At 58.2% G+C, this 138,413-nt stretch overlaps 2 protein-coding genes across 4 annotated transcripts; one reads left to right on the plus strand and one right to left on the minus strand.

Moving 5' to 3' along the window:
• The first annotated feature begins 7,071 nt into the window (after positions 1-7,071).
• On the plus strand, positions 7,072-102,133 carry ABR (ABR activator of RhoGEF and GTPase). 2 transcript variants are annotated; one of them, XM_065418078.1, is made up of 24 exons: positions 7,072-7,569; positions 7,720-8,416; positions 51,000-51,184; positions 60,481-60,585; positions 62,074-62,259; positions 64,230-64,337; positions 65,952-66,012; positions 68,971-69,023; positions 69,471-69,611; positions 70,389-70,510; positions 70,825-70,990; positions 71,309-71,431; positions 71,856-71,931; positions 72,181-72,285; positions 73,383-73,457; positions 73,758-73,855; positions 74,174-74,305; positions 93,907-93,966; positions 94,230-94,339; positions 94,868-95,007; positions 96,304-96,438; positions 96,922-97,027; positions 98,510-98,657; positions 99,599-102,133. In XM_065418078.1, exons 1-24 carry the CDS (start codon positions 7,072-7,074, stop codon positions 99,686-99,688), a joined length of 3,720 nt encoding a protein of 1,239 aa, XP_065274150.1. In that variant the 3' UTR covers positions 99,689-102,133. The 2 variants fall into 2 exon arrangements, with proteins under 2 accessions (XP_065274150.1, XP_065274151.1); XM_065418079.1 differs by lacking the exons at positions 7,072-7,569; positions 7,720-8,416 and having other exon boundaries at positions 51,062-51,184; positions 60,487-60,585.
• Positions 102,134-103,861: 1,728 nt separating this feature from the next.
• On the minus strand, positions 103,862-108,114 carry TIMM22 (translocase of inner mitochondrial membrane 22). 2 transcript variants are annotated; one of them, XM_065418377.1, is made up of 5 exons: positions 107,862-108,114; positions 106,654-106,850; positions 105,510-105,582; positions 104,235-104,357; positions 103,862-104,118 (listed from the first exon to the last, which is right to left on the minus strand). In XM_065418377.1, exons 1-4 carry the CDS (start codon positions 108,112-108,114, stop codon positions 104,281-104,283), a joined length of 600 nt encoding a protein of 199 aa, XP_065274449.1. In that variant the 3' UTR covers positions 103,862-104,118; positions 104,235-104,280. The 2 variants fall into 2 exon arrangements, with proteins under 2 accessions (XP_065274449.1, XP_065274448.1); XM_065418376.1 differs by having other exon boundaries at positions 103,862-104,357.
• Between the last annotated feature and the right edge of the window lie 30,299 nt (positions 108,115-138,413).

The following is a 138,413-nucleotide window of genomic DNA, read 5'->3' on the forward strand; positions in this document are numbered from 1 at the left end:
GGCCCCTCTCAGTCTTCTCTTTTCCAAACTAAACAAACCCAATTCTTTCAGCCTTCCTTCATAGGTCATGTTCTCAAGACCTTTAATCATTCTTGTTGCTCTTCTCTGGACCCTCTCCAATTTCTCCACATCTTTCTGGAAATGCAGTGCCCAGAACTGGACACAATACTCTAGTTGGGGCCTAACCAGCGCAGAGTAGAGCGGAAGAATGACTTCTCGTGTCTTGCTCACAACACACCTGTTAATACATCCCAGAATTTTGGCACAGATATTGTGGCACAGGCTAGCTGCCCCAATACAAGCCTGCCTCAGCTTGTTCCAGCACCTGTGCCCGGATGCCCACCCCGCTGTTTAGCAAACCAGTGTGTCTGGCACCTCTGGGAGGTGCGCTCCCAGCGGCAATGCGAACATGACCAGAGAGGGGACAGAGGTGCGGCAAACCCTGCAGCAGGGATTCTGAAGGGAGTTAGTTGTGGGGGTAATTTAGGAATGGAAATCAGCTGCCATGCAGTGGGGTTGGGCGAGAGGTCATCAGAATCATTCCCAGCTGCCAGGGCGTGCGAGAGGAGAGCTGCAGACCCCTCCCCACCCCCCGCCACGTGTGTGCATTTGCAGCTTTCCATCTGCAGGACAATCCTGGGATCAGGGAACTGCTCAGGCTACAATTCACCCCCGGTAGTGAGTGACAGCAGCCAGCTTTGCTGCTGTAGGCCCGGCCGTAGCGGCTTTGTGTGGGAGTTGGCGACACCACTGTGCGGTGTGCACGGCTCGTCAAGGGTTGCCTTAGCCAGGCTTCTTTGCTGCAATCTGTGAGCAATCTTCCAGAAATGCGCACAGCCCTGCTGCCCCTGCCCCTTGAGATGCTGACCTGGGACCATTTTGACTAGCTCGCTCTGGGTTTCCTAGGTCACTTGAATTACCTTGCCTTGCATGGCTGCTTGCATCCCATGCTGTGCACAGGCGTGCGGGTTGATTGCGCTGTCCCACCAATATAGACACACTCCATGCAACAAACCCAAGGGGCCCAGGTCACGCTCGCTGTAGCTCTGCTGACTTGCAGTTACACCAGTGGAGTTACACCACGAGTGACTTTGGCCCTGCTTCTGCATTGCAGAGCTCCAGCTACTTGGGTATTTGCACAACGGCTTATTTGGTTTCATTACTTTTGCACTCTTCATGCGATGGGCTGGTGTCTCGTTTGGCTTCCTCTGAGCCGTGGGAGCTGGAGCCTGTGTTGTTAATAAAATAATTACGCGCTGCAGAGCAAAGAAGTGATCTTACTGACTTGGTCTCAGGTTCAGAACCGGTTGGGGGATGGCAGCAGGGCCCAGTAAGGGGAGATTCTTGCCTTTGCTTCAGAAACAGGCTTTGCTCTGTTAGTTTGCATTCCTTTGCTGTCCTATAGGACTTTGTTTCCCCCCCTCCAAGAGCATAATAGGCTGCGGGCCTGTCCCCTCAGCCCAGGAAGAGGGACACCACACTCAGAATCTGGTTCAGGCCCTCTTCTCAGGGCTTTGGTTTTATTTCTTCCACATACAACTAACTCAGTACCTCAAGTTTCAGAGGGGTAGCCGTGTTAGTCTGTATCAGCAAAAACAATGCGGAGTCCTTGTGGCACCTTAGAGACTATTTGGGCATAAGCTTTTTCATCAGCTGCATGGAGTGGAACATACAGTAGGGAGGTATAAATACACAGCACATGAAAAGATGGGAGTTGCCTTACCAAGGGGGGGGGGGGGCAGTGCTAACTTTCCCTTCCCCCAAGCCTGGGCCTTCTGCAGGGGCCTCTCTATTCCCAGAGGTTTCTACTCCACAGACCACTCGGCTCAATCATCGCCTGTTCTCACATCTCCGACAGGAGCCAACCTGCTTCCTGGAGCTGGGGGCACTTGCACCTCAGCCTGTCCTAGGGGCTTCCTCGTCAGCAAATCATGTGCTCCCAATTCCTGTACTCATCTCCTTACAGAGGTCATTGATCACGATGTTAAAGAGGGCTGCAGTAATGACACCAGCCTGTGGAGTTCCATTTGCAGTTGAGAATACATTGGGAAAAGCTTTCCCTATTTGCACTTGTGTCGTTCTTTTGCAGAAGAAGTCCCTTACCCATGTGTACATTCTTCCTATAATACCCTCTCTCCATAACACATTGCAGGCTTTTTCTGTGGCCAGGGCAGGTTACTCTATTGGATTCTTTGGTTCTCATGCTTTTTTGTTCTTCTATCTCTATCCCTACAGTGTCATCAGTTGCACGCCTCCCTCTTCCGAACCCACTTTGTGTTTCATGTATGAACCTTTGCTATTCATCTCTGAGGCCATTCTTTACATGGCTTTACCAAAACATGCTATGTGGGCAGCTGGTCTGGATGCCTCAGAGCTTGAGGTCAACGTACCCGGTCTCCTCCCGGGGACTCTGATTGCATGTTTCCAGGCCTTAGGTATTTCACCTTTTCTCCATTATGCTATGACATCATTTTAGTATCGCCCTCAGTTTTTCACGTAGATGTTTAAACATTTCAGAGTTTATTTCGGCCTTGCCTGGTGCGGTTCTTTTGCTCCTTATCACTTTTTGGAGTTCCCACATGCCTAAAATTTTACTTTCAAATAATATTCACATCCTCCTCCCACCTCTTCATCGTCATCTCATAATTATCCTTCAGGAATTCTTGTTTTCTCTCCTGAAGTTCTACCCTCTCATCCTCCTCATTACTGACTTTGGGAAACGTGGTGGCCAGAATTTCCACGTTTTCTTTGTTGGAGCTCATTACTCCAGGCCCTGCAACCGCAAGGCTTGGTATTCTGGGGATCTTACTCTTTGTTCCATTCCTGTTCCTAATTTGTTCATACACCTCCGCTGCATTGGTATCTTCATTTCCCCCACAGGATGTTCCCCAGCTTCCTCTGTTTGCTCCTTTTAGAGCCCTTTGGGCAACCCCCTTACCGTTGTAATATTTCATTAAGTCCTCACTATTTCAGGATTGTTTCTTTTTGCTTTATTCCTTTCCCTACTTACCATTTCACATTCCGTCTTTCACCATGGAACACTTGTCCTATCTCTAGGTAGTGTTGGTATCCTAGGAATAGCCATTCTGCCTGTCTTTCGGTTTCCATTAGTAAATTGCTCAGTCACATGTTCCTCACTTTTGGTTCGAAGGAGTTCCCAGATTGCTTTTTTGAGATTCCACATGGGGAGATTCTCCTCGGCTTTGGCATTTCCTTTTCCTTGCTAAGTAATTAACGTGGGGAAGTGGTCACTACCCATTCCCTCCTCTGCACATTTCCCAGCAGCCATCACTTGCTATGGTGCTAAACGCTATTCCCAGATCCAGGCTTCTGTCAGCTGTATTGAGCCTGGTCGGTGCACCAGGGTTTAATGTTACTCAATTATCCTCTTCGAAGAATTGCTCTCAATATTTTACATTTTTATCATTTTTCTTATTTCCCCACAATCTGTTGTGACTGTTCAGACCATCACACTTAACAGACAGGCAGGTGCCATCTGTAATGAATGCTTTCAGGTCCATAGCCTCTACTTCTGGCTTGGGTTATAAATGCTATGAAGTGTTAGAGGCCCAGAATTGTTTTGTATTGTTTTGTACTCAATAGTTAGCTTTTTAACCTCTACTTCAAGGTAGTTCAGGCTCTCCTTAATGAAGGGGCAAACACCCCCACCCTTTTCTGTTTCTCTAGCTATGCCATATCCTGGGATTTTATGGCTTAGTTTTCCTATTAGCCAAGTCTCTTGTGTGCATATTATATCAGGCTTTATTTTCATAACAATATTTTGCTTTAATTCCTGCCCAGGCACTATTAGGCTCTGGGCATTCCAGCTGAAAGACGCCACCACCATTCTTTTAATGTTCAATATTTCCTTCACCTAGGAAGGTAGGAAGTAGTTCCACTGATAGGTTGCTAACCCACAAGTACTTTTTAACAGCTTTAATTATTTGAATTTTCTGTTTTCTTCCCTGTTTGAGATGTACAATGTATTACTTCCATCAGAAACACGATGACTCTCTTTGTATAAAAAATTTATTTGAGCATAAGCTTTCGTGGGCTACAGCCCACTTCATGCTTATGCTCAAATAAATTTGTTAGTCTCTAAGGTGCCACAAGTTCTCCTGTTCTTTTTGCGGATACAGACTAACACGGCTGCTACTCTGAAACCTCTCTTTGTATAAGTACTATGTCTTCTCCTTACCCCAATGTCACTCGTTACTTCTCGCCCGTTCATTTGTTGTGGGCTATTCCCTTTCCCCAGATCTAGCTATCTCCTAGCAGCTCTTGCATGTGAGATGTTATTAGTAATTTGGGGGTTTGTATTTCTCTAGCACACTTTGCCTCAGTACATCCACCATATGCTGAGCTGTGTTTTCCTCCACAGCTGCAACAGTTTTGTTCTGTCCCTTCCTCACAGTTATCATATAATGACTGGTTACCTCCACGCTTACTGAACATATTTTCCCTTTGCAATTATATGCTACCTTTGGCACCTGTAGCATCTCACAGGTGGAGGAATCCAGGGCTTAGTCCAGAACATCCGAGACCCTAAAGTTACCCTATCTGGTAGCATCCTTCCTTTAAATGTGACAGCACAGGTGTCAAGTGCTGGCTATCACCTCCTTTTCTGCTAAGTAGCCTCTTAGCAGTAATCACCTTATCTTCACTTCTATCTTGCTATATTTCCTCTTCTGACATTTCATCTGGCATACCACACACCTCCACTGCAGTCTCAGGGAGGAATTTGGGTAGCTGGCAGCTTATTTTTAGTTGACCTAGCACCCTTGTCTTTTGGCGCTTCCCTGCTTGTTCTGTATTTTTACATTCCACTAACACGTCCCCACCAGACAGTGTCTGAGCTCTTACTGTATTTCCACTCTGCAATCCTCAGAACTCCCCCGTCTTTCTGTCCTTACCTAGGGAGTTTACTAGCATGTGATTTCCCCCCCCCGTTCCCTTTCCTGCCCTCCTACTTGCTGGTTCTTCTGGTTCCAGAGAATCTACCCTTTTCTTTTTCCTTGTTTGCATCCAGCCTTCCTCCATGCTTTCCCTAGCCTCATTCTCTAGCCTGGTTCCAGGATCGTTTATTATTTCTCCCATCTCACTCTGCCTAGCCAAAGGCTTCGCCAGCCAGCAGCCCACGGAGCCCTAGCACCGACCCTCTCCCACCAGCCCTACCTGCAGCTGAGCCACTTGCTGTCGTTTATAACCACCTGATCCCGCCTCTCCGTGAAGAGCCAGCACCCCTGTGACCATGCTTTACAAACGGTGGCTCTGGTGGCCTGCAATGAAGCCAGTGGAAAATGCCGGTTCCAAGACGTGCAGCACAGACCCTGACTGCAGCTATCCAGCAGCGTTACCCCTGCTCTGGGAATCTGTGGGCTAGCCAGCCCTCAGGGTGTGGTGCACAGCTCATCTTTTGTGCCAAGCAGTTGCTTGATCTTGGACGACGAGAATGGAGATTATTTTCCAACTGTTAGGATGGGCTGGGGAGGGATTTATTGGTGCCCAGGGCCAGCTGCGCTTATTGCTTCTGCAGAATCATAGGCGTGCATGGCATTCCAGCTAGGACAGGCTCCTGCCCTGAGGGGCTTCTCCCTGGGTTGGATACAGTGCAGCCCGGGGTACCAGCAAGGCAGTGGGGGTATTGGAAGGTGCCAAACGTAAAAAATCATGAGGCTCTTTCATTGCGTACTACAGTGGAGCGGTGTGGGGTCAGGATACTAGGCTGGGCCTGTGAGCCCCCAGCTCTCTGTTCTACCACCTTGGACAAGTGAGTTAGTGTGCGCAGAGCCCGCCTGCAGGGGCGCTGTGAGGAGAGATCCATGACAGAGCGTGCAGCGCCCAGATACCGGGGTGACCGTCCTGGTGCGTTCCGCCGTTCCCCTCGCCTTTGGGTAAACAGCGTCAGGTCAAAGAGTGACGCTGCTTTTAAATGTTCCTACGTTTGGAGAAGCAAAGTCCCACCAGCAGGGCTGGAGGGGCAGGTTGGAAGGCCCGGACGCTGGAGGGCGGACAGAAGGTGTGGGCGTGGGACCTGGGGGTGGTGGAGTGGAGGGGAGGTTAGGAACAGAACGCAGGGGTGAAGGATGGGGATGGAAAGCCGACCGCAATCAGAAGTCGCCATGACACACCTGGCTGATGGGTTTTGCTTCGTGTGTGTAACACGCTTGCAAAATGAAGCTTAACAATAACTTTGCCTTGTCTCTAGCGCAGCTGTGGGCAGGGAGAGCAAAACTGCTCAACTGCACAGGAGCGGAGGGAGACGGGAGGGGAAACAAACACCAGAGCCCAACTCTGTCACATGAAACCTGCTCCAGGTTCTTCGCTGGCCCACAAAGGTTCTGCAGACAGTTCACTGCGCGGGGGTGGCTTTGAGCCAGCCTCCAATGCCCGTGCTCCATGGGCAGACCCATCACAATCAATGTGTGTTGGGGCATCAGAACTGGGCCCCAGCACGGCCTCTCCCTGGGTGGGGCTGGGCTCTGGTTACTACCTCGTGGCCATTTCTGGCTGAGAGGCAGAGTGGCCTACTGGACGGATAACTGGAGGGGATCCAGGAGACCTGGCACATGGGCAAGTCAGTTGGCTGCTCTGAGCCTCGGTTTCCCCATCTGCACAAGGGGATAATGATATTGTCCCCTCCGGGAAGGCTGGAGAGCCAGGTATGATACATGAGAGCTAGTCGGAGTGTTACCCCAAGGACCAGCCAGCAGCTCCCCCAGCCCAGCCCGAGGCCTGGCACCCCACGGTGCGGCCGCTTCCCCCAGCGCAGCCCGGCTCCGCTACGGTGAGGGGCGCCCCCCGCAGAGCCCGGCCTGCGCCGGGCGGGGCGCTCCCCGCGGGCCCCGCCTGCTCGGCCAGGGGGAGGCGGGTCTGTGCCGGAGAGGGGCCGGGCCGGGCCGCGACGTCAGGGCCCCAACAGGACTCCGGAGCGGAAGCTGCCGGGGGGAGAGAGAAACTTTCCGCCGGGCTGGTCTGCGGCGGCCGCCCATCCCCGGGGCATCGGATCGCTACTCGCGGGCTCCGAGCCCCGCCGCCCATCGCCGTGGGCTCGGGGCTGCGCCGGGCAGCATGTGGGAGCCGGCGGAGTTCCAGCGGCACTGGCAGGCCGAGTTCCCCGGGGAGCCGGCGCCCCGCATGCAGCTGGGCTCGGTGCGGGACATGGAGCTGGAGCTGGAGCGCTGCCGGGGGAACCTGAGGCAGCTGCAGCAGGCGCTGGCCGAGGAGAAGTTCAAAGTCCTTTACCTGGAGACGGCTCTGGCCCGGGAGCCCCCGGCCCCCTCCCCGGACGGGCAGGCAGAGGAGCCGGTCCCCCTCCCGGACATGCCCCCTGGCAAGAGGGGAGCCGCGGGGCGCGCGGTGCACAGCTTGGCCGCAGCCATCCAGCACCAGCTGCAGCAGCACAAGCCAGCCCCGCGGGCCCGGAGGCAGGGCAGGCGGCAGCCCCCCAGGCGTGAGCACCCTGTAGGCCGGAGCACCCAGGAGGGGCCAGATGGCCTGGCCACTGAGCAGGGCAGCGATGCTCCAGCTGGGCACCCCCCTGGCCAGACCCATGGCAGCGAGCCCCCCGTGCCCGTCCCCAGGGAGACCCATGGCAGCGAGCCCCCCGTGCCCGTCCCCAGGGAGACCCATGGCAGCGAGCCCCCCGTGCCCGTCCCCAGGGAGACCCATGGCAGCGAGCCCCCCGTGCCCGTCCCCAGGGAGACCCATGGCAGCGAGCCCCCCGTGCCCGTCCCCAGGGAGACCCATGGCAGCGAGCCCCCCGTGCCCGTCCCCAGGGAGGCCCATGGCAGCGAGCCCCCCGTGCCTGCTCCCAGGGAGGCCCATGACAGTGAGACCCCCACTGAGCACCCCCACAGCAGCGAGTCCCTCATCCCTGGGGAAGCCCATGGTAGCGAGCCCCCCACTGGGCACCCCCATGGCAGCGATCCCCCTGTCCCCATCCCTGCCCAGGCCCATGGTAGCGAGCCCCCCACTGGGCACCCCCATGGCAGTGAGCCCATCTTTAGGGAGGTCCGTGGCCGGCAGCCCCATGCCAAGAACACGCCTGGCCCCGGGGAGGGCAGCGTTGACCACGACTACGAGGAGGTGGACGTGAGTGAGAAGTTCCTCCTGAATCCCGTCCTCTTAGGCTTCAGGATCCTACCCCGGGGGTCCGGGGAGGAGCAGGACAGGCCCCACCGCTGGCTGCCCACCATAGGGGGCAGGTGGCCCAAGCACAGCCGGGACCTGGACTCGCTGGATGGGACGAATGGGCGCAGCTCCCCCGTGCAGCACGAAGAGCAGCACCCGCTGCCCTGGAGACACAGGCGACACTTGGATGTGCCTGGCAGGGACTCCTCCAGCTGCAGCTCCCCAGAGAGAGGCAGTGACTGCAGCTACAACAGCTCTGACCACGAGGACGGCTCCTCAGCAGGTAGGCGGGTGGCACCCCTTGCCTCTACGTGGCACCCCTCCCTGTCCATGCCACCCCTGGCCTGTATCTCCTGGCGAAGGGGGTGCAGGCTGGGCCAACTTGCTCCTGTGGTTGGTATGGGAGTGCAGGTCACAGGAATTGCTGGCGGAGTGGAGGGGGTGGGCTGCCTGGGCTGTGGGGGGTTGCGTGGCACTGGGGCACGATTTGTGTTACCATAGGAGCCCTAGTCCTGGACCAGGCCTGTTGTGCCAGGCGCTGTACAGTCAAAGCAAAAAGCTGGTCCCTGGGCCAGACAGCTCACAATCCAAGTGCAAGACAAGAGACGACAGATGGGGCGTCCAGGGAGGCAGTGTTGGTCAGCATGATTGGCTGTGGTCTTGGCATCTGTGTCTCTTCTCCTAATACTGCCAGGGGAATCGCCCCAAACTGCCCTTCGGTGCTGGCCCTGCGTTACCTGCCAGAGCTGCCCCAAAGCTGCAGAGATGGCACTGGGAGTTTGCCAAAATCTCCATTCTCAGATCACCTGAGCGTGCATTATTTATAGTCCAATATCCTTCCACTCTGCACAAGGCATGTATAGCAGGACACCTGATCAGTGCCCTGCTCAGAAAGGGGCTGCTTCGGCCACAGGTGCCGTTAATTCCTTGGCACTATGTCTGGGGCTAGATTGTGTGGGGATAAATACTCCATGGGCGGTCACGTTCCTGGCCTGTGCGTATTGAGTGCTGGGACTCACCCCGACATAGACACACCTATGCTGGTTCACTGCTTAGGGGCTGAGATACGTGTTCAAAGGTGACTTCTGTTACTGAGCACTTTAGAGTAGAGCAGTGTGGTAATTGGACGGGGAAGGTCCCTTGGAGTCTGGTGGTGACTGGGAGAGGTGTGACCGAGATGGCTTTAACCAGTGAAAAGAGAAGCTCTGGGGTGGCCGTGCTGCACGTTAGCGTGACGAGTGGCAGACATTAATACCGAGCTTGTATTTCTCCTAATGCGTTTGGCATAATGTTAGTTTGCAAGTCTAGAGTCGATGATCCTACGAGACGTCTTATGGTGCTAAAGATGCAATTGGCTAATAGCTATTCTGTGTCATGTTGCCCTATTTCTTTGCAAGGTCTGTCATTCCAGATGCCTTGAAGTTCTCACTGTGTCTTTAATCCTGCTTTAGCATGACTGGGACAGTTACAGGAACATCATTTACTAATTTACTCACCTTTTTGTTGCTGATTCACTGTCAGGCTGCACTGAATTAATTTGTTCCTGTTGGAGTGTTTGTTTTTCAATGCTTCCGGGTGTAGTGTGCGGTGGTAAGATTGTCAGCGTGCCTAGAGCGCTTGGATAGGCAAGGTGTGTTACTATTGCTTGAAAGAAACCTCATCTAGTTTACTGCATTCTGCTATGGAAGCAAAAGACCAGCTCCTCGGATGCCCATGAGCTGCCTGCCAGGTGGCGTCTGCTCCCAAAGCGCTGCAACCGTGTCATCGTTCTGCTTGCTTTAACAGACTGCGGCTTTTAACGGCTTGCGTCTTCCACATCCCTCCCTTTCTGCCTCCAGCCTGGAGCCTCCCTTGCCTTTGGGGAATGCCTCTGCGGCCCCCATGTAGAAGGGCTGGTCGCGAGCGTCCCTAGCTAAGAGGCTGCATGCTAGGAGGGGGAGCACGCGTGAGGGTCCTCTCGGTGCAGCACTGAATCCTTGGGCTCTTCTCCCAGTTGTGATTAGCTCCCTGTAACTTTTTGGTGGGCTGATCAGTGGCTTGACACCTGGCTGGTGTGTAGGAAAACCCCTTAAGCGGGCGTTAGGTCTCTGCCTTGGGTCCTCAGACTTTCCAGCTACTGGGGACTGTGCAGTGGAGGCACCAAAGCCTACCTGGATTTCCTCGAAGGGAATTTCTGCAAATCAAGGCCGGTCCATTGGGGTTCCATGGTGTCTAATCCAGCCCAGCTTTTCCTTTTTCCATGTGAGCTAAACTGGGTTTCCTCTGTCCATTGTGTGGGGTTCCTTCAGGCAAGACCTTGGAAGGCCAAGGCCCTGTCTGCTCGGATCTCATTGGCACTGTTTTTTGTAAAGGAAGGGGTTTGTCACATTGTCCTTAGCCAAAACATCTCCTCTTCCTCCACCCCCAGTTGAGCAGTGAATAGCTGTCATCTGATTGCTGCCTTTCACCTTAGATGTGGTTGCATTTGAGCTGTGTGTGAATGGCTTCCTCTATAAGTAGGATTTGCAAAGCCCTTTGGTTGAAAGGGACAGTAGAGATGTCAGATGATGATGATTAGCTTGGTCCAGATTTGACCTGAATGTTTCCTTCCTGCATCAGCCGTTGCCTTTGTCACACACACGGGACAGTCTGTGTGTTGACAGCGACGCGGTCGAGAGAGGGTGACATTTAAAAGCAGAAGCTGAGAGTACAATAAAGCTGGGTGTCTAGATCCCCTTTTCACTTACAGATGCTTCACTTTGTGCTGCCCAGTTCTTCTTTAGAGACCTCTGTCACGTCTCTGTCTTGTCTCATGCACGGAGTATTCCAGACACTGACGCTGCTTCGGTCTCTCACCACTGAGCCAACTGGGATGATTTGCGCTTGGTTAATGGTAGCCCTGGCTTGGCAGCCCTCATTATTTTAATGCGAAGCTCTGAGTTTAATGCGGCTCTGCTTTAATATCTGCGCTGAGTGGATCTGAGCACAGTAAATCTGCAGCCATCCTGCCAATACGACTTCTCGGCAGTACATCCCTATGTCGCCGATCAGTTCTGGAGTGCCGCCTGGCTGGGAAGAGAGGAGTCTGCAGGGAGAAGCTAGGTTGGGGGAGGTCCTGTCTTTTACTGGACCGACTCCTGCTAGAGGAGATGACCCTTGAGGTCCCGTCTGTCTCTCGGATTCTGTGGGGAAGGTCCAAGCTTTTGAGCTTCCCAGACCTGAGGAATTGCTCTGTGAAGCTTGGAAACTTCTCCCTCCCACCACCAGGAGCTGGTTCAGTAAAAGCTCTGACTTCACCCACCTTGGGTCTCCGCTTCTGGGACCAGCCTGGCTAGAACAATGCTGCAAACAATGGAAGAAGCTTTGGCGTATATTGTCCGATGGAGGCTAGTGGAGGAAACGTAGGGTTTTGCTGAAATCATATTAATCACAAACTAATTTAAATGAGGATGTCTGCAAAACGTCTCTGTTCCCAGCTATCGCTTGGGGGAAAGGCATGTGACAGTCATATGATGGACACAGCATTTTGGGTAACACACATGCCAGCTCTCACTGGTCTGACTGACAAGATCCTGGTGTAAGCAAACAGATGGTTAGAACAAGGGGCCAGGCTGGCCTTCATCTCTACCCTCCCTGACCTCTCTCCTCCTCCACCCATCATTGCCGTGAAATAAACAGCTGCCTTCACAGCTCATTCTGGTGCCTGGCATCGTGCAGCCGACAGGTGGTCTGGGTGCAGCGGAGGGAGTGGGCTCTCACCCTGCCCTCGATGGAGACGAGTGGCATGCGGGGAATGGCAGTGCTGTGGTCACTCTGCCAGGGACCCGCTTCGGGAGCCTGGCTGCTACTGGGGTCTCCTCTGCTTTGGGAAGACCTCACCTCCATCTGCTATAGGGACAACCTGTAACACAACCAGATACAAAGTGAGGCCAAATGCCCTGCGGCTTCGCTGCGGGAGAACGGGATTATTGAAGTGCTTCCCTGTCCGGTTATCTTCTGACTGACCGGCAGAGGCAGTCCCTGGGGGGGAGCTGACCATTAGAAATGGGGACACAAGCTTTATGCAGTGGGTGTGAGAGGCTCAGTGCAATGCCTACGAGTAGGTGACCCCATTGAGAGATCCCCTGGTGTGATGAGCGTCCTCTCCAGACGGGGACTTTGCCAGCACATCTGGGCTGCCTGGTCTCATGAGACGTACTCAGGGCAGTAAGAGATACTGACTGCAGAGGGCCCGATACCCCCCTTGGGAATGACTGCACTGATGCCAGTGGAGTTTGAGGGCCAGAGAGCGAGTGACAGCTGCAGACGGCTGTCCCCTCTCTCCACGCTGTGCATCGGAAACGGCCCTGCGCGCATAGTGATCCGGGAGTGGTGCCACAGTGTGCCGGGGCCCTGTTTCTCTACCCTTCTGCCCTTTGGGATCAACTCAGCCGCCGAGCTGCAGGCGTGGCAGCAGGCGTGGCTGTTGGCTAGCTCTGCTGCCGGTGGGGGCGTGTCTTGGGTACAGTCGCTCGTCGGGGGATGCTGCGGTGCACGAGCCGCAGGCTTCTGAACATTTCTGTTCTTGAAACAAAATCCCTCCCCAGCCCCTGCTCTGGGGGGCGGGGGCCATGGGGCAGTAATCCAAGATGGTGCTGGCCAGAGGATCCAGTCACAGCCAAGCAGTAAACTGAACCCGCAGCCCTGGGTCTAGCTGCAGCGCCAGTTTCTGTAATGGAAATGTTCTGCCTTTGGGTCACGTGGCTGCCTGCTCACCTGGGGCAGAACTGCGCCAGGTTTGCCAGCACCTCGAAAACTCCAACCCAAGCTCCGCTGACAGCAGCGAAGTCTGCCCGCGTCGGAACCCTGCTGAGCCTGGGAGCGCGTCTAGACCTGCAGGGCGCCATGCTGCTCTCTTTGCTGTTGAACTCGGGCGCCCAGTTCGTTGTGAGTCTCCACAGCCCTCCCTTCCTCAGCGCAGCTGGAGAGCTCCGTGTGTTGTGCACCATGTTTTCTGGGGCTGCATGCAGCGGGTGTGGGCTGCGAGCAGCCCTCCAACGTCATCGTTAGACTCAAAGTATCAGTCGTCCCTGCTGTCCGAGTACCGGTCCCTACAGGAGCTTGTGCAGGGCGTTGGCCAGTTTAAACAGCCCAAGCAATTGGGCGTCTACCTTTAGACGGTTCCACAGCCTCCTAGATGTCACTCGGGCTGAATATCAGGATATGCCCTCTTCATGTACCCTTTGCCCCCCGATTGCCCTCCCCTGGGCAAGCCTGGCCTTGCAAAGTTCCCCATGGCCTCGCTAAAAGGAGGGCTAGAAAATCCAGTTCACAAAATCTTAAATACACAAAAGGGCTTCTTTTGTGTCTCTCCTGAGTACCCCACACAGCAGAAGGACCCAGGGAAGGATGGTCTCATGGAATTGAGGTTTTGTGGCTTTTCCCCCCAGCTCTGCCACTGACTTGCAGTCTGGCCTAGGGTGAGTTGCCTCAGTTTCCCCACCTGTAAGATGGGGATGATACCGACCTCAGAGTGGTAGGAATTATGACGAAGTGGGGGCTGTTCTTAATGTTTCCTCTGAATACTGTGTGGATGCCTCAGTTTCCCCTATGCATTTCTTAAGTCTCTAGGGGGTGAGATTGTTGCAGAGCAAAGGGCCAGTGCACATAAATGGCCGACACTCTATCTCCTGGCAACTAATGGCCGGGGCCCTTCCCTCCTGCAAGGGGATGCTAAAGGTGTTGGAGAACAAAGAGATCAGGTGACCTCCTGGCCCGGGAAAGGGACAAAGCCCAGAGGAGGAGGGGCTGGAGGGGGAGTTAGTTTGGAGCTGGCTGGGGAAATGGAGGGGAGCCCAGACGGGGCTCTGGCCTCCCTGGGGCCCCCCAACATGGACCTGACTGAGGGGGTCCTGTTGTGTGTGCCTGCAAGACCTGTCTTGGCCTGTGTTCCGGTTGTCTAAATAAACCTTCTGCTTTACTGGCTGGCTGAGAGTCCCGGTGAATCGCAGGAAGCCGGGGGTGCAGGGCCTGGTCTCCCCCCACACTCCGTGACAGGAATGTTTGTGAAACACTCTGAGACCTTGGGTGGAGAGGTGCTGGGAGCCTGAGGGATTCTCACTCCAGGCATGAGATGTCCGCCTCCTGACTGGGGATGGGATTTGCCAGGAGCCTCTTTGAGTCTAAGCATGTGGACAGTTCCCCCTTGAATGCTGTTGTAGCATCTCCGTGGAGGACACAGACAGCTGCAGTGTTTTAATTAAAACACTTCCAGGAAAGAACAAAACCACACTAGGTCTCAACCCTTCTGGGGCCTTTGAAGCGGCTTCACGCCTGCTCTGAAACCAGGAGGCCCTGGGAACAGGAAGGTGGAAACCACAGCAGAGCAGGTGGCATTTCTCCGAGTGGGAGCGTTACAGAGAATTTGCTAATGTGGCTCTCCCCTCCAATCTGCCAGTGTGGGGTGGGAGGCTACTGGAAGCCAGCGGTAAAGGGATACAGTGGGGCCAGGGACTCCCGCTGTTCTCCCCTCCAGAGGGGGTGAAGACTAGACGAATGGGTGGGGGAAAAGCTCTGAGCAGAAGTGTCCCTGTGTGAAAACAGCTTCTAAATCAAGGAAAGAAATGCTGGCTATTGGAGCAGCTTTGTGTTGCTGCAGAAATAGGCTCCATGGCATTGCCCCGCTGAAGGCAGCGTCAGACTCTGCTGCTCCAGGCTGGAACGGCTGCCCGGGCCAGGCCGGTGATTGCCATCTTGCAACGGCTGCATCTCAGCCCCTGCCTCGTTCCCACAGCCAGGCTGGGGCATGTGTGTCAGGGCTAAAGGGCTCCAGAGGCAATGGCAGAGCCCAAGAAGGTGCCGCGTTCGGGGAGAGTAACACACTCTCCAGCTGCAGCGCCTCTTCTCAGCAGCACCCGTGCCCATCCCCTGCTCTCTGCGCTGGCCTCCCATAGAACAGAGTCAAGGGCAGAGTCTCGGGCCTGGTCTTCGAGGCGCTCAGCGGCCTGGGCTCAGCGTATCTAGAGGGGTCTATGGCTCCGGGCTGGGGACCGAGCTCCATAACTCCACCCCTCGGGCCCGTGGAACTTTCTACCACCGGGGCAGAGCCCAGCTGGGCAGCAAACAGCATCCCACGGGGTCGGTCCCAGACCCCCAGGAACTCAGGGCCACCCCAAACCTCCCCAGGGGCCCTGCTCCCACCGGCCTTCTCTGACCCAAACCCGGAGCAGCGTGGCTGCCCAGAGGATTCAGGGGGCCTGGGGCAAAGCAATTTCGGGGGCCCTTCCATAAAAAAAAGTTGCAATTCTATAGAATATTATATTCCCGTGGGGCCCCTGCGGGGCCCGGGGCAAATTGCCCCACTTGCCCCTCCCTCCCCCCCCCCGGGCAGCCCTACCGGAGCAGCGTGACCGTACGGGGAGGGGAGAACCCCACCGCAACCAACCGCTTGGCTGCTCACACAGCTCTCCCCGGGGAGGAGAAGAAAGAATCATCCACATCTGACAGCTGTCAGTCACGTGATGCCATGTCGTGCATGACTGAGAGGTGCTCAGATCCTACAGGACAGGGCAGGGTAGGACCCTGTGTAGAGTAGAATAGACGGCAGAAGTTGTAGTCTGCTTGGCAGCTCTGGGTGTCCTTGTTCCCTTTCGATGGAGAGCTGCAGCCTGTGCTGGCTTCCCCGAGCGTGGCCCGTTGCCAGGGCCTGGCTGGCATTGCAAATATTCGCTTTGGCCAGGCCTGCACTGCTAGGCTCGAGCCCTACAGAGAGAGAGAGTGTGTGTGTGTGTGTGTGTGTGTGTGTGTGTGTGACAGTGACAGTGACAACGACAACCCAGGCGCTTCCGAAGGAAGGCAGCGTGTCCCAGCCCACGTTTCATTGTTTCACCCAAGTTGTGAAATTCCCCTCTCTTCCTCCAGCAGGATTACAACACCCAGGGCCTGTCTGCTCAGGGCAGACACTGGAAATCCCAGGGCCCTAGGGGTTTTTTCCCTGGCTCCTTGGCCACAATGCGCCTTCTCGTCCCTGTTGTGCAGGATGCTGGGCGTGGTTCAGCTGCTGCCCTGGGGTGGCTGCATTTCAGTGGCTGGGCCGGCACAGTCCGTGAAGCACTTGGGGATCAAAGATCCCCACGGAATTAACGTTTTTTCGGGGATGAGTAACTTACTCGCTTGAAGCTGCAAGGGGGGGATTCAGCTGTGACACTAGCCCACCTCCCCAGCTCTCCTGATTACTCCTCTGGTTGGAGGAGTAGGCTGGGGCGTCTCTGGCCGTTGGGGGCTGCGTGGTAAGGAGGGGCTGGGTGGGGGATCAGTAATGAAATAGGGAGCCGGCTGTTGCCAAGTGCCCAGTTCCAGTCGATCCTAGGTTGGCAGTTGTGAGTAGGTTGTGTGATGAGTTGATGGTTCTCAGTTCTGAATGGAGAAACGCCACCCGATGGGCCCTCGCTGTAGGGCCCCCAATCAGAGGCCAGGGGCTGCAGAGACAGCGCTGTCTCCCTCCAGTGACCGAGCTAATGCTGACTTGGACTCGAGGTAATTTAGTGGGGATGGATGGGGTATAAATAGCCGCCTGCCCAGTCAGGTGTCAGCACGGAAAATGCCGCTCGGCCGCAAACCACAGAAAGCTGTCGGCGGGTGAGAGGGCCTTGCCGGGGTGCGGTGGTCGCCCTCTGTCCCTTCCTGTTCTGCTGCAGGGCCGGTGCTCTGCGTTTCCTGTGCCGAGTTTGTGCTGGTCTCCGAGGAAGAAAGCTCCGTTGCTTTGACTTGGTTTCCACTCCTGGTGCTGCGGGACTGAGGTTGCCTAGCATCCTCCTCACGGGGCTGGAGCTTTGCTGAAAACCGGTGCTCTTGGTTATTTGGTGGGCCAGGCTCCAGAGGGCTTGGCAGAGTGACTTCAGCTGGCGGTTCTCGGCCCCCGCAGCAAAGCTGTCCTCTAATAAACACAAAGCAGCGACATCGGCCATGGGCTCTGCTTCGGTGCTGCAGAACGTACGTGCCACCCCGAGGGCCCTGCGCGCTGGCTGGTGTCACTGACCGGGCTGGCAGCCCCGTTAGCCTGGTGTCCTCCCTCCGACAACAGCCAGCGCTGGGTGCTGGAGTGGAAGGCAGCCGCTGTCCCATAATGCCCCCAGCACGAAGCAGCAGCAAGGCTGCAGAGGAGAGGGTCGGTGGTCCCGTAGCGCGCATGAGAACCGCTCGCCAGATCACTGAAGGGAAGCAGAACTTCCCTTCGTTTGCACCGTGCATCCCAGCAGATCTGGGGTTCTGGGTTCTCGCTTAGCAAGATCTTTCCCTGGACCATCCCTCGTTTGTCACCTCTCTAACCCCCCCTCCTGCCATAAGGTTCCTGCTGGTCTAGACTGGCCATTTTATCTTCCAGCCCTCGGCTTGGACAGCGATGCTGCTCCCAGTAGGGCTGGAGGGCCTGGTCTGCCCCATACTGTGCCAGGCATCCCCCTGCTCTGCCGGAGCACAGCCCCCCATGGCAGCGGGTGGGAAATAGACTTCCCACTTCCAGCAGTGCTGACGGGTGAACGCTTTTCACTTGGGGCTTCTTATCAGGGTCACTATATGGGGAGACTGTCCCCTTCTGCTGTGGGGTGGAATGCCCCACGGCAGTGTTCTCCGAGCTCCCAAAGCCTGCTGTGTGGCAATTGGAGAGTAGCAATTACCGTATGGAGGGTGATCTCGAGTCCATGCAGGATGTGCGGCCGTGGCTCAGGGTGACACTTCAGCAGGAATGTAAGAATCTCTGTCACATCCGCGGGTCTAGTTTTAACACCCCTCATCTCCTCAGGTCGCAGTTTGCTAACCAGAATCATTTGCATGTGCAAATCAGGGAGCAGCAGTGCCTCCGGGCTCATGGAGTTTAAACACACATGGTTCTGAGTTTAACAGAGTGCCAGAAATCTTCAGGACATTGCAATGTGGGAGGCAAAGGTGGATGCTGGGCTGTTAAGGGTCGCTGTATGCCAAGTTTTCCGTTGTTCTAAGACTTGCTAGATATTCTTATTGAAAGCAGGCAATGAGAATTGGTTCCTAATCTTTGTGTTCAGTTTCGGGGGTTTCTTTACATGGGCAGGTTAGTATCCGAAAACCAAGAACTCCCACCCTTCATTTAACAAACTAGTCAAGATTGCCAAGTACCAGCGTATTTGCCTATTGTTTCCCTCCCCTCAAACCTAAGCAACGATTCACTACTGATAACTCATATCTTCCAGCAATTTACATGCGGCTGCTTGCAGCAATTTGGTAACCACATGGCTGTCCCTGGTGACTGCTGTCTTGTACTGCAGAATTGGAAGCTCCAGCTCTTCATCTGAGCCTGCAGACCACTGGAAACAACCCTGCGGGAGGTGTGAACTGCTCCTGTGTGTTGCGGGGGCGGGGGGGGTCGTTGTTAACGCAGAAGCCTGTTGACGTAGATGCCAGCTTTGTTAGCTGTGCTCTGGGACATCGTCGGAGGGCGGGGCTCGGGAAAGCCCTGCTGTTCTCTTCAGTTCCGCCATTGCTCAGGCAGAGGGGTTGGAAAAATCCAAGCGTCTCATCTCCCCTGGTCCTGATGACCACGTGTCACTGTCCTGGGCACTCTTCTCTCCCCGCTGCTTATCTGGCCCCGTTTCCCGTAACCACTGAGCCTGCAGCCCCTTCCAGGCTCCCACTTCCACGTCGCGTGGGTGTATCGGACGGGAGGGCATTGCAGTGATACAGATCCGTGCGAGCGTGTTGTTGCCTTTTACTCTATTTAACGTTAATCCTACTTCAGTGGGTTCGGCTCTGGCATCTACAGTCTCTGGTTCAACAGAGTCACCTCTGTTCTGGATCTAGAGTTCATAGGAACACATGAAACCATAGGCAAGTAACACACACAATTACAAGAGCATCGATCTTTTAGTAGTTTTATTAAAGTTATCAACCCAATTATAAATATCACAGCATATTTCAGAGTAGCAGCCGTGTTAGTCTGTATCCGCAAAAATAACAGGAGTACTTGTGGCACCTTAGAGACTAACAAATTTATTAGAGCATAAGCTTTCGTGGGCTACAACCCACTTCTTCGGATGCATATAGAGTGAACCATATATTGCATACGCAATTCCCGAAGCTCAGTACAATGTGCCAGTAATACCTACAGACATCCTCACATCCTCCTAGGTGGTGTTAGAGTCTGTTGGCCCACTCATGAATTGACCATCAAGATGGGAGTGGTTCCTGCTGGCGTTTCCCATAGGAAGCTCAATTTTCCTGCTCTGGGCACCCTTTCTTATACTGTGAATCTGTCTATACCTACACTCTGTGCATGTACATGAAAGTGTCAGCCCTCTCTCTCTTATTGGTGTGTGTCCCCTGGAAACACAAGGGACCCCAAATTCTATAGGCTGGGTAGGGTCTCATTAACATTCATGTACCACCTTTATCCTTGCCGTACATGTTAGAGACAATATTTGTTGTCGCAGCACTTTATAATTTGAATATAACTTTCCCAGCTTACTTTTGCAATATTACCAGTCGGTACCTCTTTCCCATCATCTTCGGGTTAGTTCTCAGTCATTAACTTGCGCCATCATTTCTTGTCTCCAAGGCCTAAAATAGCTAAGCTAAAGTCTTCCAGGCCTCAGCCCACAGTTTCTTGCATTTCAGCTTATCCTACTCACGTCTACTACATAATCCCTCTAAATACTGATCAACCTTCTACTTTTATAATCCTGCAAATCAACCCAGATTAACATACAATGAATATATGGAATGTAACACATTGCTTAATCCTAACATTCCCTGCCTTTCGGGAAGCTGGTGTCCCGGCGTGCGGGGCTGAGCCCCGAGTCTGCTGCTGTCACCCCGGTCCCAACCGGCACTGCCTCTGAGTTCTGCCCCTGCCAGTGACCCGCCATTGCTTCCCCCCGGGGTCGGGGAACCGTCCCGGACAGAAGGGCGCCCCCTGTATGCGAGCGCTAGAGAGCCTTTCCCAGGTGCCTGAGACTTGGTGAGGCTGTGATGGAAGCTCACTGGCACACAGGATTTCCCGGGGGGCTGCCATGGCTTGCCAAAGCTTCAGAGAGACAGACACGGTAATGGTGCGTTCTGTTGTGCAACGTGCCCTTTGGGATGGGGGAGTTTGGGGGGAACGTCGGGCGGGGGGCTGGTGGCACCCCGCTATCCCTCAGCAATGTCCATGGGAATTGAGCACAGGAGAAGGGGCTCAGAGCCGGCGGATCACCCTGATGCGTACAGCACGGGCAGCAAGCGTGTGTGTGAGCTTCCCCGGCCTGCCAGCCTGAGCCGTGCCTCGCAGGGGCCCCATCTGGAGTCACAGGCTAGCTGAGTCTCCGCGGCTCGCTCCTGCTCTGGATTCTCTATGATCCGGGCGGTTTCTGGGATGTGGCCGTCCTACCGGCTCGGGGCTGCTTGACAGCTGTCAGGCAGAGCTATACACAATAGACCATGCCACAGAAACCCTGGTGGGCGAGCTGACTGCTGGGCGGGCTGCAGGGACCTAGGGAGGAAGCCCAGGGCGCTGGTGGCCGGCAGTGCCCTGTTCCTGTGGCACTATTCCTCGAGGACCAGTTGGCTGGTTTCGCGTAACCTGGTTGCTCCCCAGGCTCGGGGACGGCTAGTGCCTCCCAACAGCCCTTCCTGGAAGGAAGTTGCATCAGTGGAGGCTGCTGAGCGGGTGAAGCTGGTGCACATGAGTCCAGCCGGGCCCTTTGCCTGCTCGGTAATGCCTGGGGGAACTGGCCAGCCGCTGCCTGCTTCCCTGGTAACGTCGCTGGGGCAGGGCTGGCACACCCGTTGGCAGCTCTGTACCCTGGGGGCGAGTGCGGTTGACACTGGAGAGCTGGCATCCCTGGCAGCCAATTAGCTGTCAGGAGGTTCTCGTGCTGTTGACAAACTTGTAGCCGGCAACAGCAAACACCAGCGATCTCCCGCAGGCCCCTCTCCACTGCGCCCCAAACCAGCACAGCCAGTTTTTCCACCTCTCCAGGACCTAGGTAGGGCAGAACGGGCTTGATCACTCCCCGAACTGCCCCGGGGAGGCTGGCCTCTCTCTGGCCTCCCCTGGAGACAGAAGGAAGATGGCTCTGTGCCCCGTGGCATCTGCCACCTCAGCTAGACAGGAAAGAGCAGCTCTGTCTGCGTGAGCTTTGAGAACGGGAAGCGCGTTGGGATGGGAGCTCCCAGGTCCCAGCCAGGCTCTAGTAATCACATCAGCTTCCTTTGTATTCCCCTGTCCTAAGCCATTGTGCAGAGTTGGTGGGTGCTGCTAAACAGCTGCTGTGTCCCGCCCCAGAGGTGGCTGCATTTCCCTGGTGAGAGGAGGGATTTCTCTGTGTATTTGGTTTTGGATCTTTCAGGGTGAGGTGTGCCGGCTTTGGGCTTTGTTCAGTGGCGCTAGTCCTCTAGATCTCTGTACTCGGTCCCTGCGGAGCACGTCTGTAGTGAACGCAGCCCGCCTCTCCATGCGCCTGCGGGGCCGTCTCTAGTGCCGTCTCAGTCTGTGTCAGGCAGGACTGGGCCGTGCAGCTGTGGGGAGCCTGGAGCCGTGGAGGCTGTGACCTCTAGGCTCTGTGGTAGGGCAGCTCTGTGTAGCCAACTGGTAGCGGGCAGACTCCTGTCACCCTGTCCCCTGACAGCACTGCAGCTGGAGACACCTACAGGTGATAGCCCTGGTCTCTCTTGCCTGTAGCGTGTGCTTCTCCTTCTCCAGACTTCCAAGGAATCCATGGCGTCATTCTGGCTTCCCCCTGGAGTCTGCCTCAGCCCCGCATATCATGTGGCCCCTAGGCGTGGTAACTATAGGACCGTGGGTCTGGGCCATGCCCGTGCCCACCAGGCTGCTGAGCATTAGACGGGGCTGCCTGTCTTCCTGCAGCTCTGGGTGGGCTCTCGCTCTGTGTGACTGCCCCAGTGCCCTGCAGACCTCCCCTGGCTCCATGACTGGCTCACCCAGGAGAAGTCCCTTTGCTGGCTGGTGGTGGGTGTGTAATGGAGGGGTTGGATGGGGGGGCCTGACACCCCTCCCCCCCTCCCCCCCCGAGCTCCTAAATGCGGATGGTTCAGGCCTGGTCCCATCCCAAACCAGCCCTGCCCGTGCTGGCCACAGGCAGCTCAGTGCTCTGGGCTGAGAGACGGGGATGAGCTCCTGGGCTCTGGTGAGGCAGGGTGAGCGGGGCAGGTCACATGGCAGGCCGGAGGAGAGGACTTGCACAACAAGCACAGAAATAGAAATGTGTGGGTTGGCTGGCCACGGCGACACTGGCACTGACAAAACAAGGAGTGAGGGAGACGGCCAGCGACTGCAGGGCGCCCTGCCCCCAGAGCCTGACACGCTGGAGTGATGCACACCGGAAAGCAGTGTCCCGGGGGCGGGGGCAGAGTTATAGGGGCCGGGCTGTGTCTGGGGGAGACCCCCAGAACTATAGGGGCCAGGCTGTGGCATTGGAGGGCTTTGGGCACTGTCTGCATGAGGGTTTGTTGCTAAAAGTGTGCTCCCTCCAGCGGGGCTGAAGCCGTGCTAGCCTTGGGGACGGGGCTGGAGGGGAGGGGGCGGCTGGGGACGGGGCTGGAGGGAAGGGGGCTGGAGGGGAGGGGGCAGCTGGGGAGCAGGTGGCTGGCAGCCAGTGGCGTTTTAAACACAGCGTCTCTTACCCCTGCTCAGAAAAGAGCTGTGGAGCATGGTGCCCTAATCCACCCCCAGCAGCCCGTGTCTCCCCGGGCCCGGCCTGGCTGCACTGGTTGGATGTTGGGCAGGAGGAGGCCTGGTCTACACCACGCTACGCCAGGGAGAGTAACAAACTGGCCGAGATGCCGAGAAACTCCCCATTGCCTCTGAGCTGCAAGAAATGGCTTTGTAGGGACTGAAATCCCCGGTGCTCGCCAGCTCGCCCAGGCTCTGCCTTCCCTCCCGCTCCCCTGCCCCGTTCTGAACCGGCTGTTCTCTGTCCATCACGCCGAGGGGCGGAGCGTCTGCGAGTCCCCTGAGTCTGCCCCCCAGCAGCGCGCCAGGACGGCCCCGCCTAGTGGAGAACGAGCCGCTGTCTGCCAGGGCATTAAACCCCACCGCCCCGAGTGAGTCTGGCATGGGGGGGTGCTTGGCTGAGTCGTTTGGCCCAGGCTGGTGGCAGCTGCCCCTCGCCCACCCACTCCAGCCAGCTGGACGGCCCCCGGGCGTATGGGAAGGAGTCAAGCCCAGGATTGGGGGAGGCAGGGTGCTGGTTTTGAAGTCTATTAGCATGCGGAATAGTCTCCCCATGAAAACCCTGCAGGTTTGTACGCTTGGCTGGGCAGAGTCCTGGGGAACGTGCTGTAAGAACAGTCCTGCCCTGGTGGGCTGGGTCACTTCCAGCATCTCTGACCCTGCGCAGAGCAGAGCAGAGCAGGCTGGGCTGGGAGGCCGTGCGGCGTGGTGGCCAGACCAGCATACAGGAGGAGGTGTCTGTGGCGGGCGTTTCCGTCTGCAGAGAGGAGGGCTCTGTGTGTGCAGCGCAGGGGGCCGTGTGAAAGCAGAGAGCTGCTCACCTGGGAACCACAGGGTGGGTGTGGCTGTGCAGCTTTGTGAGTGCTCCTTGGTGCAGAGGGCGCTGGATAAACAGGAAGAGCTGCAAGGGGGTAGCGGGTGGGGTTGGTGTCATGGGTAGGAGCGGGTCAGAAGAAATACACCTGGATCGCATGCCGGGGCCGTGTATTGGGCCTGGTTGGGGGAGTGTGTGTGCGAGGACGTACTAACCTCGTGCCAGCGAGATGCACGGCTGGTCGGTCGCAGGCCCGAGGCCCTGATTCAGGCCTGTAGCTGCAGCAGCGTGGGTGTAGAAACGGCATGGCCCATGTGCACGCCAGCGTGTCCTTGCCCCGCTGACGCTGGCAGTCCCATTCTATCCAGCGTGATTAACCTCAGGGGCCAGCCCAGCTCAGTGCCCGTTGTGCTAGGTCTGCGCACCCACGGCCTGTGACGCAGTAGGGAGCGGGGTGGATTGACCTGTGAATGTCGGCATGGGGGATGGGAGAGCAGGGGATGACTTTAGGTGAGGGACGGTACCTGGGCCTGTAACCTGAGCCAGGAGGGGGGTGGGGCCAGGTGACACCTTGGCCCGGGAAACTGGACAAAGGGAGAGGAGGAGTCAAGGAGGGGGAGAGAGCCGGCTGGAGGGGTTTTTGGTTTTAGTTTTGGGCTGGCTGGGAAGAGGCAGAGAACCCAAGTCTGGGGTCTAAGCTCCTTGCCCCCCAGAGGGACCTGGCTGAGGGGTCCTGGTTGTACCTACAAGCCCTGCTTGGGACTGTGTTCCTGTCGTCTAATAAACCTTCTGTTTTACTGGCTGGCTGAGAGTCACGGGGAATCACAGGAAGTGGGGGGTGCAGGGCCCTGACCCCCCCACACTCCGTGACACGGCCTAGGGGGCAGAATGAGGGCAGCATAGGCAAGCTCACTCCACGGGCCCTGGCCTGCCCTGGCCGAGGGCCGCTCAGTCTCGAGGGCCATTCGACCCGTTTGCCGCCCCGTTGAGCGTGCGGACAAGGCTGTGATGTCGTGGTGTTCATGCTCATCGCCGCCATCCTCCAGATGTGTTTCATGAGGCCATTAAACAGCCACCAGCCTCTTCTCCCTGGGGCTGGGTTCGAACCAGCGGCTGAGAGTTCCTCCCTGCTTGGCTCCCCCTCTTGCCTTCCTGGTTCTGGGGAACACGCTAGAGCCTGACCCCTGTTCAGTGATCAGCCTGACAGCCCATCTCCCATGGGGCCAGCAAGCTGCTGTGGCAGCCGCCTGCCTGTCGGCCTCAGTGGCCGTATGGAGAAGCCTGGAGTCCCAGCCCAGCCTTCCCTGCAGAGTGGGGTCCCTTCCCCTGGGGTTGCGGGGTGACTCGCAGGGCTGACGTCTCCCAGCTCCCTTCCTGCAGGCAGGGCGATCACATCCGCGTTGGTGGAGCCGCGTCATTGTCTGCTCCCCTCCCCCAGTGGTGTGGGGGCCGGGGGTGAGAGGTTTCTCTCCCCCCCCCCCCTCGCTGTGGGTCCCTGCTAGCTGAGGAGAGCAGCATAGCCAGCCTCTGCAGGAGCTGGGCCCTGCCCTCCTTGCTGGAGGGGGCGGCTGCACTGTCCAGTCAGAGTGTCTCTGCAGTGGGCGTTCTGCCCCGGCCCCCAGGCACTGTATGGGGGGGCTGTTCCTCCTCACATGGGGGTGTTGTGTGTGTGTGTGTGTGTGTGTGTGTGTGTATGGGGGGGCTGTTCCTCCTCACGCGGGGGTGTTGTGTGTGTGTGTGTGTATGGGGGGGCTGTTCCTCCTCACGCGGGGGTGTTGTGTGTGTGTGTGTCTGGGGGGGGCTGTTCCTCCTCACGCGGGGGTGTTGTGTGTGTGTGTGTCTGGGGGGGGGGCTGTTCCTCCTCACATGGGGGTGGTGTGTGTGTATAGGGGGGGCTGTTCCTCCTCACGCAGGGGTGTTGTGTGTGTGTATAGGGGGGCTGTTCCTCCTCACGCGGGGGTGTTGTGTGTGTGTATAGGGGGGCTGTTCCTCCTCACGCGGGGGTGTTGTGTGTGTGTGTGTGTGTATAGGGGGGGCTGTTCCTCCTCACGCGGGGGTGTTGTGTGTGTGTGTGTGGGGGGGGGGGGGCTGTTCCTCCTCACATGGGGGTGTTGTATGTGTGTGTATGGGGGGGCTGTTCCTCCTTACGCGGGGGTGTTGTGTGTGTGTATGGGGGGGGCTGTTCCTTCTCACGCGGGGGTGTTGTGTGTGTATGTGTGGGCTGTTCCTCCTCACGTGGGGGTGACCTTCAGTGGCTGGGCAGGGAAGAAATGCCTGTAAACCGGCTGCCCCAGGGTGACTGAAACCCCAGTGACGCTGAGAGACCTGTGGGGAGGACGGGGGGGGAGATGGGCCTGCATGTGACCGGTGGGAGCAGCAATTATAACCCCCCCTCACAGCTGCCCCGATGATGTCTCAGCAAGTGAAATGCAAAAGCCATTTGCAGCTCTGGCAGCAGCCCGGGGTCTGCGACCGCAGGGGCCTGCTGCATGCGGCAGCCTGCTGCACGGGCCAGAAGCTCACTGTCTAGTTGGTGTGTTCGGTGTCTCGTGCCTCTGGGCGGGTGTGAGATGAGCCAGGTGTCCCTGCTTGCTGCTCGCCTGCTCAGTGAAGGAGGTGGGAGGTGATCGGTTTCCTGCCGCGAGCTGGGAGATGTGTGTGCTGCATGCATGGCAGAGATCCTGTCCTGGCCCTCCTCCCCGATCCGAGCTGCATGGTGCAGGGGGCTGATGCGTGGCTGCATGCAGCCTGGAATGCAGGCTGGAGTTCAGTGCCAGCAGGTCTGGTGCGCGCTGCTGTGTGCACATGGGCGCGCTCGCCCGGCTGCCACCCCCCCAGCACGACATCCTGCCGCTCCGCACACGTGTGCGCCCACATCGCTGGCTTTAGCTCTGCTTGGGGCTCAGCCTGTGGCTTTGCTGCTCTCCGGTTCTGGCGCTGTTCCTGGGGCACTCCCGGGGGGACCCCCCGGAAAGGGGCGTCTCTGCTCTTCTAGTGGCTGGCGCTGCCCCTGGGAGGATAGGCCGAGCAAGGGTCTCCCCACCCTTTGGAGCAAATGGGGGAACTTCCCCAGAGGCCCTGAGCTGCTGTCCCGTCCCAGCTGCCCTGGGGGAGTGGGGAGGCCCGGCCAAGGCCTGGCTGGTGGTGATAACCTTTGGAGCAGGAACTGCCGGCTGGGATCAGACCTGTCTCTGCCAGTGGCTCCCAGCTGTGCGCCAGAGATGCCTGACTGGACAGTGCTGGGCAGAGGTGCTGGGCCTGCAGCAGGAGCCGTCCCTTTGCTCTGCCCCCCCGGGGTCTGAGTGGCCCAGTCGGACGCTGCCTGCAGGGCTCAGGGATGGGGCCACGGGAGAGCAGAGTTGAGGGGCTGGATGCCCGATGGGCCAGGGAGAAGCTCTCATGCAGAGAGGAGCCACCTCTGGAGTTGGGGGCTGGAGCTGAGTTCCCTCTGAATGGCCAGGTCAGCAGCAGCTCCTGAGCGCGGGCAGGGTTCATGCTGCCGTTCCTGGGGGGGCCTTTGCTGGTAGGGCGGGCGTGGCAGGGGAGCACGAGCCCCTTGGAAAGGTCCCCAGGGTTAGAGCTGCAAAGAGTGTCTGGTTCTAGGGCCAGGCTGGGGGCCCTGCACATGGGGCCATCGCTCAGTGAACTGGGATGGGGGGATTCCCATTCCATAGGGGCCCAGGTACCACAGTGAGCACCCAGGATAGTGGGCAGCGTGTGCCCAGAGCAATGCCCGCAGGGCGCTGCTGAGAACAGTGGGTGGCCGGGGGCTGGCAGAACTCTCCCTGCGTCCCCACCCCTCGAGCTTTGGGGGCTGTCTGGCTGCCTCCCGCCTGCGGTGGAGCCAGAGCCAGAGCCTGGCCGTTATCCACGTGAGTTGATGGAAGTAGCATCAACACTTGGCCCCGGGAGGATACAGGATGGCAATAGGGGGACTATAAGGGAAAATAGAGACAGACAGGAGTTACGGCCGCAGGGAACAGGGGATAGATTGGTAGATTGCGCTGCCCCCAGGCAAAGGCAGGTTTATGTGATTGGGGACTCCTTACTGAGGAGGTTAGACAGGCCTGTGACCAGGGCGGACCCGGAAAACAGAAGGGTGTGCTGTCTGCCGGGCGCTAAGATACGGGATGTGGACCTGCGGTTGAAAAGGATCCTAAAAGGAGCGGGTAAGAACCCCTTGATCATCCTTCATGTAGGAACGAATGACACGGCTAGGTTCTCGCTAGAGAGAATCAAGGGAGATTATGCCAGGCTGGGGAAGACGCTTAAGGAAGTCGAGGCTCAGATTATCTTCAGTGGGATTCTGCCTGTTCCTAGAGAAGGACAGCAAAGGGCAGACAGGATTGTGAGGATAAATAGCTGGCTAAGGGAGTGGTGCTATAAGGAGGGCTTTGGGATGTATGGCCACTGGGAGGCTTTCGGGGACAGACAGCTGTTCTCGCGGGATGGACTTCACCTGAGTAGGGAAGGAAATAGACTTCTGGGAGGGAGGCTGGCTCATCTCATCAAAAGGGCTTTAAACTAGGAACTTGGGGGAGACGGTTGGGAGATGTCCAGTTGATCTCCACGCCAGATTCCAACACTGAAAAAGAGGGCGAGGAGAAAAGCACAGATATAGGTAGGGGTAGGGAATTGGACATAAGAAGGAGGGGGCAGATGGACACTACTGGGTCCGTACCAAAGTGCATAACTAATGGGAGAAAGGATAGACAGCATATGGTAAGATGTTTATACACCAATGCGAGAAGCCTAGGTAACAAAATGGAGGAATTGGAGCTCCTGGTCCAAGAAATGAAACCTGATATCGTAGGAATAACCGAAACGTGGTGGAATGGTAGTCATGACTGGAGTACAGGTATGGAAGGGTATGTGCTGTTTAGGAATGACCGGAAAAAAGGTAAAGGTGGGGGTGTGGCATTGTATGTCAATAATGAGCTAAAATGTAAAGAAATAATAAGTGATGGAATGGATAAGACGGAGTCTGTCTGGGCAACAATTACACTGGGTAAAAGAACTACTAGAGCCTCCCCTGAGATACTGCTTGGGGTGTGCTATAGACCGCCGGGATCTAGCCTGGATGCGGACAGAGAACTATTTAATGTTTTTAAGGAAGTAAAAACTAATAAGAGCTGTGTGATCATGGGGGACTTTAACTTCCCAGACATAGATTGGGGAACAAATGCTAGTAACAATAATAGGGCTCAGATGTTTCTAGACGTGCTAGCAGATGAATTCCTTCATCAAGTAGTAGCTGAACCGACGAGGGGGGATGCCATTTTAGATTTGGTGCTGGTGAGTAGTGAGGACCTCGTTGAGGAAATGGTTGTAGGGGACAACCTTGGCTCGAGTGACCATGAGCTAATTTGGTTTAAACTAAATGGAAGGGTTAACAGAAATAAAACTATGACTGTGACTAAGGTTTACGATTTCAAAAAGGCCAACTTTAATAAATTAAGGCAACTACTTAGGGAAGTGGATTGGGCTAACATACTTAGAGAGCTAAAGGCAGATGAGGCCTGGGATTATTTCAAGCTGAAGTTGCACGAGCTGTCCGAGGCCTGTATCCCGAGAAAGGGGAAACGGTCAGTAGGCAGGGGAATTAGACCCAGCTGGATGAGCGGGCGTCTCAAAGGGGCGATTAAGAAAAAACAGAAAGCGTACAAAGAATGGAAGAGAGGAGAGATCGGCAAAGAAACCTACCTTATTGAGGTCAGAGCATGTAGGGATGCGGTGAGAAAGGCCAAAAGCCGTGTAGAGTTGGACCTCGCGAGGGGAATTAAATCCAATAGTAAGAGGTTTTATAGCCATATAAATAGGAAGAAAACAAAGAAAGAGGAAGTGGGGCCACTGAAGCTTGCAGATGGAGTGGAGATTAAGGACAATCTAAGCATGGCACAATATCTAAATGAATATTTTGCATCGGTGTTTAATAAGGCTAATGAAGGGCTTAGGAATAGAGGGAGCGGGACAGAGGGGAATAAAGGAGGGGCAATTGACATTAAAGTATCAGAGGTGGAAGCCAAACTTGACCAGCTAAATGGGACTAAATCGGGTGGACCGGATGATCTTCATCCTAGAATATTGAAGGAGCTGGCGCGAGAAATTGCAAGCCCCTTGGCAATAATTTTTAATAAATCTGTAAACTCGGGGGAGGTACCGATGGACTGGAAAATAGCTAATGTGGTTCCTATTTTCAAGAAGGGGATAAAAAGTGACCCGGGTAACTACAGGCCTGTTAGTTTAACTTCTGTAGTATGCAAGGTCTTGGAAAAAATTTTGAAGGAAAAAGTAGTTAAGGACCTTGAGGTGAATGGCAATTGGGACAAATTACAACATGGGTTTACGAAAGGAAGATCGTGCCAAACCAACTTGATCTCCTTTTTTGAGAAAGTAACAGACCTTCTAGATAAAGGAAATGCGGTGGATCTAATTTACCTAGATTTTAGTAAAGCGTTTGATACTGTGCCGCACGAGGAATTACTGGTTAAATTAGAAAAGATGGGGATCGATATGAAAATCCAGAGGTGGATAAAGAACTGGTTAAAGGGGAGACTGCAGCGGGTAGTACTGAAAGGGGAACTGTCGGGTTGGAGGGAGGTCACCAGTGGGGTTCCTCAAGGTTCGGTTTTGGGTCCGATTTTATTTAATCTATTCGTTACTGACCTCGGAACCGAATGTAGGAGTGGGCTGATAAAGTTTGCGGATGACACAAAGTTGGGAGGTATTGCCAATTCGGAGAAGGATCGGGATATTTTGCAGGGAGACTTGGATGACCTTGTAAATTGGAGTAACAATAATAGGATGAGATTTAATAGTGGGAAGTGTAAGGTGATGCATTTAGGGATGACTAACAAGAATTTTAGTTATAAGTTAGGGACGCATAGGTTGGAAGTGACGGAGGAGGAGAAGGACCTCGGAGTCCTGGTTGATCGCAGGATGACTATGAGTCGGCAATGTGACGTGGCTGTGAAAAAAGCTAATGCGATCTTGGGATGCGTTAGGCGAGGTATTTCTAGTAGGGACAGGGAGGTGCTGCTTCCGTTATACAAGGCGCTGGTGAGACCTCATTTGGAGTACTGTGTGCAGTTCTGGTCTCCTATGTTTAAAAAGGATGAACTCAAACTGGAACGGGTACAGAGAAGGGCCACTAGGATGATCCGAGGAATGGAAAACCTTTCCTATGAAAGGAGACTCGAGGAGCTCGGTTTGTTTAGCCTAACCAAAAGAAGGCTGAGGGGGGATAGGATTGCTCTCTTTAAATATATCAAAGGGATTAATACCAAGGAGGGAGAGGAATTATTTCAGCTTAGTAGTAATGTGGATACGAGAACGAATGGATATAAACTGGCCGTGGGGAAGTTTAGGCTTGAAATTAGACGAAGGTTTCTAACCGTCAGAGGGGTAAAATTTTGGAACAGCCTTCCGAGGGAAACGGTGGGGGCAAAGGACCTCTCTGGCTTCAAGATTAGGCTTGATAAGTTTATGGAGGGAATGGTTTGATGGGATAATGTGATTTTAGTCAAATAGGCATTAACGGGCCATCGCGGGTAAAATGAGAGTCCGGCTGTAGAATCTTGCCTGTATGCTCGGGGTTCTGCTGATCGCCATATTTGGGGTCGGGAAGGAATTTTCCTCCAGGGTAGATTGGCAGAGGCCCTGGAGGTTTTTCGCCTTCCTCCGCAGCATAGGGCAGGGGTCGCAGGCTGGAAGATTCTGTTGTGGGTGAGTCAGCTTTTGTGGCCTGCATCATGCGGGAGGTCAGACTAGATGACCATATTGGTCCCTTCTGACCTTAAAGTCTATGAGTCTATGAGTCTATGAGTGAGCCGGAGCAGACAGGGCTGTGTGGGGGTGGTGGAGAGTGACTCGTGGCCTCCCCCCAAGGCCAGAGGGCAGCCAGACCCGGGCGGGGCGTGGGCAGCAAGGCCTCTGTGTTCTCCCTGGGCCGGGGGCCGGAAGCGGATTCCAGGGACCGAGCCGGGCGGGGAGCTCGGAGGCGACTGAACCGATGGTGTGGGCTGGGGGAGCCGCTCGCCCGCCCACCCTGCTCTGACTGGCGCGGCGTGTCCATGCTGCCGGCTGCAGTGCCACGGCCTCCCCGGTGGGGGGCTGGTGTTTTCTCCCCATCCCCTCAGGCTCTCCCTGGCGCTGGCCATTGGGCAGGGCCTGGCCGCGTTGGACTAAGCTGAAGGCTTCCTGGGCCTGGTGGGCGGCCGGGTTTGTGGTCTTTTGCTTCGTGGGTTCGTGCCTGTTGCGTGCTGCAGCTTGGTTCTGCGTCGCTGGGATCAGGCCACCAGGTGACGCTCAGGAGCCTGCCGAGGCTGCGGTTACCAGACTTGCTGGGGGGGGCTATGTCCTTAAAGCGGCTATGGGCACAGGGAGAGGGGAGCTGTGTCCTGTCGGATCCCCCTCAGCCTGCAGCCTTCCTTACTGCCCAGCTGCGGCACGGGGCTGGGGAGGAGCCGGGCTGGATGGGGTCGGACGGGGGGCTGCGTCTGCTCAGCGCTCTGCAGGCGGCGGAGAAAAGCCGGAGCAGTTTGCAGCCCGGGGTGGCGTGTGGCCTTGGTAGATGTGAGTGTAGCAGCCTGGCACGTGGCAGTGACTCTTTAAAGATCCACCCCCTCCTCCCGCCTCCGCATCTCATCCCAGCAGGATGACGGGGCCTGTTTCTATGGTGCTTTCGCCCCACAGGGGCCCTGGAGCGCTTCGCGCCCATCGCTGGCGGAATTCTTAATAAGGCACGGAGGGAGAAGTGTGGCCACCTCTGGTGTGGGGCGCAGCAGTGCAGCGCAAGGGCAGGGGACTGCTGTGTGCCCTTGAGAGTGCTGGGGGGCGGAATGGAGCTGGGATCCCCTCCAATCCGCTGGGGGCAATCGCCTCTTGCCGAGCGGGTGCCACGCACCCCAGAATCCAGGCTCCTGTCGGCCTCCAAGCGGGGAGACTCCTTGTCCTGTGAATGGCTCCTCTGCACTGGAGGGAGGGGGTCTGGCCGCAGCTAGTCTGTGCGCAGGCCAGAGAGGGGCGCTAGAGAGCAGGGCAGGGCTCAGATCCGGAACAGGACCTTGCAATGGGGCCTGAGGTCCCTGCTCTGGCCTGTGTGCGGGCGGGGGAGCTCTGCTGGCCTGGCCATGGAGGCCTGTGGCCCCCCCCTCCGGACTCTGGCACGCTGTGTAGGGAGGGGCACTGGCTGCGTGGGGGGAGCTGCTCAGTTCTGTACAGAGACCCGGATAATCGCAGCTCTCCGGGCGCCATCCCGGCCTGCGCCGTGTGCCGGTGACTCACCACCCGGTGACTCATTGCTCGGCTTGGCGATGAGCCCAGGAGGGAGGTGGGCTCTGGTGCCGATCCAACCTGCCAGCCCGGGGGGGGGGGCAGCCTGGGCCCCTCGTGGGGATGCAGAGCAGCGCCTGGCGCCGGGGCTGTGTCAATCCTGCTAGCAGCTCCGGGCTCCCCGCCGTGACGGCTTTCCCCTAGCATAGTGCCCAGCCTCCTTTCCCTGGGCCCAGGGCACTGCCCGCCCCGCCACTGCCATTGGCCCAGTGAGCGCTGCGGGGGCAGGGGGGGTAAACCGCTGGCCGTGGGTGTGTTGGGTGGAACGGGGGTCCGTGGGGGACAGGGCAGCCCTTGGTTAGCCTGGGCGAGGAGCAGGCAGGACAGCACACAGCGAGGGATGGGGACAGGGACTGACCTGACCCCAGGGCTCTCTGGGAATGCACAGGTGCCCCGTAAACACATGGTCCTTGGTGCGGCCCAGCCCAATGTCTGGGTGCTTGGCTAGAGCGTAACCCCCGGGGGCAGGTGCTCAGACAGGGGGACGGGACATGCCAGGGGCATAGAGCTAAAGGGCAGGGGGCACCTGCCAGTTCCCCCTAGTTCCTCCTGTGTATCGCAGCGAGCCACCAGCCCCACTCCCATGCCCAGCCGCCTGCCAGCATTAGCCAAAGGAGGGAGGCCTGTGATGGCAGGGAGGTGATTTGGGGAGACACGCCCAGGTGAGGGCACACGGGGAGGGCTGGCCAGGGCCCTGCTCTCCGGCCATGCGCCCAGGACTGCGCAGAGAGCGCCGGGGAGGCTAGCGGCTCTGGGGCTGCGAGGACCCAGGCTATGCCGGGCAATAATGGCAGATGGTAATCGGGCCCCAGCTCCTCCCAAGCCAGCCCAGTCAGGTGCAGGCTGGCCAGGAAGCAATAGCAGTGCACGAGGGAGATTGCCTGGGCGTGGGGAACGGCCCTCTGCCTTGCAGCCCCTGAACTGCCAAAGCTCTCTGAAAAGCCACGCTGGCTGCCTCTGGTCCTGCCGGGTGACTGGCAGCGTGGGCCGGGGCACAGGCTTGTCCAGGACTGTGCCACTCCTGGTGCCCGTCGAGGGTGCACAGCCCACGCCCTGTGCCTTTGGATTAGCCGTGGCCGAGAGACCCTCTTGCTGTGTTTGATGCTCAACGCTGCTGTCCCTGAGCGCCGCGGGGCGAGCGTGAGCCGGCTGTGCAGGGACAGAGCCATGGCTGGGGCTGTGTGTGGGGTGACATGCTGTGCCCTGGGATTGGCACGGGGAAGGCCTGCCCCCGGCGTGGGGCTGTAACTCTACATGGCGCTGGGTGCCTCCCGTGCACTGGCACTTCAGTCTGAGTGGCTCCCTGCCCCCTCCAAGCCAGGCCCCAGTGTGTAACCCCCTGCCCCAGTGCCTGGCTCTCGCCATGGGCATGACCGGGTCCAGCCGAGGCCTTGCTGTGGCTGCCACGTCCGCGATCGCGGAGGGAGCGCTCTCCTCATGGGATGGCTGGGTGTGGGATCGCTGCCAGTCCAGCGCCTCGGGGACAGACAGGCAGACGCGCCGGCACGAGCTGCACCAGGGCAGTCTCCGGGTTGCACGCTTGGCTGGCGTGCTGACATATTGGGGTTGATGGCTCAGGCAGTTCACGTTTCCTTGGGCTAAAAGCAGAGCGGGCTGGACGTTTAACTCCTTCCTGTCTGAGCTCAGGGTGGCTTCTCCTGCAGAACTGGGGCCGACACAGCTGGGGCGCAGAGCCGTGGGTCTGGAATCTCTGCGTCCCGGCTTGGGGGGATGGCCCGGGTGGGCTGGCTGCTCGGAGCCCGGAGTGTGACATCTGGCAGGGCGGAAGCTGTGCTTGGACATGGAGCTGGCATGGCCCTGGCAGGCCCCGGGGAGCCGGCTCTGTGGTGAGGCGTCAGGCGCTGCTCTCTCCCGGGCCCGTGGGGATATAGTCTCCCCCCGATGGCAGCTCCTCTTCTGGTGCCTCTGCCCTGGTGCAAGGCGTGGTGCACATGGGGACAGGCACCGGTGTCCGTGGGCTCCCGTCTCGCTCTTGAGGCTTCGGCGGGGCTGACAGGCTTTGAAGAAGAAGCCTTTCTCCTAGGGCTGCCGGCGGGGCGGGGGGTGGGAGGGAGAGGTCTGTGTCCCTTGGGGTAGGAGCACCCCTCTGGGGCTGTCAGTCTGTGGAGCTCTCAGTGCTTTATGGGGGGGCAGGAACGTATCATCCCTGTTGTACAGAGGGAAACTGAGGCACGGAGCCAGGCAGTGACTTGCCCACGGTCACCCAGCGAGTCGGTGGCAGAGCTGGGAATGGAACCCAGGCGTCCTGTCCCCATTCTCCTAGTGTAGGTGACCTGCCCGGGGCCGTCCGGCTTGGGCCGCAGTTTGCGCAGTGGGTGCATGGCGTGAGGGGAAGCTGGCCAGGGTGCTCCCCTCCCGTGCTGGGAAGGTGGCGCCAGCTGAGCCAGCCGGGGAAGCTCTGGGCCACGGGCGAGCATGCCCAGCGGCCTCTGCAGGGCTCCCATCCAGAGCGTGCCCCTGGCTCGTGGCTTCCAGGGGGGCAGTCTGGCTGTTCTGTGCTGCCACTCCCGTGACCCCAGGCTTCTTTCTGGAGCAGATGCCGGAGCTGTGCCAGGCTCCAGGTGGAGGGCGCCCGTCAAGTACCTGGACCCGCCCCAACTCCCTGCCGAGGCAGGGCCCTCCTGGCTGGCGCACAGCCCAGCGGGCAGAACCGTGCCTTGAGGGGGTCGGGTCCCAGCGCTCGGAGGGGGAGGGAGGTCTCGTTTCAGAAGCTGCCTCTAACACAAATCACGTCCAAAGCACTAAAATGTTTGGACCTCAGCAGCTGCAGACGGGCTCGTCAGTGAGCGCAGGGTGCAGGAAATGCCAGCGCCCCTCGGTAAGGGCGGCGCAGGGCCCGGAGGCAGCAGCGTCTATGCCACATCCAGGGCTGGCTGGGCCACTTCCCTGTCCTGGCGAGTGGCAGGGCTGGGGGTGCTGGTTACACACCGTACACCTTCTGGCTGTGCCCAGCTGCAGTCAGGAGGGGGCCTGGCACTGACGTGCCCCAGGAAGGGGAGGAGAGGAAAGAAATGGATCCGTGCGCGCCCTCCCCCGCTGTGTGCATCTCTTCGCTGCCGCGGCTGCTGTTGGCTCCCGTGACTACGAAGATGGTTGATGTCCCAGGGCCTATCGTGCCCCTCGGCTCCGCTCTCCCCACGTGCCCCATGTTCCCTCCGGATTGTTCCTTGGGGCCCGCTGTCCTTGCCACGGGGGCCAGGACGCGGAGCCTTTCCCCCCAGTGTGGCAGGGCCCGCTGGTGCTGGGAAGTGGCTACGTCCCGGCTGCTCGCTGGTCGGTGTGAAATGAGTTGGCTGGTTCTCAGCCTGGTTTCCAGTGGACGGGCATCACCCTGCCAGCTGGCACTGCTGGCCCCCCTGGCTGGTGGACAGAAGCCATGCCTGGGCTGCCTCGAGGGGTCCCTGCAGGGCAGGGCAGAGGTGCCGGGGTGGGTTCTCAGTCTGCAGAGCAGGCACAGTGCAGGATGCCCAGGTTGGGCCATCCACAGGGCCCCCCTTACCCGTCTCCCACCCCCTAAAAACACTGACGGCGTGGCTGGGGGAGGGGGTCAGTGGCCTCGACGGATGCGGCAGACCTAGCTAACTGCCACCTGCAGCCACCTGCCCATCTGGCAGCGTCTCCGCAGCCTCTTCCCTCCTCCCCCTCTGTGCACTGGCAGCATGATGCCGGGGGCTCCGAAGCAGCAGGGAACCCCCCCCCCAAACTCAGGGCACTGACGGTAGCCTGCCGAGCCCAGCGCTGCCCCACGCATAGGGTACCACCCCTTCGCCCCCAGCTGTCACCTGTGCCGGGGCAGGCGCAGCGATGCTGAAATGCAGCCACCTCTGGGGTGCAGGGCAGCAGCCTAGCTGAGCCCATTGCCCTGCAGCGCGGCGCCTGGGGGCGACTCTGGCCAGGGTGCCGGAGCACGGAGAGAGGGGCTCACTGCCCCCTCCCCAGCTTCCCTGCATGCGGGGCTGGCTCCGCTCCCCGCCCCATCTCCCAGCGGAGGCGGGGGGAGGTGCAGGCTGCCATTGGCAGGCACTGGCAGCTCCTTCCCGGAGCGGAGTCTCTCCTCCCGGCAGGGAGCCCCATGCTGCAGGCTAGGGGCTGGCTCGGGCTCCCCTCACCGGCCGCCGTGACCCGCTGCTGCCCGGGTGCCTGCCAGCCCGCCCCAGCCCCGCTCCCCTTGGCCCCCTCCCCGCTCCCCTCCCTCCCTCCCCTCGCCGCCTTTGTTGGGAGATGTGTCGGTGGCCGAGGATCTGACAGCCAGCCGAGCCTCCCCGAGCATGGAGCCGCTCAGCCACCGGGGCCTGGCGCGCCTCTCCTGGATCGACACCCTCTACAGCAGTACGTGCGCGCTCGGGGGAACTGGGGGGTGCCAGGCTGGGGTGAGCCGGAGCCGCCGGGGTCTCCTGGCTGCGGGACTCGGCGAGGGCTGGGAAGAGCGCTGGGGTAGGATCGCTCAGGGGACAGGGAGCCTGCTCACCTGGGGGCACGGTGCCAGGTGGGGGCCCTGGCCGGCTGAGCACCTCTCCAGCCAGGCTGCAGCATGCCCGGCCCGGCTCCCCACTCCATCTCTACCTGTTGTGTAACGCTGCACCGCGGGGCCGGGGGTGGCAGGATCCAAGCGAAGGCGGCATCAGAGCGGCTGTCCCTGCTGCTTGTGCCCATCGTTAGCTGGGGGCCTGAGCTGTTCAGCACAGCCCCCTCCCCGTGGATGCGCGCTCCTCTCCTGCTCTCTGTCACTGCAGGCTGCTCCGGGAAACGCTCCCCCCCATCCCTGGGCATTTAGACAGTGCCAGTGCTCTGGGGTGGCACGACCCCCTGCAGCTCCATCTCAGGCAGGTTATGTAAATGGACAGGCTTAGCGCTGGCGCAGCAGGGAGGACTGGGGCACCCTCCCCTATGATCGCCCCAAGTGACCGATGCAGCTCTGCAGTGGAGATGCTCCCTCTAGGGGGGCCCACAAGAGGGGGGCTGTCCGTGGCGTGCGCTCTCCCGTGGGAGATGCCCTCACTTGCCTTCACCTGCGTGGCACTGGGGGGGGGGCACAGGCTGATCCACCTGGGGAACCACATTCAGCTGTGCCCAGTTCCCTGCCTCAGAACGGGCTGTGCTCTGCGGGGGCCTGGCTGAGACCCCTGGGGGCAGCGGTGGGCTCGGGTGTTGCTCCTGCAGCGAGTGGGGCTGCACCGCCGGGTAGAAACACCGGAGCCGACCACGCTGAGCTTCCTGCGTTGCTAGCTGGGTGACCTGAGCGCCCCGAGGGGCCTACCCCTGCACTGCCCCCAGGCCTGATGCCCCCTTCCAGCGGGAGCAGGTCAGTCTCTGGCTTGCCCTGCTGGTGTCAGGGGGTGTCACGGACTCACAGATCGTGCCCAATCTTGGCCCCGTGTGGTCCGTGCGGGGTGCCCCGGTCCTCTGTAACAACAAACTCCCTCTCCCCTCCCCTCGTTAAACCAGTAACACCCAGGGAAACTGAGTCCCACCCCCTCCGCATGCAAACCATTGGAAACCCCCAGAAAACAAGCAAATCCCCCACTTCGTCACAGGGGGTCACTGGGTAGCTGTGGCTCCCAACGTGGGGCCTCCCTGCCAGCCCCTGTGCCACCGGTTACGGACTCGGGGAAGCAGGCTGGTCCCTGGGCTTGGGCTGCTTTCCAGTGCCCCCTTGTGGCCGTGGCGGGAAGGTCCCTGCGATGCGGGGAGTGGGAAAAAGCTCCAGGACCCGGGTCGCTGGGGACCTTTCGTGCGGAGGGGTTGCCTGGGGAGCTCGTGTGACTCTCGCGCTCTGCAGCATGGCTCTGGGTAGCCACCACGGCCCCAGGGAGATGGGGGCTGCCTCGGGAATGGGGCCAAGCTCCTTGCGGCCCCAGGAGGGCTCGGGGAGGGGGATCCCCCGGGTCCCTGGCCCTCGCGCTGGGAGGGTGAGTGACTGGGTCAGTGGGGAGGCCTGGCTCTGGCTGGATTTCGCAGCCCCGGGGTTGCGTGCAGCAAGCACCTCAGGCTGGGGGAGCCAGAACATGCCCTGGCAGTGGTGGAGCGAGCGGGTGAGCTCTCCCCCCTCCCCCCCCCAAGGCCGTGTGCTTAGAGCTCCGGACTTCTGGGTTCTAGTCCTGCCTCTGTGGCTGACTCGCTGTGCGGCCTGGGGTGGGTGCCGTGGTTTCTCCCCACTTCAGGCAGGGCTGAGGCCTGAGCAGTGCTTTGAGGCGCTATGCAGATGGGGCGAGCGCTGTGCAGCCCCTGCTACTGTACCTGGCCAGTCCTGCAGACCCGGAGCTGTGAGTTCTTCCTGGCCCCTGTAGGCAGCCAGCCTGCGGCCCTGAAGCATGAGGGGCGGAGCCACAGGCCTCTCCGCAGTTCTGCTGGGGGCCTACGGCAGCATCTCTCTGCCGGTCTGCAGGTGTTTGCGCCGGAGCCGTGGAGCTCGGAGTGCAGCACCTAGGAGGCCCGGTGCCGGGCGGGAAGGACCAGTAGCCTTGTGGGGGACAGCGAGGTGGTGATGTGAAGGACGGAGAGAGGACGCTCCCGAGGTGGGCTGCCTGGCCAGGGGCTCTGGAGGAGGTGGGTTGGGTGCTTTGAGTGGCATTGCCTGGCTCTATAATTCATACTGCATCATAGAATCATAGAATAGCAGGGTTGGAAGGGACCTCAGGAGGTCATCTAGTCTAACCCCCTGCTCAAAGCAGGACCAATTCCCAACTAAATCATCCCAGCCAGGGCTTTGTCAAGCCGGGCCTTAAAAACCTCCAAGGAAGGAGATTCCACCACCTCCCTAGGTAAAGCATTCCAGTGCTTCACCACCCTCCTAGCAGGCATCCTGCCTGGCAGACCCCAGCCCCGGGTGCTCTCCGCCGTGACACCAGGCAAATCAAAGCGCACCTGAGCTACTGAGGCTGAAATTCAGATGAGCAGGGCACGGGCATAGGGTGCAGGCAGGGCCTCCAGGAGCGAATGGCGGAGCAGGGTGCGGGCCTGGGGGCGAATGGCGGGGCAGGTGCAGGCCTGGGGGCGAATGGCGGAACAGGGTGCGGGCCTGGGGGCGAATGGCAGAGCAGGGTGCGGGCCTGGGGCGAATGGCGGAACAGGGTGCGGGCCTGGGGGCGAATGGCGGAGCAGGGTGCGGGCCTGGGGGCGAATGGCAGGGTGCAGGCAGGGCGTATAGGAGCGAATGGGGGAGCAGACATGGGCTGCATGGGAGCGAATGGCAGGGCAGGGAGTGCAGGGTGCACGGGTGAATATCAGGGCAGGGGGTGCATGGGGGTAAATGGCGGGGCAGGTGCAGGCAGGATGTGGGACTGGGGGGAATGGCGGGACAGGTGCAGGCCTGGGGGCGAATGGCAGGGCGGGTACAGGCAGGTGCGGGCGGGGGGGGGCGAATGGTGGGGTAGGTGTGGGCGGGGGGGTGAATGGCAGGGCAGGTACAGGCAGGTGCGTGCGGGGGGCAAATGGCAGGGCAGGTGGGCGAATGGTGGGGTAGGTGTGGGCGGGGGGCGAATGGCGGGGCAGGTGCAGGTGGGTGGGCGGGCAAATGCTGGAGTAGGTGCGGGTGGGGGCGGAGAATGGCGGGGCAGGTGCGGACGGGGGGGGCGAATGGCGGATGTGACGAAGTGGGGGGGTTTCTTGTTTTCTGTGGAGTTTCAATGGTTTGCATGTGGAGGGGGTGGGAGGTGCGGACGGCGGGGAGAATGGCGGGGCAGGTGCGGGCGGGGGGGCGAATGGCGGGGCAGGTGGGCGAATGGTAGGGCAGGTGTGTGTGGGAGGGCGAATGGTGGGGTAGGTGCGGGCAGGGGGGCGAATGGTGGGGTAGGTGCAGGTGGGTGGACGGACGAATGCTGGAGTAGGTGGGGGCGGAGAATGGCGGGGTAGGTGCGGGCGGGGTCGGAGAATGGCGGGGTAGGTGCTGGCGGGGGGGCATCCCGGCACCAGGGGGCATGGGCGGGAATGCGCCAGAGCTGGTAACTGTATGAAGGGCCCTGTGGAAGGAAGCCAGGACCGGGGACTCCTGCAGCAGCGTTGTGGTGAGTTCTCCCCCTCGGGCCTCGGCTGGGTTCTGCAGCCTCCCTCGGGCACAGCAGAACCCCGCCGGCCCTGCCCAGACACGAGGTCCGGGCGACCTCGCGCCCCATTAGCAGTTAGTTTCCATCTGGGCCCGGGGCACAGAAAGCAGCAATAGGCCCCGATTGTCTCTGTGTCTCTCCGGTGGGGCGAGGGTGTGAGCGTGCCGGGCCACCTGCCTAGCCGAGCAGCTGGACACTACTTCCTTCCTCCCAACCTGGGTGGTTCTGCTGGAGACTCTGCTGCGGGTCTGGCCCAGGCGGTGGCAGGCGTGATGGGAACTTGCTGCTTCCTCCAGCTGAGGGGGTGGTCAGGTGATGGGATCTAAGTTTCGTCGGGTGGGTCTCTCCTTTGGGGAGGTCACCTCTGCGCGGTCGCCTGGCCCAGGCCTTGGATGATGCAGGGGAGCCAAAGAAGTGGCTCCCTTTAGTCAAGCACAAAAGGCCTGGCCCCACCGTCGCTGAGCCCCGTGGGGCTGCCCGTGGGCCTGTACGCTCCCAGGCAGGTTCCGGGTTCTGCTCTCCCAGACGCCCCTTCACTTGGGAGTGGACACTGGGCCCACAGAGATTTCCCAGGACACAGATCCAGGAAACAGCTTCAGATTGGTGGGTCCTAGCCACAATAAAGGGCTACACGAGAGTTCTCGTGCGCCCCCATTGCCCCAGATTCCGCAGTGGGGCCTTTCTCCTCCCTCTCCGCCTTTGCACTAGAGAACATCACCGCCTGGCTCTCAGGGCCCATCTGCCCGACCCGCCACCTCCCAAGCCGCAGAGGCAGGGAGAGCGCCTGGGAGCACCCTGGAGCGGGGAGGGAAGCTGCTGACTGGCTGCTCTGCCCAGCAAGCCTGAGCAGCCAAGGGCCCCTTGTGTTTCAGACTGGGGACCAGGCAGGACCAGGCTGCAAAGGGAGGGGCCGCAGCCCTGCCGCGGTGCTAGACCTGAGCGATGTCTCGCCCCTCCCCAGGGCAGCCAGCTGGCGAGATCTCCCAGCACAGCGTTCTCGCTGGCACTCAGGGTGCCTTTGCTTTGCTGCCGTATCCCAGAGGCCATGCAGGGATGCAGGCCCCATGTAGGACTGACCGCCTGGCCTGTCCCTGCATTCGGTGGGTGTGGGGTGGATCCAACGGGAGCGACCTCGTGCTGGTGGCACGGACGCTCCGGCTTGCTTGGCAATGGACAAGTGTTGACCTTATGGTGCAACCAGTTGCCACTGTCGCTTTCCCTCAGTGACGTGAACCAGCCAGAAACTCCCCCCAGCACAGCGCGAGGGCCGGCGAAGAGGAGCCGTTGTCAGCGCTGCTGGGGGCTCTGGAATGACCCGGGCTTTGCGGCGCTGCCCGGATCCCATTTCCCCAGCCCCGTCCTCCTGCGGGATCCTTTGGCCTCGGTGTGCTGGGGAGCGCTGTCCCACACTGCCAGGCTTGCTTTGGGCGCCCCGACTGTACAGCCCATGCCAGGGCTTTGCCAGCGCCTGCCCCTGGTGCCTGTGAGTGGGGAAGAGAGCTGGCGTGGGTGGAGGAAGCAGCGGCGAAGGCGGAAGGAAGGGGAAGGTTAATGAGCAGCTTCCGTTGCAGGCAGGGTCAGGTTAACAGGCACCACTGAGCCCCGAGCGGCTAATCCACAGGGGGAGAGGAGGGAAGAAATATGCCTCAGTGACGTTCCCACAGTTAGTCCCCATCCCAGGCGGGTCACTTCCCGCCGCGGGGGAAAGCACAGGTGTCTTTACTCAGGGCCCGCCCTCTCCAGGGCTCTGCCGGGGCTGGCAAAGGGGGCCCTGTCCCCTCATCCCCAGTGCGGATTTGTCCAGGGCTAGAGCCGGGCCCAGGCAGCTGAGCCTAGATCTGAAGTTCCCCTGCTGGTCTAGGTCCCTGTGCCAAGGCATTTCAGGCCAGCCTCACTCCTGCCTTATTCGGCTCCCTCCCGCCCTGGGCCGCCTACGGCTGAGGCAGCAGGGCCAGTCTGCAGCGCACCGGGGAGAGCGAGCACGTCTCACAGGCTGGGGACCAGGAGAGACAAGGGCTCCTCGTCCCGTCCCGCCTGTGTCTCCCCGGGGTCTCCCTTCGCCCTGGCCAGGCTGCAGGGATACTCTCCGTGGAGCCAGTCCCCACGCTGCACGTGGAGGGAGGGAAATGACCCCAAGGACTGTTCCTGGCCCTTGCCATGCTGACCCTGTTAGCCGCCTGCTCTCCCCAGGCTCCCCCAGGCAGGCGAACACGCGGCCACAGCCATGGAGATGCTTAGTGAAGTGGAAGGATGGGCAGAGCGTTTGTGCAGTGGGCTCCGGGAGCCACAGCCAGCTGTCAGCCAGGCTGTATCCGAGGGCTCTGGGGGCGGGCGAGGAAGAGCATTGGGGCCCTGCATGGAGAGGTGCCCGGGCTGGGCCGGCTGCGAGCCAGGAATCCCCGGACTGCGCCTAACCCATCACTAGTGGAGGAGGAGGAGGGGAGGGCTGCGGTTGCAGGTGTGTGTTCCCCAGAGACTGCGTCCCCTCCCCCCGCCCGAAGGCAGGCAGCTCTGAGGAAAGGCCCAGGACACAAATAATGGGGAAGGGGGGCTGCAGTTTGGGTTTGAGGGGCATCAGCAGAGGGAGATGGCGAGAGCCTAGGGCTGGGGTGACAGGGGGCTGCAGTTGGTGCTATGGGGCGATGGCAGAGCTGGGTGGGGAGCCTGGGCTGGGCTGACGGGGCTGCGGGTCAGTGTTGGGTGGGGAGCCCGGGCTGGGGTGCCAGGGGGCTGCGGGTCGGTGCTGAGGTGCTGGCAGAGCTGAGGGGAAGTGTCAGTGAGATCACCCAGCACCTACCTTTGCTGTTCCTGTGACTTCCCATCCTCTGACACATGCAGCGGAGGGGTTCCCAAGCCCTCTCGCCCCCTTCCCATTGCCAGGCTGTGGGGAGGGTGATGTGGCCGTGATGCGGCTGGCTTTGAAGCTGCTCTCGCCATGCTATGGCAGTGCTGGACTCAGGCTGTGCTGCTGCGTAGCCCGGCATGCCCTGGGAGCAGCCCTCCCGACTCCCCTGCGCTCTCAGCGGGGGCCACACAACCCAGGGCGGGCGGCCTATCTCTGGGCTGCAGGCAGGGGTGCAGCGGCCCTGGGGCGCAGCAGATAAGGGCGCGGGGTGGAAAGTGTGGGCCCAGGGATTAGAGCTGGGGATTTGCAATGTGTGTGTTTGGGGCGCTCTCGGAGATGGCACAAGTTCTTCCCGCTGGGCCCTGGCTCTCCAGGGCCTCTCGCCTGGCCTGGTGATGCATGTGAGCCTGCCGCCCCCTGCCCCATGCGCACCCTCTTTGGGCCCCAAGAGCCAGCCGGCTGCAGGGGTGGGCAAGGACCCCCTCTCCCCAACCTCGAGCTGGCGCAGAACCCTAGTGTGCAGGGCACCGAACTGGGGGGCAGGGAAGCTGGGCTGTTGGGGTTGGCCAGCCGGTGAATGCTGGGGGGCCCAGGACTCAGATCCCCAGGAGCTTGGGGCTCTCCAGCCCAGGCCTGGCCCCTGGGAGCTGCTCTCAGGCAAGTCTGCGTGAGGCCGACGGGCTGTGACAGGGCCCTTCCCGGGGTGAGCGCCAGCCCCTTGGAGCAGGGGCAGCTGTAGTGGGAGCTTTCTGCGCTGGGAGGAGAGGCTGGGCCTGGCCCCTCAGGGCAGCTCCTAACCCGCTGGCTGGAGGAGGGGGCGGGCGGGCACTATGAGTGGGGGTGAGTCCCTGCCACCCCGGTTGGAGGCATGTTGCCACCCCGGTTGGAGGCATGTTCCCACCCCAGCCAGCACCCGCTGTCACAGCAAATGGCTCCTTTGCTGGCCTTGCTCCTGTGTGTGCCCTGCACTGACCCTTGCTCCACCCCACATCTTGGTCCCTGTGGGCACCCTTCCTGACCCCACAATGATCCTGGCACCCTGAAGCTTGAGGCTGGGTGCCCCTCTCCTAGCCTGCTCTGATACCCTGGGCTCTGGGTATATAAAGTGCCCGGCCCTCTCCTCCATCCGTGCACTGCACACTCTGGCGGTGGAGCCTGAGGGGGTATGGTTCCGCCTTTGGGAGCCCTGCTTCCACGACCCATCACCCCTTCGCCGAGTACCCGCTGAGGGGCATCAGGAATCCCTCCCTATAGGTGGGGGAGACGGGACTGGGCTGTCATGGGGTGTCACGGAGTGTGGGGGAGTCAGGGCCCTGCACCCCTCTTCCTGCGATTCACCGTGACTCTCAGCCAGCCAGTAAAACAGAAGGTTTATTGAACAGTAGGAAGGCAGTCTGAAACAGAGCTTGTAGGTACAACCAGGACCCCTCAGTCAAGTCCTCCTGGGGGCAGGGAGCTTAGACCGCAGCCTTGGGGTTCCCTGCGTTCCACCACCCAGCACCAAATTGAAACTAAAAACTCCTCCAGCAGCTCTCTCCCCCCGCCCCCCAGCTCCTCCTCTCCTTTGTCTAGTCTCCCGGGCAGAAGGTGTCACTTCTCCCAACCCCCCTCCTGGCTCAGGTTACAGCTCAGGTATCTTCCTTCAAGGGAAGTCCCCCATCCCCAATGTAACTCCCCTGCAACATTCCCAGGTTAAATCCGCCCTACTCCCTGTTAAAAGCAACAGAGGGTCCTGTGGCACCTTTAAGACTAACAGAAGTATTGGGAGCATAAGCTTTCGTGGGTAAGAACCTCACTTCTTCAGATGCAAGTTCTTACCCACGAAAGCTTATGCTCCCAATACTTCTGTTAGTCTTAAAGGTGCCACAGGACCCTTTGTTGCTTTTTACAGATTCAGACTAACACGGCTACCCCTCTGATACCCTACTCCCTGTTGTGTCACATGGGGGGATTGTGCTTTGCTGGCAGGGTGGGAGCCCCGCCCCGGCTGCCCCTCCCTGGCAGTAGCACTTGATGTGTGCCTGGTAGTGGGCGTAGTGTCTTAGCTGTTGGGTTTAATGTGCATTCCTGGCGGGGTAACGAGGGCAGCTGGCGTGGCCGTATGGGAGCCAGGAACGTGGCAGACCTCGCTGCATGGGGCTCGTCCTCGGGGGAGCGCTCTGGGAGAGCCCAGATACTGCGCCCAGTGCCCAGGGGCTTCTCTGCCCTGTTGGTGGGGCTGGGGAAATGTTAACTGCTGTGGCTGGGGTGTGGCCGGTGCCCCGGGGGCACAACCACGGGCAGTGAGTGGCTGCTAATCCTGGGGTCGGTTTCTTTCCTGGCCAGTGGCTCCAGGGTGCTTTTAGAGGGAAGAAGCCGCGGACAGAGCCCTGTGCCGGAGGGCCTGGGGCATGGGCAGGGCTGAGAGACGGGGGTGCCATTGACTCTTGCCCTGGGCTCGGGCTGCAGCCCGGTAGCCTGGGCACTGACACTCCTGCCGGCGTTCTCTGCTGGCGGCTCGGCCCCGTGGCTCAGCGGTCCCTGCTATAGGGCTGGCTGGGGTCGTGACACTGCAGCCCCCAGGCTGGCTGGGAGGGAGCGGCTCTCCTGGGGGTCGCCGAGCCCAGCACCGGCTCCCGCTCCTGTGTCTGCGGGCCGAGCAGCCTTGGGGAGCCCTGTTGTGCTGGCTGAAAGTTAGGGTCGCACTGAGCTGGGCTGTGGGGTGGAGTGATGCTGGCTCCGTGGCCCCCCCCTCGCGTGGCCCCCGCCCTGCCAGGCCCGGTGGGATGGAGCAGGGGAGAGCGTGACGCCCCTTCCCCCATCCTCGCGGCCGTGGGAGGCTGAGCTGGCAGCCGGCAGGATAGTGCAGGAGCCTGTTGCCATGGAGATGGCACGGGCCTCACGCCGCGGGCAATGCAGGCGCTGCGGAGCTGTGGCTGTTCTTGCTGGAGCGGAGGCGGGAGCTGGGGACATGGGCGCTCTCCATCCTGGCCCGCTTGGAGCAGGGCTGGCGCTGGGGGCTGGCACCCCCCGGCTCTAGGAGAAGCTGCCAGCAGCAGCTGGTGGAGGTGTGAATGAGCTAGAGGCCGTGAGATCTGCAGGCTGATCCGTGCCCAGCTGCCCTGGGACTGGCTGGCAGAGATGGTCTCGGCCCGCCTGCCTCTGCCGTACTCCACATGGGCCTGAGGGGAGCAGGGGGAGCCAGAGAGGGGCAGGAAAGGACTCAGGGTAGGGTGGAAAGGTCCCGGGTTGAGAGGCACTGGCAGAGCTGGCGGTGGGGGACCCCAGGGCTGGGCTTAGCAGGTGGCTGGGTTTGGGTTTGGGAGACACCGGTAGAGCTGTGGGAGGGGGGAGCCCAGGGCTGGGCTAGCAGGGGCTGCGGGTTGGGTTTGGGAGGCACCGGCAGAGCTGTGGGAGGGGGGAGCCCAGGGCTGGGCTAGCAGGGGCTGCGGGTTGGGTTTGGGAGGCACCGGCGGAGCTGTGGGAGGGGGGAGCCCAGAGCTGGGCTAGCAGGGGCTGCGGGTTGGGTTTGGGAGGCACCAGCAGAGCTGTGGGAGGGGAAGCCCAGGCTTAGAAGGGAGGAGGTAGAGCAGTGCCCCCACCCCCCTGCTCTGGGCTGTTGCTCTAAAATTCACCCAAACTCCTTAAACAAGGAAGCAGAAGTGACTCAAACAAACACCCCCAGTGTGAGAGCAGCCCCCCGCTTGCCCCCACAAGTAGGGATGTGCTAATGTAATGTGCTAGAGCATTTTGTATATAACCAGCACCCCCTGCACAGTGCCAGTAGCAGGGAGAGCCCCCGAATGGAGTGGGACATTCCCTGGGGCTCCGTGCTGTGCGCGTACGATGCGTGTGCATGCAGAGGTGGGGAGGGAGGTGCGCAGTGCAGCGTTAAGTACCCCTCCCTACGCAGCCAGGGGGATCTCCCAGCTTCTCGCGCCGTGTCCGGCAGTCTGGGAGACAGCGCGTGCGTGGGTGCGATGGAGGGAACCCCGTGCTAATGAGGGTGACTCAGGAGCGTGCGCTCGGCTGGATGTCCCGGCTGCTCCCTTGACAGCCTGCCGCGGTGCTGCCACCAGCCGGGTCCGGCGCCTGGCCTGCTGCTCCGAGGAGAGGGGAGGGCTCCCAGCTGGAGCGTGCTAATGAGGTGGGAACCCGGGCAGCCGTGCTGTGCCTGCATGTGCACACGTGCGAGTGTGTGTATACGCGTGCACGGACACACGCACCTTCCCAGGGCCACAGGAGCCAGACCCAGCAGGACGAGCCCAGCGGGGACCCTTGTGCGTCTGAGCGATGCGGGCTGGGCTGCTGGGCTGTGACCGCGCTGGGTTTCTTGCTGAGCTGTGATGGGGTCAGTTACGGGTTCGCTCTGTGCTGTGCCCCGTGTCCTACACAGACCCGTCCTGCTGGACTGCCCCCACCACTCTGCCCAGGCCCGTTCTGAATGGCTCCAGCGCTGGCCTCCTGTCCCTTGGCATAGGGGACATGATTCCCCTGGCCCTCTTCCTTCCCTGGCTCATGCTCACAGGGTCGGACTCGGGAGGGCTTTAAAATCCTCTTGGGTTTAAAGATTTATCAGCTTGAAATATTAAACTGCAATGAAATATTAACTGCAGCTGAGCGTCGTGCTGTGAGGCTTGAGGGAGCCAGCTTTGCACGAGGGCTCTAGGCCAGGCACACGCAGTGCAGGGGGCTGTGTGTGTGTGTGGGGGAGGCCCTGCCTGGCTTTGCACGAGGGCTCTGGGCCAGGCACACGCAGTGCAGGGGGCTGTGTGTGTGTGTGGGGGGGAGGAGGCCCTGCCCGGCTTCGCACGAGGGCTCTGGGCCAGGCACACACAGTGCAGGGGGCTGTGTGTGTGTGTGGGGGGGCTCTCTGCCCCTGCCCGGCTTCGCACGGGGGCTCTGGGCCGGGCACACGCAGTGCAGGGGGCTGTGTGTGTGTGGGGGCCCTGCCCAGCTTCGCACGAGGGCTCTGGGACAGGCACTTGCAGTGCAGGGGGCTGTGTGTGTGTGTGGGGGCTCTCTGCCCCTCCCAGCTTCGCACGGGGGCTCTGGGCCAGGCACACGCAGTGCAGGGGGCTGTGTGTGTGTGGGGGGGGCCCTGCCCGACTTTGCATGAAGGCTCTGGGCCAGGCACACGCAGTGCAGGGGGCTGTGTGTGTGTGGGGGGGGGCTCTGCCCGGCTTCGCACGGGGGCTCTGGGCCGGGCACACTCAGTGTAGGGGCTGGGGGGTGGTCACACAGCCTTAAGCTTCAGGGTGCTTGAGGGGAGGGATAGCTCAGGGGTTTGAGCATTGGCCTGCTAAACCCAGGGTTGTGAGCTCAATCCTTGAGGGGGCCATTTAGGGATCAGGGACAAAAATCTGTCAGGGACGGTACTTGGTCCTGCTGTGAAGGCAGGGGACTGGCCTCGATGACCTTTCAAGGTCCCTTCCAGCTCTGTGAGATAGGTATATCTCCATAGAATTGTGGGGTCAGGAAGGGTGCCCACAGGGACCAGGACCCCAACATTCGCCTCTTCCCTCTGCTGAGCCCATTGCTATTGCTATTTCCATGGTAACAGGCCAGTGCCGCCCCCCTCTCCAGCTCTGCGGCCAGTGGAGGATGGAGCCGAGTGCGGCTCCAACCCCTGGGCCTCCCTGCCCTCACCTGCAGCAGAGGCAGCTCATTGCTCCCAGCCTGGCCCCGTGCCTCTGGCTGTAGCCTGGCAGTGATGGAGGGAGGGGGCGGCTGGGACAGGCAGGTAGTGGGCCTAGTGCTCCCTTGCCGGCTGCCTGAGAGAGGCCCAGGACGGAGAGTCAGGGGGCGGGGAGAGCTGCCCCTGAGGTCCGGGGGGACAATGACCTAGAGGGGAAACTGAGGCCCAGAAAGGCGGGGTAGCGACTTACACAAACCCCCCAGTGGGTCGGCGGCAGAGCCCAGGAGTCCTGGCACCCAGGCCCACCTTCATTGCTGCCACTGGGTATAGGAATGAGGGGACAGATTTGCTTGGTGCCTCTGCATGGGGAGGGGGCAGGCTGCAGCGGAGCCCTCCCCTCGCATGGATCGCTGGCTCCCTAGCCCCCTGCTGCTGCCCCTTCCACTGCCGGCACAGGGAGGGCTGCGGCCTGCAGCAGGGTGGGTGGCAGAGCCGGGGCCCTGCACCTCCAGGGCAGTGCTCAGCTGTTAATCATGTGTGTTGGGGGTGCCTGTGGGCTTGGCTGGGCAGAGCCTGGCCAGGAGGGGATGGCGGGGGCCACCGTGGCTCGCTGCGCTGGGGAGGGGGCCACCACGCCTCATGGGTTAAAGAGCCGGCTAGGGGAGGGGGGAACGTGCGGGGAGGTGATGCTGCCCGTGTATGTGTGTATGTGACACGTGGGGTGGCTGACTCTGCGGTGGAGGGGGCTGGTTGGTGGTTGTCAGATACATGCAGAGGTGCCAGGGAGCTGCTGACCCTTGGAGCAGGGGCACTGAGGGAGCCCCTCCAGCCCTGGCCGACCCCTTCCCCCGGGCACAGTCTCTGCCAAGTGCCTGACCGGAGCAGCCCTAAAATCAAGCCCTGCAACGCCCGGGCCCTGCCGCCCTCTGGCAGGAAAGCTGCTGCCGGGCTGCTTGCTGGGCTCTGCAGCCGGTGCCAATGCTGCTGGCTCCAGTGCAGTGGGGGGCTCAGAGCCAGGAGTGCCCCCAGGCCAAGTGCCCACACCCCTGCCCTGGGACCCGGCGGAGCTGGGAGAAGGTCCCTGCCCAGCTGCAGGGAGGGTGGCAGCAGGAGATTGGGGGGGGCTGGTGGAAAAGGGTTTTTCCTATTAAACATCAGTCTCTGTCTCAGCTCCCACCTTGTCCTGGTGCCACACACCCATTGGCTGCTGGAGTCAAAACAAGAGGGAGGAGCTAGGGAAGTGACCTCACCTATTGGGAGCCCCGCCCCCCAGCCCCTATTAAAAGCAAGATGGTGCAGCAGGCAGGGAGAGCTCTGAGCTCCCAGCTCTCCCCAGTGGGGAGGAGCACCCTGGGGGCAGACACATGTCTGATGGCTTAGCCCCTGGATGTCATGCTTCTGGCCAGCCCCTTCTCTCACCTGGGGTCTCCTGCTGGGCAGTGCCATGGCAGCGAGGGGCAGGCAGCGCCCGGTGCGCTATGCCTCACTGGGTGCGCTGGTGGCAGACACTCACCGGCCTCTCCTTGTCCTCCTGGCAGACTTCAACTACGGGGCGGAGGACTACGACGCCGAGGGGAATGAGGAGCCCAAAGTGCCGCCGGAGGGCTCGGAGACCATGCCCTACATTGACGAGTCGCCCACCATGTCGCCGCAGCTCAGCACCCGCAGCCAGGAGAGCGGGGATGGCGTCTCGCCCACGCCCACCGACGGCCTGGGCACTGGGGTAGGTGGCCTTGCGACGGTGCTGCTCGAACTCTGCCCAGCACAGGTGTTTCGCTGCTTCTGTGTCCTGTGGGACCTGGTGTCGCTGGAGCTGGGATGGTCCAGTCCCCTGGCTCCCCCTTCCCTCGTATTCCCCTCTTGGCCCCCAGCTCAGCCCACTGTCCCTGTCCTCCTCTCCTGGCTTGAGGAGGGGGGCTGAGCTGCCTGGCTGCTCCTTTGCTAGCGGTTCGGGGGTGAGCAGCACAGGCTGGGGCCTGGTGGCTCAGGGCAGGGCGAGTATCCAGCTTCAGTTGGCTAGTGCCACGGCCCGTCCCTTCCTTGGTGCTTTGCTGTGGTGAAGGGCGAGGATGGCTTGCCGAGAGGGCCATCCCCAGAGGGAGGAGCTGCTGCAGAGCTCCTAGGGCTGTCAACAGCCTCGCAGCCCTCCCTGTTGCTGACTGTGCAGAGCGGAGTCTGGCTGCTCTGCATGGACCCCGCCCCTAAGAGGAGAGGAGTGCAGGGGTCTCTGGCCTCCTTCTCCCCCTCCCCCCCGCATGGTACAGGGCATCCAGCTTCTGCTCTCCACCCCAGAACCGGCTGCATTTCAGTGCTCTTTAGAGGCGCTCTGGGATTCTCTGCAGAGCTATGGGACATCTCCTGGGGCCAGCAGGGGGTGAAGTGGAGTGGGAACCCCTCTCTGCCCCCCATCTTGCCTCACTGGATAGGGACTCACGGGCACAGCTGTTGGGGGGGGGGGCAGTTATGCCTGTTGGCTGAGCATGGTGGGGGTACAGGGCAGGGGTGCAGGGTAGTGGCCACGTGCCCCCCTTTCCTGACCCCTGAAGTGCAGTGTCAGGGCCTGGCGTGGGAGCCAGTGGGGCAGGGGTGGGGGGCTTCTGCTGCTGTGGCTGGAGCTGCTCAGGCAGGACCCCTGTGCCTCTTCCCAGCTCTGTGCTGCAGCTCCCTGACAGGGCATGTCCGTCCTCTCTCATGGGCTGCATGCGCCATCTAGTGACAGAGGGTGGGATTGGGCCAGTTGAAGGCTTCTGGTAATTTTCAAGCAAGCGTCTTTGGGAGAAAAAAAAACCTTTTTAAAGAGACACTCCGACCAGGGCTCTCTGTGTATGGGAAACCCCGAGAAACGGGGAGGGGTGGCTGGGGGGGCGCTCTTGCCACGCTCTGGGCAGCGCCAGCGTCTGGGAGACTCAGGGGGCGTGACATGTATCTTCCCAAACATTTCTGGGGGCTCTGATGGCTCTTGGCAAACAAGCCATGCAGCCTGATTTCCTGGCTTCCTTAGCACTGACACGCACCAACCCAGCACCTTCTTGGCAGTGGGTTGGAAGGCAAATGCCTGACGCTCTAGCATGAGATGAAGCCCTGGTCCGATGCTGAGTGCATGGAGGGGGTGAGAGAGCCTTCCTGACCCTGCAGCAGTGGGGCCCCTTGTGCCCTGGAGCATGGGACTTGTTCCTCAGGCCATGCTAGGCTGAGGAACAACAGTTTCTCGTGGCCGTGCCGTGAGGTGCATGTGGCCAGAGAGGCCTGTGTACCAGCTCTGGGACTCCTTGTTCAGGGCAAGACAGTGCCAGGAAAGGCCGGGTTCTGTCTCATTGAAAGGGTTAAAGTCTAATCCCAGAAGGAACAGGAGTGAATGCGAAAGCATGACTTCCTCCCAGCCCCCTGCCTGGTGGGGGTGAGATGCCAGGCTGGGGGGAGGACCTAGAAAGATGGGGGAGCCCCTGGGTTGGTGATGCCCCCAGACCCCCTTCTGCAGATGGGCAGTTTGGAAAGGCAGATGGTGGCGTGTGCCAAGGGGCATCAGGAATGAGCTGGATCGAATCCAACCCAGCCCATGCCTGCCTGGGGTCTCGATGCCAGCTTTGGATTTCAGAGCTCGGCCCGAGTCGTTTGGCTGGTGCTGTTTCCCCACCAGGTGGCATCAGCGAGCAGGGCCCTGTGGCTGGATTTAATGACGTGTCCGAAGCATGGATGTCTCCACTTCCCCAACGTGGGAGGAATGGTGTTACTCTGGGCCTGGATCTGGGGCTGCCCCTCGGCAGGACCCCGGCATTGCCCCGCGTTACTGTCCGTAGATGGGCATGGTGCTCTTCCTTCCCCACACGGCTTATGGACTAAAGCCAGCGCTCGGCAAAGGGGCCCTGGCCCTGTGGGGAGGTCCTGGAGGGATAGCCCCGGGGGCCGGGGTGGGCAGCTCCAGGCGGCACTGCCGCAGCCAGCGAATGTGGGAAGCAGGCAGTTGGACACGCGTGGGGCGGGGGCTGTCTCTTTGATCTGCGGGCGCTGCCCGACAGCATCAGGAGCTGGCTGTTCTGGAGGGGTGGGGAGCTGTGTGGGAGCTGTGGGGCCTGGGCGTGGCTGGGCACGGGAGCTGCCTTGTGCTGGGCTGGGCCTGGTTGGGTGCAGCTGTCTAGCTGCTGAGCCTGGGTGTCTCAGGACAAAGCCTCAGGTTGTTCCCTAGCCCAGGGACGCCCTGCCCCCACACTGGACGGCCTGCCCTGGGAGCTCGGGCCCGGTTACACCCAAGGGAATGGTGCCCAGCACAGCCCCTGGGCAGAGCTGCTGCCTGCGTGGCATGGCTACTGCACAAGGGACGCGTGCTCTAGCCCTGATCCCGTGGCTGGGCAGGGGCATGCTGCATACGGTGCCATGGGTGCCCGCAGAGCCCCAGCCTGTAGGATGCACAGGTGCTGGAGATCTGCTCCCACGGGTGCCCTGCTCTCCTGGCAGCTACGCTGCTGGCCCCTCCTACCCCGGGGGGCATCCAGAGGTGTGCCCCTCTCCGGCTGCTGAGTGGGAGAGCCCAGCTGGGGCTGTAGTCTCTGCCGTGCGCTCCCTTCGCAGCCGTTCCGGCACTAATGGGATTTGGAGACATTCAGGCTCCAGCGCTGGCTCTGCCTTCAATCCCATTATCTGTGGCCGGGCAGTTCCAGGCTAAGCCGGGTGCCCTTTGGATGCTGCGGCTGGTGGCTTTAACCCTTTGCAGCTGCCTCCCCAGCGTCCGAATCAGGGCCTGCGTGCTGGCCGGGCCGGCTGGGATCTGCCAGTGGCAGGCAGCTGACTCGCGCTCGGCTTCTCCTCTTCCCACACGGGCTCGGCTCAGAGCGACGGCAGCTGCAGAAGGGGGACCCGAGGGCCCCTGTCCACGGGGCTCAGTCGAGAGGACCCGCAGCCGGGTGGGAGCCCCTGGGCTGGCGTCGCTCTGGATGCGGGGGGCAATTTGGGGTTGAAAGGGGTTTCCAGTGGGGCTGGGTGATTTGTGGCTGGCGCTGATGGAGGGGGCTGTGCTAGGGGCTGGGAGGAGCTGGGGTGGTGTCAGTCCCCTATAGCTGGGGTGGGGGGGTAGCTCGGCCCTGCTGGGAAGGGAGGGAGAGCCTGTTCTCCTGCTGGGCTCGAGGAGCTGCGAACGGGCCCTGAGCCCTGTCCTGAGCGCGTTGCTGTTTCCCGTGCATGGGGAGCAGGCAGGCATTGCTGCTGGGCCATGGCTTCTCTCCTCCCGCCCCGTATACCCCGGGCAGCCTCCTCTCACTGGGCACGTGAGGCATGGGCTCCGTGTGCTGGGCTGCTGCGCAGGGAAAGGAGGGGGCTGTGGTTCTGGGTGAGAACTGCCCCCCCCCCGACCATCTCCCACTGGCTCCCCCCACCCCTGGCCCTCTCTGAAGTCTGTGCACAGGGGCCTGTCCTGGGGCACCTCCACTCCTTAGGGCTGAAGCCCAGCCCAGTCCTGGTCCTGACCCACGTCAAGGGCACGGGCCAGGCATGGGCTCTGGAAACCCCCAGTGTGCCCTGGTCAGTCCCCGCCCCCAGCTCAGTACTGGTGTCGCGGCCGCAGGGAGCGGTGGAGGAAGACAATAGGGCTGCACATGCAAAGTGTGTCAACCTCAGCTTCCCCTTTTCCTGGAGTTCGGGGGCGGATGGAGGCAGTGAAGCTCCCTCCCCACGTCCTTAGCCCACAGCCAGCTTGCAGGGCCCTGGGAGCCTGAAAAGCCCCACCCTCCTCTGCCTAGTCTGTTCCTGGTGGCCAGCTGAGGCCCGGTGCGCCCAGGCCATGCGGGAGGCTGCCCCCTCCCCAGTCTGGTCAATCCAGAGTCCCTGGCACTGGTGTTACATTCACTGCCCCCTGCCTGTGTGATCCTCGTGCTGCCGGGTTCAGCCCTGAGCAGCCGCTGCACTGGGGCCCTGGAGGTTTGGGGAGCTGGGCGGGGGCTGGATGGCATTGTGGGCGCTCAGGAAGGCACAAGAGGCAGATTTGGTACCCAGGAGGCAGCTGTCTCTCCTCCTTCCTCCTGTTGGGCAGGGGCAGAGGCCTCAGCGGCTGAACTCTGCGCTCCCCATCCCAGGATCTGCCACACATCCAGCAGGGGGGCGGGGCTGCCTCAGTTTGGCTGGGGGCTGAGCAGTTCTGCACTGATCACATCATTAGGGTTCAGAGTCAACGCCCTGCTGGAAGGAATGGAGGGGTACCGGGGCTGGGTTGCAAGGCTCCCTCCCTGGCTGGGAGGGCTGGCCAGGCACATTCTGGGCCAGAGCTCTGCTCTAGATTTACCCGGCTACTCAATCCCATCCTGCCCAGCGCTTGCCTCCAGGCTGCACACGAGGCCTGATCCCCTGTAGGGGGAGGTCTGAGTGACCCTGTCTCGCCCTCTCCCGTCCCTGTCCCATCCTGTATGATCCCCACTGCTAGGCACCGAAACGTCCCTCCCAGACTCCCTTGTGCCGGGAGGCAGCTGCTGCTCTTGCGGTTCAGTGCAGAGCCACGCGACCGGTGCCGTGCAGTGGGGCCAGGGAGCTCTGCCGCCGCTGTGCCCAGGAGCGGGCAGGGTGGAGGAGAGAGCCTCTGGGCAGGGCTGGTGGGACAGTTCTGTGGGCTCCGGGGTGGGGGCCCTCTCCAGGCAGCGGCTGATGCTGGGGTGCGACTGTCCATCACCCCTTAGCCTGTGCTGTGTGTGGCTTGAGGCCGGGCCCTGGGGAACTGTGAGACCAGAGCTCCAGGGCTGAGCAGAGCGCTTGGAGCCTGACTTCCCCGCCTGGACGCCGCTTCCCTTGTCCCTTTGCGACTGTGGCAGCTCACAGTGGAGAAGCTGGTTCCCCAAACGCTCGCCCTGCCTTGCAAATTCCCGCTCTAGAGAGCAGCCAGCCCTGGTCCTGCGCGCGGCGCTGGCCACACGCCAGGGAGTGGCCCCCCCCCCTCCCGAGGCAAGACGTTCATTTCCTGTGCATTACTAGCCGAGGCAGGGCGGAGCAGCGGGGCTGGCTGGAGGAGTGCAGACGGCAGGGGCCGGGAAGGGGTTAAGCAGGTCGGAGCAGCCTGGCCCCTCGCCCCTGTGCTGACAGCCCTGGTGTTTCCGCAGCCTCGTGCAGGCTCAGGGCTGCCTGGACCGTGGTTTCCTCTCCTCTCCGGGAAGCCTGGGGCCAAGGCGCCCTGGCTGGCGCAGGCAGGACTCCCGTAATGGCTCCTTTCAGCAGCAGGCTGCGGCCAGCTCACAGCGCTGAATCGGGCCAGGCTGGCCCGCTGGAGTAGGCCCACCTGGAGCTGCGGGCCGTGCCCTCTGGTCTCCTGCTGCTCTGCGGGCCATGGAGGAGGAAGAGGAGGCCATAGGGTATCTGGACAAAATCCTGGAGGATGAAGAGGATTCAGAGCCAGGCACCCCCACCAGCCCAGGCCTGGGGTCTCCCTTCCTGGCCTCCGAGAAGGTGGGCACACATCCGCCTGAGGAGGAGGGGGGCACTGGGCTGGGCTGGGGGGGGCGTGTGTCTGGAGTCCTCCTCAGTGCCAGCTGTGTGTCATCTGCGCCTGTGGGTGGCGCCGGGGGCTCGTGGCACCTCTGTGGTGGGCGCTCGGCTCCGTAGCATTGAGCCCTAGCCTGGGGAGCTGCCCCAGTCACTGGGGTGTAGGTTGGGGGCAGAGGCAGTGAAGTATCCTCCTCTAATAGGGCCGTGGCGCCTGCCCCTCTGTCTCCTGCCGTCCCTGCCATGGCGGGGAGGAGGAGCACCTCCCAGTGCAGGAGCTTTCAGCGCACAAGCCGGGCAGAGCAGTGAGGTGTGTCTGGTGCTGAGGCTGGGGGGCAGGGCAGGGAGCCTGGGGGTGTCTGGTGCTGAGGCTGGGGGGCAGGGTGCCTGGGGGTGTCTGGTGCTGAGGGCAGGGAGCCTGGGGGTGCCTGGGGCCAAGGCTGGGGGGCAGGGCAGGGAGCCTGGGGGTGTCTGGTGCCGAGAGTGGAGGGCAGGGAGCCTGGGGGTGCCTGGGGCCGAGGATGGGGGGCAGGGCAGGGAGCCTGGCACAGTGACACCCATGCTCGTCCTGGCCTCCCTCGGAGGACAGCGATTAGGGCTCTGATGACTGGGGGAGGGGGGCAGATCCCATCCCTGGCTACAGGGCTGCCGTGCGGTACTAGCCCAGCCAAGCCCTGGTGCCAGTGGACCCGGCAGCCCCTCCCCTTGGCGGGGTGCGTTGGACGGGGCAAAGGGCCTGCAGCCTTGGCCTCTGTGGACGTGGGGCTGGGGCTGGGCGCTGGCTGAGGAGCTGGGGGTCTCTACGTATCCGGGTGGTAGTGTCTCCTCTTGCTGCCTGCTCCGGAAGGGCACTGAGCCAGCTCCTGCTCTGAGCCCCTGACTCTGCCATGGATGCACTGTGGCCTGGGGAATGTCCCCAGTGCTGGCTGCTGCCCTCGGTAAAGCAGGGCCAGAGCTGTTGGTCCCAGGGCCGGGGGCTCGCAGGCCCTGGACCTCCCTACGGAGCGGGGGCAGCCACCGCTCGCCATGCCACTTCTCCTCTGTCCTTCCTGTGCCCCCGAGGGGATGGCAGGGCCCAGTGCTCCAGGCCCTGCCTCCCTGGGCGGTCTGTTGGAGGTAGTGCCCTGGCCAGGCTTCCCATACAGGCTTCGTGGGGCAGGGCCTGTGCCGGTGCTGGAGCCCAGAGTCGAGGCTGGCACTTGCCTGCTCAGCCCTGGCATGGGCAGCGGGGCTGGCAGGCAGCCGAGCGGGGCTGGGGCTGCCCCGGAGAAGCAGGAAAGCCTGTGACTAATCAGTGGCTAAAAACCCACAAGAAACGGCTCTGGCCTCAGCCGGCTCTTGCCTTAAAGGCCCAGGGCTTGTCTGGGGCAGGGAGGGGCTGGGGGCGCTGGGCCAGGCAGGTGCAATGGGGCTTGCCCAGCTGGGAGACAGGCCTGGAAGAGGTGCCTGGCAGTGATCCAGGCCCATCCATTGGGGACTGATAATTTCTCCCCCTTCCCCCCCCCCCCCCCCGGGAGCTGGGTCACCCCGGCCGGAGGGAGCAGAGGGTGCTGCGTGGGGGGGGAGGAGTATCTGGCTATCAGCAAACGGAGCTTCCCCCTCACCAGCAGGGCAGCGAGGCTTGTGGCCCCCACCTCACAGAGCAGGGGAGCTGCCCTCCCCCATGGCCGGGGAGACGGTGTCAGGCCTGGGCCCTCTGAGGCGGGTTAGCGCTTCCTGCCCGTGGCTTCCAGTGGTGCCAGCCACGTCCTGTGGGTGTCACGACAGCAGCCGCTGGTGCCAGCCTGGGGCGGGGGGGCCCTGGTCCCCTCCATGGGCCCCTCTGCCTGCAGGGGAGTGACGGCTGAGGCAGGACAGCCTGGGAGTGGGCAAGCTGGCTCCTTGGTGCTCCTCTGGCACCAGGCTCTGCCATGCACCCCCCAGCCATGCCAGCCTTCCTGGTCCCGGCTGGGAGCCGCCGGCTGCACGGGAGCACCCCGAAGGCCGAACTCCTACGCGGCTGCTTCAGTGGGGCGCCTGCAGGGCACTGAATGGTGCCGAATGCTGGATCCAGCCGGGGGGGGGGGGGGGGAGTGGGGTGTCGCTGTCTCCTCACAGGCTGAGCTCAGGAAATCGCCAGTGTTGCAAACCCTCCAGCACCCTCCAGAGCAGCCCCTGCAGCAGCCCTGAGCCTGCCTCACACTGGGGCTAGACTATGTGCTGCAGGCCCCTCCCCACCCTCTGCAGAGGGGCAAAGAGCTGGGGGGCCCTGCGGATCTCTACGCATGTGGCATGCGGGGTAGGGAGCTGCTGACGGCAGGGCCGGGCTGAGATGCAGCCGCTTCTGCTTTGCATGTGGCTATGCACGGCATCGCTGCCAATCCAGATCAGACTGGTCCCACTGCCCCCCCGCGTTCGGCCGGGACACCAGGGTTAGTGCCTGGGAGCTGGTGGGAGGCTCCTCGGACTCTTCCCGCACAGGGTCTCGCCTGGAAAGTGGCACCTGTGGGGGCCCTGGCTTCATGCTGACAGGTGTGAACTGCACCGAGCCCCTGAGAAATCACTTGCCCAGCCTGGCTCTGCGTGGCCAGGGCAGCCCCAGGGCCCCCTTGGAGCCCGTGGGGGGGTGCCCTGCTCAGGCTCAGAGGCCTGGGGGGAGCCGGATCCTGGCTGAGGAGGCCGTGAGAGCGAGGCAGAGGGCGCTGGCCTGGGTGGAGCGTGGGGTGGGGGTGTGATGGAGGGCTGCCATGGGGACACTGCTGGGCGCTGTCTCACTCCTCCCGTGTATGGGCACAAACGGCCAGTTCTGTGTGTTCCCCTCCTTGCTGGCCTTTGCCATTTGCCCTGTTCAGTCCTGGGCCAACCAGGAGGATCCCGATGCCCAGAGAGCCCTCTGGGCATGGCCCCGGCCCACCCCTCACCGCCCCAGGCTGGGAGGCTCCAGCCACGGATAAGGACATGGTAGCTGCTGGCTTTTGCCTCAGGTTCCTGGTCTGGTGCTGTCCCCAGGGCCTGGGGGCACGCAGGGCTGCTGAAGCCGGGAGGCTGGCCACCAGAAGCTGCCCTGGGGTAGCCCGGCTCCTGTGTTGAGAGGCACTCCCACCCCTCGGCCAGTGGACCGGGCACAGGGCGAGTGCGGGGGGTGGGAAGAGGACGGGAGCCCAGCTGGAACGCTGGCCCGGGCGTCAGCGGAGGGAGCCCGGGGAAGGGAGAGGGTGGTGCTGGTACATGCCCAAGGGGGGCAGGGCTCAGTGAGCCACTGGCAGCTGGCCCAGACCCGGCAATGAGCATTACATACCTGGCTGCTATGGGCCTCGCCCTGTGAGAGGCCTGTGGGGGAGACCGCAGGAGCCCCGGCAACGGAGCTGGGACCCTGCCAGCTGGGGAGGAGGGAGGGCAGCAAAGCCAGCTCTGCCCAGGGCTTCCCACCCCGCCCAAGGCTGACGCTGCTCCGCTGGCACCAGGCTCTGCCAGGCACCTCCCTGGCCATGCCAGCCTCCCTCCCTCTGGAGAGCCCCTCCCCTGGGAGCAGATCCTGGGGGTTCCCCTTGCAGCGCCTAGATCCTGACGTCCCTTGTTGTCATGCAGGGCGAGCGGGATGCCGGGAAGGGGCTGGAGATGCGGAAGTTGGTGCTCTCGGGCTTCCTGGCCAGTGAGGAGATCTACATCAACCAGCTGGAGGCGCTGCTGCTGGTGAGTACGGCCCAGCGGGCGCCCGGCCCCTCTGCCAGGGCTAGTCCCCGGCACTGAGCCCTGTGCTTCCGGGCACGAGGCCATGCCCTCCCGGGGTCTCTCCCTGTCCCCCTCAAGCAGTGCCGGGCTCCCCTCTCCCCGGCCGCAGCAGGTTCTGCAGGCGGGAATCCCTAGGGGAAGCAGGCATTAGGCTGGCTGGAGACCTGCCCCCAGCTCCCTTCAGAACAGGGAGCATCCCGGCTGGGGGATGCGTCTCTAACGTTAGCCCCACTCGCAATGGGAGCCAGCCCGGGCAGCCTGTCCCGCCCCTCGTGGGCAGCAGGGTGGGCCGCTGGGGGTGCCGCTGCCTCGGGGGTGGGGAACCAGAGTCCCAGCAGCAGCACAAGGTGGAGAAGGAAGAGTCCCTCCGAGGCTGGGGTGGGTGTGGGTCTCTGTCCCCTCCTGGCTGCTGGGGTCAGAGCTGCTAATGCAAACGCGTCCTGCCCGCCCCCGTGCCAGGGACCGGGACGCCTGGCCAGGCATGTAACTCCTGCGTCTGGGGGATGGGGGCTGACCCATAGGTGCCCGTTCCCCACCGCCCCCTGCAGGGCGAGGGCTGACGTACGCTGGGGCACGTCTTCGTGGGCAGCCAGACGTCTCTCCACGTCGCACCCTGTGCCAGGCCTGGCCGTCCCTTTCCTGGGCCCTCCTGCACCTCCTGGTGGCACTGCCCTGGCACCCGGTCCTTCCTCTGTGAGCCCGCCGCCCTCGTGTTGCGCAATGCACAGGGCTGGCAGGGTCCCGCCTTCCCCTTCCTGGTGGAATAGGGAAGTCTGTGCGGACACGCAAACCGAAACTGCCGTCTGCAGCCCCTGCACGGCACGGCGCAGGCAGCGCCCCAGCGCCGGAGCGGGGGACTCGAGCCCCCTTCTCCTGCTCCCAGCCGTGTCCACACCAGCCTTGGCTAGAAAGGGGCCCTGCAGATCTGTGAGAGGAGGGGTGGCTGGATCCTGACCCAACATCCCCTGGTAGCCCAGCCCTGGACTCCCCCCACCGAATCTGCCGGTGCCCCTCACTCCCGACCTGCAGCCCCCCTTGCTGTTCCAGCCCGAGGAGTTTCCTGCTCTGAGATTGCCCATTGCGTGGCTGTTCCCCCATCCCAGGGAACATGGGGCTTGACCCTGGCAAGCTCCTCACCCAGCTTGACCCAAACTTGCAGGCAAGTGCCAGAACTGAACATTGACCCCTTGTTTCCCACAGGGGGCGGCCTCCCAGCATGCAACACCCCAGCTGGAGCAGGCTGCGCTGCATGCTGGGACCTGTAGTTCCCAGGGGCTGCCCCCATCCCGCCATGAGAAGGACGGCTCTCAGCTGTCCCACGTCATGCCAGTCAGGGGGCCCTTGAGCTCCTGTCTGTGGCTTTGCTCCGGCCCCCTTGGCAGGCACCGAGCCTGGCCTGTCTCTCTGGCAGGTTCCTGCTCTAATGCTGGCTTCCCCTGCTCGCCGCAGCCCATGAAGCCGCTGAAGGCCACGGCCACCACCTCCCAGCCTGTCCTCACCATCCAGCAGATCGAGACCATCTTCTACAAGATCCAGGACATCTACGAGATCCACAAGGAGTTCTACGACAGCCTCTGCCCCAAGGTGCAGCAGTGGGACAGCAAGGTCACCCTGGGGCACCTCTTCCAGAAGCTGGTAAGCTCTGCTCCCCTGCAGGTGGCTGGGCAGGGCTGGGATCTAGGGCGTGGGCAGGGCTTGTCTTCTAGCTCCTCGCCCATAGAGACCCTGCCCAGAGAAGGGAGGGATTGAGCTGAGTCCAGGGTGTTCTTCCCAGATGCGAGCCTAGGCAGAGCTCTGTGTGGGGCAGCCCTGGGGTGGGCTGGCTGGGGGTGGCCCAGGGGGCTGCAGGCCCCACGCAGTGTGCAGTCTCCCCTCCCGCTCACTGTTCCCTGGTGCCGGGGAGCCGAGTGGGGCTGTGGGCTCTGGCTGGGCCGTCCCAGCGCACTTTGGAAGAACAGGGAGCAGGCTTTGGGAGTCTCTGGAGCAGGAGCAGGTGGCTGCAAACCCCTCTGGGTGGGGGTCTGGGCCCCGCTGAGCCAGGTGGCTGTTGCGACAGCTCACCCCAGGTTGGGCCATGCGCAGGATGCAGTCGCTGCTCTGATCCCAAGCGGGCTCGCACCCTGGGTGTGCTCGGCTAGCAGGCCCGCCGAGCGATGGCTTGGGACACTCTCCCTCTGGTCTGTCTCCTTCCAGCACCCCGGTGATGGGCAAAGCCCCCTGAGCTTGGAGATGAGCAGGGCTGGGTTATGGCAATCCAGGCTCCTTGTGGCTCCACCCCTCGTTTGGCACCGCACAGAGCCCATGTCCAGAGAACAACAGGTCTCCTTGGTTCCCCGGGAGGGGGGGGGGGGCGGAGTGGGCACTGGACCCTCTCCTGTCACACGGAGCCTCGGTCAGGAGCTGGTGGGGGTCCCAGGCCAGTGGAGTTTGGAGTTACCAGCATTGCTGTGTCGGTTACACTGGCAGCGGGGGAGTACTTCCCTCTTCAGAGCTGGTGGTGCAGGCTCTCTGCAGACTCAGGCAGGTGTCGCTGTGTCAGTTACACGGGACTCACGGGTCCCGCCTTACTTCCTGACTGCAAAGGGCTAGGAACTGATTTCTCTGCTTGCTGAGAGGCCTGGCTTCCGGAGCTGGGGCCTGGGAAGCTGTGCCTTAATCTGCTCTGACTGGCTGCTGCTAGGTAGCTGGCACGGCTGTGTGGTGGGAGGGCTGCCGGGCCCTGGCACAGGGGGAGGGCTGTGCAGAGGCTCCTGGGAAGCAGCCGTAGCTCAGGGGCTGATTGCTCCAGGTTCTCCTGTTTGCTTTGTAGGTTCACGCAGCAGCGAGCGCCTGTTCTCAGGCTGGCAGGTGCGCCAGGGGTTGGTTTGTTAGTGGCTGTGCTGAGAAAGCTCCCTTCTACCTGGGCCCGCTGGGCCCCGTCCCGTGGGGAGCCCCCTGTACCAGCTGCTGTGGGGAGGGGCTGGGAGAGGCTGGGGGCCGTGCTTGGCAGCCGGTGGCATGTCTGTGGGCAGTGGGGATGACACTCACCCTGCTGCTGCCCGAGTCCATCTGCTGTGCTCCAGACCAGGCCTGAGGCCTGCCCCACTGTCCTCCCCAAGCCTCCAACTCTGGCTGGCTCCTGGCAATCGGCTCTCGCCCAGCACTGCCTGGGCACCTCCCAGGTCCCTGTGCCCACAGCAGGGGCTGGTGGGCGTGAGTGTCTCCTGCAGGCTCCTCTGGGGGCCCCGGGAGTCAGTGGCCTCCCCAAAGCAGCCAGGCTGGGGAGAGGAGCAGCCTAGGGAGGGGTAGCCGGGCACACATGGAGCCTGCTGCTTCTGCCCACCCCAGCCGGCCAGGCCGCACCTGGGGTCCTGTTAGAGCGCCCGGCTGGGCGCCCCTTCTCCCCGCCCAGGGCAGCGTGCTGGGTGTCGGGGCCAGGAGGAGCTCGCCCGCCCCAGCTGGGCAGGCATGTGAGAGGGGCCAGCCGAGCGTCCTGCCCGTTAACCAGCGCTGCCTGCTCAGGTTGCTATGGAAACTGCTGAAGACCAAGTTCAGAGGAGACGGCCCCATCCCAGGCGCGTCCTGCCAGGTCTTGTGGGTAATTCCCCTCCTCCGCTCGCCCCCAGGCCAGCCAGCTGGGCGTGTATAAAGCCTTCGTGGATAACTACAAGGTCGCGCTGGAGACCGCGGAGAAATGCAGTCAGAGCAACAACCAGTTCCAGAAGATCTCGGAGGTGAGCGGGGCGGGGCTCCCCGGCCCCGGGGGGGGGTTGCTGGCAGCCTCTGGCGCAGCGCCCGGCCCCGCTTGCTGGGTGGCGGCGTGGTGCAGGGCTCGCGCGGCACCCAACGGCTCCCAGGGGCAGGACCCAGCCGTGAGCAGAGCAAGGGGCAAGGATGGAGCATGTGCCCTGCAGGTAGGGTGACCACGTGTCCCAACTTGATAGGGACAGTCCCGAAATTTGGGGCTTTGTCTCATATGGGCGCCTATTACCCCCCCCAATCCCTCAACCCTGTCCCGATTTTTCACACTTGCTGTTTGGTCACCCTACCTGCAGGCTCTGGGCAGAGAGCTCCGCGGGGGTCAGGTTGGAGTCCCTCCCCTGCCCGCTGGGTTGGGGAGCTCACTGGCCCACGCGTGCAGAGAACTGACTGGCTCAGTGGCATGAGGCACCCACTGCCATAGCAACAGCTTGCGGGCACTCGGGCAGGTGTCCCTGGAGAGCAGCTCCCTGGGCCAATGCCAGGCCGCACACGGCAACGTCTGGGCCCGCTGGGCATTCTCGGGGCATAGCGACGGGCCTGAGCTGCTCCCAGCCTGAGCTTTGGGGTTGGGGGCTCCCTCCTGCAGCCCCTCGGAGCTCTGAATGGGGGACGAGCTCTCCCTTGTCTGGGCCGGCTCTGCACTCTGCTGGGGCCATCCTTGGAGGAGCTGGGCTGGCTCCAATGTCTGTTCCCAGCGCAGGTGCACTCCGGCTGGGGGTGGAGTGGTGGGAGCCTGTGGGCAACGGCCTTTCCCATTGCTGGGCTTCACTGAGACGTGGCTCGGACCCACTTGGTTCTGGCAGACCCGGCCCCCTGCCCGCCAAGCCTGGCGCAGTCGTGTGAGTGACCTGCCCACTCCCCCGCAGCACTTGCCAGCGGATGTGGTGCCCCCTCCGTGTCTCATGCGAATGGCAGACCCTGGCAGTGTCCCGACCTGCCGAGTCCTGGCTCCCTGTGCTCCCGGAGGCTGGGCAGGGCGCAGGGCTGTTCCTTGCTGTGTCCGGGCCGTAGGGCTCAGGTCTTGGCTGATAGATCCAGGCCCTCCAGCTCCTGGCTAGGAGGTGTGATTTCCAGTGTCGCTCCCAGTGTGGAACTGGATTTGAACCCTGAACTCCTCCTGCACGGGGCAGGACTGGGCCGCTGCAGTGCATTCTGGGGGAGTCTTTCATTATTTCCTCTGGCACTCGCTGTCTCACCCTGGGGTGCATCGTGCATGTACTTGGGGTGCAGCGGGACCCCCATGCAGGGTGGGGAGCAGCCCTGCTCCCGCTGTTCCCCCTCTGCCTTGGCCTTCCCTGGAGCTACAGCGGCGCTGGGGGCCCGGCTGACCTGGGCCAGCGCTGGCTACCACTTGAGGGATCTGGCTCTGTTGTAGCATCCAGCAGCGCGGGGCCGGAGCAGGAGCTGCCCTGGGGGCACCTCTGGCCTGCATGTGCCTGAGCCCGAGGTGGTTGGCAGGGGGTTCCGTTGTGCCCCAGAGCAGAGGCAGCTGGACCAGGCACCTACCCAGAACCCCGGCCCTGCAAGTCCCCATCCTCCCAGGCTGCTGCTCCAAGCCTCCTAACGAGCCTCTCTCCCGTGGGCAGGAGCTGAAAGTGAAGGGCCCCAAGGACTCCAAGGAGAACCACACCTCTGTCACCATGGAAGGTACGTGCATGCGTTGTGGGGAGGGGGCTCTCCGTCTTTGTCTGCGGCCCTGAACGCATGCATTATTGATCCGCTCGCACGCGGGAGCGGAAAGCCCTTTGTGTGCCCGTGCGCGGCGCCGGTGCTCCCCTCGTTAGGATGCTAGCGTCGTCTGGCAGCCCCCCGCCCCCTCCCCTCCCCCTGCTTCGCTGAGGTGCTGATGCCGGGCTGCAGCCGGGCTGAGCTGCCGAGGGGAGGCAGGGAGCCGGTCACAATGGCCGTGCGGAGCCGGGGCTGCCATGGAGATCCTCCTCATTGTCCGGCTCTGCTGTAACTGCACCTATGGTGAGTCGGGGCGTGGGGCAGAGCCGCTGGGGGCGCCGTGACTCCGAGGGGGAATTTGGCCTGGCTTCTGCAGGGTTCCGCCCACCTTGGACAGACAGGCAGCCCGGTCGGGGGTGTTCTCGGCGCGTGTCGCCCCTGGGGATCTGTGCTGGGGGGTTTCTCCCTCTGGCGCCGTGCTCTGCTGCCTGAAGTTGGTAGTTTCTTTGTTCTGGGCGGTGAAGGGCCGCGTTGATTGTGCTCCACCAGGGCACGTGCAGCCTTGTTCCCGGGAGCGGCAGCAGCTAGGGGAGGGGAGGATGGGGTGCACCTGGGGGTGTCGGGGAGAAGCCAGAACCCCTCGGTCAGGCGTGTGAAATCATCACTGAGCCCAAGGGGCTGGCGAGGTGGAGGGCAGAGGGAAGGAGTTGGGGAGGGTCCCATGGCGCCCTGGCACAGCGGGGTGGGTCTGTGCCAGGCTGGGCAGGTCCCATTGTCTTGGCTTGGGCTGTCCCAGCCAGCATGTGCTCATGAAACGCTCAGTGAACGTCTGACCTTCGCGTGGGGCTAGTGCCGAGCGGGGCTGGCAGTGGGGGCTCTGAGTCCGGGGGGGCGTGGTACCTGTCCCACTCCCCAGTGCCTGCTCCTGGTTGGGATCTGGCTCCTGCCTGGCCTGGTGCTCTTTTCTTTTGGTGGTGGACACAGTACACACCCCTCCCTGATCACCTCCAATGGAGGGGCTGCCTCACCGTGACAACAGGCGGGTCCATTGTTGCTGCTGAGCTGCGGGAGGCTGGGAGGGGAGCGGCTGGGCCAGCGGGGGCTTTAATGTGCCAGCCCTGGGCTCGGCATGTTGCGAGTCCAGGGGAGACGAGCCGCTCGCCCCCAGCTCTTAGCCCCCATTTCCCCCAGCCAGTGGGTGCCATGGGGGGGGGAGGGGGCGCCTCGCTGCCTGTGTGCATTACATCTTCCCCACACCCCACTGTGCTTGGGCTTCCTGCTGTTGGAGAGGTGGGGGCACAGCTGCCTGGGAGGGCCAGCACCTCATTACACCTCCCTCTGCAGAGGTCACGCTCACCTGGCGTGGAGTCCTTGTCCCAGGGCCGGGAGCAGCCCCAGCCCCGAGCCCCCCAGCCCTGCTGGCCAGTCAGGTGTCCACGTCCTAGTGCCTCAGGAAAGGGGAGCAGGTTTCCTTCTCCTCGGGCAGCTCCGAGCGTGTTCTCCACGTGCTCTGGGCCGGGGGAAGTGGGTTGTGGGGAAGGGAGAATGCAGTTGCATCTGCTCAGGGTATAAATAGACTGGGGAGTCATGCAAGTCACCTGCCGGGCTGTGCTGGGAAGGGGCCGGGAGGGGTTTGTGGGAGTTGCGTGCGCACATCCCTTCTAAGAGTGAAATGCACAAGGGCTTGGAGCCCTCCAGGGCCCTCACATGGTGTGGGGAGGATCAGGCTCTTGAGAGGCTCTCCAGTGAACGCTGAGCCCCAAGGGGGTGTGCAGGTTGCAGGGGCAGGTCCCCGCCTCCCCCTTAGGGGTTGGGTCGTAACTCAGGGGCAGCAGCTGCCTGCACCGTCCCATTCTGTCCGGAAACGGCTGAGGTCCCAGTGCAACCAGCCACGTCCTGGCTCGTGGGAGCAGTGCACAGAGCTCTCCTGTTCCCACGAGCCAGCACGCCACTGGTAACAGCGGGAACTCTGCCAGGTCGGTCAGTTCCCCCCCTGGTTCCAGTGGGTCTCGGGGAGGGAACCGGAGTGGCTGGTGCGGGAGCTCTGGGGCCAGTGCGGTAACCGGGTGAAAGGACCTGGAACTCCCAGAGGTGGTGTGGATTTGGGGCCATAGAGTGCCCGGGGCAGCACGTCTCTGGGTGGTTTCTCAGCTCCAGGGAGAACACGACTGTTGTGAAAAAGGCCCAGGTTCCCCTGGCTGAGTTTGGCAGCCAGACCAGTCCAAGGCTTGCTCTGTGCTCGGGACGTGGCTGGCACGGCTCCGTGGGTTCGGGGGCGGCGGGGCTGAGCTGGGACAAGGTCTGCATGTGGAGAGCGAAGCGGGCTGAAAAAGGGGAACCTGACGCGGCTGTGCCACTGGCCAAGTGGGAGAAGCGAGAACGGGAAGCAGGCTGGGCTCTCACAGCGCCTAGCCCTGGTGGTGGCGTTCCCTGGTAATACAGGCAAAGCCAGCGTGGGTACCCTCCCAGTCCCTTGCTGCAGCCCCTGGCACGGGGTGGAGTGACACAGCAGGGGCTGCGGGGTCAGCACTGAGGTGCGCTGGCAGATCAGCGTGCGGAAAGCTCACGGCCCTGGGCTGAGCTGTGTCTGATTCGAGCTTCCCACAGATCCCAGGCCCCGCACCACGTTCCCAGCCGGTGGCACCGGGAATTCCGGCCTGCCAGGGAATCAAAACTATGTGGGGCACAGAGTGCCGCCTGGCCCCTGGGACCCACGCGGAGACTGAACCCATCTGTGGGTGTGCTGCAGACACGCGTGGCCGTCTGAGCAAGGCACCGGGGTGGGCTGTGACTGGCTGGGCTGGGGGCTCGGCAGAGCTTGGAGCTGCTGATGGTTGGAGACCCCGTGTGTGGATGGGGAGGAGCTGTCCAGCGAGGGGCTGGGGTGGGGCTGAGCCAGGGGCAGCACCTTTCTGATGCTGGCACCTCTCCCCACAGCGCTGCTGTACAAGCCCATCGACCGTGTGACACGGAGCACCCTGGTACTGCATGTGAGTATGGCTCCGGCTCGCCCCTGCCACTTCCTGCCAGCCCCACCCACCGGGGTCCTGGCGTGGGGTCATGCCCTGGCAGCGGCAGGGGAACACACGCCAAGGCCCCCCTTGGCATCGCCCCAGCTCTCAGGTGGGCACCTGTGCCAGGCTGTGCTCGTGTCCTGCTTCCTCCACTGCCCCCATCCTTCCCTCCGTCCCTGCTGGGGGCACTGCCCGAGATGGGGGGGGGGGGGTCCTTGCACCCTGCGGGGGAGGGAGCAGGAAGCTGTGGCGGATTAACCCCTTGTGGCCTTGCTCCAAGCTCCTAATGCGGCCCTGCTTGCTGCTGGGTCTCTAGGCAGTGAGCTCTGGCTAGGGGCCCAGTGCGGCCCTAGCCGCTAACCCGCCGCGGGGGGGCTCACTGGCTCTGCCTTGGCTTGCTCACCGTCACCCCCTCCGTTCCAGGACCTTCTCAAACACACGCCGGCCGACCACCCCGACTACCCGCTGCTGCAGGATGCCCTCCGCATCTCCCAGAACTTCCTGTCCAGCATCAATGAGGACATCGACCCGCGGAGGACGGCAGTCACCACTCCGAAGGGGGAGGTGAGGCAGGGCTGCCGGGGGGAGCTGCCCTCACTCCCAGCTGGAACAGAGGCCGGCTGGGGGAGACGGGCGTGGCCCATGGAGGAGTGGGGAGATGTGCTTCCCCCCATGTGGAGGGGCAGCTGCACCATGGTATGCCGGGCTGTGAGCAGGGGCCCGATCCCCGAGCAGGGCCGCCCTCTGGGGCTGGGGCTTGAGGGACCAATTACTGGGGGAGGGGAGGCTGGGAGGGTTTTGCTACCCCCCCCCCTCCCCGGTGTGGTACAGGAACCCCTCTGGGACCCATTAAGGTGGTGACGTGGCTGGGGTGGGGGGGTTTCACCAGCTAATGGTATGATCCGTTAGCCCCCCCCACCTAGCCGTGCCCATTGGGGCCCTCAGTGTCTGGAGCGGGGGAGCCTTCCCACTGCAGCAATGGGGCTGGTTCCTGGCTTCAGCCTGCCCTTGCTGGATCTGGGCTGCCCTGCATCCCTGCCCTGCTGGGGAAATCCTGGGCTCTCAGCTGGCTCTTGGGAAGAGACCCTTCAGCTGCAGCCCATATCCGGGGTCCGGTGCTGCTCTTCTCTCTGGCCCGAGCCCAGCCAGCCCCCCAGGGCCCCTCCTTGGGGCTCCGTCTCTCTCCAGGCCAGCCGGGTTTTGTCTCAGACACACTAGACATGAGTGGTTGAAGCCAGGGCTGCTTCCTCCATGGAGCTCGGAGGCCTGGCTGCCCCTGTGTGCCGTGTGGGCTGAGGGCCCCGGCCCGCCCCGCTCACGGCTGGCCCGGCTCTCTCCTAGACGCGGCAGCTGGTGAAGGATGGCTTCCTGGTGGAGCTGTCTGAGGGCTCGCGGAAGCTGCGCCACGTCTTCCTCTTCACCGACGTCCTCCTCTGCGCCAAACTGAAGAAGACGGCGGTGGGGTAAGGCGGGCGCTGCCCTGGGCGGGGGGAGACTGCTGAGGAGGGGGCAGCACCCTCCGAGTGCCGGGGTGGCCCATGCTGTGCTGCCTGGAGCAGAGGCCGCGGGGCTGGGCCGAGGGGCTAGTCTGTGCCTGGACATGTCTGTCCTTCCCCCTGTGGGGAGGGGCATGGAGGTGGGAAATCTCTGGTGCTGGGTAGACCTGCCCGCAAGGGGCAGAGCCGTGCGAGCCGCAGGGAGCGGCTGGGTGGCCTGGGGCTCTGGGCACAGCAAGGTGCGCTGGGGTCGTGGGCTCAACCCGGGCCTGTCGCTGCAGGAAGCACCAGCAGTATGACTGCAAGTGGTACGTGCCGCTGGCCGACCTGGTGTTCCCGGCCCCCGAGGAGTCGGAGCCCTGCCCGCAGGTGCACACCATCCCGGACCACGAGCTGGAGGACATGAAGATGAAGATCTCAGCCATCAAGAGCGAGGTGCAGAAGGAGGTGAGCCGGGGGACTGGGCTCGCTGGTGTGCGGTGCTAGGGGGCTGCGCCTGTGCCCAGAGAGGGGAGCTCTTGTACCTACCTCTGCTCGGGGGGGGAGCTCCCCCCTGCTGAAGGGACCTGGCCAGTTCCCTAAGCTGAGAGCCAGTACCCTGTGCCCGGGGCAGGGCATGGGCCTGCTGTGCCCCATTGGCACCTCCCTGTCTCCTCCCCTGGCTGGCACTGGGGGAGGCAGAGGGACTCCTGTGTGGATTGTGGGTCCCGCTCGCTGCCTGGGGCGGCTCCGTCTGGCTCCCACCTTCTCGCTTTCCCCCCGCAGAAAGCCGGCAAGGGGCAGAGCCGAGCCATCGAGCGCCTCAAGAAGAAGATGTTTGAAAACGAGTTCTGGCTGCTCCTGAACTCCCCCACCATCCCCTTCCGCATCCACAACCGCAACGGGAAGGTAGGGGCCTGCCGGCCGCCCGGCTCACAGAGCCGCTGGTGGGGCTTGGGGAGGGTGGAGAGCTGGCCTGGCCAGGACTGTGCTCCCTCGGCCGGCCGCTGTGGGATGTGCCGCTCGTGCCCGGTCCCTCTGCCCTGCAGACTGCCATCCTCGCAGGCACTTCCCTCCCTCGGTGGGAGTGGGGTGTCCGTGCGGGGCCTGGGCTCTGCCCTTGGGTGCTGAGCGGGGCGATGCACGCTGACCACACCGGGCAGCGTCTCTTGCGCTCCCCTCTGGCTGGCCAAGCTGCTCTGTGCAGGCTGGGATCTCTCCCTGCCATGGCCGGTCTGGGGATGCCCGGTACCTCCTGTGGCACCGGGGGCCTTGGCTTGCTCAGTCGGTCCCAGTCCAGGCAGCTGCCCTGATGCCGTCCTGTCCCTTTCAGAGCTACCTGTTCCTGCTCTCCTCGGACTACGAGCGGTCGGAGTGGAGGGAGGCCATCCAGAAGCTGCAGAAGAAGGGTGAGGCCCTGCGGGAGGAGCCTGTCTCTGAGGGCTCCCTGGGGGCGTCCTTGGGGCTCGGGCTCGCTGCTGTGAAGCCATTCCTGCCAGGGGTCCAGGCATGCCGCCTCCCTGTAGCAGTGTGGGGCCCCACCGTGCCCGTGGCCTTTCCGGGCTGCCCTTCGGGAGGTCCCGCGGCGCATGCAGCCAGCGGCAGCGCATGGGAACCCCTGGCCGCGGCCACTCACCACCCCCTCTGTGCTCCCACAGACCTCCAGGCCTTCGTGCTGAGCTCGGTGGAGCTGCAGGTGCTCACGGGGTCCTGCTTCAAACTGCGCACCGTCCACAACATCCCCGTCACCAGCAACAAGGACGGTGAGTGGCTCAGGCCAGCACGCTGCAGGGCTGGCTCTGCTCCCCCACAGAGCGTGCCAGAGCGCACGCCGTAAATCCCCTAGGGGCAGGCGCGTGGGGCCAGCTCCCGCTCCTGCCTGCTGGTGTCAGCTCAGCTCCGAGCCAAGATCCCCCAGGTAGGGGGATAAGTGCCCAGCCATGCACTGGGGGGCAGGACTCCTGGGTTCTGTGGCAGGTCCTGCTGGGCCTCGGGGTAACAGTCTCTGCCTCCTGGGCGAGGCTGGGCGGCTCAGGGTCTGTAGAGCACCCAGGGCTCTGATGCCAGGGCTGTTCGCTCCCGCCCGGTGCGGCTGAGGCTCAGATGGTTGTGGAGTGTGTGCGCCACTAGGTGGCACTGTGAGAGCCAACCAGCTGGCCTGGCTTGGGACAGCCTTGCTGGGCAAGAGCCCCCATGGCACCATGTGCCCGTCCGGCAGGGAGGGGTGCTAACCTGGGGGCTCAGGCAGCCGGGCGGGCACGGTGACCCCCTCCCTTGCACACCGGCTCGGAGAGCCCTGACACCCCACCTGGAATCCCCTCTCATGGCCACAGGGGTCGCTGCTGCGCAGTGTGAGTATCTGATCTCCTACCCCCCCCGCGAGAGCACGAGGCGAAGCTGGTCTCTGCTGTCCGTGGCAGAGATCCGGGCACAGGGCGGCTGTCCCGTCTGCAGGTCTCTCGCTGGGTAGGTTTGACTGGTGATGCTGGGAAGCCAGTTCCAGAGGTGCCCAGTGACTGAACCCTGGGCATCCCGGCTGGGACAGGTGCGGTGGGCTGCCCTCCGGCGGGACGCCGCTCGCTGCCGGGATGGGAGTAGCTGGCATTGCATTACCCTGGCAGCGAACGTGCCCTGTACACACCCCTCACTCCTGACCTGCAACCCCCTGCTGGGCCGTGGGGCTAGGGAGGTGAGTGAAGGCTGAGATGCTGCCCTGGTTTGTGAGCCCGGCACCTCAGCTCGACTGCAGAGGTGAAAGGCTGGGGCTGGGGCTCCCGGTGCCCGGCCGGCAATGGGCCCAGACTATGGGCCTGCCAGGGCTGTGAGCCCTAACGTACCCTTGTGCTTCTCTCTGCCGCAGATGACGAATCCCCGGGACTCTACGGCTTCCTGCATGTGATTGTCCACTCTGCCAAGGGATTCAAACAGTCTGCCAGTGAGTGCCAGCTCTGTGCTGCTGGGGCTTGGCTGTGAGCGGGGCCTAGCCCCCAGCCCTGGGGCCCTGCTGTGCCCACCCAGGGGTGCAGAGCCCTGCTGGAGAGGGGAGAGACCCCTCCTGCTGGGGGGTGGGTTGCCTGCCCTCCCTGCGTTCATGATGGCCTCAGCCTGGGGGTGCCCATCCGTCAGGACAATCGGGCCCTGGCTGGGGAAGGACTGTGGGCTGGGGACTCTGCCAAGGGCCCATATGAGCCGGGCATGAATCCCTAGAGCCCCCTGACTCGTCTCCTCTCCCCAGACCTCTACTGCACGCTGGAAGTGGACTCCTTCGGGTACTTTGTCAGCAAAGCAAAGACCAGGGTTTTCCGGGACACGACAGAGCCCCAGTGGAACGAGGTGAGTTTGCTGCTAGGGGACTGAGGGGATCATGCTAGAGCCAGGGAACAGACAGCACCCCCGTTCCAGCTCTAGGCTGCCACCCGCTGCTCCGCTGGTGCCCCTCAATCCAACCTGTAGCCCTGCCCCTGCTAGTCGAGTCCGGGCTTTCCTCTCCTCCCCCGGGTCTCTCTTGAACCCAGGGCCCGGCCGGTGCAGCATGAGGCTGAAGCGCCGTGCGCTCAGAGCCCAGGCGCTAGTGCCCGCCCCTGCTGGGCGTGGCTCAGGGCTGCTCTCTGCCCCTGGCATGGGCTCAGCCGCGTCCCTCTGGCTCCCCAGGAGTTCGAGATCGAGCTGGAGGGCTCACAATCGCTGCGCATCCTGTGCTACGAGAAGTGCTACGACAAGACCAAGCTCAACAAGGACAACAACGAGATTGTGGATAAGATCATGGGCAAGGGGCAGGTCCAGGTAAGGCTGCGGGAGGCTTCGGGGGGGCTGGAGAGTCTGTGTCCCCCTGGCCTGGGCCCGGCCTGCCCGTGCCAGAGCAGCTCTCAGGGCTGTAATGAGCCTGATGCTTTTTCTCTGAGCGGCAGCCGCGTGAGCCTGGCCTCCCCTTGCCTGTCTGGGAATGGCCCGGCCGAGGGCCCGTGCCGCAGCCGGCTCAGTGCTGCCAGGCCTCCCCCGCGGGCGCTGTCGCTGGCAGAGCCCAGCAGACGGGGAACATCCAGCGGGTGGGTTTGTTTTTCTGTCTGGCGCGCCGCGGTTCTGTCGGATTCCGGCTCCGAAGCTGGCTGCCTGGCCGGCTGCGCTCGGGCGGTGGATGCCTGGGCTCAGGCTGAATGGAAGGTGTTCTGGGTGCCCGCCCTGGAGAGCCTGAGCCCTGTGGGGTTGAGGGGCGAAGCAGGACCAGGCTGGCGCAGAGATCTGGCCTGGCCAGGCCAGGCGGCTGTGGCAGGGCGGGGCGGGCTCTCCTTGTACTGGCGGGCTCTGTGGCAGCCTGGGCCCAGACCTGCTCTTGGCAAGCAAGTGTGCTGGGCTGTGAGGGCGGAAGGGGCCGGGAGTAGGAGAGGCCAGGCCGGCGGGGAAGCCGAGTTAGGTGGCTGGAGGGTGCTGGGTGACTCCCCGGGCTCGAATTGTTTCCTTCCTGTCTGACCCGGCTGTAACGATGCTCCTGGCAGGAGCTGGCTGTGCCACCTGTGGGCGCAGAGGAATGGGGGGCTGGCAGCTCCCCATGTGAGAGGGGACGCTCCCCATGGCGTCTGTTTGCTTCACGGAGTGTCCCCTGCCCCGTCACCTCTGTGTGCCCGGGGTGGATGCCAGCTCAGCGCACAGAGCTGAGAGCACCAGGGCGACTAGGCACTGGAGGGGGATGGCTGGTGGTCTCCAGGAGCTCCCTCCCCAATCTGCCCTCTCCCACCCCCCTGCAGCACGGCCCTGCTCCCTGGTGGGGCTGGTGTTGCTGCTGGCAGGTGAAGGGTCCAGCGGCGATGACAAGGCCCAGCTCTTGGCCGGGCCCTTGTCCGCAGACCTCGCCGGGGGAGGGCAGAGACTTGCTGCCTTTCTGCTGGGACCAGGGCTGAGCCTGCAGAGGTGGTCATGGTCCCACCCAGGGCCCCACCGTGTAATCCGTGCAGAGCTCAGCCCTTCCCGGCTCCGCTGCTGCCTTCAGTCACCAGTGCTGCTGTTATAGCAACCGGGGTTGCCAGGGCAACTGTCTCCTCTTGGTTGGGTAAGGAGGATGGGGGCTTTGCTGCATCCCCAGCACGTGCCCCTGGCTAGCACATGGGGGGGTGTCAGGAGCTGCAGGAAAGGGGGAGTGGCCAGTGTGCCCCCAGCTCTTCTGGGGTGCAGCTGAGGGTGCTGGCTTCAGTCCTGATGTAGGCTGTGTCCCGGTTACCATGGAGACTGTCTCCAGGTGTGATGCCAAGTGCTGGGCCCCCTGGCGAGGGGCCGGAGGCGCATTCAGGGAGGGGACCTTGACTGTGGGATCAGTGACCCCGCTGGCTGGCTGGAGCCGCGCCCTGGTTCCCTTCGGGTCGTGCCACAGCGCCCCTCTGCTCTTGTAAGAGCTGGGAGGTGGCGAGGGGGCTGGGTCCTAGGTCAGAGCAGTGGCCGGGACTGTAGTACCAGCGTGGAAAGCTCTGTCAGACCAACCCCTGCCAGGCAGCCCGCCCCACGTTAATCCCTCCAGTGCCGCTGCCCTGGTATCTGGGCACAGCCCATGGAGAAGCAACGGCACCAGTGAAGTTGCTGGAGGATGGCACTCCCCACGCAGGGTAACGGCTCTGCGGGGGAGGGGGGCGTCGTGGGTTTTGTGTTAAGGACTCGTATTAATCTGGGCTGGGTTAGGGGCTTGTGGGGGCTCGTGCCTAGCCGCTGGACGGTCCAACACGGCTTCCCCAGATGGAGTGGTGCCCACGGGCCGCCCCCCTGCGGGGTCAGTGGCTCACGGCCCTGCAGGCGTTTGTCGAGTCCTGTCAGGTGTCGCAGCGACAGGGTGTTGGTGGAGCTGTGCCCACCTGTCAGGCTCCACCAGGCCTCTGATCCTTGCTCCTTCCACAGGGTGGGGCTGAGTGGAGCCCAGGAGCTGGCAGGGAGGGGAGGTAACTTCCAGTCCCATCCCCGCCCCCAAAGCCCAGGTTAAAACCAACCCCCAGTTCCAGGCACTCCAGGGGAGGGGCTGAGCGGCCCTGTGGCCAGCCCCCGGCGTGGGCGGGTTTGCTCAGGCAGGCCTGTGCCCTTAGTGGGGACCCTACAAACCTGCTGCAGTAAATCAGCCTCAGGACCGGGATGGGGCCAGGGGGCGCATGGCACAAGCAGCTCCTCTCCGTACGGCGTTGGCACAGGGTGGGGCGAGGAGCCGCAGCGGGTGTGCTCGGCTTGTCGGGAGCCAGCCAGCTGCCCCGGGGGCGTGCCGCTGTGCAAGTGCCAGGAGGCCGGCTCCCAGTTCCTGGGCAGAGCCCGAAACATGAGTCCAGCGCGGTAGCTTACCCCGACCTGCTCTTTCCAGCCTATGGATCACTGCAGCATTGGGATTCCCCAGCGCTTTCCTAGGGCTGGTCCCTGTGCCCCCCGGTGATGGGCTGCTGAGCGTTCAGCTGCCCTCACGCTGGACCCGCTGTCCCCGAGCTGCAGAGCAGTGTCTCCCCAGGGGAGGGGCAGGGCCAGCATCCCATGCTGTGGGGCCTCGGCTCGGCCCTGGAGGGGCAGAAGGGGAGTTGGGTCTCCTGGCCGCTCTGCTGAGCCTGGTGCTTGCAGTGGGTGTGTGGTCATGGCCTGAGACCCATCAAACTCACTTCACGTGGCGCCAGAGGAGCAGTGAGCTGGGGCTGGCTGCCCTGAGCCAGCCGCTCAGGACCTGGTAGGGCGTTAATTCGAAAGCCTGGGGTTGGCTCCCAGCACCGTTTCCCCCACCCCATGCCTGGCCAGCTCCTCCCTGCTGCTCTGCAGGGCCTGTGTGCTTAGCCGCAGTCTGCCTGCTCCCTGGGAAAGTGGCTGTACTGGCCAGCCCCTGGGGAGCTGGGGGAGGGGGCAGTGCTGCCCGGAAGGGGGGAGCAGAGCCAAAACCCGGGCGAGGGGCCGAGTTCAAAGCCCTGCTCCATTGTGCAGTGTTAGACTCCAGCTCTGAACTGGAGCAGCGGCAGGTGAGGGGCCGTCGGCATCGCCCTGGGAATATGTGTGTGTGTGTGTGTGGGGGGGGGGGGGGTCAGCAGGAGGGACCGGGGTCCCGGTGCCTGGAGAACCGCAGGGCCGGGCAATCGGAAATAGCCTTGTGTCAACAACCATGAGTCACGCAGCCCCTGAGCCGGGCACATGGGAGCCAGTGCGGGGACGGGCGCAGCAGCAGTCCAGCCCACGCTGGAGGCAGAACGCTGCGCTGTGTGAACCTTGGGGGCGGAGGCTGGAGGAGGCCCCTGGGCCCAGAGAGTTGAGAGAAGGCCCCAGGAGCCGAGCAGCCCCTGAGGGAAGGCGGGTGGCCTGTCGGAAGCTGGAACAGCATCTGTGATGGTGGGAGCGAGGCTCTAACCGATAAAGGCTTTCAACCCACATGCTCCAGGGCGTAGGCTGGCCTCCAGCTGGGCTCAGGAAGGAATTACTCTCCCAGGACTGGCTATATGCTCTGTGCGTAGAGGGGGTGGGGCAGTCCCGACCCACCATGGGACTCCAGCCTAGACGCTCGCCCCGTGCAGCAGCTGCTGTGAGCTGGGTTGCAGTCCCTTTCCCAGCTGTACCTGGTCCCAGGGGTCCCCCAGCCCCTCTGAGCCAGCAGAGTGAGAGCTCCCATGAGCTGCTTGGTCAGGGTGCTCATGGGGTTGGGATGGCTGCCCGCCCTCAGAGCCGTCCCCTCCCCGTTGTTGAGGGGATGATCCGCACCCCCATTGTGCCCCCCCCCCATCCGCCTGGCCAGCCTTTCGCTTCAGCCTGGCTGCAGTTAAACCGAACCTGCTGTGGGGTTTGGTCACTTGGCTCCAGCCTGGTGGGGCTGAGCCTGTGGGATGTCTCTGTCCCCCTCCTGCCCCCCAAGCATTCGGGGAGTGTCAGAGGAGGGCTTGGGGGGTGGGGTGCGAGGTGGCTGTCTGGGCCCCGCTCTCCCCAGGGGATAGATCCACCCCAGAGCTAGGCGCTGCAGCTGCTGAGCCAGGCTCTCACCTGACTCCGTTGGAGCCTTTTCCCCCGAAGCCAGCTGGAGGGGAATGACTGACGTTGGGAGCCTGCTGAGCAGGGGAGAGGCAGGTCCGGGGGACACACATTCAGCCCAGGGGGGCTGCCCAGTGCCTTCCAATGCGCCCCCAGCAGTCCGTGTGCTGCAGGGCCCTCCAGGCAGCTCCCAGGTTTGCCAGGCAGATGGAGGCCCTGACCTGACCCTGGGGCTGGCTGGCTCTCTGGAGACCCTGGAGAGGGAGGGCTTACTTCCCACGGGCTCCCTGGGGCTCCCATCATGGCTATTAATGGAGGCCCAGCAATAGCCTCTGCTGACCTCTGAGTGCAGAGCTTCCCGGCCTGGAACGCTGCCTGCCGGCCCCACCATCCTGGCTTCCTCCGAGAGCCCGGCCTGCGGCCCCAGTGCCAGGCAGCTCATGTGTAGCAGGAGGCCCGGGGCTGGGCCGTGCTCACATGCCTTCGGCAGATCCGGTGCGGGGTGAGCTCGGCTTGCTGCCTGGGGATGCTGGGGAGACCGGGGTATGCCCCCCTCTCACCGCTGCTGCGAATAACCTCGCTGTGTGCCAGGCTTGTGGGGGGAACTCCTGGGCGAGAGGGACCCTTGGGAGAGGGCCGAGGAGGAGCCCGGAGCGGAGCCGTGTGGGCTCAGAAGGGTGCCCGTCTCCCCCAGCGCCTGGTGGCCTGGCCAGCCAGGTTGCGCAGCGTTGTGCTGCTCTCTGGAGGTGATTGGCGGGGCCCTGTGAGAGCAGTTGGTCCTTGCTGCGTCCCCTGGGACCTTGGCTCATGCCCTGAGATCAGCATGGAAGGGGGCTGGTGCCAGTGAGGGAGCAGGACAGGAGTGTGGGGAGTGGCTCTAGGTGGCATGCTGGCCGGCTGATCGGTGCCAGAGCCCTGGGAAAGCAGGGACAGTGCTAGCCGAGCCTGGGCGAGCGCAGGACCCAGCTCCGGTGTACCTGGCTGGCAGGCGGTCAGCTGTGGCAGATGGTCAAGGGCTGCCCCTTCATCCTGGGGGCTTTGAGCCACCCCCCGCAGACAGCTTCTCCGGCCTGCGGCATCTCTATGACACCCCAGCCTGGGATATGCATACGTCTTTCCCAGTGCACCTTGCTCACCCCAGTCCTGAACTTCCCCTCCCCTGCTCCTAGCTTCCTGCTCTTTTCCCGGCTGGCCCCAGACACCGCGCAGGCCTCTCCTTTGCTTGTGTCTGCCCCGGCCAGGCCGGAGGCGCCATGCTGGGTGTGACCCAGCAGAGGTTGTGCCGAGCTCCTCGGGGCCTGGTTCTCGCTGCCTCCTCTCCCCAGGTGTTTATAGTTTAGCCGACCTGCCCTCTGCAGAGCAAACTCTGAGACGGGAAGTCTGCAATGGGAAGCAGATGTCAGCTCTGGGGACTGTGCCCGCCCCCTCCCGCTGCCCCTGCTTGTGCAGTTGGGTTCATAAATCAGGCCGGGAAATCGTTCGATATGCAAATATAGCATTAGGGCCTCCTGTCCCTGGGGATGCGCCAGGCCCTGCAGGCAAAATCCATCAGGAATTGATTTCTTCTGGCCGAGACAAACCAATCCCTCCCCCCCCCCCCCGTAAAAATCCAGGGGGAGGGCAGGTTGGTAAACCCCTCCCCCACGTGTCGCGAATGGCCAGAGTGGGTCAGAGCAAGGGTCCAACTAGCCCAGTGTCCCGTCTTCCAGCTGGGGTTGGGTGCGTCCGAGGGAATGAACAGAACAGGGCAGCTATCGAGTGATCCAGCCCGTCGCCCAGTCCCGGGTTCTGACAGTCAGAGGCTAGGGATGCCCAGAGTGTGGGGTTGTGTCCTGCTCGGCCTGGCTAATGGCCGTTGATGGACCATCCTCCATGAACCTGGCTCATTCTTTTTGGAACCCAGCTGTGCGCTTGGCCTTCACAGCATCCCCTGGCAAGGAGTTCCACAGTTAACTGCTTTCTAGGGAGAGGCACGTCCTTAGGTTTGTGTTAAACCTGCAGCCTGGTACGTGAAGGGGGAAATGACACTTTCTCCCCCACACCAGCTGTGGTTTTCTAGCCCTCGCGCACAGCTCTGGGTTGGTTTTAGCATATCCATCCTAACCTCTCCTGCCAAGCTGAACAGTCCCCGTCCTGTTACGCTCTCCTCGTGTGGACGTCGTTCCCTACCCCAGAACGTTTCTGCTGCTTTCCTCTGTGTTTTCGCCAGTTCTATGACACCGTTGTTTGAGCTGGGGCGACCAGAGTTGCAGGCGGGATTCAAGGTGTGGGCATCCCGTGGATTTATACGGGGGTGTTCTGACACTTCCTACCAGTCTGTTCGCTCCCAGGCCTCATGTTCACCCTGCTGGCGGGGAGACAAGCTGGTGCTGAGCAGTTCCTCTCCGCAGAGCTTCCTTCAGCGTCCTCCGTGGACCAGCCTGGGGCTTAGCTGGGCCGTGCTGGGCTGGCGGCCCGGCCAGCTCAGGGAGTCGCGTCCAGCCAGCCGGGGGCGCCTCTTTCATAAGAGGAGAAGGGTTGAGCACAGGACCCTTGGAGGGGGCATTGCCCTGCCCACTGCTGTTTCTGGGCAGGCTCAAGCCGGGCAAGCAGAGTTCTCTCCTCCCCCGCATCCCTGGCCAGCTCGCTCCGTGTTCAGTGTCTGCCAGCCCGGGATTCGGGGCGCACTGGGACAGCCCCCCACAGGGTTCGGAGCGCTGCCGGTTCTCGCATCAGCCCAGATGGCCTCCCAGGAGATGGTCAGGCTGCGGGGGAGGGAGCTCGGTTTTAGGAATATTTTGGGTTTGAAAAAGCTTCTTGCCCCCATGCAGCTCTGCCGGTACCCCTCAGTCCCGACCCACAGCCCCTGCTAGCCCAGCCCTGGGCTCCTGCCCCCCCCCCCCAGCTCTGCCGGTGCCCCTCACGCCCAACCCGCAGCCCCTGCTAGCCCAGCTCTGCTGATGCCCCTCACTCCCACCCTGTAGCCCCTTTCTGAGCCAGTCTCTCCCCCCCCTCCCCCCCCCCGTATCGAGCAGAGGCTGGCAGCTGGGGCAGGTGCATTGAGTATTGTGGGTGGGTGCTGGGCAAACTCTGAGCTCTGCACTCCCTGCCCTACACAGCCCCCTGTATTCTGGCTCCGTGGGGCGGCGGGGGGGGGTGGGGTGTTTCAAGCTGTGGGGACGTGGGCAGGTGTCTGGCGCTGTGAGGCTGAGCGCATGGGGCGTGCAAGTGACTGCCCAGTGCAGACGGACCGTCTCCGGCCGGGCAGCTGGGATGGGCAAGGCACCGTGCGGAGGGTGTGGCTGGGGGTACAGTACATCTCTCACTGGCATTCTCTTCCCCAGCGATGCGGCGGCCGGAGGTAACTGCCTGAGCCAGAGTCGCTCCCCCCTCTGCTCCTCTGGGGGGGAAGCCGCCCCAGCTGTGGAGCCCCCAGACAGAGCGGGGGGGGCTTCCTTTGACAGGGGATTGTGCGTTGCCATGGTCATAAGCACCTTGCGCAGCAGGCGTGAAGCCGCTTCCCTTTGCGTCCCCCTGGGGCCAGGACACTGCCTGCTCCTGCCCTGCCACGGTCCCCAGCATGTGGGCAGGGGGCACCCAGACCCTGCCCTGGGAGCTCTGGCCTGGCCCCACAAGGCACAGGGTACCCCACACTCCCCCTGCAGGAGCAGAACCCTGGGGACGGGCCCCTCAGCTGCTGGCCCCAGCTCCAGGCCCGGCCTGACCCGACTGACCCCACGCCAGCAGCTGGGCTGAGCCCAGGGTCGGAGTCGGGGCCGCAGAGCAGTTTCTCGGGGCCCCCAGCCCTGCACGTGGACCCCCAGCCACGTGCCAGGCTCCTGTGCCGCCTTCGAGGCGGAAGCTAGCTGGGTGGTCTCCTTGCTCCCGAGTCTCGGGCTCCGTGGGGCATGCCAGGCACACGGCTGTGCGGGCGTATTCGCCCCCGCGCGCAGCAGGGCAGGCGGTGTTACTCAGGACCCATTTGCCATGGCGGCTCAGTTTCTCGCCGCCCCGTGCTCTGCTCTAGGGGATGCTGCCCCCCTGCGCGGGGGGCTGTTAGCGGGAGGAGGCACGTGGGCTCCGGCGGAGATGAGGCGGCCTGGCCCGGGCTCCAGTGCTCCTGGTGTGCTCGGAGGAGGAAGGAACAGCTGGGGGCTCTGGCCAGCGAGTGATGTGCTACACCGCTTCCCGACCCAGCCCGAGCAAAGGGGGGCCCTACCTACCGGGGGTGGCCGGTGCTGGTTGGGTGCAGGGTGCGCCCAGGCCCTGGCAAAGGCGCTGCGTCTGTGGGTGCCATTGCCCCAGGCCGAGCGGTCCCTGCTCCATCACATAGGCCACGTGTGCTCATCCCTGCAGAGACTCACCGGGGGACACTTGCTGCTCGGCCCCCAGCTGGCTTTGTGGGGAGGGGCTCCCCAAGTTCTCCAACCTGCGAGGCCAGCCCTGGGCTCCAGGCGTTGGATGGCTGGGAGGGAGAGGCAGGGGAACCGGCCGTCTCTGCGCTGCAGATGCAGCTTGGCTGGCTGCGTCTGTCTCTTTCTCCCCGTTCCCGCGGAGGCGTGGCGGAAGCTGCTGGCCTCCAGCACGTGGGCTCTTGTACCCTGGGCTCTGGCCAGCTTCCAGCCAAGCTGCTGTCTTGGATCAGCCTTAGGGAGGAGCAGACGAAGTGCTCCGAGGCTTCCAAGCCGCACGGGCCCTGGGCTGGGGGCAGCAGCGCCAAGGGGGAGGAGGAGAGACGGGACCGGCTGTCTCTCTAATGCTGCTGGCAGAGCCACTGTCCGGGCTGGAGCTCAGCCTCCCCCGTGGCTGCGCTGGGGCCATCGTGTCCCTCACTGGGGTGGCTTAAAAGCCACCTCGCCAAGACCCGAGTCAGGCGAGGAGAGACCCCAGCAGCTGAACCCGCTCGTCCCCCTCTGTAGCCTGGGCCATTCCTTCACCTCCTGGCAGCTTCCCTTTCCTCTGCTTGGGGAGCAGCCCAGCCACATGGGGCAGGGCTGGAAGGAATTGCTGGGTTTTGGACCTGCCCCCCACACTCTGGGGCTAACCTGCCTGGTGTTGCACTAGCCCTGTGGAAGGGGCAGACTGCTGTGTGCTGAGCGGGCACCCCCGGGCGGTGAACTGGCTTCTCGGCTCTCTGGGGCAGGGACCATCTTGCTATGGCCAGACAGCGCCTGGCGCGGTGGCGCCCCCATCCCCTTCGGCACTACCACACTAGGATGCATGTTCTTGCTTGGGGGCTATTTCTGGCTGCTGCCCGTGTTCCTGGCAGTGTGCGCTGAGGCTGGGGGCAGTGCCTGCTGGAGGGGTGGTTGCTCTGGCTTGTGACAGCTTTGTTAATGACTCTGTTTCCTGTGTGTGACGTGACAAGTGCTGGTATTTGCTGCCCGTCCCCGCGGGGGCCCCCCCCCGATCTGGGATGTGACCTCTCGGCTCTGCCGGCTGACAGCGTGGGAAATCCAGAGCAAGGGTCCGCGTCTCTGCCCCTTCCCAGTTGGGGGAGGTTCAGGGAGCTCTCGTGGCCTGTGCACGGCCTGCCGCTGCATCAGTGTGCTGCAGCCGGGCAGACCTGGGTGCCGAGGGCAGAGGAGCCCCTCGCATCCTGGCAGCTGCTTCTCTGGCGGAGAACGTTCTAAGCAAAGCCAGGCCGGAGAAGGGCAGCTCCTGGACGGTGCAAGGAGACCAGAGCGTCCCCTCTCTGGGGCTGGAGGGCAGCGCTGCTCCCAGAAGCACCGCTCTGTGCATGGGGATCATTCGCAGGAGCACCAAAGCCCTGCCCCTGAATTACAGCACGGCCTTGGTGCGCAGGATTTAAAGGGTTAAGCGCGCCTGTCTCGGGTGTGCTAGCCAGTGTGTGTCCAGGCCAGGGGCGAGGTGCAGCGAAAGCCCCGTGCGTTATGCCAGAGATGCATGGTTACACAACGGGCAGCATGTCTAGTGGTTCAGTCCCTTGCTGGGTGTGACCCGGGGCAGATCCCCTCTGTAAACGCCCATGTCCTTCCCTTGCCCCGGGGCTGAGGCTGGGCCGAGGGTGCGTGGCTCCGGCCGAGGGAGGGCGGGAGGAACCGAGGCCACTGTGCTGGGCCAGTCGCTGGTTCCTGAGGGGCCGCGGGGAAGGAGTTAACGGGGTAGCTGGGCTGTGCCAGCAGCTGTCCCGCTTCACGCAGCGGCTGTGCCAGGCTCCTGGCAGGAGCGGCGGCGAAGGAGTTAAAGGGAGTGGGGGGAGCCTGCCTTTGAGTCACTTCCTCGGAGGGGGAGGGCTGCTGGCTGGCTCCCTAGCCTCCCAGCTGAGCCGGAGCTGCGCCTGCCTATTGTGCTGCCGCTGCGCTGTGCTGGGCTCGGCACGGGATGGGCTCTCCTGGGCACCGCTGACCTGGCTGGCAGGGGAGGATTTCTGTCCCGCGCTGCAGGGGAGCCCAAGATGACGGAGGTCTTAGTGCAGCCGGACTGCAAGCTGAGCTCGGTGTGCGAGCACTTGGAGCACTGCTGCCTGGAGAGGCTGGAGGAGCCCGGGGGCAAGCGCCCCTCCAACACGGGAGCCAGGCTGTGGGGCCGCGTGCGCAGCAAGCTGCTGAGGCAGAAGGTGCTGTCTTCTCTTCACCCTTCCTTGTGCGGCGGGGGGCTGGGCATGCCCGGGGTTTGCCCTCGCCCGCGGGTGCCAGCAGCTCTAGCCCTGCCGAGCACGGGGCCCCCTGGGACTCAGGGCTCCGACTTACCCAGTGCCCTGCGTGTCCGTGGGGCTCAGTGAGCCGGTTCAGTCCCTCTGCAGGGCGTCCGCTCCCCAGCCGAGAGGGCGATGGTCTGTCTTCTGCTGCCTTGAGTAGACGCGCTGGGTGCTGAGAGGGGCTGTTCCTCCTGCCCAGGGAATTCGCGGGTTCCGCAGCTGGCTCCATGCAGGGACTGCACCTTACGACTGCTGCTGCCCAGCCTGCAGAGGCCGCTGCAGGGTGTGGGGCTGGGTTGGGCTGGTTCTGAACATCAGTGCGCCGGGAGCCATGGCTTTGCAGTGGGTCTCATGCAACTAATCTGATGGGGCAGAGTGGGGGGGAGAGGACGCTGCCCCCCACCTATGGCACTCCTTGCTGCAGGAGGCTAGCTGGGGGGCTGGAGTGATCTTAGTTTTGCTGCCTACGGGAAGGTACATGGATCTTGTGGCTCAGGGTGTGAGCGGATCATCGTGGGGTCCAAAAGGCCAGGCACCGCTTTTCCCCACCGCCCTGCTGTATCCAGTGCTGACTGTGGGGGGGGGGCTGGGTGCGGCGGGCAGCGTGGGCCGCTCCCTGGAGACTGTCGCTGGTCAGCGCTCCTGGTTCTATTCCGAGGCTTGCTGCAGGCTCCCTCTGCAACCGGGACGAGTCACTTCAGCCCCAATTGTCCAGAAGAGCTGGCGATGCCAGGGTGGCTGCCTGCTCACGATTCCCGTGGTGCCCAAACCTGGGGGCTGGCCCCCAGCGTGAGGGGCCCCTTTGGGTAGTTGTGGCACCATGAGGTTCAGGCTCCCTCTGCAGAGCCAGGGCTAATAACCTGCTCTCTCGAGGGCTGCAGATGCTTTACGAGGTGCTGTGGGCGTTTTGGTAGGGACGGCTTCCCTGCTGGTGCTCCCGTGGCTGCCTGGCACAGGAGGGGACACGGAGGGCGAGCGTTGGTGCTAGTGACGCTGACAGTCGCGGTGGGCAGCAGAGAACTGTGCAGTCCATCCCGGGGCACCGTGCGGGGGATGGGGCAAAGCTTAAGTGATGCCAGCTCCACTGCCCGCTCCGTGGAGGGCAGCGTTTGTCTTGACATCCCTGGAGGGGCCGTTCGTGTTCGGGTGTCTCAGTCTGGTGGTGCTGGTGTCTGCTCCACGCTGGGAGCTGCCTCGGGGTCACTTCAGCCTCACTCCTAGGCACACAGCTGGCGGCGTCTGTTACACGCGGGGGGATTGGGCTGCTGGCATGAACCATGGCAAAACGTCTGGCTTGCAGGGGCCGAGTTCTGCTTAGTAACAGCGCTTTCATCCGCTCAGCACGCATTCGCTGGCTCCCCAGCTGTGACGCAGCTGCTCGGATCCCGCTGGATGGGGGCATTAACCTAATTTCTGGGTAGCCGGTGTCCGTGGCCTGTCCCCTCCCTGGAAGAGGATTAAGCCGCAGAAGTGAGGAGCTTTGTCAGGGAAGCTGCCCGGCCCTGGACTGCTCGGGGAGACAAGTGCTTTGAGTGGCTAGCTTGGAAGACCTGCCCTAGGGTCTGCTGGCCAGAGACATGAGCGCCGAGGGACGGGGAGAAGCTGTCGGTTGTTCTGAGGTGAACTTCAAAGCGGTGAATGTGTCCGAGCATTTCTGCTCCCGGCTTTAAACTCGGAATCTTTACAGGATGGCAAATCCAGCTCTCCTCCCCGCCGCGGCTGGCGGGCCGAGTCCCGTGCTGATGGCCTTCCCCGCACCCAGCGTCACAGTACGTGGCTGGGCCAGGGTCACTGCTGCCCTCTGACCCTGGCAAGACAGTGAAGGAGAAACCGACTCTCGCCCTTTTGTCTTAGATGTGCAAAATGTCCGGAACCTCCTGCTGCTTGCTCAGAGATCCTGCAAATGACTCCGGGCCCTAAGTCGGCTGCGGCGGAGCTGTACCATGTCGGTCCCAGGATGCTAGAGACGAGGTGGGGGAGGGAACAGCTTTTATTGGGCCGACTTCTGGTCGGATGTTTCATCCCCCATCTGGTCTCTGGGCCCGGCTTCTCCCGGGCGGCCAGGGGCTGTCAGGCGCCACTTTTTCTGGGACTTGCCCGGTGGTGGTGGTGGTTTGTTACCATAGGACCTAGCCGCCCCCCCCCGCCCCGCCCCGCTGGTGGCCGGGAGCCCATTGGGCTGGGCGCTCTCCAAACAGAACAGGACGGTCCCTGCCCAGAGAGTCGGGGTGTTGAGGACAGCCAGGCCTAGGCCTGGGTCCCAGCAGCCTGAGCCGTAGCAGGGAAAGCGTCTGGCAGCTTGGCTGGGTCGACAGCCCTGGAGTCTCCGAGGTCTGCACAACACTGGCCTGGCATGGGCAGCCGCCGGGCGTCGTCCCTCGTATCGCCCCCTGGGGCTGGGCCCTGTTTCTCCCCTGGGCAGCCAATGCTAATGGCAGCCCTGCCCTGCTGAGAGCTGTCTGGGGAGAGCCCCACTGAGCAGCCTTGGATCAGTGAGCTGCAGCGAATGGCTCCCCTGGGACCTCCGCTCCCCAGTCGGTGCTTCCCCTCCGCTGGCGCATGGGCAGCGCCGGGCGTTGTGAGAAGAGACGCGAGCTGCTGGCTCAGAGTGAATGGGGGAGGCTGCAGAGCCCTGGGCTCGGGGTCTGTTTGTCCCGCAGCACGTGACTGGGCCCAGCGCAGCAGCTGCTGGGTCCCGGCCCCGTCTACCCTCCAGGAGGGACCATGTTGGGGAAACGCTCAAACTGCCTGAGTGCTCCAGCTGAGCTGGCAGAACAGGGGAGCCCAACGGTGTTCTCGGTGTCCGTGAACCTGTTTCCCCCCGCAGTCCCCCCCGGGCCCTGGTCGCAGCCCTGAGGGGCCCCCGGCAGAGTGGCCCAGCTGCAGGCTGGCCCCCAGGCTGAGGAGGAAGTGGATTGTCAAACATTTTGTTGTATTTTCAGGCCACACAAATATTTAGTTATGGATCCGCCATCACACCAGGTGTGGGGTCTGGGTAAGGCATTACGTGGACTAGCAGCTCTGCTCCGAGGGCCTGGGGGAGGAGGAGCCGCTGGCCCCTGTTCCTCTCCCGAGCGGTGCCGGATGGGCATCCTGGAGTGCCCTGGCGAAGGGCTGCGAGCACGCCCTTGGCCTGCCTTCCCCCTGCCGGCTCGCTCTAGGGCCGTGTCCAAGCAGCGCTCTGGGTGCAAAGGGACCGTCACAACCTGACCTGGGTGAACAGCGGCTTGGCGGGCCCTGGGCGGCCCTGGCTCGTTCCTCCCCTGGCTCAGCAGGGCTCTGGCTGTGGGTGTGGAGGGGCTGAACCATGCACCGCTCTGCTCTCGGAGAGGCCCAGGGCTCGCTGTGTCTGGAGGGTCCCCACCGCCAGGGGAGCAGCGCTAGGAGGGAGCGGTGGGCGCTCCCAAGCCTGGGGGGTGAGGGGGCCCAGAGAGACTTTGGTGTGAGGGGCAGGGTGCGTCCCTTGGCTGGGCTGCTGGCGAGCTGGGGGCTTGGGGCAGCCAGTTCTCTCCCAGGTGAGCTGCCCGCTGCTTGTTTGTGCAGGTCCGTGGCCATGGAGGAGGAGGGGGGAATCCCTGCTGGACCATGGGGGTTTCAGACCCCGCTCATCCTGGCTGCCTCCATTGGTGCCGATGGAGGGCGGGTGCTGCTGCGTGCCCCGGGCCCTCATCCGTAGCACTGGTGGTAGCACTTCCCCGGCGGCCAGCCCCGTGCTCTGTCCCCCATTTCCTTCCGGCCGGTCCCTGGGGGCGCCCCCTGCAGCCAGGCCATGGAGAGGGGACCGGCTGGGGCAGGCGGGGAGGAGGCAGGAATGCGCGGTGCTCTCTGGAGGGCAGGGTCATGCTCTGAATCGGGAGGCTAACCTGGCTTTAATAAAGGCCTTATTCAGAGCCTGCTAAACCCCTTCCATATGTGGACTTCAAAGGTCCTGGGGGGAAGTGGTGGGGGAGTTTGTGGTTGTTTCCAGTGAAGTTCAGTGCTGTCGGCTCATGTTACAGAGCAGAGGGGGCTGGGGAAGCTTGGTCACCACCCTGCCAGAGCAGCGAGAGTGGGGGGCAGCTGGGGCCCCGCTGGCAGCACTGCCTCCTCAGCCGAGGGTCCCCCTGCAGCTCCATCCTGGATCTCTGGGGCAGTGGACGAGGTAGAGGATCCTCCACCACCAATCTGCCCAGAGCCCACACCTGGTGAGGAGGCAGCTAGTCCCTGCTCCTCCCTGCTGGGCACAGCTCGCCGGGCACAGGGACAGAGGCGGGGCTTGGGGCTTTCTCCAGCCCTGGCACGTGTCTGTCGCGGTCTCCTAAAACAGCGCACTGTGTCCTGGCCAGGGGTGGGGGCATATGGCAGGCAGTGACATGGAGCAGCTCAGCCACTGGTACTTTGCCCTCCTTCCAGCCCACGCCCAATGCGCCGGCCCCTCTGGAGCACTGCTTTAGCCTGCTGGGGGCTCTGGGGGGCCTGGCAGTGCCAGGTAGAGCATCGGCAGTGTGCAAGTTTCTGCCCATCCCACCCTGCTGCCCCCGTCCTGGGCCCATGTACTCCTGGCCGTGCGTGGTTAGGACACGAGGCCCAGAAAGGGAGCGGTGACGGCGGGAGAACGTAACCCCGTGGGCTGCACCCTCTGGACCAGCGCATGTGCACTAGCAATGCAAGGGGCAGGCTGGCGGCGTTGGGTTCGCGGTGGGGCGGGTTGTGCTGTGTTGGAGTGGCTGGGTTTGGCCTGGGAGTGCGGGCGGAGCCAGGGTCCTTGCTTGGATTCGCTGAAGGGTGTGTGGAGAGAACGGGGCTGGGTGTTGTCGTGTGGCCGCTCTGCATTGTGGGGGAGCAGCAGGGGTTCTGCAGCCCCGGAGGGGCCCTGGCTGTGGGATTCGTGACCGGGGGGCCCCCTCCCATGTCTGCCCCGCAGGGTCTCAGCCTGCTCGCTGGAAGCTCTCGGGCGGGGCCCACGTGGCTCTGGCTGGAGCACTGTGCTGCTTTGCAGGGAATGTACGTCAGGAGACATTCCTGTGCCGAGGGCTGGAAACCACAGCTATTCCACATGGCCCAGGGACAGCAGGGGAGAGAAACCACTGGGCCCCAGCTCGGCCCAGCTGAGCGCTGCCAACCATGGGCCTGGCCATGGCAGGCCAACTGTCTGAGCCTTCGCCCCCCCCCCAACCACAGCCAGCCGGGGAACGGACGCTGATAGGCTTCCCCTGCGCCATACGAGGCCTCACGTGGGAGAGACCAGGCCGGGGGACGGGGGGCAGAGCTGGTGTCTGGGTCTCTGCTCATCCTTCCTCCTCTAGCAGGACTAGCCAGCCAGGGCTCTGCATGCAGTGAGGGGCTGCAGCCCCCGTCCCCTGCCCAGCCTGGCGAGCAGTGTGCTAACCGTAGCGACTAGCATGGCCCTGCTCTGCTCTACTCCGCCAGCGCTCGCGACAGGCACCTTCACCCCCTCCTGTTCCTCTGCGAGGAGCAAAGCAGGAGGGAGCTGCCACTGGTCATCCCCCCTTTTTTCCCCCCCCGTCCAGCCCCAGGGCCTAGACTGTGCCACTGCTCTGCCCTGCGATGCACTGGGGCCCTGAGCAGTAGCTGAAGGTAGCTAGCGGCCTGCCGGCTGGCCAGAGCTCAGCGCAGCGGTGTGCAGGTCTGCGCGTGTTTGGGGGTTACTGTGGGGCAGCCGCATGGGGCAGTTGCATGAGGCAGCCCCATCTCTCAGACTCCGGGCAGGTGACAGGGACAGACTCCAGCGCTGGGCCTACTTGGCTGGCCGGAGTGGCAGGTTCTGGTGTCGCTGGGTGGCTGGGAACCCCATGAATGTCCCAACACTTTGCTCTGAATACATGGCTGGAGCTGGCCCGGGTGTGACCCTGGTTGGGAAGAGCGCCCGCTGCTGTCCTGCAGCTCCTTGGGCGAGCCCCAGGGGATCCCTCCACCTCCTGCAGAAGGTGCCCGCGTCTCTCCAGCGCTGGAGGGAGGCCAGCCTTTCGAGCACAGGGCTGGGCCCTGCCGTTCGGGAGAGGGTGCTGGGGGCACGCTCTGAAACATTGTTTCCCTGACCCCTGGGGACTGGGTCCCTTTCCCATGGGCAGGCCCGGCTCTCCCCGGGTCCCTGCTGTGCCAGCCCCAGCAGGGAGGGGTTGGCTGGGCCCAGCCCCCACTGCTCTGGCCAAGGGGAGAGCCCGGACCCAGGGGCACGGCTTCCTCAGCCTGTCTGTTCCTATGTACTGTGGGTGGGGGGGTGCCAACCCGAGCGCCTCTCAGAGGGTTGCCATGGCGCTCTCCATTCACCTGCTGCGCGGCCATAGCAGGAGGGACCCTGGCTTGGCCTGTGAGACATCTGGGGCTGCTCCGGGGCGGAGGGGAGGTGGGGGCTGGCAAGCCTGTGGCGGCTGCTGCTTCTCCCAGCCTCACTGGAACAGCATGTTCTCGCCGGAGCCTCTGCTGAGACAGGAGATGCCAGAGGAAAGCGGCGTGTCCTTGAGGAGCGAAGGCAGCTCTGCACAGCTGGGCTCTAGCTCAGCCAGGCGCCACGTGATCGGCCCAGCAGCTGTGGGCTGTGCTGCACAGCCCTGCTCCGGGATATTCGGAAAGGCTCATGCACCTCGCAGCTCCAGATCCGGGCCAGCCCTCCCGTCCCTTTCCCCAGGGCGGGTCCAAGCCCCTGCCTCTCCCACCCACAGGGGCTGCTCACCAGATGCATTATGGCTCTGATGGCTACGCGCCAGTCAATTGGTGTGCTGTGGTCACGGAGCCCTGCCAGGCTGGCGGGATTGCTGCAGGGGCCCGCTCCTGCCCTGGGGCTGGGAGCGGAGGTGACCCGGAGCAGGTCAGGAGAGGACTAACCAGCCCTTGGCTCCCTCTGCAGTCAGGGTCAGCCATAGGCCAGGCACGCTGCTATGCCTGACCTGATGCCCATGCTCCCTTGGTGGGTGCTGGGGCAGGAGAGCTCCTGGGAGATCCCTCCCCTTTCCCTGGCACCGCTCCCCCAAAACGCAGGCAGGGCGTGACCCCTCATTCTGAGGCCACCTTGGCCCTGGTGCCTGTTCCACCAGCCGTGCGCGCTTGCCCACATCTGGAGCTCATCATCCCAGCCGGGGGCCCAGGCTACCTGGCATGTCCTCGCTGAGCCCCTGCCCCCCGTCCCGGAGCGGGCCCGCACATGGAAGAGCTGGAGGAGGCAGCATGAGGCGAGGGCAGCCTGGGGCTCCATGGTGCTGGGCCCAGGGTCTCCTGCAGCTCCCCCATCTTTTCTCCCCTGGAGAGACCAGGACTTCCTCCCCTCCCCTCACCTCCCGTGGAGAGCACAGCAGACACTCAATCTGGAGTACAGTATATGGTCCAGGGGAGGGCCTGGGACCCTGCCCCACATTTGCACCCCGTCCCATCTGTCACTAAGCTCCTGGCTGCCTCCCTGCTGCAGTTTGGAGCCACCTGCTGCCCCCTCCTGGCTGGATGCTGCGGGACCAGCATGAGGAGAGTAGCTGGAAAACAGGAGGCATCTGGGCTGCTTGTCCAGCCCTGGCTGGGCTTCTGCGGCCCCCTTCTCCCTGCCGGTGCTCTGTGCCCCGGGCTTTCCCTTAGCAGGCAGCAGCGCGCCGTGCTGCAAGCTAGTGCAACCAAACCGCAGTGATCACGCTTGCCATGGGACTGCTGCTTCCCCCTTCGCCTGGACAGTGGCTGCAGCCCCTCAGCCGTGGGACCGCCCAGGCTCTGGAGGCTCGGCACACCAGCACTGGCCCTGCCCCGGGTGCAGTACCTGAGCAGCTAGCGCCGGTGCGAGGGCTTGGATGGCTGGGAACTCGGCACAGCTCTGGCCAGCACGTGCCTAGCCAGCGTACATGGACGGCCGGAACTAGCAGAGCCCATGGTTCCCAGGGTTATAAATAGCCCCGGCGACCTGGGAGGTGTTCGTGTGGAAAACGGTGCCCTCGCTCTGTTTGATGAAACTGCTCCAGAAATAGCCCTGATTGATGGAAACTCAGCTGCCTGGCTCTGCAGTAACGGAGTGGCCTCTGGTGCGGCTTTTCGCTGCTCCCCGAGGCTGGAGAGAAGGGCTCGCTGCAAAGTGCCGCTGGCTGCACTGCTGCAAAAGCCAGCCCCGGGGCAGCGAGCAGTCTGGGCGTGGACCGGGGAGCCAGGGATGCTGGGGGCTGATCCCAGCTTCAACACAGGCTCCCTCGGCGGCCCCTCTGGGTCACCTTTGGCCCGTCTGCGTCTGTAACGCAAGGGTAGCACTTGCTCACCTCGCGGGGTGGGCACCAGCTAGTGCTGGGCAGCAGCTTTCCTTGCCGTAACTCCAGCTTCGTCAAGACAGGGATTTGATAGCAGCCTTCAACTACCTGACAGGGGGGTTCCAAAGGGGATGGACCTTGGCTCTTCTCAGTGGTGGCAGATGACAGAACAAGGAGTAATGGTCTCAAGTTGCAGTGGGGGAGGTCTAGGTTGGATATTAGGAAAAACTATTTCACTAGGAGTGTGGTGAAGCACTGGAATGGGTTACCTAGGGAGGTGGTGGAATCTCCTTCCTTAGAGGTTTTTAAGGCCCGTCTTGACAAAGCCCTGGCTGGGATGATTTAGTTGGGGTTGGTCCTGTTTTGAGCAGGGGGTTGGACTAGATACCTCCTGAGGTCTCTTCCAACTCTAATCTTCTATGATACTATGATAGGGCAGGAAGAGTCCAGTGATGCAATGTTCTGCACACTTCCACTCCCGCAACGGCCAGCGCCCCTCCCCGGGATTCAGTGGGGCTGTGTCTAACGTGCAGGCCAGGGGAGCACTTGGGAATTTCACACTCTCTCTTTCCTCGCAGCTGGACCCGCAGGCTGTGCCTACCAAGAACTGGCACATGGACGTGATTGAGATGAATGGGGTAGGTAATCCGAGGGGCGGCCTCTCTCGGGGTGAGGGTCGGGTACTGCCCATGCACCTGCACTCGGGCTCACGCTGGCTTCCCCCCTTCATCCCCTGCTGGCTAGGAGAGCCGGGCTTCCCAGGTCACTCTGGAGACACCTGGCCAGGGTGCATCGCTGCCCACTTGCCCAGGGTCAGTTAGCTCCCTGTCCTCCTCTGGGCCAGGTCCCTGCCTGTGGCTGTGCCACACGCTGTGGTGACAGCCCTCTGTGCCTCCCTCAGATCAAGGTGGAGTTCTCCATGAAGTTCACGAGCCGGGACATGAGCCTGAAGAGGACCCCGTCCAAAAAGCAGACCGGCGTCTTCGGGGTGAAAATCAGCGTTGTGACAAAGTAAGTCCCTGGCGCCAGGGGGCGACCCATGTGCAGCCCCGAGCTCGGAGGCGCTTCCCTTCCCCTCGGCCCAAAACGAGCAGGCCGCTGGGTCGCCCGGGCTGGGGCCCTCCCTGCGTGTGCCGCCTCCACAACACGTCCAACCTGAGCGATGGGCTTCAAGCCGGAGTCAGCAACGTGCTGCCAAGCGGGTCCATGTCCCTCCCTGCCGCTGCGTGTGCACGGCCCGCACCCCAGCGCTGCTCTCGGCTCGGACCGCGGGCTGTCCCCGTCCCTTCCCCCGGAGCAGAACAGGTGTGTCCCCGTCCTCAACAGAGGCTGTCTCTCTGCTCCACGGCTCAGCCCGGGATTGGGGGGCTGGGCTCTTGCCCCTCCCCTGCCCCTTCACTCTGATTTGCCATTTCCCCTGCCAGAGCAGAGGGTGCCACTTCCACCGCCTGCCCCGTGTGCTTGGCACCGTGGCTGTTTGAAGTGCAGGGTGCAGCAGGCCTGGATGTCTCACTCCCGCTGCTCTGGTCCCCCCCCCAGGCGGGAGCGCTCCAAGGTGCCGTACATCGTGCGGCAGTGCGTCGAGGAGGTGGAGAAGAGAGGCATCGAGGAGGTCGGCATCTACCGGATCTCGGGGGTCGCCACGGACATCCAGGCGCTGAAGGCAGCCTTCGATGCAAGTAAGTGACAGGGAAATGGCTCCCCCCGCCACTGCTCACAGTGCTGCCCTCTGGGGCGGCTGAAATCCTGCGCACGCACATCTTGCTGAGCTGGGCGAGGTGGGGCACAGGTTGGTTGTGGAAAGAACAGCTGGGTCCTCCTGCACCATTGCTTGGAGTCAGCAGGCCCAGCGGTCCCTCTGCTTGGACGCCGGAGATCCCTGGGGTAAATGGCTAGCGAGGCCTGAGCCCAGAGCCCTTCTGGGAAGGGGAGCGCATCGGCTGAGCCCTGCAGAGCCAGTCCTTGCCAGCTCCCCTCTGCTCCACCTTCCCTTGAATCCTAACGGCCTGAAAACCAGGGACTTGGTTAACATGATTTTAGGTGTAAAAAATATGCAGACGTGTCCGCGAAGGGGCTTAGTGACCCATTGTGAGATTGCGGTTGGGAGCACATGTGCTGTGTGCTGTCAACGTTTGAGCCAGACCAAGGCTAATGGTGGTATTGCCCTTCCATGCGAGGCAGCTGTGGGGAAACGGTCCCTGATCGAGCTAACCACAGACACCGGGCAGCTCCCAGCTCTGCCCCAGCCCCAGCCCTGCTCTCCTCCGTGCCTCTGCAGAGGACATCAATACAGCCATCGTTAACCTGGCTTTGTCCTGCCCTGGGCTCTCCTTCCAATCTGCGTCCCTGCTGGGCTGCTCTCAAGGAAGCACAGAGCCAGGAGAACCTCCCAAGAGGTTGGCAAGCTCTTCCCCGTTCAGCTTTGTCTGAGAACAGGCTGCAAAGCAGAGCTGGCTATGCCACTGCCAGTACCCCCATTTCTCTCCCGGGCCCAGCACCACCATGGCTCACGCTCAATGCAGCAGAATTAAAGATCACAACCCTGTTCCAGCCCCTTCGCTCTCCACCACTAGGAGGCGTTGTGGCGCAGAACCAAACCCGGCAATAACACTCTCTGCTGTTTCTCGGGAATCCCTTCCTCTTCTGCCGCCCTGCAGCTGCCTCTGGGCTGGAGCACAGCAGCTCTTTGGCAGCGCACAGGAGCACTGTGCAGCAGGTTAGGGCAGGAAATGGGAGAAGGATCATTCTTTGCATTTGTGTGCAGAGCCCCCCACTGCTCAGTCAGCGAGGCGAGTACTGATCCCCAGCTGGAGAGAGGGGTATGCACTAGCCACTGGGCAGCATTACCTCCCGAGAGCTGCGTGTCTGGCCAGAGCCTTGAGTGCCCTGGGGACTCAGGAGCCTGCTCGCTGCGCTGGCTGGGCTGGGCCGGGCCGGGCCGGCGTCCTGATGGTCTGGGGCGTTTCCCCTGGCAGATAACAAGGACATCCTGGTGATGCTGAGCGACATGGACATCAACGCCATCGCGGGCACCCTGAAGCTGTACTTCCGCGAGCTCCCCGAGCCCCTCCTCACAGACCGACTGTACCCTGCTTTCATGGAGGGGATAGGTAAGCTGAGCCCGCAGCTCCAGACCCCAGCGGGTGCTGGGGGCTTTGCAGCAGGATGGAAACAGCCCAAACCCCAGCACTCTGCTGGGAAGTCAGACGCGTGCTGCCCCGGGCCATGCAGGGAGGCCTGGCTGGCTCCTGAGACTGGATCCTCTGCCCCATCGCCGTAACCTCCTGACCCCCGCCCACCCCCACTCCACAGCCTGCTCTTGGGAGGGCTGGTTCCTGCTGAGACACCAGGGGTCAGACCAGGGTCCCGCACCAGACCTCTGCGGTGGGTGATTGTGGGACAGGCTGCTAGTTGGAGGCAGGCTCCTGCCTGGAGGTGAGAGGTTTAGAGTCATTCCAGTGACCCCAGCTCACCCCCAGCCAGGGGGCTCCCAGCCAGACTCAACCGGGGCTCATGGGCTCCGGGAAGCCTCGGGGCTGCTCAGTGCTCGCAGGGTCCTCCCAGCCCGGGCTGAGCTCTCTCCTTGTCTCCAGCGCTCTCGGATCCCGCCGCCAAGGAGAACTGCATGATGCACCTTCTCCGGTCGCTGCCCGACCCCAACCTCATCACTTTCCTCTTCCTGCTGGAACACTTGAAAAGGTAACGCTGGGGCCGCCGGTCCTGGCGGGGGACGGGACAGAGAATGCGCTTGGGCTCTTCTCCCCACAGGAATGGGGCAGCCCACGTGCTGCGTTGTGCAGGAGGCTGTCGTTCTAGGACAGAACCCACGAGCGGCTGGGCTTGCAGTGCCCAGCAGCCCTAGTGACGCCCTGGGGAGCGCAGCCCCGGGGAGGACGCTCACGCAGTGGGGCTGCTCGGACCCGAGCACTGAGCCCCAGCTCTGCAGCAATGATGTTGGGGCTGTTCTCCAAGAGCTGGGCTAGCTTCTCTGCGCTGTTCAATATAGCGCTTGCTGGCTGTCAGCTCTGGGGGTGCCTCTCTCCTGGCACTGGGTAGAGGAGAGCTGGAGCTGGGTCTTTGGCAGCTCCTGGTGATCTGTGTGGCCTTTCCCGGCACTCCAGTCCCCCCGCAGAGCTCTCTGGCAGCCCTGGAACGTGGCTGTTAGTAGCCGGGCTTGGCAGGGATTTTAATCGCTCAGCTCAGGCAGAAACGTCCCCGCTTCCCTGGCCCCTTCTAGCCCCCTCACGGCAGAGCTGTGGGCAGGGCACTGATCCGTCCAGGGCAGGTCTCGGGCCTTCCAAAGCGACAGTGGTTCGTGGTCACTGCCCTTGCTCCGAGATGGGCGCTGGAGTTCCTGCTGCCGTGTCTGAGCTCTGCGAAAGCGGGGCGGTGGGAGGGGCGCAGCGGCTAGTGCCCCTGGCAGGGGCAGTTGTGGGTACGGCTCCTGCTGCCGAGGCCATGGAACTGCTCTGGGCTCTGGCTCCAGGCACAGGGCTGGCCAGACGGCGCGGGGGAAGCTGGACGTGGGCTCGAGGTCTCATGTTACTTGCGTCAGGAGGCATTTTTCTCTCTGGTTTATTTAAGATCACACAGGGAACAGAGTGAGCTGGGGGAGGGGGCAGGCAGTGAGCGAGTGAAGGAGCTGCTGGGAAAGGCTGGTTGGTTTCCAGCCTGAGAACTGGGCACATCTGGTCCCTGGACCGCGCTCAGCGTGTGCTGGGGGAGCACAGCTGCCTCCGAAGACGGCAATGTTGTGATGCCAGTTTCCCTGGCACCGGAGGGCTTTGCAGAACATCAGGGGGAGGGGGGCTGGGGGGCTCTCACGGGGCACCGGCACATCGTACTAAGACAGCAGCACAGGGCTGGCAGCACAACCCCCGGTGGCTGCTGATCCAGCGAATCGGGTCCCGTCTCCAGCGGGAGGTGGACAGAGCCCTGCAGTGCGCCTGGCCTGTACCCCCACAGACGCTGTGGCCGGCAGTGCTCCGCCCGTGGGGGCAGATTGGAAAGGGGCTGAGAGCAGCTCAGCTCACTGCTCCCCTCCCCTGCGTTGTCCAGGGGAGCGTGAGTGGCTCTGGGAGCCCTGCACCCAGCCAGGCAGCCTGCGAGGGCAGCTCTGGGGTGGCTCCGGATCCACCTCTGCAGTGGACTGACTCTCCCCCTCCCCGCCCCCCCACGCAGGGTTGCCGAAAAGGAGCCCATCAACAAAATGTCCCTTCACAACCTGGCCACGGTCTTTGGCCCAACACTGCTGAGACCCTCCGAGGTGGAGAGCAAAGGACACCTCACCTTGGCCTCTGACATCTGGTCCCACGACGTTATGGCACAGGTATGGGGGCCGACCGCTGCCCTGGGGAAGCAGTGCCCTCTCCTGGGCCGTGCGTGTGTTTCCCCTCGCTGAGCTGCGGCTCACACCGTACAGGGCGTCCCCCGGGTGTCGGAGCAGAGCTGCAGCCCCTACCAGCAGGCACGTTCTCCTAGCTCATGCACAGGGCTGGCCTCGGCACCATCATACCTGCCGTGTTGAACTTGGCTGTCCCCGCAGGGTGGCTAACCCAGAACGTTTCTGGTTGCCGTCAGTCCATGCTCTCCTGTGCACGTGGTGCAGGCGTCTCCATGCATGTCCCTGCAAGGCAACCTGATCCTCCTGCCCGGCCACCCCGTTGGGAGACCATTCTGCTGTTTACCAGACGGCCACCAGCTCAGCCCATTGGCTCACCCAGGACCAGTCTCCTGCCTCAGCCTGATTCTGGAGCCAAAAAGCCTCAGAAAGCCGCTGGCCAGCTGTGCAGAGCTGCCGGGGGGGGGGTAGCTCTGTCCGTCTCAGCCAGGATGCCTGTTCCATGCAGTGTGGGTAAATCTGAGCCGGGGTTCAGTGACTGGCTTTGGGGAGTTTTGTAGTATCTGCTGTCCCCGTAGCGCACGTGCCCCAGTCAGCAGTGGGGTGGGGGCTGCATTGTTTTCTGTACAGCACCTGGCACGGGGGGGGTCCAATCCTGAGTGGGCCTCTAGGTGCCACTGCGTTAAAAACCTGCAGTGGAGCAGGCCCCTCAGCTCGGTGTGCCGTGCATTAACCAGCCCTTGTTTGGCTCTGGTTTGCCCTGTGAGAGAAGGGCTGGGTTTAGTCACCTTCATGGATAGACTCGTCCCCTCTCCCTGCTTTTCCCACGTGAAGGTTCTTCTAATGGCTGGAGGCAGGGGCTGGACTGGCGGCTCTGTCCCCTCACCCGCTCCGTGCCCAGCCCTGACTCTCTCCTCTGTCCCCGGCAGGTCCAGGTTCTCCTTTACTACCTGCAGCACCCTCCCATCTCTTTCGCTGAGCTGAAACGCAACACACTCTACTTCTCCACAGACGTGTAGCCTGCGCTGAGAAGGCACCAGCCGCACACGAACCCAGCCTCCCGGAGCGTGGGGTACAGCACAGACTAGCCTCGCCCCTGCGGGGAGACGGGCACTTCCCCAGGACAGTGCCCTCCAGCCCTGGCCCTGGCCCTGCGCGCCCTCTGTCTAGTAGTCGTGTCTTACGTACCTTCGTGGTCAGGAATTGTTTTATGTATATTCGTTCGACAGAAGAGGTAGTGACTGACAAGGGCCGCGGGCTCCTCGCTTCGTTCATTTCCTGCCAGGCTCCTTCGAAGGCCATTGCAACTTTCCTTTCGCCCTCTCCAGCTTCAGCCAAACGTCCCCTCGGCTCACCCCGCTCGAAGCCTGCAGCATTGCACCAGTGCCTGTTTGTTTTGCCTGGTCCCCTGTGCGTGCATGTGCAGCGTTGGCTGGCCTCTCTTGCTTCAGAGGCTGAGAAGGGACCAAGGGCTCCCCCTTTCTACCCATCAAGACAACAAGCTCCACTTTGCCTTGCTGGCCGTGTGAATGGAGGACTCTGCATCTGGACTCTGCTCCCTCTTGGAGCAAACCTTTGGCCACAAGAGTGTGTGGGGGGAGGAAGGGAGCTTTTTAACGTCCGTTCCAGGTGCTTTATGACTTCATCCTCTAGGGCCCGTGGCCTGTGCTTTCTGCCTGTTTGTTGTGTACTCTGTGGTTATCCCCCTGCTGTTCTCCTCCCGCTGTGTAGTGTTGGGGGTAACCTGCTCTCTAGGAGGGGGTGGAGGTGCCTTTGGCAGGCTAGTGTGGAAAGAAGAAAGGGCTGTCCCATTATGCTACCACTATTACCCCGCCTCCATCTGGGTGTGCAAACTGACTAGCCTCTAGCCCCCGGCTGTGTCTCCGGGGACGTTCGGGGTACGGCTGAGGTTACGTCAGGAGCTCCCCGAAGCACACCTGCTGGAGTGATCCGCTGGGAGAACGCCCTCAGTACTGCAGCGCGAGGGAGTGACTGTCCCGAAAGTCTCACATCCCTCGTCAATGCAATGCCTTAGCACCCGTTCCTCTCCGGCAGTCGGCTAATGGAGACTGGGCAGCAGCACAGTGTAACAGGGCACTTGGGTTCCTTCCCCAGCATTAACCAGGGGGGCCTCTTCCCGCCGGGAGCTGCACGGGGCAGCCTCTCCGCTGCGCTACCCTTCTGAGAACCAGGCGCAGGGGAGGGAGGGAGCCAGGCTCTGCTTTGGTGCCACCCAGCCACACGCAGGCCGGCCCCTTGTAAACACCGCAGGAGGCTGCAGGACAACAGCTGCTTTTTGTTCCTTCCTGCACCAAGGTAAACCGCTTCTGAGCTGAAAGTGAACTCAAAGGGCAGAGCCTCATGGAGACAGGGCTGGAAGAGGAAAGCCCCATGTGCTTGGAACAGGAGCTGGATTCTCCCCATGTGGCCCTCCCTCGTTCCACCAGCCTGACATGGTGGAAGCTAAAGCACATCCATTGATCCATTCAACCGGCTGGGACAGCTGCCCCCCAGCTGGTTCCCTCCAGCCCTTGTGGCAAGGCAGTGTTGGCTCCACCTGCTGGCTGGGACGTGCCCCACAGACAAACACTTGTATCTTGTGTTCGCTCTTCTGTGGGCTCCTGCTCTCATAACTTGAGAGCACCCCAACCTGCCCCCATGCCCGGAGCCCACAGACAGGTGCTGGGACCTGCCAAGGAAACTAACCCTGCCTGTTCTGACCACTGAGCCCCTGTTCTTGGGGGGGAAAGCCCCGCCCACTGCCCCCACACCCTCTGTGCCAAATGCCGATGGACAGCTGGTTTATTTGGGGTGACCAAGCATATCCCTTGTAGCAGTAGCGCTGCCTTTAACTGCTGTTCCACGTGCTGAAAGCACCAGGCATGTCCTAAAGACCAGCTTCAGGGGGGCTGAACGCAGCTGCTAGCCCCACAGCACTGAAGCAGCTAAAGGGAGAGGGAAGTCTGGCAATGTCAGTCTAAAGGGCTTACACTCCAGCCCCCACTGCTGGCCTGCTGGCGGAGCAGATGAGAAATGGCGTTGGACACACTGACCAGGTGTCACACTTTGCCCTGGATAATGGGGCTGAGCGAAGATCTAACTGCACAATGGACCCCTGTGTGTTTTATGTACCTACATCTGTCAACTGTGGTGTCATTCCAAAGGGAGACTATGGCCCACCCCCACCCCACGCCAGGTCAAAGGGCTGGAGACCAGCCCCCTGCACAAACTGTGGCAATCGCATGGGCTGTGTTTTCATTTTTCCTACAGCGGGGTGGGAGGTGTCGGACTCTTATGGCTACAGGTAGAATAGAACGGTTCATTCATATTTGACTTTTACTAAGTTAAGATCTATTTTTTGTTTGTGTTCTGTTTCAACTTCTGTAGATTATAAACTTTCAATGGATGTAAACCATGTGAAAAAATGTTAATAAAATGCAAAGCCCTGACGTTTGCACAAAAAGTAGCTCTGTGGTGTAGCTGTTTGCATCATTGGCAGCAGGCTGGTTATCCCCAACACACGCTGCCTTTTCAATTCCCCCCCTTGCAGTGTAAATCCTGCTAGTTATCGCATGGCTCTCTCAGGCCCAAGCGCACACGCTGCTCCTGCTGGGCAGGCAGGTCTCTATAGCAAGGAGTCATCTTACTAGTAATGCTGCAGAGCCCAGCTGCTGACTGCTGTGTCACTGATCCACTGCTGAGAACACTAGCCAGCCTGCTCTGGCAACCTGAGAGCTCACATGGGGCTGGCTCCCCCCCTCCAGCTGATTGTGGGGACACATGGGTGGAAGACAGCACGGTTTCCCTTTACAAAAGGGACACTCCTCAAGCACAGCTAAAACCCTGCTGCTGCTCTCACCATTCCATGTAAGCACTGGCTGTCATTACCCCAGGGCTGTCAGCAGCCTGTGAATGGGTGGCCATGATTCACCAAGGGGCCTACACTGGAAGTTGGAACCCCCCCATCTCAGGAGCCCGGGCTATAGACCACTTCGGAGAGTAGTGGTGGTTGAGCCATTCATAAAGGCAAACCAGGTTAATACCAGCTTAAGCAGGCCTGAGCCTACCAAACTAACCATGTTTGGGCTAAGGTGTGGGATCAGCTGTCTTAGAAATGTGGCAGCCAGAACTCACGGGTGCTAATGAACAGTCAACTATGCCTACACTATGGATAAGCCCATTGAGGAAGCCGGAAGCGATGGAAGACCAGCCCTTTCAGCACCACTTGGAAAGCTAAACACACTTAACCCGAGCATACATCTCCTCCATCCTGCTGCATGCTGTAGTAACACTTGACCTTGACTCCAGCTTTGCTCACTTCCCATAACACCCTGCAGTGGTCCCAGGCTTAACATCTTCCTCTACATTCAATGAGAGAGGAATGCCACTTTCAGCCACAGCTCTGCACAGCCAGTCTTAGTTGAGAAGGTGTAAGACATCAGACTGCTCACAGCTGTTTAGCATGCATACCCAGCATGGCCTTGAAACTCGTCTCCCTTTGGAAGAGCCTATTAACGTGTACCTCCTGGCAGCGTGCCACTAACTAGCATTTACTGCAGCAGTCCCCCAACCCAGTGCGAGAGAAACTTCGTGCATGATTTAATCAGAAATCAGTCTGAAATATGGCCTAAAGTCATACTCCAGTCCAGCTGGTAGCTCTAGTGCACAATAATACAGCGTCTAGTAATAGCCAGCACCACAGAGCATGCAAAATTGGTGCAGCTCCATCATGGGAAAGGACTGTGTGCTGCTAAGTAACTACGAAGCTCCTGACACCGTTCTAATGCAATGGCTTTCTAGTCTATAAACAACTTTTGGAACTAACTTTTTGATCCAATGGCAGATGAAGCAGTAGCTTATCACTTGCTGTATTACTACAGTGAGATTAGCTTAGCTAGACAGGCTTGCCATATAATATTATACTTCTGTCAACAAGCTGCTTTTTCCTAAATTGTTTTGTTGACATGTTGCCAGTGACTGAGCTGCCACACACATCACTAGGTAAAACGCCTTTTCACTTGGTTCTCTTGAAGATATGGTAAGGAAAGTTGGTTCCTATTTAGTTGGGCTTTAAAGCATTACACAGAGGGTAGGTACTCTCCAGCGGGTATTAAGAAATGCCTGGAATTAGTTATTCTTTCCCCCACAAGGTCTTGCTCTGTTGGGTAGAAACAGCAAGTTGCAAACCCGTTACTGTTAAATGTTCGCAGCAAACTGTGACAACCCAGCTTGCTGCATTTATTTATCAAGATCCTGACAGCTTGCCTCTTTCAACACCAGCAAAACACTCCCCAGAAGTCAGACCCCAAAGGATCCGGAAGGCTTAGCGAGAAGAGACTTAGTTCTTGGAAACTGACAGTTTATCCATTCCGATGATGACACTGACCACTGTGTGTCCAAAAGCCTGGCTCAATTCCAAGGAACTCCAGCGCCGGGGCATGAGATCAGCCTGCCAGGGCCAGGGGTGAAATGATTATCAGTCATTTAGGAAACAGCAGGCACCATCCTGCTCTGATCACCGCTCCAAAGGCAAGGAAGTAAGTCTGGTGAACCCACAGCTCTTACCAGCGGCACTGGAACAGAAGTAAAACTTCCCCACCGGACTGCGCTGTTACCGTAGGTAATAATCAATCACTGCCGAGAATGCCGCAAAGCCACCACAGCCAATGGCCCCTGCTTTTAAACCAGCTGCAATGCAAAAAGGGAAGGGGGAGAATTAGAAACGCCCTGCATTTCTTCCCATTTACTGGCTTATGCTGCTGGCCTTGAAGAGGTCCCAGGACTGCAGAGTTTTCCATGCAGAGAATCTTGCACTCCAATTTTAATTGGATTAGGGGACTTAAATGGATCCCAGGAATTTGGCACACGCTGCACTTGGAACCACAAGGGCTGGGCCTGCGTGCTGAACCAACTGAGCTTTGTTATGGTTTCTCTGCCTCTGAAGGGCTGCAAATGAATATTGCCAGCTCCGATGCAATGGCTGTTTCAACAGTTGGCTGGATTCACTTGGCTCTGATCTCAGCACTGCAGGTGACTTATGGTGGCTAAACAGTATGATGGGGACAGAAAGGCAGCAGCTGCTTTAAGAGCTCTAAAAGGATTAGGTCCAGGCCAGACACAGTATAATAGACTTAATTAGAAGCCCTTTCTAGAGCTCTTTGCTTCCCTTAATGCTCTTTGAGGAAGGGAAAAGAAGGAAGAACGCCCACTTTGCTGAAAAGCACCACAACCCTGTGCTTCAGCACAACCACAGCTCCCCCTTCCATGCATGTTCCTAACAAAGGAGCATTTGGTGGGTTCTTGCCAAGAGCCCAGGTGATAAGCAGTGCCTGGTGCTGGACTAAGCCCCATTCTGATGGCTACTAGCTAGACTCACTCTGGGGTGCCAGCTGCTGGTGGTATTTCCTCTTTAATATTCGGTTTGAGTGGTTATTCTACATCTTATCCAAGTGTAATAACACCCAAAGTTACTCGGAAAACTTTGAATAAAAATGTTTCATTTTTCCATTTGACTGATGCTTGTGTATAGTCCATTTCACTGTATCTCTTATACAATCAGCCCTCCGGGTCTGTGTGGGTCTTTCAAACCACAGGAGAAAGTAAAACATTTTAGATGACAGCAAAATATTATATAACCACCAATTAACAGGGAAGCAGATGCAGCACCTAATGCTAATTTAACTCATTTTGAACCATTACAAGTTCCATGGCGATGCCCCCTTAATACTCTGTGGAAGTGTTCTGCACTTGGGATGTCTAGAACAGCTTGCAGTACATCCATGTAGCGGGCAGTCTTGGCCAGAGCTAGCACACAAACAGTTTAAAGTAAGTGCTACTAACCTCTAAAGCCAATGGCTCCTCCAGTGATGCACCCACTAATAACACTGTTCTTCCAGTCTGATTTTCCACGATACTGCGGAATGGAGAAACACAATGGAGTCACAGTAGGAAAGTGCACATGGAACTATTAGCATAGCTACTGAATGTTAGTTTTTGAGAATAAAAACACTCCTCCACTCCCCTTGACTCATAGCTGAATGTGCTTGTCCCTAACTCTCCAGCAGCGAGCAACATTGACCTTTGGTATGAGACTTCTTGGGGGAAGGGGGAGTATTCCCTAAGACACTTAGGGTACATCTACACCACAATGAAACGCCAGTGGCTGGCCTGTATCAGCTGATTCGGGCTTGCAAGGTTTGGGCTGTGGGGCTATAAAACTGCAGTGTAGACATCCAGGCTGGAGCCCAGGCTCTGGAATGCTGCAAGGGGGAGAGGGTCCCAGAGCCTAGCCTCCAACCCAAGCCCAACTGTCTACAATGCAGTAGCCCCGTGAGCCCGAGTCAGCTGACAAGGGCCAGCTGTGGGTGTTTTATTACCATGTAGACATACCCTTATTCTTCTATATGAGTTAATTACATGTTCCAATTAAAATAAAGAAACTTGTTGCCTTATTCCTAAGGAAATATTAAAGTCAAAAGTTTTAGCATTGAGATAAGCAAGGTTACTTTGCTCTCTAGCTACAAAATGAGATCCAGGACATGATCCAAAATTAACCTCCTTTTTGCTTCTAAAATTTTACAGGCACAAATAATTATGGGTAACTGATACTGAGATTTTTTTATTTTTTAAAAAGGGTGGCTAGTCTTTAAAATATAGTCCCCAAAATGACCCATATATTTATCCAGCTCTGGAACTGGAATGATCTTTGTTACCAAGTGTGCCCTAACAGGGTTGCAATGACCCTTCCCTTTTTTCCTCTGTGGTGAAATGATGAAGAGGGTGGTTCTGTACTTTTTTCTGTTATAACAAGGAATCAGAGTCTGGAAAACACTGAAAACCAACAGGCTAGGTGTGCTTCATTTTCCTCCTCGAGCTTTTTTCCATCACCCAAGGTCGCTTTAGTGTAGCTCAAGAGCAAGGTAGTTAGGAACGCACACATGTCAAGGGTTTCTAAAGAATGAAAGCATTTCTGATGGCTACTTACAGACTCTACTAGGCATTCAGTACAGGAGAACATAGCACCCACAATGGCAAAGTTTTTGGCATAGGACATCCCTCGTTGCCCCATATCTTTAAGGACTTCTTTTGCGGTTGGTGTACGATAGGGATCCTTGGGATCAAACCCTACGTTGCTATCGATGCCTGCTGTGAATACACCAAATGCTCCTCCCAAAACAAAACCTAAAGAAGACAAAAAAACCCAGTGAGAACAGAATATTTCCCCATTGATTGCAGCAGTGCAGCACTGTCATCACAACAAACCTCCCAGCATCCTGGTACATTACAGCTTGTAAAAGACATTTGTGGTCAGGAGAATGGATCCCCCCCCCCCCCCATCATATTAATAACACAGCACATCTCCAAGCACCCCAGGCAGCCCTTCTGTTACCCCCCGGGGCCAGTAATGGAGAGTCATGTGTACAAAGCAGGAAACTGAGGCTCAGGGAGGGAGAAGTAACTGACCCGAATATAAAAACAGTCATACTGGGTCAGGCCAATGGTGCAGCTAGCCCAGTATCCTGTCTTGACAGCCAGTGCTAGATCCTTCAGAGGGAATGAACAGAACAGGGCAATTACTGAGTGATCCAGCCGCTGTCACCCAGTCCCTGCTTCTGGCACTCAGAGGTTTAGGGACCGAGAGCATGGGGGTTGTGATCCTGATCTTCTTAGCTAATAGCCATTGGCAGACCTGTCCTCCATGAATTTATCTAGTTCTTTTTTGAACCCAGTTATAGTTTTGGCCTTCACAACATCCTCTGGCAACGAGTTCGGCAGGGTGACTGTGCCTTGTGCAACGAGGTATTTCTTTAGGTTTGTTTCAAATGAGCCGCCTGTTCATTTCATTGGGTGACACACACCCCCCGTCCCAGTTCTTGTGTTACGTGAATGGGCAAATAACCCTTCCCTATCCACGCTCCCCACTCCACTGGTGATTTTATAACCCTCCAGCACCCCCGGTCTCTTGTCTAAGATGAGCCATGAGGCCTCTGCTTGCAGCACCCCAGCCCGGGTCAGGACAGGGGGCTCCTGCGATCCTGCCACGGGGCCGGCAGCCAATCCGGGGGAGGCCCAGCTGCCCCGGGGGCCAGGCAGCTCGAGAGGCGGGAAGGGGAGATGGGCGCCAGCTGCCACCCCGCCCCCATCCCGAGCGCGCCCCCGCCATCCCGGGCCGGGCGCGCCCCCGCGCCGCACCTCCCACGCAGGCCAGCGCCGCCTTGAACCCGCAGCTCTCCATGACCCGCTCGATCAGCTTCTGCTCCTCGCTCTTGGGCGGGGCCGGGATGCCCCCCAGCGCGCCGGGGTCCAGGGCCCGGGCCTGGCGCGGCCCCCGCCGCTCCCCCACCAGGTGCTCCAGCAGGAGGCTATACTGCAGCTGGGCCGGCCCGGCCGGGTCAGGCCCGGGGCCGGCGGGCGTGTTTCCCCCCGGGGAGGAGGCCGCCGCCATGACAGGCCGGGTAAACTCAGTCGCTGCCTCCCCGGCCGTAGATTCCACACGCGGAGTTGGAGGGGATGCTTCTGCCCCGGCCGCCTGTGGTTTCGCAGCAGCCGATTCAACACAATGTAACGACTCACGGGCGGGCTGCGACACCCTCGTCCCAGCAGACTACAACTCCCAGCATGCCCGTCACCGAGGGGCTAAGGCGCGCCGGGATTCACGGCCCTTGTAGCCCGTCTCTAACCGCTATGCGCCTGTACATCCCAGCGTGCCTTGCGGCAGCCCCCGTAAAAAGACTATGACTCCCGGCACGCTCCGCCACTTCAGGCCTAGCCTCTCTGCCAGGCTCCGCTGCGCTCAGGATCATGGGATTTGTAGTCCGGAGGGTCTGAGAGAAAGAACCACATTTCCCAGGGTGCCCCGCGGCGCTAGCCCCCTGGCGGCCGTTAGGACCGTTGCAGAAGAGCGGAAAGGTGCTTGCTGCCAGAGCATCCTTGAGAGGAGGCAGCAGGTGAGCGGGACTGGGGCGGGCTGTCCCTTGGGGCCTCTCCCAGGGCAGGGCCAGGGGAGTGGCGGGTAGAGGGGCCGTTCTGACAGGAGGCTGGGGCCTCGGCCATGGCTCAAGGGCTGCGGGAGGGACCCTGCTGACTGCCCTGCAATGGGGGGGGGGACCCTGGGCTCTAATGCAGAGGGGCATCCCCATGAAGACAACAAGTGCCAGTGGTTAGTCAGAGGGCAGACAAAGTGCCGGGTGTCCTCTCCCCCTCTGGAGCCCTGCAGCCACCCTCAGGCCCAATGCAGACGAGTGGCCTTGGGGAAGCCCTGGGTCCCGGTGTGCAAGGGGCCCCCCTCTGTCTGCTGTCCCGTGGGTGGCTGTCACTGACACAGCATGGTGGCCTTGCCCAGGTGCCCGATCCCAGAGAGAGAGGCTCCACTGCCATTTATGGGTACCTGCGCAGTAGGGTTGGTCAAATGTCGCCCACAGAGTCCTACGATGCACCCCCCTGACTTTCTCTTGTCTTCTGGTTGATAAGTCCCAGCATCTGAGGTGGCTGCTTGGACTAAGACAAGGGCCGCTCTGCTCCACTTCATTTTATGTACATTAGGCAGAGAAACACCAGGTGGACAGATATTGTCTATGCAGCCCCTCAGCTGAGCGAAGTTTGGATGCCCCTGGCATAACATAGCACTCAGGCTTGGGGGTTTGTACAGATCAAGGGGCACTGAGAGTTTATACATCTGTCTTGCAGTCACACAATGCAATCCTGATTAGTGTCAGATCAGGTAGGGATCTTAACTCTTACACTACTGTTCATTCTGTTTGGCAGTAGCATAGAAACTTCCCACCCTGATAAGCTTAGCGCATTAAAAGGGAGGCTGTCCGCTAAAATCAATACTTCAGCCATATTTGCTATTTGTTCATGCTTCATTTTGCTCAGTAGTGGCATGGCATAGCTGGGCCAGTTTCATTTTTTGATTCCCATGCACTAGCACAAGTCTGTTGCTAAGCTTGCTGCAGGGAAGGGAAGGATGGGTTTAAAACCAAACCAAATGTTTTTGTTGTAGTTCTATGGAAATTTTTTACTGTTAATATATTATTTTAAAAATCTGCAGTTTTTGGCCTAATCCTCAAGGAATAACTGTTATGGTGAGAATGGGATGCTTTGAGGCACTGAATTTCAATAATTTAAAATGTGAGAAAACATTGTAATGGTTATTTTAAAAAGAATTTATGAACTAAAAGTGACTCATTTCCATGCAGCCCTCTGAAAATCAGACCCATGGTCTGAACTGAGTCAGGTGCATTAGGTGTTCTGTAGTATATTATCCTGGTTTTCCTTTTCTCTTTTACCTCAGCATTGTTACTTGTTTACAATGACACACACATGCAGATCTGGATAATGCTGTACAAATATATTTAACACTGTACAATGGTTTATTTTCCCCTTCAAATATACGAAGTTGAGCGCAACATCCTGATTTGTGCATTGAGCTCCACTGCCCTCTACTGGCTTCTCAATGCTATTCCCTCCATAACTGACTCAATGCAGTAGGTCAGGGGTGGGCAAACTTTTTAGCCTGAGGGCCACATCAGGGTTCCAAAACTGTATGGAGGGCGGGGTAGGGAAGGCTGTGCCTCCCCAAACAGCCTGGCCCCCGCCCCCTATCTGACCCCTCCCATTTCCTGTCCCCTGACTGCCAGATCTGTGATTTGGGATTGGAAGGGCGTGCAATTTATTCTTCCCATTTCTGGTGTGGTTAGATGGCATCCAGGGTAATAGGGACAGGCTCTATTTATTGCCAGAACTTACATCATGATAGAGAGATTGTGTGGGTAAACATCAGAAGACTTTCTTCTCATTATGAACGTCGTCCCCCTTTCCCAGTATCATGCACACATGGGTTTATATTCTGCATGTGAACTAAGACATTGATCTTGCAAACATTTAAGCCTGTGCTTTTCTCTAAGTATGCAAGTCGTCCCATTGACTTTCATGGACTAGTCATATGAGTACATTTAAGTGTTTGCAGGATTGGGGCCTAGATAGTGTGACTGACAATTCTTGCTATGTGGGACAAGTAGAAACCTGCAGTGAACAAGCTGCTCACTCCAAACTTCAAATTCTCTCTCTCAAAAATACTCACTGGATGCTTGCAAATTAGTGCTGTTTGATCCCCTTCAGCACAAGCCTGTCATCTGAATAACTTGCCTGAAATTACACTGCTGACTAGGGTGACCAGATAGAAAGTGTGAAAAATCAGGACGGGATTGAGGGGTAATAGGCATCTTTATAAGAAAAAGCCCCAAATATCAGGATTGTCCCTATAAAATAGGAACATCTGGTCACCCTACTGCTGACTTAGAGTTGCTAAGCCCTCAATATTCAACCTCTTCCAAGAAACCTCAGTTCTGTCAAGAGAGATTACATTTTTTTTAACTTACGTAGCCCTGACTGGAACTCTTTCAAACATTCTTTTGTCTCTTTACCCTGTAATTAAAATGAAATGTGTTAAGCATGAAAGGTCAATAGCTATTATGTTTTTATAAAACATATGCTCAGTGACTGTTCTATACATTTAGGATCTGTTTAGTTTCACTAGAGGGCAGCACATAGGAGTTTTTAGGAGAGAATTGGTCAGAGTCACTGAACCTTTGATTGGAGAATATGGAGATGTAGGTCAGTGCCTGAAGGACAGAGCATTTAAACTATCTTTATTATAATCTTGTCTGAAATTCTGACTCTGAAGTATACCTTTCATAGCTGCAGCACTCTAATAGCCAGCTCTGTGCTGGAAGCAGAGTCCCTCTTCTGCATAAACTCGGGCAGTTATTTTGGGTATTGCTGCACAGAAAGTCTTCACAGCTCTCTAAACCAATCACTCAAATCCCAGAGTTCTTCCAGAAATGACTTCACTGCATGAGAAGCAGTTTAGCAATGGAGACCAAAATAAATAAATTGTTTCCCTCTCTCTGCCCCCTTCATCTCCCCTTCCCTCCCGGAAAGGCTCCAGCTTTCTAGGTCTCCTATGACTTTGTGGACAGTTAATGAGCTGCAAGTATTTCTGCATAGAGGGCTATTTTTGTAGCTACCTGTGACATCCTGAACTGCTGCTACTTGTGCCCAAGAAGAGCAAAAATTAGCCAAACAGGAATGTCTTTACATCCAACACTGTGGTAGCTGAGTCTTAATGTAGGGTATTGCCAGCCCTGAGTGTTGAAAAATCATGAGTCAGGCCTCCAAAATCATATGATTGGCTTGAAAATCATGAGGTTTAAAAATAACACATTTGGGGTTCTTTTTATCTGCCTTCTGCTGTTTGTCCTTAGTGTTCATGGTTTTCAAGCTTTATCCATAACCGTGAGGCTAGACACTTTTTGTGTATATGTGTGTGTTTTAATGAAAACTGAGTCTCACCTACTAACATGACTCCAGGGGCTGGGGCTTTAAGTAAAACACTGAATATCACAATACTCATGATAAAATCCCAAGAGCTGGCAACACTGAGTATAGAAGCTAGATAGGCTGGTTGCTGAGAAGCTGCTTCCCCACATGTCACTCACCATGACCATGAGTGCTCTGAATGTCTGCAGAGGGCTCTGGCTGTTGCACTGATGTGGTTTAGAGCAGTGTTTCTCAATGACTGGTCCGTGGACCGGCACCGGTCCCTGAAATCTCCCTGACACAGTTTAGGAAGGCAGCAAGCCAGTCAGTCCTTGGTATCTAAAAGGTGGAGAAACACTGGTTCAGAGTATGATCCCAGCTGGGACTTCTACCCTTCTTTGGAAGCAGGAAGTGCCTTTGCAAATAAAAAACATTGTTGGTAGGTTTTAGGGCAGTTTGCAAAGCAGGTGGTGTCAAGCCAAATTCTGGTCGAGGTTGTGGCTTATTTCGCAGTTGGGAATGTGTTTTCTACTGTTGACTCAGGGCCTTTTCTACTTTTTAATTTTTTTAATTTTATTTTTATTTTTTTGCTGCGTTCATAATAAATTGGTCCAGTGGATAGAGCAGGAAATTGGGAGCCAGGACTCTTGGGTTCTATTCCCAATTCTTAGTCACTGACACTAAGGGACTTACTTTACCTCACTGTTCAGCCATCTATAATGTGTTGATGATGATACTTTAATTAAGTTTGTTTACTGTTTGTAGAGTGGTTTCAGATCCTTGGATGGAAGGCTCAAGAGAAGGCACAGTATCTAGTAAAATCTGCCTCTTCTTTGAATTCAGCAACTGAAAGCAAAGTTGCTTCATCTTCTGAGCCTCACTCAATTTGTTCATAAACTGCAAACCAAAGCGCTGAGGAGGGGATTACTTCTCTACTGAACTGACAGGGCTTTCCAAGCTGATAACAGTTGTCATTATTCTGCTGAACCACCAACATATCCATAAAGACACGGGCTGTAGACCACGAGGGCAGGGATTGAAAGTTAAGGCTGAAAAGACAGTCTGGTGAACTAAGCTCCTGACTCAGGTTAGCATAAGGCAGACTGTTTACATTTTTTTTCAAAGTCTTCTCTTAGGACCAGCTTGGCTTGCTCCATGTGACTGCGTTTTGCAATTTGGCAGGAGGCACGAGACTTGGGTTTGGGGGATGTTCGTCTGAGCCTTCCTGTTTTCTCTCTCTGTTACTAATGTACTGTAAGTATTTTATATTTTGTAAGCCCTTTGAAGAGTGAGACCCTCTATTGTGCAGGGTATCTGTGCTTTTCATTTGGTTCACCCCCATCTCTATCACTCCCTTCACCCTGATATCAGAGATAATTGTGTTTTCGCCCAATCATTAACAATTTTAAAAGTTCGTAACTCGAGTGCTAAAAAATGTGTATCAAGTTTTCTGATGTCACCTCCTGGGGAAATAAGCTGTTGTGATAGGAGCCTGAGGTGTCTTTCAAGAAACCTGGTTTAGTCCAGAGAGAAGTCGATGTAGGAGGGCAAGTGCTGGGGGGAGAGATGCAGTGAAAAGGCAAAGGAATCCTCAGTTTGGTAAATGACTTTCAGGCTTTGTCAAGCTGCTGAGATGCTCCTGCTATTAAGGACCAGGGGCCCAGTCCTGCAATCTCTCTGTGTGGAACTCCCATGGAATCCATATGGAACACAACAGATTAAAAACAAAACAATATGTTATATTTCTATCTCCAATTCATGAAAAAAGATGGATTTAACTCACTGCAGGTACCTGCTCAGGTACCTTCAGGTATGGATCTACCCACCAAAACCTACCCTGTAACAAGGAATGGGGCACCATTTCCCTTGGGCCAGATCATACCCACTAGACTTGCACACAGATGGGACCCTTTGTAGTTAGTTACCCTCAGCTGTGCTGTAATGGTGAGAGCTGTCACCTCCAGGACACCTTCCCCTTCACTCTTCCTGGACCCCATGCAGTTGGAGTGGATGGAAAGGGCCAGTGCTGGGGGAAAGCACATCATCCAGTGCCTCCATCTGAATTCCATCTTGTGCAGAATCCCCTTTGATGTGAGGAACCCCCTTAAAGTGAGGTTCAGAGGGCAGGGCCGTCCCTGGCAGCCCAGCACCAAGGAAGGATGAACAGCAGCACACTCTGGAATGATTTATTTGGTGGCACTCATACAGTGTGTGATCACAAGCTAAAACCTTTTGTATCTCAATCTTGTAATATCCCAAGTGAAATATTGCCCTTTCAGTGACTCAAACATACTTCACAAAAATATGGTTAGGTATCCAAATCTGCAGGTTCCTCTTGCTTGTGCATGGGTCAAAATCTATGACTATTTAAAGGCCTCTACGTCTTTATTATATTTTTGGCAGTGTGTTATTCTGCAATGACTAAGCTGCAGCTATTGCAATGAGGCCTTCAGAACCAAAACAATATTTCTCTGAGTGAGTTCACTTGAAATAGCTCATTTGGTGAGCTGCTGTTCCCTTTTGGATTTGGATAGAATGGGAATTCTGGACTCCAACTCAATGGTGCTGTAAGCTGGTACATCTCCGTAGACTCCAATGCTCCAGCAATTAATTGTGCCCTCTGGTTCTAAGCCTTCTGTGTCTCCATCATCCGAAAGCTTCCTGGTGTCTAACCGATGTGATTATGAGTGAGTTGCCTTTAAATAGCCATTAACTCTAACGGTCACCATGGTAACTGCTGTACTGGAGCCTCTTGCTGGTAGGTTGCCCGGCTCCCTGAGTTATTACAGTTTAATGCTCAGAGCCTGTTGGATTCCCAATTAGGCAGAGGTCACAAATGTCAGAAAGGAAAAAACGATGTATTTTAAATCTTTATGGAAGGGAATCTTGATGCTGGTGAAAGGAGTGGGATTGACAGCCCTGGAGAGTGATGGTGTTGGCCCACAGAAAAGGGACTTAATTGGCAGTAGTGGAGCAACTTTTCCCCATCCACTACCCCCTCCCCCAGTGTGCTCCAACCCTGCTCAGGAGCAATCTAATAGAGGGAGTGAGAACACCAGTCTCCGTGGCTGATTCAGTGCTTGGCCTTTCTCCAGGAACAAGGTAACAAGGGAAATGGTGGGTTATTCTAGTTGTGAGGTGGATAATACGAGCAAGCTTAGACTCACCAGCTCATTGAACCTTGGTCACCAAACAGCCACCAGACTGTAATGCTTTTCAGTCACTATCCACCTGGGCCAGATTTCAGCTAGAGAGCTGGACAGGAAGGCCCTGATCCAAAGCCCACTGAAGACAAAGCAAAGATTCCCATTGCCTTCAATAGGCTTTGGACCAGATCCTAAGGTTCTCTATCTTCTTAACAGTAAGAACATTGGCTAAATTTTCTATTTAATCTGAGGAACAAATAATTCTTCTTTCTATGGAGATGTCTAGCTCTTTGGTTAAACATGTTTAACTCTGCATTTGTCTCTTCCTCTCTGCATTTCCTGAGGGCTGTTTGAACTAATCAGTGGACTGAGCATGGGCTGGGAGGTAGGAATTCCTAAGCGATAATTAGGCCTGGTCTACACTACACCTTTAATTCGGATTTAGTGGCTTTAATTCGAATTAACTCTGGAACCGTCCACACAACGAAGCCATTTAATTCGAATTAAAGGGCCCTTTAATTCGATTTCTGTACTCCACCCCGACGAGCGGAGTAGCGCCAAAATCGAATTTGTCAATTCGAATTAGCGTTAGTGTGGCCGCAATTCGATGTTATTGGCCTCCAGGAGCTATCCCACAGTGCACCATTGTGACCGCTCTGGCCAGCAATCTGAACTCGCATGCACTGGCCAGGTGGACAGGAAAAGCCCCGGGAACATTTGAATTTCATTTCCTGTTTGCACAGCGTGGAGAGCACAGGTGACCACAGAGAGCTCATCAGCACAGGTAACCATGCAGGCTGATAATCGAAAAAGAGCACCAGCATGGACCGTACAGGAGGTACTGGATTTGATCTCTATATGGGGAGAGGATTCAGTGCTAGCTGAACTGCGTTCGAAAAGACGAAATGCCAAAACTTATGAAAAAATTTCCAAGGGCATGATGGAGAGAGGCCACAATAGGGACACAGATCAGTGCCGCGTGAAAGTCAAGGAGCTCAGACAAGCCTATCAAAAAGCAAAGGAGGCAAACGGTCGCTCCGGGTCAGAGCCGCGGACATGCCGCTTCTACGCTGAGCTAAATGCATTTCTAGGGGGGGCCGCCACCACTACCCCACCTCTGACTGTGGATTCCGAGCTGGGGATAATCTCATCAGGGACACCTGATGATTCCGCGGAAGGGGAAGAGGAGGAGGAGGAGGACGAGCTGGCAGAGAGCACCCAGCTCTCCGTTCTCCCCAACAGCCAGGAACTGTTTCTCACCCTGACTGAAGTACCCTCCCAAGCCTCCCAAGCCAGCACCCAAGACCATGACCCCATGGAAGGGACCTCAGGTGAGTTTACCTTTTAAAATATAAAACATGGTTTAAAAGCAAGCATTTTTAATGATTAATTTGCCCTGAGCACTTGGGATGCATTCGCAGCCAGTACAGCTACTGGAAAAGTCTGTTAACATGTCTGGGGATGGAGCGGAAATCCTCCAGGGACATCTCCATGAAGCTCTCCTGGAGGTACTCCAAAAGCCTTGCCACAAGGTTTCTGGGCAGTGCAGCCTTATTCCGTCCTCCATGGTAGGACACTTGACCACGCCATGCTAGTAGCAAGTAATCTGGTATCATTGCCTGACAGAGCCTGGCAGCGTATGGTCCCGGTGTTTGCTGGCATTCAAGCAACATCCGTTCTTTATCTTGCTGTGTAATCCTCAGGAGAGTGATATCGCTTAGGGTAACCTGGTTGAAATAAGGGAATTTAATTAAGGGGACTGAGGTGGCCGTTCCTACTGGGCTGTTTGCCTGTGGCTGAAAAGAAATCCTTCCCTGCATTTAGCCAAGTGCAAGGGGGGGGGGGAGGATTGGCCCAGAGCTTTTCGCGTTTTGCTAGCAGGGATCTTCCCTGATACCAGCCAGGCGGTGGGGGGAGGGATAAAGCACTCATCCCAGAGAATTCATGGCGGGTGGGGGGGGGGGGTGTTAGTTTGGTTCCTGCAGGGATCTTCCCTGATACCAGCCACGCGGTGGGGGGAGGGATAAAGCACTCATCCCAGAGAATTCATGGCGGGTGGGGGGGGGGGGGTGTTAGTTTGGTTCCTGCAGGGATCTTCCCTGATACCAGCCACGCGGTGGGGGGAGGGATAAAGCACTCATCCCAGAGAATTCATGGCGGGTGGGGGGGGGGGGTGTTAGTTTGGTTCCTGCAGGGATCTTCCCTGATACCAGCCACGCGGTGGGGGGAGGGATAAAGCACTCATCCCAGAGAATTCATGGCGGGTGGGGGGGGGGTGTTAGTTTGGTTCCTGCAGGGATCTTCCCTGATACCAGCCACGCGGTGGGGGGAGGGATAAAGCACTCATCCCAGAGAATTCATGGCGGGTGGGGGGGGGGGTGTTAGTTTGGTTCCTGCAGGGATCTTCCCTGATACCAGCCACGCGGTGGGGGGAGGGATAAAGCACTCATCCCAGAGAATTCATGGCGGGTGGGGGGGGGGGTGTTAGTTTGGTTCCTGCAGGGATCTTCCCTGATACCAGCCACGCGGTGGGGGGAGGGATAAAGCACTCATCCCAGAGAATTCATGGCGGGTGGGGGGGGGGTGTTAGTTTGGTTCCTGCAGGGATCTTCCCTGATACCAGCCACGCGGTGGGGGGAGGGATAAAGCACTCATCCCAGAGAATTCATGGCGGGTGGGGGGGGGGTGTTAGTTTGGTTCCTGCAGGGATCTTCCCTGATACCAGCCAGGCGGTGGGGGGAGGGATAAAGCACTCATCCCAGAGAATTGGATGGGGGGGGGGGTGTTAACCTTCAGCAGCAGAAAACAAGCTAACAGGAAAACTGCAGCACAACGGGCTTTGCTTGGTATGTGGGAAAGCAGGGCGCAGAAGCCTAAAGACAGTGGCTTACCATGGCAGCATGCAAGGTGAATTCTGTTGCCCCGACCTGCGTCTGTGATCTCTAGCAGCAAAGCCACAGGCACTCAATATTAAGAGGCAAAATGCGACCTTGCACAGAAATCACATGTGCTATGTAATGTGAATAGTATACACCGTGAAAGAGTATAAGCATTGTTCTGAAAAATGTATCTTTTAAAAAAATTCTCTCCTTTTTTCACTCCCTCCAGCAGGTGCAAATGTTTCAAGCCTCCCTCCTCCTTCCCGAAGGCTATCCCAGATAAGGCGTCGTAAAAAAAAAACGAGAGAAGAGATGTTTTCCGAAATCATGCAATCCACCAGGAATGAAAGAGCTCATCTGAATGAGTGGAAGGAGACGGTTTGCAAGTATAGGAAAGAAGCCAGTGACCGTGAGGACAGAAGGGACCAACGTGAGGAGAGGAGAGACGCTCGAGATGAGAGGTGGCGGCAGGAAGATCAGAGGAGTCGGGAAGCAACGCTGGGGCTGCTGCGTGAGCAAACAGACATGCTCCGGCGTCTGGTGGAGCTTCAGGAACGGCTGCTGGAGAACCGAGTGCCGCTACAGCCCCTGTATAACCCCCCTACCTCCTCACCATGTTCCATAGCCTCCACACCCAGACGTGTAAGAACAGGGGGGGGGAGGCTCCGTACACCCTCCCATTCCACCCCAGTGGACAGCCCAAGCAAAAGGCTGCCATTTTTTTAACCTTTTTTTACTGGGCTTTTCCTTCCCGCTGATCCTCCTCCCAAACCCCACTCAGGTTCTCTCCCTCTTTTTATAATCAATTCATAAAGAATAAATGATTTTTAAACAATGGTGACTTTATTTCCTTTGAAAGCAAGCTGGGGGAAGGGGGAGGGTGGGTTCCTTACAGAGAATGAGTCAATAAAGGGGGCGGGTTTTCAGGAAGGATAAACAAACATAAATTTCACACTGTAGCCTGGCCAGTCATGAAACTGGTTTTCAAAGCTTCCCTAATGCGCAGCGCTTCATCGTGTGCTCTTCTAATCGCCCTGGTGTCTGGCTGCGAGTAATCAGCAGCCAGGCGATTTGCCTCAGCCTCCCACCCTGCCATAAAGGTCTCCCCCTTGCTCTCACAGAGATTGTGAAGCACACAGCAAGCAGTAATAACAATGGGGATATTGGTTTGGCTGAGGTCTGAGCGAGTCAATAAGGATCGCCAGCGACCTTTTAAACGGCCAAATGCACATTCTACCACCATTCTGCACTTGCTCAGCCTGTAGTTGAACAACTCCTGACTCCTGTCCAGGCTGCCTGTGTATGGCTTCATGAGCCATGGCATTAAGGGGTAGGCTGGGTCCCCAAGAATAACAATTGGCATTTCAACATCCCCCACGGTTATTTTCTGGTCCGGAAAGTAAGTCCCTTGCTGCAGCCGTTTAAACAGATTGGTGTTCCTGAAGACGCGAGCGTCATGAACCCTTCCCGGCCAGCCCACATGGATGTTGGTGAAACGTCCCTTGTGATCCACAAGTGCTTGCAGCACCATTGAGAAGTACCCCTTGCGGTTTATGTACTGGGTACCCTGGTGCTCCGGTGCCAAGATAGGAATATGGGTTCCATCTATTGCCCCACCACAGTTAGGGAATCCCATTGCAGCAAAGCCATCCACTATGACCTGCACATTTCCCAGAGTCACTACCTTTCGTAGCAGCACCTCCGTGATTGCTTTGGCTACTTGCATCACAGCAGCCCCCACAGTAGATTTGCCCACTCCAAATTGATTCCCGACTGACCGGTAGCTGTCTGGCGTTGCAAGCTTCCACAGGGCTATCGCCACTCGCTTCTCAACTGTGAGGGCTGCTCTCATCTTGGTATTCTGGCGCTTCAGGGCAGGGGAAAGCAAGTCACAAAGTTCCATGAAAGTGCCCTTACGCATGCGAAAGTTTCTCAGCCACTGGGAATCGTCCCACACCTGCAACACTATGCGGTCCCACCAGTCTGTGCTTGTTTCCCGGGCCCAGAATCGGCGTTCAAAGCCTATAACCTGGCCCATTAACATCATAATCTCCAAAGCACCGGGGCCCGCGGTCTCAGAGAATTCTGTGTCCGTGTCCATGTCCTCATCACGCTGGTCGCTGCGCTGCAATCGCCGCCTCCTCCTCCTCCTCGCCTCTTTTTTCTGGTCCTGTGTAAGCATAAACTCCACGAGAAAGCGCGAGGTGTTTATAATGTTCAAGACTGCGTTCTGGAGCACAACGGGATCCATGCTTGATGCAGAATGGAGTCTGCAGAGTTCACTCAGGAAAAAAGGCGCGAAATGGTTGTCTGCCGTTGCTTTCAGGGAGGGAGGGGGAGGCTGTACCCAGAACTACCTGCGACAATGTTTTTTGCCCCATCATGCACTGGGGTCTCAACCCAGAATTCCAAGGGGGGTGGAGACTGCGGGAACTATGGGATAGCTATGTAAAAGCTACCCACAATGCAACGCTCTGGAAATCGATGCTACTATGGTAGCTTGGACGCAAACCACCGAATTAATGGTGCCTAGTGTGGCCGAATACATTCGAATTTACAAAATCGGTTTCCTAAATTCGAATTATATAAATTCGAATTAATCCTGTAGTGTAGACATACCCTTACACTCCACTGATAAAGTCACTTTCAAGTGACTAGCTAGGCACAAATCTGCTCACCCATCTGCTCTGATGATGGAGGAAAAAGAGTAACATTGGAGTTGCCTAGGCAAATGAGAGAGAGAAGAGTTGCCAAGGCTGATTTAATTTCTTTGTTTCCTCATTGGTAACAATGGGAATAAAAATACTGATTTCCCCTATCTCACAGGATGTCCAGAGTTAACATTTACAGGGCTTGGAGGAGGTAAACCCTTTTAGTGCTAAGGAATTTTATCACTGGACTGCTTGCTACATGGCTTCCCACTTTTCTGTGCACCCATGCTGTGCCTTTTGCACTTCTCTAACCTTCTTGCTCTGCTCCTCCAGCCGCTCTGCACAGTGAGCTTAGTGCCTTGCCCTGCTGTCCCTCACAGCCCCTTTCCCCCTTGCTGTTCTTGCTGCTCTACCCACCAGTCTTTTTACACCTTTGATCTTGCACGGCCTCTGTTCAGCTTTCTTCAGGTGGCATGCCTGTGCATACTCAGTGATTTCTTCCATTCTGATACCCTTTTGGCTCTTGTGGGATTTTGTTCAGCTTTTGTTCATTTTTTTCTGTCTAGCAAACTGTCCCCAAACTTGGTTGAATATATCTTCCTCTGGCTTTATGTTCTGACGATCTTGCATCTTATTTCTTATTTGAATCTTTGCTGGAGACTTGAATTAGTCACTTGCTTTTCAGGGAACTTCGAGAGCTGAGAGTGCTTGCTGTAGTCCCAATAGATCAGTCCCAGTTCTATAAACTGATTTTTTTTTATTTTTTTTATTTTTTTCAGAGCTTGGACAGAGACTAGGAGAGAGGATGTGTGAATGTAATGATACGTGTTAACAGAGAACTAGCCCCAGGGTCCTGGCCATGTTCCATTTATATGAATTACATTTTACGTAACTAGACCTACCCCAATTTTCCCCTCTTAAATGTTACTGTATAATATTGTTGGTCCAAAGCTAGTCGTATCCAGAGGCAGATGCAAGTACCCGATTTACCGCTTGTAAAATGCTTTGGGTTCCTTTAGGATTCAAGGAGCTATAGAAATGCAAGGAGATTATTTTGTTCATTATCACACTGAGCCCACCTACGTGCAACATCTATTGTTCCCCTGGGAGTCAGAAGGCTTATACCATATGTAGGTTGCTAGGACTTCATTCTAGCTACTTTCTTGCTTCTCTGCTCATTGTGTCTGTTGCCTTCAGATTTTGAAGGGTTTGAGTGGTATTTCTGTTTGTAAATCAGGCTGATGTTCAAGGTAACTGCTAGAAAACAGGAGGATGAGTCCTGGACCTTATGCTTTCAATTTCTGGGTCTTGTGTTTGACAGCTGATGTGATCAATATAACTGGAGCAGATAGTACTGTGTACATCTGCGAAGAATAGACCAGCCATTTGTTTTAAGGAGAAGTTCATGCTGCTGACACATGAATCCTGAAAGCGGAGGTATTTGCTCCTAGTTGCTTCAGGGGCAATTAAAACCTGAGGCATATGCCAACTTGACACCTCTTCTGCTGAATTTAGAAATGTCCCAATTGCTTTTAGCTGCAGTAAGATGATTATTGTGTGTTAAATATCTGTGAATTGGGGATTTGCAGCTATGTTTTACTATCTTTACTGTATATAAATCATGAAAGCAGAGACAGAATCTCAGAATGGAATTTCCTTGCATTCCATCAATGCATATTTCTTAATATTTTATAATGTGAAGTTACAGTTAGTTCTGAGAAGACTTTGGGTCTGGACAATTGTCTTGTTAGTGGCTAATTTTGAGTGAGGAACTGCTCAACTCTAATCCAGACCTTCCCACTGACTCTCTGGATTTCGTCAAGTCCCTAAAGTCAACATGTTCAAAAGAATTCAAATGTTGAAAAATTGGAAAATCAGAAAAGAGCCACAAGAATAATTAAATGATTAGAAAGCCTGCCTCAACAAAGAGAAGGTTAAAGGGTGACTTGATCACAGAAATATTTAATAGTGGGCTCTTCAATCTAGGAAGAAAAGCGTAACATGATTCAGTGGCTGGAAATTGAAGCTAGACAAATTCAGATTGGAAATAAAGCATACATTTTTAACAGTGAGAGTAATTAACTATTTGGAACAAGTTACTAAGGATCATGGTGGATTCTCCATCACAGACCATTTTTAAATCAAGACTGGATGTTTTTCTAAAAGATCTGCTCTAGGAAGTTCTCTGGCCTGTGTTATACAGGAGGTCAGACTAGATGATCACAGTGGTCCCTTCTGGCCTTGCAATCTACGAATCTATGAGAAGTAGCCTCTGATTTTGGGTGCCTAACTTAAAACAACTTGAGTTTGATTTTTCAGAGATGTTAAGCACATGTAAATCTAGCTGAAGTCAATGGGCACTGCAGGCACTCGGTACCTTTGAAAATTGGACCACTAACTTCTATGTTCCCACTTGCCCCATCTCTAGACTAGATATTGCTAGCCTTTATCAGTAACTTGTTTGATGTCTGTAAAGCACTTTGAGATCCTGGAATTGAGGGTAAGAAGGAAGCACTAGGATTTTATGATATCCATAATCAAACTTCATAGCTAGCTGCACTCAGAAACCCTGCCCTATGTTAGAGAGCCCATTAATCTCCTGGGATTTGAACTATATACACTTCATCGTTTTTCTTTGTCAGTTTGTCCTGATTCTTGTTGCTGCTGGGCCCCCAGGCATGCATCTTGTATAGGAGCTGTGCCCTGCAGTGCTGCTGCTGTTCTAGGGCTGTGAGCAGTTCCACTAGAAGCCCCTCAAAAACAGAGGTGACAACGCAGCTGTTTTTATGTATATCAACCTGAAATGCATCATAAAGCTCTAAGCCTAGAGGCACCCTGCACCAGCCCATTGAATTCAGTATATTCTATTTAAAAGAAGCCTCAGACACACATTCTGGCCAATCCTAAATTCCTTGTCCTGCTCTGAGAGTTGGTGGCATGCAGTAAAAATGTAGTAATGTGGTGGTTGTGGGAAAGCACCTCACAATGTCAAATGACCATCTGTCTTGGTTCCTATTATGTTAGCTCTGGGGGAACCGTGCACCCGATCTCATGCCATCTTTTTCAGCACTTCAATCAAGGAGGAGCAGCCGGGGAATGCACCTGCTGGGCTGCCTGAATAGTCCAGTTACAGCCAGGTACAGGGCACTTACTGTGCTGCTTGAACATGGTCACTCTCCATGGACTGTTAATGGGATGATGGCCTCAAAACAAATACAATGGAAAAGTAGCAGTGAAAGTGTTCAGATAAAAAATGGAGACCCCAAGCCTCTAGTTCACTCTCCACTTGCTATGTTGGGCATTAGTTATTATTAATTTTCCTAGGAATACAACGGCACTTTCTCCACCACTCCTGACTTGTCCAAGAGAGCCCTGAGGGTGCACAGACCCCCACTGGGGAGCACTAAGTCATAGCTGGACAGTCATTTCACTTGTAAACGTCTTGCCCTTTTGAATGGAAGGGAAAACCACAGTAAAGCTACCCTTACTCTAGTGAGGGGCTTTTTCTACCCCTCACTTATATCACACTCACATTACTGAAGCATGTCCCCACCTTCAGCTTTTCTGACCCATATTTTTGTCAGCGATATATCCATTGCTGCTGAGAGAACCTTGTATCAATTCGCACAGTTTAAAAACAGGAGGAAAGTTTCATTTCATTGTCTAAGCCTTTGTTTGCTTTGTAATTATGATGCTGGTTTTGGCACAATATATTTATATATTGTGGTTTCTCATGCTGTAATTTCCATAGCGATCAAAGATTTAGGAACCAGCCATGTTAGTCCTCTGTCAGATTCTTGAGTACATAGGCCACTGCCTGCACTTTTCTTTTGGGCAGAAGTAAGTGCAGATCAGTTTCTACTCCCTAGACTCTAGGGCACAGGCAGTGACATTGGCACATTCCAGTTCCCCCCATATCATTCCAATTGCATAAGTTCGCATCTGGAATTCCTGCGGTTTCAGAAAATTCCAGCAGATGTGCCTTAGCCCTTCTATGAGCCTTTCCGTAGTCCCTTTTCTCTATCCGCTACAGCAAGGTGTAAGTGATTGTGATTGATGGTGCAGCAAGAGAGTGGAATGCTGCCAACAGGGCACCATCTGGAAACTGTTTTAATACCAATTTACACCAAGTAGAAACCAGTTTCAGGGTATAGTCTTCTGGCTGTCCTCTCTGCAGCAGACGCTGAAAGCACATAAACTGCTGACTATGGGGTAAGTTACTCTTCTGCTGAAACTGTAAAGGAAAATACATTAAAGGGGTTTGTAAACACCTTGGTTCAAAGTAGTGCTTGCAACATGTTGTAGTTGCAATTAGGCTGTCAAGCGATTAAAAATATTAATCACGTGATTAATTGCACTGTTAAACAATAATAGAATACCATTTATTTAACTATTTTTGGATGTTTTCTACATTTTCAAATATATTGATTTCAATTACAACACAGAATACAAAGTGTACAGTGCTCACTTTCTATTTATTTTTTAATACAAATATTTGCACTGTAAAAAAACAAAAGAAATAGTATATTTCAACTCACCTAATACAAGTACTGTAGTGCAATCTTTTTATCATGAAAGTTGAATTTACAAATGTCGAATTATTTTTGTTTACATAATTGCATTCAAAAATAAAACAATGTAAAACTTTAGAGCCTAGAAGTCCACTCAGTCCTACTTCAGCCAATCGCGTAGACAAACAAGTTTGGTTACATTTGCAGGAGATAATGGTGCCCACTTCTTGTTCACAATGTCACCTGAAAATGAGAACAGGTGTTCGCATGGCACTGTTGTAATCGGCATTGCAAGATATTTATATGCCAGATGTGCTAAAGATTCATATGTCCCTTCATGCTTCAACCACCATTCCAGGGGATATGCATCCATGCTGATGATGGGTTCTGCTCGATAACAATCCAGAGCGGACCGATGCATGTTCATTTTCATCATCTGAGTCCGATGCCATCAGCAGGAAGTTGATTGATTGATTTTATTTGGTGGTTCGGGTTCTGTAGTTTCCTCATCAGAGTGTTGCTCTTTTAAGACTTCTGAAAGCATGCTCCACACTTCGTCCCTCTCCGATTTTGGACAGCACTTCAGATTCTTAAACTTTTGGGTTGAGTGCTGTAGCTATTTTTAGAAATCTCACTATTGGTACCTTCTTTGCGTTTTGTCAAATCTGCAGTGACAGTGTTCGTAAATCAAACAACGTGTGCTGGGTCATCATGCTATACCATGAAATATATGGCAGAATGTGGGTAAAACAGAGCAGGGGACATACTATTCCCCCCCAAGGAATTCAGTCACAAATTTAATGCACTATTTTTTTTTAAATGAACATCATCAGCATGGATGCATGTCCTCCGGAATGGTGGCTGAAGCATGAAGGGGCATATGAATGTTTAGCACATAATTACCTTGCAACGCTGGCTACAAAAGTGCCATGCGAACGCCTATTCTCACTTTCAGGTGACATTGTAAATAAGAAGCAGGCAGCAGTATCTGTTTTTCTTAGCGATTGGCTGAACAAGAAGTAGGACTGTGTGGACTTGTAGGCTCTAAGTTTTACATTGTTTTGTTTTTGAGTGCAGTTATGTAACAAAAAAAATCTACATTTGTAAGTTACACTTTCAAGATAAAGAGATTGCACTACAGTACTTGTATAAGGTGACTAGAAAAATACTATTTCTTTTATCATTTTTACAGTGTAGATATTTGTAATAAAAAATAATATAAAGTGAGCACTGTACACTTTGTATTCTGTGTTTTAATAGAAATCAATATATTTGAAAATGTAGAACATCCAAAATATTGAATAAATTTCAATTGGTATTCTATTGTTTAACAGTGCAATTAATGACAATTAATTTTTTTTAATCCCAGTTAATTTATTTTGCATTAATCACGTGAGTTAACTGCGATTAATTGACAGCCCTAGTTGCAATGTTGTTGCTATTAACATTTCAAACAACTTTTGGGAGTCAGAGCTGGTCTGGTAACTGAAGCGTTTTCATATGCTATGTTGTTTAATATGTGCAGTAAGGAATTATTTCCCCCCCCCCCCCCAACAGTACACAAGTCTGACATTGCATGGGGAAGTCCTGGTGAATTAACAGTTGAATCATTTATACTACAAGATGGAGTTGCATCCTTATGTGTATTTGTGAAAAGGTGGTGTTCCCACCCTGCTTGAAAATGATCAACACTTCACTTGCTGTGTAGGTTCAAAACTTTCCCCCTTCCTGACATCTGGCTCTGTTAACAAGGTAATGCAACAAATTCCATCCAAGCCTTTTCCTTTGGTGTGGCCATTCTTAGCACAGTTCAGCTCAGCCCCAGGCCCTAGATACATCTCTCCGGAGGGGATATTCCCAGCTTCTTTGGGTGGGTTAATGAGCTGCACCTGCCACAATGAGTCAGTAGGGCTTAATTAGTATCTCCCTCCAGGGTTCCAACACCTGCTCACAGGGTGGGGTCAGCAGAAGAACCTAACTACCCTGTTACAGAGCAGAAAGGCTTTTTACCTGCCAGGACTTGAATGACTGGTTCTGTGTTTTCCCCTGCTACATCTGGTGTCAGTAATGATACCCAATGTGGGACAGGGAGCGGTGTTCCTTAGGTGCCACCAATAGTAGCTAAGCAAGTGCAGAGCCACGTGAGCTGGGGTGCAGTGCAGAGGTGGGCAAACCATCTGGGTAAAACATGTGCGAAGATATAATCTTCAGAGATTTTTTTTTTTTTTTTTAAAGTGCTTCTTTACTGGTGGGGTTTTTCCTTCTCCAAATAGTCCCTTACTCATTTGAATCTTAAATGGTTCTCTGTTCTTGTAAGTAGATGCATTTGTTACCCGTTAATGTTCTGCTTGGGAATCAGAGAGGGGTGCTGAAAACTACTGGAGTCTCTTACAGATCCTTATACTTTTGAAAACAAATTCATTCTCTTAGTTCACATGTCCTGGTTTTTCTCTGTTCTTTGATGTTTCAGTATTGTTCTTTTCTAAAATCTCAACAATGCAGAACAAAGGAAACTGGCTGGTTATCTGCCTCCAATAGTCTTCCCTGTCACTCCTATGTGAGATTTCTAACAATCCTGCCCTCTTCTAGAAGAGTGTTCTCTCCAGCAGTTGTAGGTGAAAGCTACTGGCTGTGGCATAGGCTGAGCTCATTGGGTGTCTGGGTGGGAACCTAGACCTGTGTAACATTCCCCTAAACACAGGAAATTCTTGAGTTCTTCAAGTATGCACACACAGGCATCTCGCACTGGTTGTGCCCTTACAGGCAACAGCCCTTGGAGTTCACTCTTTACATCCACTCTTTTGATTAGCATCATCCTGTTAACCAAGCAGCAGGGTGTTTTCAGCAAAATGGAAGCTGATTGTTGCCCCATGATTCATTCTGCACATGGGCTGCTAGTGCCTTGAACTTCCTTCCTGTCATCAGCAATGAAACTGAGAAAAGAAAAATAAAGAGGAGTTGGTATCGGATCTGCGCAGCGAGGAAAAGGGCAGGGTGAACATAGCCCCAAAGCCACAGCCCAACTCCAACTAATACCCACTCTGCCTGCTGACTTTCCCTTGTAATTACCTCTAGGTTTTATATCTGCAGACAATAATGTTCCATGCTTCACAACTGAATTAGAGACTCCCTTGAAAACCACATTGATGTTGACGTCAGCCTCGTTTATGGAATGTCTCTCTGTAACTAGGGCTTTTGCACATACAAGTGCAGTTTGTAAAAGCCTATCTTTTGGTTCAAGTTGTGCATTTGCCCTCTTCTGTTCCCTGTATAAGCCGCTTTTCCACATCCCTATTTATGTACACCTGCCTCACAACTCGAATCCAGCCTTTGATCCTTTCCCTCACACTGTGCCTTAAGCAAGATTGTGGTTGAAAAAGAGCATACCCAGTGCATGCCTCAGCATACAATGTTTAATTTCCTGGGGCACTGTATTGTTATGGTGCACTGACTGGCAGGGTTTGTTCATCATAATGCTGTTCATAACACACTGCTATAATTCTGCTCCTGCTGTGTAAGTGATCAGATTGTGCCCAGTGGCGTGTGTGTTCTAAAGTGGGTGGGAGACAATAGATGCGTGTGTGTATGCGCATGCGCAATTTGCTAGCTCTGCCTCTGTCTGCAGTTGTGAATCTTGCCGATTCTTTGTTTTAATTTTAAATTACTTTCATATCCTCACTTCACGCCCCTGCTGCTAGGTGAAAGGAAGGATGGTTAATGCTCTGGCCTGGGACTAAGGAGGTCTGGCTTTGTACCCTAATCCTGCCACAAACTTCCAGTGTGACTTAGTGCAAGTCATTTAATCTATCTGTGCCTTGGCTCCTCAGTTGGCAAATGGAGATGATATTTTCCTCCCTTGCGAGGATAAATTCTTTAGTGTATGTCAGGTGCTCAGATAAATATAGCAATGAATGCCATAGAAAAGGCTACTAATAAATAAATACTGTAGATTTGTTGGGTTTGGGGGGATTGTGTGGCACAGTTACTCTGTTATATCCAATGTACCAAAACTCTAGTGAGCAAGTGTTGTGGCTTTTTCCTACTCATGCTGAGCATTTTCAGCGTTGGGTTTTGGTCAAGTGATATCCGACACAGCTAAAAATATCTTTGAGGACAACTATAGCAGTTCTTTTCCCGTGTGTGTGTCTGGCTGAGGGACAGGAAATTCTATTGAGCTGATAGTCCGGGGCTGGTTTCCCACTGAGCCCCATATGAACTCACCAGCAATGACAAAGAGACAATAATGTGCTTCAGTCCAAAAAATGTGTGTCTGTATTTTCAAACTGGGAACTTTTTAGGTGGTACACGTTGGCCTGGTGTCTCTGGCACTTACTATTGGTTTTGATTCTGCCATTTTGCAGTTTGCCCTTTCTGGTTCTGAAAGCCGCCCAAAGTCAACATGGAGCCGAGATTTGAGTGCTGTCCCTATGTATTGCAAACCTGAGTGAGTGTCCATACATTTATCACCAAAAATAATATGATTTGCCTCCCAGGAGGAGGAGCAGAGTTCATTTATATGAGACTATCTGCTAGTAATTTGTTAATATGAATGCCAGAGGGTACTGCCTTCTGATTATAGCTTGTGACTGGGAGAGGTCTCAGAAGCCTCATAGCACATAAAAAAGTAAGGATGGAAAAGCTCTATTATCTGTGGTCACCTAGTCTGTCCCCAGATAGTCCGGGCATTGACAAACCAGATTGAATACAGTAAATAAACAATGACATTCTATCTTCCTTAGTCTGCAGCTTTGAGACCTGGACATGGCCTCCCCTGCTTCCAGGATCCAAGGCCCACAGCTTGAGACTAACTGCTCTATGGTGAAAGCAATTGGACCAACAATGACCTAGAAATAGCCTTTGGATGAAGAGTTTACACGTGGCACATCATTGGCTTCCTTTGGGGCTGTGTCAGGACATCTTGGCCCCTAGAATGAGGGTTTCGGGAGGTGCTCAGTGAGGGCAGAGCTATGCATAGACTGCCACTACATTTAGGATCTGATTGTAAACAGCTGGCTAAAATAAACCCTCCCTAGCTTTCTTTTCTAAGGAGACTGCTGTTGTATCACTGTCACTTATATTCCGGGTTCACATTACAGTGGAAAAAAACCACACCTAATTCTAGAGATGGATCCAAACTAATATCCTAGGTCTGTATGGCCTAGGATGCAGATCCAAAGAAGAATTTTGCAAATAGCGCTGCCTCTATAATGGGCCAAACCAACACCCTAGCTCTGAACATCCCCAAACTTGGAAGTGTTTGAAATCCTGATTTGGTTCTAATTTCTCTCCTCCCCACCCAGGGGACTCTATCTCTACCTGATTCCTGTCTGTAAAGATCCCTTGCCCCTTCTCTCTGCACACACAGAGGGTTGAAGGGTGAGGGGAGTCCCCCAGGCATTTCTCAGCCCCATGCCCCTTATTCACTTTCTTCTAGCCTAGGAGCTGATGGGTGCTTCTGCCTGGTGAGCCACAGACAGGTCACTGAAATCTGATGGGGCTAGGCATTCTTTCCATTCCCCTGTGCTATCTGCACAGGGCTCTCAGCTCTTGACAATATGGGGAGCTCTGGAGCTGGATTCCTATCTCTTCTCTCCTTTCCCCCCCCCCCCCCCATGTTAGATCATGACTGAATCTCTGTTTTCGTGTAAAAACCCCACTCTGCACCTTTTCAAGGCAGTGGTAGAGGTGAGGGAAATGCCTCTTGAGTGGGGCTACTGGCGGGGAGATGCTTAATATGGAATATAAGGGCTTGTGGGTGCAGCTTCTGTAATTTTCCTCCAAAGACCACCCCCCCACACGTACACAGAAAATATCTCCTTTTGGTGCCCGCCTCGTTATCTTTTCTGCAATATATATGCTGCATATTTCATTTGATCAGATTATGCAGACTAGACTGGGGCTTATCATACCATCTACCAATGTACACTTCTATTCTGAGGGTTGAAGGAATAAGGAACCCTTCACTGCTTTCTGAAGGGGATTGCTGCCCTGCACAGCTCTGAATTCAGGTATAAATGGCTTGCCTGCAGGAATTCCTCCTGGTATGATGGAAGTATAATATTTCTCTTTCCCGTGTGTGTGTGTGTGTGTGTGTGTGTGTGCGTGCATACATGCGTGTGTGCTGAATGCCAAAGCTCTGGTAAAGCCAGCTTGCTTCCGTATGTGAATCATTTCTCAAGCAGCTCTCTGTGTCTCGTTGCAATGTGGTTTTCCTCTCAGGGAAGCACTAAAGCCCTGAATTCTCAGTCTGGCTTGCACATGCTGTCAGAGGCTAGCAGGAGACCGTTTTCCTTTTAATACAAGGAGGAGAAAAAGCTTTTACTGTAAGTATTTAATCCTCTTTTTATTTGTAAGGTGGGAACTGGATTCTCTCTAGTGGGGGGTTAGTGGACAGAGACGCATTCTTGCAGCAAGCGGACTGCCTTGCTTAACAACACCTGGATGTAATGTCTGACTCTAATTAAAACGAGATTGGATGGAGCATTAGAAAATGCACTGTAAGGAACACTCCTGCATTGGCGGGGAGCTGGGCTGGATGGTCTATTAGATGTTAACGATAGAAAATGATCCCATGAGAACTGGCTACTATGTATTTTTCTGTTTAGCTGCATGGAGTTGAGCTAGTGATGGATGGGCTGAAGCTGTCACTCTGCCTGCCTCGGCTCTCTCTTGCTGTTGGTGTTCAGTGATGTGTTCCAACAGCAGGGTCGAACAGGAGCACAAATAGGTTTCCCCAACCCTGCTGCTGAGACTGTCCAGTCAAGAAGGGGCCAGGCTGCTGTGCAAGCTGCTTCAGAAAAAAATTGGCAGTTACCTCGTCTGCAAGGGGAATGAGTACAAATGTTGGGGAGCCTGGCCAGATCTGTGCTCTCCCTCCGGCAAAGAAGGGGGCTGCTGAGACTCTCAGGAGAAAGCACCAGTTTCAACAGTTTAGTAATTGGCCATAAAAATGTGATTTGAACTGAATCTTGATGGTAATAGCAATTGTAATAATAATATGCAGCATTTGTATAGACCATTACAGCTTTGCAGAGTTGTACAAATGCTAATTAAGCTCTATGTTTGTAATGAATCATTACTGGCAGAACTGGACAGGAAATGGGGACTTCCCTTCATCAATACAATCTAATTCTCTCTCTAGATATCACCCCTTAACATGGTTTGTTTGCGGAGTACTGCCTTTACTCCCTACAAACTGGAAATTATTCTGTTGCCAATCTGGGTCTCAGCTGAGAAGGGGATATTTGATTGTTCTCCAATGGTGTGATTCTGATGATTACTTAGTAAGAGAGACCTGTCCTGGGTCAGCTTCTATCCCAGGGGTAGGCAACCTATGGCACGCGTGCCGAAGGCAGCACACGAGCTGACTTTCAGTGGCACTCATACTGCCCGGGTCCTGGCCACCGGTCCAGGGGGCTCTGCATTTTAATTTAATTTTAAATGAAGCTTCTTAAACATTTTAAAATCCTTATTTACTTTACCTACAACAATAGTTTAGTTATATATTATAGACTTGTAGAAAGAGACCTTCTAAAAACGTTAAAATGTATGACTGGCACACGAAACCTTAAATTAGAGTGAATAAATGAAGACTCGGCACATCACTTCTGAAAGGTTGCCGACTCCTGGTCTATCCCAATACCTGGACCCCACTGTGTGATTCTGTGGGTTTCACAGCTCCCTGGTGGTTGGCAGGCCATAGCTTGCAAACCACTGACTCTGCTGTTTTGAATCCATTCAGCTTTGTTCAGCTCTGTCCACATGCAGAATGAATAATTTGAAAATGCAGAAGTCTACTAGTTTCTCTTGCAGCTTTAGAGTTCACAATGGCTTCCTCTTTCCAATGAAACCTTTCTGCTTGGAGTTCACAACACTGACAACTAACAGTTAAAAGTTCAAAAGGTCTCAGTTAATTAACAGGCTTCTGTGCACATTTGCAGAGCACACTCTCTCTGCCAGGCAACTTTCAGAAATTAATGATTGCTGTGCATCACTGTGAGGTGTGTGCGTAGAATAGAGATAGGCGGGTGGGCTGGGGATTGTGATCACCCATGCATTGTGCATGGGAGAAGTGGACTTGCTTTTTTATTTTTGTTTGGCTTTTCCGTGGGGCTCCTCACCAAGTTACATGAGGATTTATCATCTATCACAGTTTATCTTCCCAAGACCCCTTCTTCAGAGGACCAGTATTATTCCCATTTTATAGATGGGGAACAAAGGCACAGAAAGATCCTGTGACTTGCCCAAGATAACACAGGAAGTCTGTGGCAGAGCTGGGAATAGAATTAAGATGTGAATCCCAATCCATTGTCTTTACTACAGAATCATCCATCCGTTTCCATGTCTCATGCATGTGGTGGGCAGATTGTCATGTATTTGTGTGCTATGTTTCTCTTCCAACCTAGAGAAGGTGTTCTATGGCGGTTCCTTCTGTCCCTTCTAAGTGCATCTACCTGTACTCAGCAGTAAGGTGTAATGACAGGGCATTACCAGGCAAAACTCCTGTAATTACTCTTCCTCTCTATAGTAATTACATAGCTGTGCCCTGTGTAAAATAGAACATCCTTCTCCTTACTGTGGCTTGATAAGACATGCAATGTTACCCCTCCATGTCTCATCCTCCTCTTGCTCCAGTCACGGGGGTGACAGAAGAGGAAGAATTAGTAGGGGAAGCAAAAGTGGATGGAAACCTGGGAGGCAGTGACCATGAGATGGTCGAGTTCAGGATCCTGACACAAGGAAGAAAGGAGAGCAGCAGAATACGGACCCTGGACTTCAGAAAAGCAGACTTTGACTCCCTCAGGGAACTGATGGGCAGGATCCCCTGGGAGAATAACATGAGGGGGAAAGGAGTCCAGGAGAGCTAGCTGTATTTTAAAGAATCCTTATTGAGGTTGCAGGGAAAAAACATCCAATGTGTAGAAAGAACAGTAAATATGGCAGGCGACCAGCTTGGCTTAACAGTGAAATCCTTGCTGACCTTAAACACAAAAAAGAAGCTTACAAGAAGTGGAAGATTGGACAAATGACCAGGGAGGAGTATAAAAATATTGCTCAGGCATGCAGGAGTGAAATCAGGAAGGCCAAATCACACTTGGAGTTGCAGCTAGCAAGAGATGTTAAGAGTAACAAGAAGGGTTTCTTCAGGTATGTTAGCAACAAGAAGAAAGTCAAGGAAAGTGTGGGCCCCTTACTGAATGAGGGAGGCAACCTAGTAACAGAGGATGTGGAAAAAGCTAATGTACTCAATGATTTTTTTGCCTCTGTCTTCACGAATAAGGTCCGCTCCCAGACTGCTGCACTGGGCAGCACAGTATGGGGAGAAGGTGACCAGCCCTCTGTGGAGAAAGAAGTGGTTTGGGACTATTTAGAAAAACTGGACGAGCACAAGTCCATGGGGCCGGATGTGCTGCATCCGAGGGTGCTAAAGGAGTTGGCGGATGTGATTGCAGAGCCATTGGCCATTATCTTTGAAAACTCATGGCGATTGGGGGAGGTCCTGGATGACTGGAAAAAGGCTAATGTAGTGCCCATCTTTAAAAAAGGGAAGAAGGAGGATCTGGGGAACTACAGGCCAGTCAGCCTCACCTCAGTCCCTGGAAAAATCATGAGGAGCAGGTCCTCAAGGAATCAATTCTGAAGCACTTAGAGGAGAGGAAAGTGATCAGGAACAGTCAGCATGGATTCACCAAGGGCAAGTCATGCCTGACTAACCTAATTGCCTTCTATGAGGAGATAACTGACTCTGTGGATGAGGGGAAAGCAGTGGATGTATTATTCCTTGACTTTAGCAAAGCTTTTGATACAGTCTCCCACGGTATTCTTGCCAGCAAGTTAAAGAAGTATGGGCTGGATGAATGGACTATAAGGTGGATAGAGAGCTGGTTAGATCGTCGGGCTCAACGGGTAGTGATCAATGGCTCCATGTCTAGCTGGCAGCCGGTTTCAAGTGGAGTGCCCCAAGGGTCGGTCCTGGGGCCGGTTTTGTTCAATATCTTCATTAATGATCTGGAGGATGACGTGGACTGCACTCTCAGCAAGTTTGCAGATGACACTAAACTGGGAGGAGTGGTAGATATGATGGAGGGTAGGGATAGGATACAGAGGGACCTAGACAAATTAGAGGATTGGGCCAAAAGAAACCTGATGAGGTTCAACAAGGACAAGTGCAGAGTCCTGCACTTAGGACGGAAGAATCCCATGCCCTGTTACAGACTAGGGACCGAATGGCTAGGAAGCAGTTCTGCAGAAAAGGACCTAGGGGTTACAGTGGATGAGAAGCTGGACATGAGTCAACAGTGTGCCCTTGTTGCCAAGAAGGCTAACGGTATTTTGGGCTGTATAAGTAGGGGCATTGCCAGCAGATCGAGGGACGTGATCGTTCCCCTCTATTCGACATTGGTGAGGCCTCATCTGGAGTACTGTGTCCAGTTTTGGGCCCCACACTACAAGAAGGATGTGGAAAAATTGGAAAGAGTCCAGCGGAGGGCAACAAAAATGATTAGGGGGCTGGAACACATGACTTATGAGGAGAGGCTGAGGGAACTGGGATTGTTTAGTCTGCAGAAGAGAAGAATGAGGGGGGATTTGATAGCTGCTTTCAACTACCTGAAAGGAGGTTCCAAAGAGGATGGCTCTAGACCAGGGGTAGGCAACCTATGGCACGTGTGCCGAAGGCGGCACACGAGCTGATTTTCAGTGGCACTCTCACTGCCCCGGTCCTGGCCACCAGTCCGGGGGCTCTGCATTTTAATTTCATTTTAAATGAAGCTTTTTAAACATTTTAAAAACCTTATTTACTTTACCTACAACAATAGTTTAGTTATATATTATAGACTTATAGAAAGAGACCTTCTAAAAATGTTAAAATGTATGACTGGCACGCAAAACCTTAAATTAGAATGAATAAATGAAGACTCGGCACACCACTTCTGAAAGGTTGCCGACCCCTGATCTAGACTGTTCTCAGTGGTACCTGATGACAGAACAAGGAGTAATGGTCTCAAGTTGCAGTGGGGGAGGTTTAGGTTGGATATTAGGAAAAACTTCTTCACTAGGAGGGTGGTGAAGCACTGGAATGGGTTACCTAGGGAGGTGGTGGAATCTCCTTCCTTAGAGGTTTTTAAGGTCAGGCTTGACCAAGCCCTGGCTGGGATGATTTAGTTGGGAATTGGTCCTGCTTTGAGCAGGGGGTTGGACTAGATGACCTCCTGAGGTCCCTTCCAACCCTGATATTCTATGATTAACAAGAACCAGCTACCTTCAGATGGCTCCGATAGCCCTTGTTCTCAAAATGTACCTGCATTATACCACACCAGGGTTAAACCCATCTGCTCAGGCCAGGAAGGTGTCGGGGATAGCTCTGAGTGGCTTAACTTTTTTATGGCTAAAGACTGATTTGAAGTTCTTCTTCACACAGCGCACAGTCAACTTGTGGAACTCCTTACCTGAGGAGGTTGTGAAGGCTAGGACTATAACAGCGTTTAAAAGAAAACTGGATAAATTCATGGTGGTTAAGTCCATTAATGGCTATTAGCCAGGATGGGTAAGGAATGGTGTCCCTAGCCTCTGTCTGTCAGAGGATGGAGATGGATGGCAGGAGAGAGATCACTTGATCATTGCCTGTTAGGTTCACTCCCTTTGGGGCACCTGGCATTGGCCACTGTCGGTAGACAGGATACTGGGCTGGATGGACCTTTGGTCTGACCTGGTACGACCGTTCTTATGTTCTTATGATTTTAAACTCCCCACAGCTAGGAAATTCAGAATCAAGGCTCAACCTTCATCTTTCTTTTGCCCTCCAGTGCCCTAAGTCTCAAAGTAATGGCTGATTATACACACCGTATAAGCTGGGACCCCTATCGCCTGGAAGCTATGAGCTGAGATGATGGATTCTCCTGGTTTCTCTGAAGTGAGATCACTCCCTGAATGTAGTTAATTTTGGTGTGGTTTGATTAAATTTTGCATTAACTGTGTAGCCTTTTATATATGCACACAGGTACAGCCACTGTGTTCCTCTAAGCACAAGCACATTCTCCCCCCTCCCTCTTTGCTTTGTTGCCTTTTTCACATGCAGCTGTCAGTAACATGATGAGCACAGAGTTGCCACATTCAAGTCTAAAACCCTGCCCTGGAGTAAGAAAAAGATCATATCCGTTCTTGCCCAATCAACCTTATTTAGACTACACCTATAACTTCTTAACCAATTAACTTAAATGTGGTGGCCTGTTTGCTGATGGCCAGCAGAAATCAATGCTCCAAGGAGCCCACCATCCAGCTAGTGGTGGTGGTTGTCCTCCTATAGGGTCAGCGCTAACCAAATCTCTGCTAGCGTGTGTGTTTTTTATCTCTACATCCCCGAGTGATCAGGAAGCAGAGGGAAGTACCTGGGTCTCTGAGATACCTAAGGCTAATTGGGTTCTGATCTAGGACAACTCCATGTGGTTTATCTGGTAAAATAGCAAAGCTATATTTTTCCTATGGCTTGTAAATGCCAGGAATGTGGACCCAACACAAGAAAAACAGAGCTGGATAAATCCTCTGTCCATTTGCATAAAACTAGGGTTTTGTTTAAACTTTCAGTTTCCTTTCTCATGTCTGGCTGGAAAATGGGATCCAGTTGAGAACAAGAAACCCATAAGCCCAAAACTCTCAGGAGACATTCTGTGGTGATGGGACTTCGGGACAAGGCCGTGCAATTCTCTTTTTTATTTGCCTGACTGTCTCTGGTAAAAATCACTGATTAGTCCTAGTCCAGGTCTACACTGAAAAGTTATGTCGACCTAGTTGTGTTGCTCAGGGGTGTGAAAAATTCATATTCCTGAGCAACATAGTTAAGCTGACCTAGGCCCCGGCATAGACAATACTAGGTTGACACAGGTCAACAGAAGAATTCTTATCTCCCACCTGTCAGGGAGGTGGATTAACTACAGCAATGGGAGAACCCTTCCTGATGCTGTAGTGTCTACACTGAAATGCTACAGCAGTGCAACTGCAGCTGTGCCGCTGTAGCAATTTAAGTGTAGACATACTCTTAGTCTTGAGAAAAGAGAAGGGATCTTATAACTAGGGTGACCAGATGTCCTGTTTTTAAAGGGACAGTCCTGTTTTTTGGGACTTTCTTATATAGGCGCCTATTACCCGCCACTCCCTGTCCTGTTTTTTTTCACAGTTGCTATCTGGTCACCCTACTTATAATAGTCTTCAAATATGTTAAGGACTGTTCTAAAAAGGACTA

Source organism: Emys orbicularis, chromosome 17, assembly GCF_028017835.1.
Source record: "Emys orbicularis isolate rEmyOrb1 chromosome 17, rEmyOrb1.hap1, whole genome shotgun sequence".
NCBI classification, from domain to species: domain Eukaryota; kingdom Metazoa; phylum Chordata; order Testudines; family Emydidae; genus Emys; species Emys orbicularis.

Bases quoted from the DNA above. Each gene is read 5' to 3' on its own strand.
- ABR (XM_065418078.1), top strand. From the start codon at position 7,072: ATGTGGGAGCCGGCGGAGTTCCAGCGGCACTGGCAGGCCGAGTTCCCC. The intron at 7,570-7,719 runs GTGCCCGTCCCC...CATGGCAGCGAG, and splicing joins CCCATGGCAGCGAGCCCCCC to CCCCCCGTGCCCGTCCCCAG. The intron at 71,932-72,180 runs GTGAGGCCCTGC...GTGCTCCCACAG, and splicing joins CCAGAAGCTGCAGAAGAAGG to ACCTCCAGGCCTTCGTGCTG.
- TIMM22 (XM_065418377.1), bottom strand. From the start codon at position 108,114: ATGGCGGCGGCCTCCTCCCCGGGGGGAAACACGCCCGCCGGCCCCGGG. The intron at 105,583-106,653 runs GTAAGTAGCCAT...TCCATTCCGCAG, and splicing joins CTGAATGCCTAGTAGAGTCT to TATCGTGGAAAATCAGACTG. The intron at 104,358-105,509 runs GTTAGTAGCACT...TTTGCATTGCAG, and splicing joins AGGAGCCATTGGCTTTAGAG to CTGGTTTAAAAGCAGGGGCC.